Raw genomic sequence first — 144,179 nt, 5'->3', positions numbered from 1 at the left:
ATGCATCAATTTTTCAATGTAATAATTCTTAACAGTACCTATCCCTTTGAATTTTGAAACATAAATTTTTTCTTTTTTACATTATCCCCCTCGACTTTATCTCTTCATTCTCATTTTGGCCAGTTATATTATTTTTAGTTCTATGGCTTACGTGTTAGCTTTAAGCTTTCACTTAACCCTCTATTTGTTGGCAAATTAATATTCGAAAGTATCTCTTGGTTTTCCTCTGCACAAAATAAGGGTGTTTATGCCTCACTGAACACAACTGTCGATCCTTTCTGACTGTCCAACTATAGCCAACTGTGGATTTGTTTTCACATTTTCAAGATTGAGAATATTTCAATCATGATCGACAGCTCAAAATGTGGCGTCTTCATTTTGTGCCTCTGTTCATCCCGAATGCTTTGGGATGATGCACAGTGGGTAAAGATGGTTTTTGTGGGTAGGCTTTCACTTAGTGACCCTGTTTCAGCCATGCTTCACTCTTCCTCTCTCGCTGGAGCCTTAGAAACTCGAAATGTTGTCCTGGGGTCCCACCATGAAGATCGGCAGACATCACCATTGCTGACGGATTCTACAGTGTTGTCTTCACTATAAACCATTAATTCCAAATTTCCATGTAATTTTGTCTTCCGTAAATGTGTTGATATCCCTCTCCTCCGTGTGGCTCATTTCTAAATTTTTTTGCTATCGTAGATGTATTTCCCATTTTAGTTCCTTGCCATAATTATTCTAGAGTCTTCAGAAGACAGTATTTTGAATCAGAAGTCCTACTACTAAATAAATACTTTAATACTTTAAATGTTCACTTAGGTAGAAAAAGAGAATAGAATATATGCTCTAAATACTGAGACTAAAGTAATGGCCTGGCTCTCTGCATATTAGCTGATTAATTTTGGACAGAAAAAATTATAAGATAAAATCTTAGAAAGTCAGTTTCCTCACTTATAAACTGGTTGTAACACTACGTTCCGCAAAATCTTATTTTAAGCATTAACTAAGAAAATGTGAACATGCTTTATAAAAACTTAAACTCTATATAATGTTAAATATTGTAGCTTATAAAAACCAACACATTTATTTTGTTTAAAAATTCTCAAAAAAAATTAGTTTTTAGCTGCTTGCGTCTTTTACTCCAATACAGATGTGAAAATACTTACCAGTGTTTTAATCTGGTCCCAAAATAATTATTTTGTAAAGACATAGGAAATTCTGAGACCTGGGCCATAATCACAGTGGGTCAAAATGCTTAAAAGTAATCACAACACAAAGTCCGTGACACTGGTATAGTGGCAATTATTTAACACACACTGATTATTTTTTACTTTAAATGATTGAAATTACTTTAATCACTTGGTATTTATCTGATTTTTTTTCACTGCTTTTGTTTGAATTGACCACTGCTTTGGCATTTTGCACACACTCCAGCCAGATTAAGACACAATTCCTAGATATTTTCATCCAGGATTCTCAGGGCAGAATAACTCCTGGAGAGCAGATGACATACCCCCTTTCCTGCACACTTCCCAACCATCTCTTCTTCCTTCTGAATCCTAAACATTCCTGACGAAAACCCTATGCATCCCCTTCCCATGTCAGAAATCTGAATTCTCTCCCTCCCTCTCTTTCCTGTAATCTCATACTGGCCCAAGACCTAAAAAATTTACATCTCCAATCCCCAATATTTGTTTACGCTTTCACTTCCATTTCCCCGGTCACTACTTGAATATCTTACACTTGGATTTTTCACAATTTATCATTTTTATGTCTTTATTGTTGTCCTCTCTGATCCATTCTGATGCACAGTATGTTTTTCTTCCTAAAATCCAAATGTGGCATCCTTTCCCTTTTGCTTGAAACTGACAGCCCCGAAGATGACATTGGCCTTTCCCCTGGCCCATTTGTGGCCACGTCCCGGCCTGTGTCCAGTCCAGCCCCTCCCAACCCCACTCAGAAGGCATTCCTTTCCTTTAACTGGCTCGCAGTCAATGGAGCTGCTGTTTTTACTTGAACCTGCCAAATCCATCCTTACTTTTAAGCCTTCACACACGTTCTATCATCAGGCTGAAATGCCCCTCTGCCAGCTTGACTCCCATTTTATCATTTGGCTAAAAATGGTCTAATCTTTTTGTGGGAAGCTGGATGAGTTCACTCTTCTTCTCTGACAAAGCTTCCCTGACTCTTTTATTAATGTTAAATAAACTAACTTTTATTTACTATGTTTCCTCTTCCCTCTGTGTTTAGTTGTGTTATAACAATTGGTGTCATAATTGCCCATTAACACACTTTTAAAGTTTTATTTATTTATTTATTTATTTAATTTTTGTGGGTACATAGTAGGTGTCTATATTTATGGGGTGCCGGAGATGTTTTGATCCCGTCCTGTGATGTGAAACAAACACATGATGGGGAATGGATGTCCATCCCCTCAAGCATTTATTCTTTCAGTTACAAACAATCCAGTTACACCCTTTTAGTTATTTTCAAATGTACAATTAAGTTGTTATTGACTACAGTCACCCTCTTGTGCTATCAAATAGTAGGTCTTATTCATTCTATTTTTTTCTACCCATCAACCATCCTCACCTCCCCCCAATCCCCCAGCTACCCTTCCCAGCCTCTGGTAACCAACCTTCTACTCTCTATGCCATGAGTTCAATTGTTTTGATTTTTAGATCTCACAAATAAGTGAGACCATACCATGTTTGTCTTTCCGTGCTTGGCTTTGAAGATCAGGACAAAGGACTGTTTAAAAGTGGAGATTCTGTGATCCCATCATCAGGATGGAAAGCCAGGCTTCCCTGCCCACAACCAGCGTCATCTAAGGCACGTTACATGCGCTGCGCCTCAATTTTCCTTTTTTTTTTTTTTGTCCTCTTTTTTTTTTAAATTATAGTTTAAGTTCTAGGGTACATGTGCACAACGTGCAGGTTTGTTACATATGTATACACGTGCCATGTTGGTGTTCTGCACCCAGTAACTCGTCATTTACATTAGATTTATCTCCTAATGCTATCCCTCCCCCCTCCCCCCACCCCACGGCTTGTAAAATAAGAATAACGATAGTACTGCTGGGCGCCATGGCTCACGCCTGTAATCCCAGCACTTTGGAAGGCTGAGGCAGGCGGATCACGAGGTCAGGAGATCCAGACCATCCTGACTAACACGGTGAAACACCGTCTCTACTAAAAATACAAAAAATTAGCGGGCGTGGTGGCAGACTCCTGTAGTCCCAGCTACTTGGGAGGCTGAAGCTGGAGAATGGTGTGAACCCGGGAGGCAAAGCTTGCAATGAGCAGAGATGGCGCCACTGCACTCCAGCCTGGGTGACAGAGCGAGACTCCATCTCAAAAAAACAAAAAAAAACACGATAGTACTCATCTCATTTTGTTATTGAGGGGTTTAAAAAATAATGCACGTACAACATCAAAAGGCTGTGTGTATGGTTAGCACTAAAGAATCGTTAGCAATTTTTTCTAGTTTTTATTTTATTTTACTTTTTGTCTAGCCCAAAGACAAAATTAGCACAATTTGATTAGCGCAAAGTGAGTGTTGAGGACGGAAAGTCATGAATGATGATAAGCAAATGAATGTGAGGGTTAGGTACTTTTTAAAGCTTTCCTGACCATTTTCACATTAATTTTATTATTGCATGAATTTATTCGCTAAGTTGCTTGTTGGAAATTAACTGGATTTACAGCTAGGTGCTTTGCTTTAAATATTTTACATTTTGAAATAGTTGACTTATGCATGAATCTAGGCAAACTTAAAATACTCTAGGAATTTAATTTTCTGGCGGCTTCTGGAATTATAGATGATTTCTGACTCGTGGAGCTCAGTTACTGAAGATACCCTAAGAAGTCAAAGTGCTTGTATTAATGATGATAAACAGTTTTATCCTCTATATCATTAGGCATTGATTAATAAATCTCATCACCACATACAGTTTTCACTTTATGGTTTATTTATTTACTGCTTCAGTTTTCAGTAATATCCATATGCTCTGAGTCTTTTAACATATGTCTCTCCACAGGCTGGCTCCCAGGTTGGCTTCTGTCCTTACAGAGCAACTCTGGGACATACATCATGATCATGTGAAGCTTCAAAGGAGGTATGAAATACGATTTTTCATCTTGCACCTCTGTTCCTAAAAAAATACATGAACGAAAGTCTTCGCATTATCTTATATGCATGCATGTTTAAATCTCAGACATCTTTGTGAATTTCACACATCACTGTATTGTAGCCTGTCCTTATAGTGCATGGATGACAGGTGTCTGATTATAAAGTCTTGCTTTAAAATTGTATGACAAGGATGGAAACCATTTTTATACTCAATCATGATGTATGCCCTCTTTAACTGATATCTAATGTTCATATCACACTCAATAATTAGACTTGTTAAGCTATAAGCCATATAGCCTTATGGGCCTCTTTCATTGTTTCTATTGAGATTTACTAAAAGGGAGTCATTCATTCACTTATTTAACAACTAAATATCCGCTGAGGGCTTTCAGGTGGTCTCTGGAAATAAAGATAATTAACAAAATCGCTAAGCTAAAGGAAGTTAGGATGTATACAGGAAAGAAAAAATATAATATAAGATTTGATATTACAAGACAATTGAGAGATTATTGTTAGATAAAAAGATAATGAACATACTGGTTTTCCATCATCAATTCAATGTTGCTACACTGTCTTATGAAAACTGCCAGTAACTACAAAAGTAATTACAAAAGTAATTGCATCAACCTAATAGTTTAAAGTTAATAAACTATTAAAGTTTAATAGTTTAAATAAGTAATTACTTTTGTACCAGCCTAATATAATAATTGTTAATGGCAGGAATGTTCTTTATTTTATTATAATTTTTAAACTTTACTTTCTCGATCATGTAGTACTTTACTGCACTTACGCTGTTTACTGCTGTAGAGGTAAAATATTATAATTTAGTCTTAAGATGTTAAAACTGGCCCAGACATATTCCTTATCATTTATTTAACCGTATTATATATCCCTGCTTTCTGAGTTTTACAGTTTTTGAAAAAGTGCCCTGTCATAAATATAGACATGTATACTGTCTCCATGAACACACATTTCTTTCATGCTCAGATAGTATCCACTCTTGCATTGGTCCTTCAGATTCCCTTGTTAAGGTCTCTTCATATTGGCTTCTTTCTTGATACATTTAGGTTAAGTCTGATGACTCTGCTGTAAAATTGTACTGTATCCTTTACTACTAGGCTATGGTACTTCATACTCTGAATTATAATTTCTTACTTGGTTGTCTGTCCTTCCGATCTTACTGTAAGCTCTGTGATAACATCAGGGTTTTGTATCTTATACCACATTGTATTCTCATGCCCTGCAAAGAGCTTGGAACATAACAGGTCTATATAGATAATAAAACCAGATACACAGTTGGTTAGTATGTAAGCAACAGTTTAATATCAAGTGAGTGCTTACTGTGTACAAAATGCAGTGCTGAGTAATATATAAGCATTAGTGTTATTTAATATTTCAAAACTGCCATCATCATTCCCAGTCTAAGGATTGTGCTATAATCCTTTTATAGGTATGGCAACTTGCTCAAGGTCACAAAGCTCAAAAGTGGCACAGACAGAAGTGAAACCCTGTGTTCTGACAACAAACTTAACCCACTTCTATGTAATGAATGTGTTAAGCTCCTATGTTCAAGAGAATAATTAGTACTAAGTTCAAATGTGCATGTTATTTAATTTTTGAATGATGAACATATTCATATTACTCCGTCTCTGTCCTGCTCTTGTGTTGTCGTTGAGCCTGTAAAAGACACATGCAGCACAATTCACAACTGCAAAGACATGGAACCAAACTAAGTGCCCATCGGCCAATGAGTGCATGAAGAAAACGTGGTATACATACACCATGGAATACTGCTCAGCCATACAAAGGAACAAAATAATGTCTTTTGCAGCAACTTGGGTGGGTGGAGGCCGTTATTCTAAGTGAAGTAACTCAGGAACAGAAAACCAAACACTATTAGTTCTCTAAGTGGGAGCTAAGCTATGAGGATGCAAAACCATTAAAAGCTGTGTAGTCGACTTTAGGCACTCAGCAAGGGGAGGTTGGGAATGAGGTGAGGTGAGGGATAAAAGACTATATATTGGGTACAGTGTACACTGCTAGGGTGGCAGGTGCACCAAAATATCAGAAATTACCATTAAAGAACTTACCATGTAACCAAAAACCACCTGCACCCCCAAAACGATTGGAATTAAAAAGATAAAACAATTTAAAAAGCCACACCCCAATTAACTAATAAGAGGCTTGAGCTAGAGGTGGAACTAATACAAAAAGAGTTTAAAATATTGTATATTAGCAAAAGCCCAGGATGGGAGTTCTTCTGTTTTTTGTTTTTTTTTTTTTTTTTTTGCCAAAATATGTATCATTAATTTGCGGGGTTTTTCGGGGGTGAGCTGGGAGTGTGCAGTGGAGATATTCACTGCACACCCAAAACGTTTATCTGTCAAAATATTTATCATCAGTTTGCGGGTTTATTTTGGGGAGGTGCTGGGAGTGTGCAGTGGAGATATATATTTAAATTTCAAAAGCTGATAGTAGCAAAAAAAAAACCTGCAAATAAAGCTGAAATATTAATTATTCACCTAAAAAAAAGGAACTTGTAGATATTCCAGCACTGAACAACTTAATAAAGTTTTGCCTAAGAATAAGAACATTTTCTTACATAACAACAATACCTTTATAATATCCAAGATACAAAATATTAATTCAATTATATTACCTAATATGTTGTCCATATTTAAATTTAAATTTATTTTTCCTCAAAAACAACTGTATATGCTCATTTTCAAAGCAAATCTAATCAATGTTCAAAAATAGCATTTGATCATCATCCTTTCATTTTTCCTTAATCTGGAAGCATCCTGCAAAGTTTTTTGGTCTTTTACAGCTGACTTTTAAAAATATTCCAAGGCAGTGTTTTCAGAATGTTTTTCTTAGTGTTTCCACATGATTATTAGATTTAGTTAAACTTTTTTTGTTGTTTCTTTTGGCAAGGATGCTTCACAGGTAATAGTAATTATTCTCATTACAAAGCACTTATTTTTTTGTTTTGTTTTGTTTTTGTTTGAGATGGAGTCTTCCTCTGTCACCCTGTCACCCAGGCTGGAGTGCAGTGGTGCAATCTCAGCTCACTGCAATCTCCACCTCACGAGTTCAAGCAATTCTCCTGCCTCAGCTTCTTGAGTAGTTGTGACTACAGCCACCATGCCCAGCTAAATTTTGTATTTTTAGTAGAGACAGGGTTTCACCATGTTGGCCAGGCTGGTCTTGAACTCCTTACCTCAGGTGATCCACCCTCCTTGGCCTCCCAAAATGCTGGGATAACAGGCATGAGTCATCGCACCCAGCCTACAAAGTAAATAATATCAGGTTGTCTTGATTTTGCTAAGCTTGATCACTTGCTTAATCACCAGATCTATTTTAAAGGTAAATTTGTTATTTCATAATTATAAGTGATACTGTGCGTGATACTTGGAGATGATACAAATACATTGTATGGATGTGTCTGACATTCAGTGATGATTCTGAATGGATTCAGTTATTAATCTGGGGTTGCCATTGTCTGAATGTCTGTACCCTCCCACCCAAATTGACGTGTTAAAATCCTATTCCCCATGGTGATGGTATGAGGAGTAAGGCCTTGGGGAGGTGATTAGTTCTTCAGTGTGGGGTCTTTATAAATGGGTTTAGTGCCCTCATCAAATAAACCGAAGAGATCTCATTTATCTCTTGCACTACATGAGGACACAGAGAGAATCAGAAAATGGGGCCTCACCAGACTCCAAATCTACTGACACTTTGATCTCAAACGTCCCAGCCTCCAGAACAGTAAGGAACCAATTTCTATCGTTTAAAAGCCACCTAGTTTATGATGTTTTGTTACAGCAGATCTAATGAACTCAGTAAGACAGGGGATTGGCAATGTGGCTTTCCAGGTTAATAAATCTTTCTATATTATTAACAGGCATTCTCCTATAAAGAAGAGTTGTTCACTCTTTCTTTCATTTTTATTTCTTTGACCTCTTACTTTCTAGCTCTATCATATTATTATGGACTCATAGAACCTTATATTTCATCCGTTTTTTTTTTCAGTTCGTGCAATAGTAAATGAACACCCACAAGCCAAATAAGCCCACCAACTGTTTTAATGTGGGCTGGGAGCTAAAAATGTTACTTATATAGTTAATGGTTGAAAAATACACAGAAAACTAATACTTTATGACACATAAAATCATATGAAATACAAAGAGTCAAAGCAGGGAAGTTGTGGGATGTAAATGCAGTGCTGGAATAGAGGAGAAGAGGAGTCCCTGGAGAAAGACACAGCTCCTGACTCAGCAGCACGACAGGAGCTGAGAGAGAGCTATGGAGAAATACCTCGTCCTCTGTCTTCTCCTGCCACCCCATCCAACCAGGAGCCAGCTGTGGAAGGGGACAGCCTCCAGGGCTGAGAGCAGCACTGTGCAGGTGAAACAAGGACTGTGTATTTGTACAAATAGAGAAAGACCTGCATTCTAAAAAACAGTGATTTCAATAGAAAAAAAAGGTGGCATAGATGGTGGCCTAGATCAAGTGTAATTTTCATACTGAAAGCTGTATTACCTGAGTGTATATTTATAGTTTCCAACTTCTAATACGAAATAAAAAAATTAAAATGGCAGTGAAAAGTATTTAGTACATTATTCATTTATATATTATTTCAAGAAGTATTAATAAGCTTGAGAAATATCACCGTGTTATCAAGCACTTGGAGGCATTAATACATCAAAAGTTGGAAAAGTAGAAAAATTTCTATCCTAAATTGTGAAATATTAATTAATGAACATCCATAATGTGTCCCCAGTGATTTATAGGTATTGTCCCTACCACTGAGAGATCCAATTTGGATAATGGATAATCCAAATTATCCATTTTGTGGCAGAAGAAGCTGAGACAGATGATAAGTCCAAGATGTCACGTCTCATCAATGCCAGAGTTTCAATGAAAACAAGTTTGCTCATTTCCAACAATTACACTTTGGGGTCCCTTTCTCTTTAAAATGTGATTTCGAGTGATTGAAGCTTATGGAATGATGAATGCCTAGGTGGTTGGGAAATGTGGTATAGTGAAATGATTCCCTGGATTTCAGCTTTAACCACATCTGTGGCAGCACCCGCATGAACATGGATTTAATTTCTTTTTCTTACTTAAAGAGATTGTTAAAAATCATCTTGCACTGTAAAAATATATCTCCCAGGGATTTCATAAATGAACCTAGCTAGCTAATTTTACACTCTTCAAAAATGTGAAAGGATTCGTAAGAGAAATAAATAATAGAAGGGAGTGTATGTGGGGGAGAGAGTCAATCCGCTTTGGTCGGCTACCTCATTATAAGAAAAATGTTCAGTAATTATAAAACTTGAATATGCAATGACTAGGTGTCACAGGTCTTGCAGCTGTTCACAGGCCCTTTTCAGAGGTAAATATAGCACCATATATCTCCACACACAAAAAGGCTTGTCACCTGCCATTGGAAATGACGAACATAATACGCCCTGCTGCGTATTGAGGAGCAAAGGACCTGCTGCTCCTTCCAGTGTGGTGTCAGGAAATGTCTCAGTGGAAGTTGTATAACATGACTCCCCTAAAATCTCTTTTAGGTTTGGTTTCTACTCCCGTGCTCTCGAAATGTCAGCCAACACTGCAAATGGCAGTCACCTATTCTGGTCACCACCTGCTGCTTCGGTGCAGAGATGGCTTGCTTGACTAAAGAACCAATTCTTATGCTTGGACTAAGAAATGTAAATAGCCAGGGATCATTTTAAGGGAAAGTGGCTACTTCTGCATAAATAATAAAGATGTGCTAGTGGAAGGGGTTGTGACCATTGGAGATTTATTTGTCTATTTCAGTGCATGATACCATTAGCTTTGAATTTCCTTTCTGAATTTCTACCATGGCTAGATTCTGTAGCTAGCAAAGAAGACAAAAAGGAAAAATATATGTCAGATGTGTTTAATCTGGCTGCCAAATGCAGGTATCACATTCTATTGAAACATAGATTATTTCTGCTTGTTGAAGCAAATTTATTAATCTTGCTTTTTTTTTTTTTTTTCCAAAATGAACTGGCATCGTCGCTTGTATTTTTCAGGAAACCTCTGTGGTAGCTTGTCTTTAGAGCGTGCTCATATTATTCCCACAATGATAGGTGAGGCCTGTTCCTCCAGGCCCTCAATCTAAGCTGGCTTGTTGACCAAGACAGTGGGACGTCTTGTTGTGCTGTCAAATTGTTTGTAACACAACTGATAAATGTTTTGGGGGATGGATACCCCATTCTCCATGATGTGCTTATTTCACATTGCTTGCCTGTATCAAAACATCCCTTGTGTCCCATAAATATATACACCTACAATGTACCCACAAAAATTAAAAATTTAAGAAAATGGGAGAATGTGGCAGAAATTACACTGGGCTGACTGTGGACCCAGTGTCCAAGGTGATTGGCCACTTCTACTTTCTTTTTCAGGGAAAGCTCACTACAGGCGAATGCCATGGAAGGATCCCAACTGTACCAGCACAGTCATGCCATGAGGAAGTTCAAACTAGCCACATAGACAGATTATGGGGAAGCAGCTCATCCCCTGCGGTTCCAGCCATCTCTGCCAAGGTGCCAAATATGTGAGTGAAGAAACTATCTGGTGAAAATTGTATGTGTGTGTATATGTATATGTACAAATGTACATCAACTGACTTTATGTGTGAACTTGGCAAGTCCACAGCATCCGGATATTTGGTCAAACATTATTCTAGATGCTCCTTTGAATATACTTCTTAGACGCACTTAACATTTAGATCAGTAGACAACTGAGTAAAGCAGATTACCCTCCATAATATGGGTGGGCCTCATTCAATCAGCTGAAGGCCCTAATAATAATAATAATAATAATAATAATAATAATAAAGCTGACCTCTCCAGAGGAAGAAAGAATTCTACCAGCCTACCAGCAAATGGCCTTTAGACTTAAAGGAAAACTGTTTTCTGGGTTTGCAGCCTGCCAACTTGTTCTGCAGATTTTGGACTTGCTAGCCTCCACTATCATATGATCCAATTCCTTAATCTCTCTCTCTCTCTCAGAAATCAACCCTGCCCCCAACACACACACACACACACACACACACACACACACACACACACACACGATCATCCTTTGGTATCCGTGGGACGGGACTTCAGCATCTCTTGCGATTACCAAAATCTGCAGATAATCAAGTCCCTGACAGTCGGCCCTTCTTATCCAAGAGTTCCTCATGCAAGAATTGAAGCAACCATGGATCAAACATGCTCACGGTGGGTTGAATCCACAGGTGCAGAACCTACCAATATGGAGGGCAGACTGTATACATACACACATTCCATTGGCTGTTTCTCTGAAGAGCCCTGGCAACTACAGATTTAAGCACCTTGTAAGTCTCCGGAAATTATCCAAAGTGGCATACAATAAATGAAGAAACATTTATTCTAGAACATCACTAAATGGTTGTAGGTAACAGCAAGAATCTCTGGCAATTTATCCACAACCTCCTTTCTTTTTTCCCTCACCCCAAGCCAAGTTGACAGGAAGCTGTGTTCCAGACACGTGTAGCCAAAAACACAGGGCTCCATCTTACCCCGGCTCCCAGGCTCCAGCTATAAAATCTCTGCAGGAGGACAGGTCACCAGCATTTGTATCCTGCCAAATTCTGTGTTGCAGAAGCTCCTCAGGTAAGAGTGGCTGAAAGATTTTGGGCTCCCTTCCTCTAATCAGTTCATACTTTAGAGTGGAAGCATAGCAGGTCAAGAATACCGGCCTCCAATAGTCCTTGTTCCAGTTTGCTTGTATAGTACGGTTTTTTTTTTCTTTCTTTTTCTTTTTTTTTTTTGAGACTGAGTTTCCCTCTCGTTGCCCAGGCTGGAGTGCAATGGCGCAATCTCGGCTCACCGCAACCTCCGCCTCCTGGGTTCAAGCAATTCTCCTGCCTCAGCCTCCCAAGCAGCTGGGATTACAGGCATGCGCCACCATGCCTGGCTAATTTTGTATTTTTAGTAGAAACGGGATTTCTCCATGTAGGTCAGGCTGGTCTCAAACTCCCGACCTCAGGTGATCCATCTGCCTCGGCCTCCCAAAGTGCTGGGATTACGGGCGTGAGCCACCGCGCCCAGCCTTACAGTAGAGTTTCAGTGCTGGGGAAGGCAAATTGAGAACTGTTCATACCTGATGAGTGAGGCAAGAGAGAAGCCTGCAGGTACTGTCCCTGCCCCTAGCTCTGGAGCAGAGTTCTGAGGTTTTACATAGCCACAGTGGTAGCCCATAAACATTCCAAGATTCCTTGCTGACCTCAAAGGAACTGCCTTTACTTGAAAGAGAACACAGGAAGGTTCAAAGGCCATGGCCACAGTCATAAACAATGGTTATTTTGATGTAAGCAATAAAATTGCTGGTTCCCTGAGAGCAACAAGCTAAACCATACAGCAGCTAGTTTTTTAACTGACAGAGCCTGGGATAGAGACCGCTCAGTGCCTTCTTGGTTGGAATAATCCTCAAAGACTGGACTTAAAGACTACCTGAGCAAAAATACCTGAATTTAATTGGATTCGCTTGTAGGACAATTTATACCTCTGGACGTTGCTGAAAACAATGGGACATCATTCTACAATTAGTGTAAGCTAACAGCGAGGTGTAATACCAATGGGGGCATAAGGATTAACACAGAGATGAGAGAAAGAGCCTTGCTCTAATTACTGTCATCTGAGGATGAAAATGTCCAAGCCTGCACCATCTGATGAACAATGACTGAGGCTGCACGCTGCAGAGAATACACATCACTCAAAGAGTCTTGCCAAGGCACTAAACAAATAAAGAAGCAAACAACAACAAACTAGAGGAAGGGGAATGGAAATTAGTAACCAGAATTGCTACAATATATTATTGAAAGTGTCCAGTTTTTTTAATTGTGGTTTACACACATCTACACACACACACACACACACACACACATAGACACACACACAGGAATAAAGAAATGTATGACTCACATAGGAAATAAAAAGGTATGCAACAGGAACTGCCTTTGAGAGTGCCCAGATGTCAGGCATGGCAAACAGAAACTTTAAATCAGCTATTATAAATATGTTTGGCCAGGCGTGGTGACTCACACCTGTAACCCCAGCACACTGGGAAGCAGAGGCAATGTGTTTACCAGTTATCTTAAATTTTAGACCTATCTATGGTTACCTCAGCGCATGTCACCTTGCACATGGGCAGTGGTTCCAGGATGGTCTTACAGCAGAGGGCCACATCTACCTACTGCATATGGCCTCCAGCTCCCAGAGAAAGGCAGAATCAAAGCCCAGAGCTTTTACCTGCGCAGGCAAAAATTCCCTGTTCTTCTCTGTCTATCACTGTACGATTTGTGGTATGCATTGCCATGTACTGCTCAGCACTAACTAACATTCTAACCTCTATCCGGAGAGCCTGCATTTGATTTCAGGGAGTGCATGCATTAAATCAACTTTTCTCATGCCTACACGATAATATAAAATTTCCATGTTTTAATATTAGAAATCAATAAAGAATGTAGTGCAAATTTTGTCATTATTCACATTAAAAACACCCTGGGAGATGACTTTATTTAATCAAGAGGGAGTTCCGTTGGTGGTCAGCAGACTTACCAAACTGAAACTCTATTTGGACTCACCACTGAAGTATATGCTTGATGCAAAAAATAATTTTCATAAAGCATTGTAAATATATATATATATATATATTTGTTTTTTTTTTTTTTTTGAGACAGAGTTTCACTCTGTCGTCCAGGCTGGAGTGCAGTGGCACTCCACAGTGCAGTGGCATTCACGGCTCACTGCAGTTTTGACTTCCAGGGCTCAAATAATCCCACCACTGAGGCCGCCTGAGTAATTGGGACTACAGGCATGCACCACCATGCCCAGCTAATTTTTTTTTTAATTTTATTTTTTGTAGAGATGGGCTCTCACTAGGTTGCCCTGGCTACTCTGGAACTCCTGGCCTCAAGTAATCCTTCCACCTCTGCCTCCCAAAGTGCTGGGATTACAGACATGAGACACTGCACTCAACCAAAAAAATCTGTTTGTTTCCATCAGAGTCAAGTATTTTCAAATTATTTCCAAATTTCTTTAAATATTTGTAAAATTTATATAAAAATTTTTACAAAGTAAATTAATACTCAGGAATAAATAAAATTTATTTTATTACTTATTAACACTTATTTATATTATTTCCTACTTCTAGTTATGCTATTTCTCAACACATTTTTATTGTACTATTAGTTACGATGCCATTAAAACAAAGGATGTTAATTAAACATTAAAATGAATAAAACATGTCCTACATAAACCTTGTTCCTGAAGTAGTATATGTCAATTGCAATTACTTTTGTAGCATTTATAGCAGTAAACGTTATGATCATGCCCCCAAATTTGAAGATTTACATAAATCAATTCTGAAAAGCCAGTATTTACAAATTGTAATCAGTTGTTTCTGATTCCCAACTGTATTATCAGCTTAAGATTTTTGTAATTTTGTCCTATATAACTTCATCAAGCCACCAACTTTCCATTAAATGCCTGTAAGAAAATGTGCACATGAATGTATTTGACCACTTGGAATTAGGCGCACATTTGAGATATTGCCGTGAACACACCTCAGCTGGATGCTCTGCAGTGACCCCCCGCCCCTTAAACCTCCCAAGAAACAAGGGAAATGCAGGACTTGTTTGACAACTTATTATGTGCCAGGGAAAATTAAGCATTGTTTTTCTTCCTTCAGTTTTTAAAAGATTCGTGCAAGATCATTTATTTTGTTTTAAATGAGAAACCCTATTATATATATTGATTTTGAAGAAAAAAAAAATCCCATTACCTGACTACTTTAATTTTTTTAACTTCAAAGCAAAATATACTTTTGGTTTCTAATTAATGACGTTGCATTCTGTAATAGAAAATGAGTTAATGAATGAACCCATGAACTTCTCGACAGCTTGGTGTCTCAGCCATACATGTTATCTTCCCTAGGGCGGATGGAGCATGTATGATAAGGCCGTGATTGTCGGAGCATGTATGATAAGGCCGTGATTGCCTGAGCACAATTCAACCAGTAAATTGTTTGCTAATGGCAGACAGCAGCAGGAGCTAACTTTCTATTAATCATAAGGTTTTCTTTCTACCACGGTACTGTTGCAACATCAGAGTCACCATATAGTTCAATATAAATGCAGTTTCCAAAACGAAGTTTGCTTTACCTTCGATGATTCACTTTTTTATTAGACCCATGGATATGTAGACAAAGCCTAAGCTTTAGAGTAATTCAGATAAAAAGTTTAATGGTTTAAGCAGAAATCACTGTAATTTAGGGCAGAATTAGACTGCATGTTAAAAACCTAGAACAAGATGTGATCACTTTTTACTGCAGAAAACATACCACTGCAAGGTGAGTGGGAACAACCACATTTCACCTTCTGCTGTTAATTTCTATATTCAGATTTCCCCTTTGCAAAGAATGGGAAAACAAATTAGTTAAAATCTTCTGCTTAAAACTGATATTTCCGCCTGTAATTCCAGCACTCTGGGAGGCCGAGGCGGGCGGATCACGAGGTCAGGAGATCGAGACCATCCTGGCTAATGCGGTGAAACCCCGTCTCTACTGAAAATACAAAAAATTAGCCGGGCGTGGTGGCGGGCGCCTGTAGTCCCAGCTGCTCCGGAAGCTGAGGCAGGAGAATGGCGTGAACCCGGGAGGCGGAGCTTGCAGTGAGCAGAAATGGAGCCACTGCACTCCAGCCTGGGCGACGGAGCAAGACTCTGTCTCAAAAAAAAAAAAAAAAAAAAAAAAGATATTTCCTCATGGAGTCTATGTCATTTTTATACGGAGAAATGGAAATATTCTTCCCTAACACCCAGCCATATAACTACATCTACATTTCCTAGAACTCAACAAAAGTCACATCTGATATAAAAATCCTTCCTTCGTCCTTGTCTACATCCATTTTGAAACTGTAAGAATTTCTCAAGACCAGATTACATCAGAGAAATGCTATTTTGGAAAGTGAGGCTGAAAGTATGCCACTTTCTTTTGTTTAATTTCTTCAAATTTCTCCATTAAGGTTTTGTATCATTTTCATTTTCTTCTCCACATTTTTTTATTGTCTCCTGTTTTTTCCTTTTTTTCCCTTAAAAGGTTAATCGATTTATCTTCATGTCCTTGTATACAACATCTGCCAGTAGTTCTTTTATCAGTAACTTCATTAGACTAACTATAAAGTATTTTAATGTTGTATAATCTCTCCATTGCTTTGCAATCATATAAATATTCCATAATTTCTGTTTGCATTACAGTCAGCTCTTCCTGGGCTCTCATTATGTGTGGTCACTAGTAAACATTGCGTGACATCTAGACTGCTTAATGGTTGCCACTTAAAGCCATGGTGTACTAGATTCTGATTCTGAGCCACCTTAGAGCTGTGACTGTGGCCATGCCCGATTTTCCCATCACCCAAACGTTGGCAGTTTGCTCTGTTCACACACACTGCTACCACAGCCGTAGAGCCAGGCGACCGCTCATGCCAATGAGAGACAGAGGAACAGCAAGCACAACATACTGGATGGGAACCAGCTGCCTCGCCTGCACTCTGTCCAGACAGCTCGGCCAAGAGACAAGCCTCTGTGGTCCCAGCTTGCCAGAAGCTGCTCGGAGGTGCCAGAAAATACAGTCTGGGTGCCTACAGGAGTGAATTTCCTGTGAGCAGATTCTGTCCAATGGAGGTCAGAAAACTAAACAAGCCAGGCAGATGAATTCTCCTTCTTTCAGTCCCTGAGGGACTCTTCTGAGATGTAGTCACTTATATTTCATAGAACAAATATATATATATATATATATTTTGAGACAAGGTCTCACTTTGTACCCCAGGCTGGAGTGCCGTGGTGTGATCACAGCTTACTGAAGCCTCAACCTTCTGGACTCAAGTGATCCTCCCACCTCAGCCTTCCCAGTAGCCGGGACCACAGGTGTGCACTACCACACTGGGCTAATGTTTGTATTTTCTGTATGGACTGAGTCTGGCTATGTTGCCCAGGCTGGTCTTGAACTCCTGGGCTCAAGTGATCCACCCACCTTGGCCTCCCAAACTGCTGGGATTGCAGGTGAGAGCTCCCATGCCCAGCCAGAACAGATAATTCTTGAACAAGCCAGGGCACTTTGTCAGAATTGGCAGGAACACTGTTAACAATTATACTGTGACAGTAATATAAGTGAATTATCCCAGGCAAGCAAAAATACATGCTAAGCCTATTCTTAATTTTCTCTGAGCAACTTCTATGAGACCACAGTGCCCCGTGTTTGCCCTCCCTTCCTCCTTCACTGCTTCTCCTTCTCCCTCACCCCTCCTTCCCTGACATTGCACTTCTCCGTGTGGGTGAGAACGGATTTTCCTCAGAGTCTTGGGCTCAGGCAGTTGGTACCAGGAGTGGATGGTCCTTCAGATTTGGTTTGGAGTTGATTATTGCTCATCAGTCTAAAGCCAATAAAACCCCCATAGCTGCTAGAAAGTGGGGTGATGATATCCCTGGAATGCTGAAACAAGCACCTGCTTCCAGAAGTTGGGAGAAGACCTCATGGAGACCCTGAGCCTACCCCCTAGCAGCTCCTTTTTGAGTTCAGTTGTCCAATGCACCTAGGACACACCTGGTAAGGTACAAGGCTTGTTGCTGCTCTTCACACCTCCTGACAGTGAGGAAGACAGGCAGTGTTTGGTCACCTGTTGGAATCTCCCAATCATATATCAAACTTCGGAATTAGATTCTGCTCTGAGATGGTTGTCACTATTGAGTGGGGCCTCCCATGGGATCCGGACTGTCACGAGTTATCCTTACATTCAAGCCATTTGGCCTAATTGATCTTATGGCACTATAAATATTAGGACTATAGATGTCCATGTGAAGATGGACTCCATATGAGGTTTCTGTTGGGTCCCAGTAGGCGACTGCACAAAGCAGATTCTCATTACGAAAGATTTTTCACCATTTAAAAAATTATTCCTGTCCCTCCTAGAGGCTGAGTGCCTGACCGTGATTCCAAGTGAGTGTGTAACTGGAGATACTGATTGCGAGCTGAATTTTATCAGATTCACCTGTTGATTCCTTTAAACAGTAGCAACTTTCCGAACAAGGAAAAAACATGTAAGATCAGACCAGAGGAGTTCCAGAAATTACACTAAATGGACAAATGACCCAGGATGCATGGCCCCTCCCTCTGCTCTCTGAATGCCTCACTCTCTTCTGGGCCACAAAGGGTTCTTTATGAGCAATTTACAGAGGTTCAAAGTCAATGACACCATGGTCTGAGCCAATTTCACATATTTGTTGGTGTGATACCTTGACACTATCTGGAAATGAACTACTGTATATCATAACCCCACTGAAAGATTATCTCAAGAAACAATCTTGAAAAAAAATTCTATTATTCGGTAGAGCTCTAAGCAGTACTCTTCTTTGTTCAAAGGGAGTGAGTAAGCACCTTAGGTAAGGACCCATATGGGATCTGGGAAGCTGGGAAGTGGCAAATGGCTTGGCTGTTTGTTCAGCAGCCTCTAGGAAACAGGACTGGAATACAAGTGATAAAGGGCCTTAGAAAATACTATGTGGGTGGATTTGTGAAAGTAGGGACAAATCTTGGAGCCTCTGTGTCTCATGTTGTAATCCATCAGAGAACACCCATCATGGAGATGCTGAACAAACAAGTATAAGAAGGACTTTTGCAATTGAGGTCAGCCAGATCCTGTCTGACTCTGAATGCTATGAATCCACAACAGAGTGGCACTGGAGGCAGAAATAGAGACTGTAGACCTGTGCAGCAGCATGGGACCCTCTCACCTAGGCTAATATACTCACCTAACCACAGCAGAGTGCACTGACTGACACTTCGCTGTTGACGTGACGATATCTTTTGGAGAGATCTATCAACAACCTGGTGGCAAGTTGATTATACCGCAGAAGAAATTGTTGTTTATCCTTATTGAAATCAGCTCATACTCTGGATATAGGCTTTCCTTTCCTACCACAGTGCCTCTGCAATGCTTGATCTATTTGGCATGATATTTGATACATTTGCCTCAGAACCAGAAACCTATTTTGTGGCAAAGGGAGGAGAGAGAAAAATAAAGAGAAAAAGAGGTAATTAATGCAAATTTATTGGTATTTATTTACTGATACTTACCAATAATATCTTAGAAAGACATGATTGAATCTGTATCAATATCTTATATATGATATTCGATATTAAAAATATCAATAATTGCACAGGGTATCCAGTCCTTATTTGTTGAATTTGTAGCAGAAACCTACAAAAAGTTTACAAAATAAAATAACAAGGGTTCTTAAAAATCACAATTTGATAGCAAGAATGCAAAGCTCCATGGAAGGACTGAAAAATAAAGTTGCAAAAATCCTGAAGAATGAAACCAAAGTACAGAGATGTCAAATAAAGGTGGACTTTTTCAGGCCAATGCAGGAGGTTTAACATATGACTAACAGAAGTTCCAAAAAAAAAAAAGAGAGAATTAAAAAAACCCAAAGAGAAAAAAATTATAAAAAAACAAAATTCCAAGTGCTAAAAGGCATATATATTAAGAAATTGCCTGTTGATAAATCTTATGGATGAAACTAGATCCATAGCAAGTTAATTGTAAAGTCTCAAAAGCTTGGTGTGGGCAAGTGACTGCAACAAGCTTCCAGAAAGAGGATTGTCCAAAGATTCAGCTGTGAAGAGACTTTACATATTGATCATAGTACTGAATATTGAATACTGAATATTGATCCAATCAAAATCATATTGTAGCATGATTAGAAAATTGAAGAAGCCAGAAGGGTGTGTGTTTATGTGAGGCAACGGGGGTTGGAGAGAGAGAGACCTAAATACAAAACATCCTTAATCTGAAGTCAATAAAAAGTAGTAGTTTTTCTTTATACTTTTTGAGAATATTATCCAATAACACTTTCCTGAGGAATTTTTATCTTTATATTACTTCTAATTTTTATCTTTCTATTACTACCTGGAAGACAACTTTAAAAGATAACACATAATAGTGAAAGTTGGACGTTTGTAATTAAAAGGATCAAAAACGTGTCTTGGTGCTGTCACTCACTCCTGTAATCCCAACATTTTGGGAGGCCAAGGTAGGTGGATTGCTTGAGGCCAGTAGCTCAAGACCAGCCTGGGAAAGATCCAATCTCTCTAAAACAACAACAGCAACAAACAAACAAAAAGAAAAAACAATGTGTTCTGAGCAAAGATAAATAACCTTAAAAATAAGGTGGAATCTTTAACAGTGCACTCAAAAATTACATAATTAAATCCTTAAATCTGATAAAATGGAATGTGCATCATAGCTTATTTCCATAAATACTATCGGAAGTAATGTTTTTAAGTTTGTAACAAGATTTATAGTTATTGAAGATGAATGTATTGGGATCATTGACATTTGAATAATTAGCATTTGAGATTTGCAGGTATTTATATTACAGATAAAATGGGTTTAAAACCAAGTAAAATCCTAAACAAAAAAAAAAGGCAGTGAATCTATTATAGGCGATAGGAAATCTCACTGAAAAGATAATTGTATTAGTCTGTTTTGTGTTGCTATAACAGAATGGGAGCCAAGAATACTCAGACTGGCTAATTTATAAGGAAAAGGAGTCTGTTTTACTCAAGGTTTTGCAGGCTGGGGATTTCGAGGGCATGATCTAGCTTCTAACGAGGGCTTTGCGCTGCCTCAAAACATGGCAGAGAAGGTCAAAAGGGAAGTGGACACATGGGTGGAGGCAAGATCTGGAGTGTCCCAGCTTTACAACATCACTCCTGCTTGGGAATTATCCATTCCCACAAGAACTGATCCTGTTTCACCACAGTGAAAATTAAACCTGGAAGTTTGAAGTTGCAGTGAGCTATGATTGCACCACTGCATTCCAGCCTGGGTGGCAGAGTGAGACCTCGTCGTTAAGAAAAAGAAAGAAGAAAGAAAGAACAAAACAAACAAACAAATAAACATATATAATAATCACACATCATTCATAGACAGGTGCTGTCAGTAATTCAAGGAAAGAAAAAAGACATAAGAAGTAAGATAGTATCTCCTTGAGACTACTAGGCTTTATTTCTAACTTCCTTCACGAATAGTAGTCTCCACTTTTCACTTAGCCGGTTGCCACACTATTGTATGACTGATGTTAAAGAGTAACACAATGATGCGACTCTGATGTCAAAGAGGGATGTGCCATTCATACTCTCTCTGCTTTGATGTCCACGGGTCATTATGTACCTATGTCCTGGTAACGGACCTCACATTCAATTGATTTTATTTGGGTAAGAGTTTCCTACTTTCTTCCTCTTTTTATTATTTTTAAAGGTAATCTGAAATCTCAATAACATAGTCAGGCAAATAAAATATTTAAAAAGCATATGCATATATTTATCAAGTTCAATGAATAAGTAAAACTTTATTTTTAACATATGAAGATGCACAAATTTTGCTCCCACATTTCTTGATAATAAATAATGAATAGAGGAGACAAGGGATTCAAGAAAAAACGGCCCATCTAAGTGGAATTAGGAAAAAGTAAAAGAAAAAACAAAGGCCGGACACGGTGGCTCATGCCTGTAATCCCAGCACTTTGGGAGGCCGAGGCGGGCGGATCACGAGCTCAGGAGATCCAGACCATCCTGGCTAACACGGTGAAACCCTGTCTCTACTAAAAATACAAAATATTAGCCGGGCGTGGTGGCGGGCGCCTTCTAGTCCCAGCTACTCGGGAGGCTGAGGCAGGAGAATGGCATGAACTCAGGAGGTGGAGCTTGCAGTGAGCCCAGATCGAGCCACTGCACTCCAGCCTGGGCGACAGAGCAAGACTCCGTCTCAAAAAAAAAAAAAAAAAAAGAAAAAAAAAGGAACACTAATATCCCTAACTTATAAAGGGGTCATAAAGAAGCAGCATTTACAGCTGATGAAAGCCGCATCATTTAGCTTAAAACGAAACTGATGGAGAGAATAAATCTGGTGATGACAACGACGAGTAGAGGGGTGGAGGTGCAGGGAGAGTGAGTCGAATCTGTCGACAGATCATGGGCTGGTGGTGATGAAAAAAATAGTGAAAAAAACTCAGGAAATCGAGTTGGAGGCATTTATAACATGTGCAAAACAAAAACAGTTTAAAAAATAATGTGCGACTGGTAGGAGCAGAGCAAGGGTCAAATATTACGACTGGAGACCTTTGCTTTTTATCAAAAATAATCTTTATTATTTTACTTTTAAAGCCATATATGTATTATTACATCTACTGGTTATACACTCTAAATCCATATACTTTAAGTATATGGGACAATTTTATTACTTTTTCTATCTCTTGCTGGTATAATTCTTAATGTTTCTGTCTACATATTGGAATCAAGTTCTAATATTTTGTTGTTTTTGTTTTGGATTTGATTCCGTGCTATGGAATTTTGAATGTTAGGTAGCAAGTTACATATTAACTAGTTTATATGGAATACAGCATTAACGAAATTAAACTTCCCACATAAAATGCTTTTCTAAAAAAGTTTCTCTCCCTGACATTTACAAATATTTTTTACTGTGAAACTATATTATATTTTTAGAAGAATGTGTAAAATATGTATTGGTGCTTATTTATCAATATTTTAAAAATAAATGGTGGTGTAACCAGCAACTAAATTAAGCAATAAAGCACAGCTAGGGATTTGAATAAGCAATTCTATTTTATTGGCGTGTATTTGATTAGTAACGAGGTTAAGCACATTATTCTATTATATAATTATTGACCATTTGGACCTCCTCGTCTGATAAAGTCCTTGCACCTTATTCTACTCAGGTGAATGCCTTTTTCTTATAAATCCTTGATTTATGTGTACATTCTATAATAGTTGATTATCAGTTATTTAAATATAGATAAAAATAATTTCTTTTCTTTTTCTTTTCTTTCTTCTTCTTTTTTTTTTTTTTTTTTTTTTTTTTGACGGGGGAGTGGGACAGAGTCTCACTCTGTTGCCAGGCAGGAGTGCAGTGGCGCGAGCTTGGCTCACCGCAACCTCCACCTCCCGGGTTCAAGCCATTCTCCTGCCTCAGCCTCCCGAGTAGCTGGGATTACAGGCACGCACCACCACGCCCAGCTAATTTTTTATTTTTAGTAGAGATGGGGTTTCACCATGTTGGCCAAGATGTTTTCGATCTCCTGACTTTGTGATCCGTCCGCCTTGGCCTCCCAAAGTGCTGAGATTACAGGCGTGAGCCACCACGCCGGCCAATAATAAATATTATAAATCATATATATGTTTGATTCTTTAACATTGAACTAACAGCCAGCACTACTATATAACTCACGCCAGCATCAAGCTTATGGGGCACAGGTATTTTCTCCCTCTGGCACATTGCAGCGTAAGAACTCTCGACAACACTTCAGCACTGTGCTTGGAAGTCATGCTGAACTGTGAAATCACCAACTAAAAGTACAAAGTTGTGGAAATCCAGGGACGAAATATGCTGTGAAGAGGATATTTGTTGTGCTGCAGGCTGAGAGCTCAAACAGGAGGGCAGAGCATTCTCCAATTCAACCTCCGCTCAGGACGTGGCATCAGACGCCTCAAAGCCTTCACCGTTCTGCACATGTCCAAGATGATTGTGGAAGAGGCGCCGGTATTGTTTGGACTACAGATAAATTTTTGTAAGTAGGTTAAATTCACAGATACTGAGTCCACAAATACTGAGGATCACCTGCACTTTCGTAAATGTAAAAGCGCAAATTTGCCCTTCTGTGGGAGATCTGCAACTGAGTAGGAGCTATTTTCTGACTGCTGACGTACATAAGTGAGACCAAGTGAAAAATTTTATATCGTAAATACAGTGATATTAATAGGAGATTGTCGTAATGAATACAGGAGTAGAGAAGAAAGAACAAATTCTAAAATATGCTGTTATTGTTGTTTAATGTGATGAAATTATTATTATTAGCCTTAATTTTCAGAGCATATTATTCTTATTTCCAGACTCAGGTGCACTTATTGTGTGAGGTTTTTTTTTTTTCTTTTCCAACTATTCTTTAGTCAAAGAACAGATCTACCTTGATTTTCATTTTACTTTACGTTAATCTTCATATTAATCTCTGTTGTTAAATTACAGTCACCGATGTCCTACTTAAAAATAAAAGAAACCTACTGAATAAAAGTATGCAAACCCACATTATTAGGACTTGTTCCTAACTTCTTCCTGACAGAAGTGATCAAGGCACAGAATTGCCTTATATCAGAGTAGAAATGTGAGAACTAGGCAATTATTTTGGTTACCACACAGTCCAAAGTTGACTCTGCACCTTTCCTTCAAGATTTAGGAGCAAAGACGAGCCAAAGAGAAACACAATGGGGAGACATGGGACTTCCCCACAACATTATATTTAAATCAATTGTAATTAGGGAAGTCATCCTTTTATTTCCATTAGCATAAGTAATGAGTTAAAATTGAACAGAAAAATTAATCTCAGAAAATGCACATATGTCTTTTTGTTTTTATTATAAAATGAAGATTGGTGATCAAGGGTGAGAAAATTGTCCCCTAGTCTAGACTGTTGTTTGCTAGAAGATTTATTTATTTTCACTATTGATTTATGGATTCAACAACGATGTATTAAGTCCCAACCACTTGGTGGTGTGTATGTATACAACGGAAAAATGTCACTGCCATTATATAGTTCATATTCTGTCTTCCAGAAGATAACTTGCCGATTGGCTGTAGAGTGAACCTGTGTTTGTTTTCACTGTTTAATTACTGTCCCCAGTCTCTCAAGTCACCAATCCATACGCAAGGCTGTGATGCTCACTCTGTGATGTTGCCAAGCTTTTTTCAAGTAATGGCAGTTACAGACATGACAATGTATATGTTATTTCCTGTGATATTTTTAAAATTAACTGTGCTTGCAGATTATGTACAAACAGAGTAAAATTCAGTATTACACACTGTTTCAGAGATGGTGTTCAGTAATTTAAAAAATAGTGTTTGCTTATTGTCAAGCTCTCAGGAGCATGACATATATTGAGGAATATAAAGCCTCGTAGCCCTGACGTAAGAGCAGCTGGCAGCATTGCTGCCACAGAAATGAGCACTGAGATATCGCAGCTTTACTACTAAATGGTAGTGCAGGCCTCGGGGAGCAAAGAGTTTTTGTTTGTACAAGAAAATTGCTTGGTAGTGACAGAGATTCATTTCAAACCTTTCAGGAAGCTTTGTATGATTTCCCAAGGGATCTCTCCAGGGGTCACAAAAGAATGGGGAAAACAAATCTGGCCCTTCTATTCTTGCCGGAAGGGAGGAAAATTAATATTAGAGAGTTTGAGTTCTATCCATTTCACTCATAAAAACAAGCTCTTACATTGGGAGGCGTTCATTTCGAGACTCTTTCATCTCCACCCACTTCTATTGCACAGTTTCACTGGTGTCACTGGACAATGAATAGTAACTGGGGTCAATCACAATACAAACACATCCCTTTGTATTAATCTTATATAACAGCAATATGTGTTTGGTTAACCAAGGGAATCAATGGTGTTTCCAGTATCTACCAGAGTGCCTAGCACCAAATAAATAGTCAAAAAACTTCTGGTATGATTTTAATAACCTTTGAGGCAAGCTAATTAATATGCAGATAGTAATTTAACAGTTGTTTGAAGGAAAAAAATATATAAAAAACTGTTGGCAAGGAGATTTACATTCTTCTGGTGAGAAGATAGTATAATAATGCTTCTACGGAAAGGCAATTTGGAAAGTTTTGTTACCATTAAAAATGCAAATGCTAAGAATTTGTTCTCAGGGTATTTCTTGCAGCTCTTCTTAAAGCATTAAAAGATTAGGAATTATATAAATATTTAAATACTTAATAAAAAGTATCCGGCAAATTAACATTAATACTTTTGTATAATGGAATACAGCTGTTAAAAATTATAAGGTAGCTCTGTGCGTATAGTCTCATAGAACTTCCAAGACATACTGACAATTGAACAAGTAAGACACAAAAAATTACAGTTTGCTATAATTTGTGAAAAAAAATGACAAATGTGTGTGTGTGTGTACATCTTCACACAAATATGTTTAGATCTGCGAACAGATAGAATACTAAGAAACCCAAGAGAGGTTGCCACTGAAAAGATAATTGGTCAAAAGCCACAGAAGAATGTGAGATTTCTGTATAAATTTTGTACCATTGGACTGCCTTACTCATTCAAAAATCATTAAATTTTAATTTAAACATTACTGCAAGAACCAAGATGTAAATTGACATTTCTAATTAATGACATTTGATTGTATTTTGTTGTGCACATTTTGTTGTTAAATACGTATGAATCACTTTAGTGTCCATAATTTACATTCTATTTGATACATTTCAGAAGCATTCAGAACTTACGTATCATTAATTTGGAAAACTCAAATTTAGAAATTTTATTGCTCAAAATAATGGAAACAATCCAGTGGATGAGATGTTTCTATAAAGATAGTTAAGCTGAATGAGCTATTAAATTAACATCTTGAACTGTTAAAATATTTTTGTTTCTATTTTAACAGTTCATGATTCACAACCATTTTAAAAGATTCAGTTCTCTAGATTCGTTTAAAAATTTCCCTTAAATTACTATATACAACGAGTAATTTGTAGTCTTCTTATTTACTCCTTTGAGTCATACTGCCAAGTGCCACAAAGTCCCTTTCCTGAGGTCATTTCAAGTATCGGAAAATCTTGCTCTTTGCTGTGGAACGATGAAATGTGCATTTACTTGGAGTGAAATATAATTTCGATTATTCATGAAATTAACATAACATAAAAATAGAAGACAGAAAAACAAAACAATTTTTGATAAAATAATTTTGGCTGTTAGCATAGAAATAATTTAAGAATAGAAAAATCACCATGTTGCAAATACCAGTATAATAATTGATTCTGGTGAGAATCATTAACAGATGTTAAACAGGATGGAAGATGTTTGAAGAAGTTATTCGTGTGAATCCTAAACATCATCCTTAGGGATTACTGACTAATAGCGAAGGGGAACATTTACCTGCAGTTGCACAATGGAAAGAACCGGTGGTCCACCTTAGCTAAGTGAGCAAAATCTGCCCAGCCGACCCAACATTTCAAAAAGTGACTCCCAATATCATGCAATGAAAATACCAAACTATTGATTAGTATCATTGAAGAATTGTTTACCTGAAACTTAATTTCTAAGTAATACACAATATTTTACTTATCTATGGGGTACATGGGATACTTTATATTTAGTGAAAATGTCACACAAACCTAGAATATTGGGGAATAATATACGCAAAACTGTATAGACTTGACTTTCAAAAAAAATCCATATCATAAAAAAACAAATAAACTTTGTTGCCTTCAAGATTCAAAAGTTACTAAATGGGCATGGGCATAAAAACAAAATATTCCATGAAATCCTTAATTTTATATTGGATCAAATCAGAACTGTTATAGAAATATATAAAACTTGAACATGGATTGAATGTGATGATATTTTAAGATTATCATTTATTTTTTCCAATATGGTAATGATATTGCAGTTATGCAGAGAAGGCCCTTAAGCTTAGGAGATGTATGCTAAAGTTCATGTAGGTTAAGTATGATTATGTCTGCAACTTACTTTCAAATACTTATACCCTGTATTGAGTTATGTACATCCATATGCACACATATGCACACACACAGGTACATACATACTCTTATGTTGATTATATATGTTTTGGTTATAAACATATGTAATAAATTTGAGCATAAGCATACATTCATCTATCTATATACCACCACCCCCCTCTATACATATATATAAACTTCAGATAATATATAGACTGAGAGATGAATAGACTAAGCAGTTGATCAATTGATCAAAATGTAGATAGATGTACATATCTGTATGTTTTGGATCCCAAGACTCATTTTTCCAACTGCATCTCTGTGTGTACAAACTCTATGATTGTTCTTTTTATGGATTGAAAAATCATCCAACATTTACAGAAAAAATGAAGAAAAGATGGCCAATATGATGGCTGTTGTCCATTTTCTCCTATTCTAGCCTAGACGTATCCTCTAAATTTTTGTGCCTCAATTTATGCCTCAGGATGCTTACCTCTAGAGACTGTATCATTGAAATCCCTTGCCTGGAAACTTTTAAAAGCTGATCTTTAGTATATCGTGTAGCACAATTACCTTGCCTTTTCTGAACATCAGAGTCTTGATTATAATTATAATTGTGTTAGCATTATTATAGAATCTGTGCAGAACACTGGGTCGTGTGTTTTGCTCATATTCAGCTCATGTACTTCACTAGTAGCAGGTGTGGATATATAACAAATGCTAGATGTGTTCTGTAGTCATAAGTTTTCTAGAGACCACTGAAGGGTCTGTTGAGAAGGAATAAATCTCCACAATGAAATAAAAAGCATATCCAGGCAGGGCGCAGTGGTTCAACCCTGTAATCCTAGCACTTTGAGAGGCCAATGCAGGAGGATCGCTTGAGCCCAGGAGCTCAAGTCCAGCCTAGACAACATGGAGAAACTCCATCTCTATTAAAAAAAAAAACCCCATAAACATTAGCCTGGTGCAGTGATGCAGGTCTGTAGCCCTATCTACTCAGGAGGCTGAGGTGGGAGGATCCTCTGAGCTCGGAGAGTTGGAGGCTGCAGTGAGCCGAGATCATGCTGCTGCATTCCATTCTGGGCCACAAAGCGAGACCCTGCCTCCAAAAGAAGACAAAAAAAAAAAAAAAAGCATATGCATTTTGCTTTATATTAACTGTGACATAAATATATATCTGTTATAAAAGATGTAGATTAAGATTCTGAAGTAGTGCTAGCTTTCTCTTAAGAGGGGTCTAGTCAGAACTGTGATCCTATATAGCCAAGTCTCTGCATTCATTAGCTTCAGATTCCTCTTCTCTCTGCTAGGCTTGTGCACATTCTGCAACCACACTCCCACACTGTTGACCAATTCCATCTCCACTTGGATTGACTGTGTTCTTTAACGTACTGTCCTAAAGCTAACTTTACGCTTAGGCTTGCTCAAGGCTTTCTGCAAATTCTCATCATGAATGGATTCTGCGAAGCTTTGCTTCTTTGAAAACATTCTTAATAATGTTGGCTGTCTGTTTGGTGTAATTCGGGGATGATCAACAAAGTGGTTGCTGATAAGAAAGTAATATAGTGCAGCTCTGAATAATATATTGTAGGCTTTGATTAGCATTCCATGGACTTTTGACCTGGGTGAGAGATTCACGTACTATGTGAATATCTAGTTTCTTCTTCTATAAAGTGGGGAACAATAATACCTACCTGATAGTCTTATTGAGAAGATTAAATGAAAAAAAGGTAGAACAGTAAATGGCACATGGGAATTACTTAATCAATGTTACCATTGTTATTACTAATAGTATAGTACTTTTATTATTATCAGACAAGTTGATTTCTGAATAATTTTCAAAGTAAAAAAACCAATTTTATTATAGAAGAAATTAATGCGCACAATGACATTGCCACTTCATTAAAATTCCTTCATCTACACCTAACTAAAACTATTTAGGATGTTTCCCTACTTAAACATTTCTTGCTTAATGTCACAATGCCTGTATTAATTGCCACAGAGTGAATGTTGCCTCACTAAAAGCCAAAGCCGCCTTCTGTATATATTCAATTATTTAACCATTCAGTCCTGTAAAATTGACATGACTCTACTAAATACATTAAAAGATTGTTCATTGGTATTGAGATAATTTTAAGAGAAAAATATTTTAATGATTGCTTCATTAGATATCCTGATACTTGTATTTGAAGGAATCTAGTGGAATAGTAATTGCCATGCAAATACATTTTGAAAATCATCCTCAAATGTTTGTTTTAAACAATTAATATATTATGAGAAATCTACTGTATTCTTGTACAGAATAACATACACCCTTGAGTTCATTAGCTACATGAAGTGAAACCATTTAAGCTACTAATTAGCAAACAGGTAAATGCACAATGAATAAATCAATTTCCATCACTGAAAGATGTTTCTCAATGCATCTGTTGATATTAAAACCTTTTGGGCCTTCAAAACATTCTGTTTCTTTTTAATCCAAGTGAAAAATTTTATTAATTTCTAGAATGTGATGCTTCAAGTTTACATCTGAATATCAAATAACTTTCTAATTCCTAAGAACTAACATTTGTAAGACTGATCACGCTTGGGAAAAATAAAATCACTAGATGATAGAATGTCCAATTTTGAACCATGACAATAGCAAACTTAATCTTTTTAATATCTAAAGCATATTATTTGACTATCTTTTGCCCTACATGATAAAAGCGTTTCAGTAATAATTATAAAATGTGTAACATATTTGAAAGATAGGCATTGCTTTAATTTTCTCCACTTTTGCCTTATTTATTAATTAATCTATTGATTGATTGAGCTTCATAAGGTCAATGCTTTGTGACATTGTTGGCAAGGGCAACTCCTTTAAAATTCTTATAGAATTGAGAATAATTAAATGCTAGTGGCTGGTTTTGCAAATATATTTAAATTACTACAAATTCCTCCAAATTCCTGCAGGATACAAAAAGTATAAGTCTTTATGCAATAGTTTCTATATCTGCCAAAAAATTTGAACATTCATCACTACAACCAAAGGCTATTATATTAGTTTACAGAAATAATTATCAAGGAATTAATAATTTTATTTAATAAATTTAATGAAACCAAAACATCTGCACTAGTGATCACTTGAAACCTGCATCAGATTGGCCATGCTGGGAATTTAATTTCTATGCTCTTGAATCATTCTTTTGTTTTAAAACTAGCAACTCAGAATTCAAAAACAAATGTCAAAACTGAAAACATTAGTTAAGTCAAATTTTATATGAATTGTACCAATTACAAATTATCATACCTCATATACTGTTTGAAATTTTAAACTCAAATAAAAAGGGGCCACACAAAGTTTGAACTCTACAATGAACCGTTTTTTGATCTTCACCTCGTATCAATTCCACTCACCGCCACACCTTTGGCATGAAAAGGGACTAGATATTTATGATATCTAAATATCATATCAAATATTTATGAAGAGAAACATTTTGAGTTAGTTACTTTTATTTCAGGATGGAGCTGGCTTACAGTCCCCAGTGCAGCCTTTTCCAATTTGTTCCTGCACTACATATAAACATATTTTAAAAAGATGTTAGAATTTCTAAGGAAGTCATCCTAATTTAAGGTGAATGAACTAAAATGAGAATATCTACAATTTTCATCACCCAATATATTAAGATTTGTCTTTATAAAATAGTAACTGAAAATCAGAAGAATGATGTTTTCTACCTCTTTCTCCCATGTAGTCCCTCACCTAAAACACAGCAATTGTCCGCTGAGCGCTTCCTTTACTAGCCTTCCCTACGGCGCCCCAGGAAGCCTGTGGATCAAGCAGACGAGTTAATTGGCCTTTCTGCAGGAACTGAGGACACCACCTGTGAGGCTCATGGTTTTAGGGTTTGGGGGTACGGATTCAAATAATTGACAGTGAGTCTTTCAAATGAGGAGCATGAACTTGAAAACATGATCCACAATAGTCTGGGATTTGTGGACACAGCAATATGAAGTTCTTTTTTTTTTTTTGAGACGGAGTCCCTCTCTGTCTCCCAGGCTGGAGTGCAGTGGCGCGATCTCCGCTCACTGCAAGCTCCGCCTCCCGGGTTCACGCCATTCTCCTGCCTCAGCCTCCCGAGTAGCTGGAACTACAGGCGCCCGCCATTATGCCCGGCTCATTTTTTGTGTTTTTAGTAGAGACGGGGTTTCACTGTGTTAGCCAGGATAGTCTTGATCGTGATCCTGACCTCGGCCTCCCAAAGTGCTGGGATTACAGGCGCGAGCCACCGCGCCCGGCAGCAATATGAAGTTCTAAAAGCAAGTCTTAATCAGGAAGTGTCCTTGATCACCAACTGCTCGCCCAGGTGAGTAAGCTTTTTTCAGGAAAGCTGTTTTCTCAAAGTACTTAAGTGTTGGGTAATTGTTTGGTAGAGACTTCCTGGAGTAAAAGGTAAAGTTAATCATTGGTTTATAGGATTTCTTTCTTGACAAGTGCTTCTTAGAACAAAAACTGTGGACACAGTGGTCTCATAGCTGGGATCTGTCGGTTTTGCCGTGTTCTTCTGTGTGGACATAGGCACACTCAGGTCTCACCGAGCTGCCTTTACAAAAGGCCCTCCACTGGGCTGCCCTTACAGCTCCCTCACCTCCCTTCCACGCATCAATATTCATGCATTTAAGCTGAAATTCTCAACCCCTGTAAATGACAGGAGTAGAAGTTGGTACTGCTTTCTTCTCTCCTGATGAAACATTATAGATGGGGCAAATAAGGGTAAAGAGTAGATGCAGGTTGAGTTATTTTAGAACTAAATTATCAGTATCACTAATCAGACAGTGAGATTTAAGGAAAAGTGTTCTTCAAAAGAAGAAATGAGTTGCTGCAGAGAAAACAGTGACAGTTGGGGAATAGTGGGAACATTAATGGGATCTGCTTAAAGGGATTTGCCTACAATTGTACCTCAGAGGGCTGCATTATACCACAACCCACTGTGCAGGATTCAGGGAAACTTTCCCTCTCACTCTGAAGATTAACATCTAGTTTGGTCTAATTCAATTGATTATGGATGACTTAGAGGAAATGTAACAGAACAAATTGAGACCTGTATCTTTAATATTGCAGAGTAAGAGGGGAATAAGGGAAAAGGATATTGATATAAATTATAACTCATTTCCAGCCAGTAATATATCGATAAGTAGGAAAAATAATTTAGAAGTATGAAGCTCTACAATTCATAAGGTTTATTTAATGTATGCATACATACGAAACTTTTCCCATATATATGGAATATGAAATTCAAAGTAAAAGGCAATGCTTTGAAGGTAAGCATCTTTGAATAATGAGCATGAGTAATAGATTTATTATGAGAGAAAAAAGTAGAATAAAACCTTATTCAATTTCTAGAAGATGAAAGTATATACTTATGGCTACTAGAAAATAACAACGAACTTATGTGCATATAAATGCATTTATATAAGTCAAACTCTTGAATATTAAAAAAATCATTCTCCTGAGAAACTCTTACTTAGAAAATAATGACAATGCAAAAACTATTGAAATAAGTGGGATTGAAAAAAAAACTTAGTGGATAAATCATGCTTTATATTTCAATTGAACAAAACATTACAAATATATTCCACTTTATTAAAAGAAGGAATTTGGAGGCACTGCTTACCCTCAGGCAAAAAACCAATATAATGTTTGACATTTTGGGGATAGTGAACAAAGAAGGTGATAAACGTAGTGACAGCAATATGCATTTTTTCTGCTATGAACATTAATATTTATGCCTAATTTGAGAAGCTGCAACAATAATAATACAAAATGCATTTGGGGAAATTATAATAAGGTAATTTTAATACTCTTGTATTATATTAAAAGGGAGTAGTAATAATGATTAATTTTAGCCTTCAATAATTTAATAATGCATAGTAAAATTTCAAGGGTAATCGCTTTAAGAATCAAGGTAGAGTTTATAAGTCACAACATGAAAATAAAATGAAAGAGGGGACAAAATGACATTTTAAACTTCAATCAAAAAAGACCAGATAGAAAAAAAAACAAGAGAAAATATATAAATATTAGAAATATATCAGTAATGAAAATACCTAGATTTATCAGTTCTGCAAAAGGAGATAGACAAATTTTTCTTGAAGTTTTTTTAAGTTGAGAACACATACCTAAGTTCAAAGGCGATTTAAACAACACACAAATATTGAATTGAACAAACATAAATAGAAATGTATACTGCCAAACTCAAGGAGGTGAATTTCTACGAAACATTACAAAAGTGCTTATACAATGGGCCCCAAGTAATGTCTTAAAAATTTCAAAAAATCAGTGTCATACAAATAAGTTCTTTGATCACAATGCAAATAGCCAGAAATCAATAAACAAAAGATAAAGTTACAGTTGAATGCCAAAAGAAAAACATAGTTTAACATAGTCCGTGGATCCAGTAAAAAATAAAATAGAAATTACAGGATATTGCATCATAAAGTCTGCCCAAACTCAGACACCAGGCTTGAGAGACCTACCTTAAACTCATCCAATCTGAATTCTAAATCCTTATAAGTTTTCTTTTTTTTTTTAATTTCCCCAATTTGAAACACTATTAAGATTCTGTCAAGGTAGTGTTCTCTGTTACTGCACTAAATCTAATAACCTTAGTTTTGCTTGATTAATGTGTTTTTCTGAAACCTTCTGGGGCTCAGCATTTGACAGAAGGCGTTTAATGTGAAATTACATTAAGGCATCTTAATAGATGAGCATTACCTGAACCCTGGCTTTCTGTGTTTCAGTGAATTGGGATGAATGATTGTTGCGTGGTTAATATTTTTTACTTACGTGCAAGACAAGGAGCTAAAGTCTTTCTTCCACGAAACAGAACCAAAAAGCAATAACAATGTTACATGACAAAACTTCAGTGATGCCATAAAATATCATATTATGGAAATTTAAAACTTCAAGTTCATACATTTAAATAATAATTCAGGCTGTCGAAAGAAAAACTTAGGTAATTAAATTTAACAGAGTTTAAACAAGCAAAGAACAATTTGTGAATTGGGCAGGCCACGGGACCAGAACAGGTGCAGTGTGACTTGGGCTGCCACGTGGTCAGTTAACACTTATCAACAGAAAAAGGATAGTGAAGTTTGGAAAATGGAAATGAGGGACAGAAACAGCTAGATTGGTTACAGCTTGGCTTTTGCCTTATTTGAACAAGGTATGAACAGTTGGCCACCTGTGATTGGTCAAAGGTCAGCCGCTGTGATTGGCTAAGACTTTGCTACTTGTTAAAAGTAAAAACGTGTTTACACATCTAGTGGATTAAAGTTCACTATGTATGGAGAGACCTTTAGGTGGAATTTAAAATATGTAAGGAGGCAGCTTTTTGGCCAAACTTAATTTGACAAGACTTAGAGGTAATTATGCAAACATCCACATGAAGAAATAAACAGAGGCAAATAAATAAATAATAAAGAATACAACCAGTAGAAAAAGAAAATAATAAAGAAAAAAATAAATGAATAAGACATCAAAAGCTAAGTTCGAGGGCATCAAAAATGACCTTTTGTAAGCACATTTTAAATGTGCTTACAGAAAATATTGTTTTTTTCAAAACTGATAAGCAAGTTACAAATTAAACTATGATCAGTAAAAAGGAGTTAATGCCAGTAAGCCTGAATTTGGAGTCTTTCAGATAGCTTTATTCATCCTTCAGTGGAGTGCTTTCTAAGACATTTTTAAAGTCACAGTTGAATTTCTTTTCTTAGAGAATAGCATCAGTCTCTACTGGTAGAAATTAGAGGACAGAAAAGAATGTTTGTCTTCCTTTTATAATTTTTCTTCTTTTAGACTAACGTGTAACACCACATTAATAATGGCAAAGTTTCTATGATGCCTTCTTTGTTATAGCATATTTTTCTGATTTCATTAAAACTTGTCCTGGTTTCAGCTATTAATTCTCTGTTACTAACATGAAAAATGGAAGGAAGCTGGCTATTTGCCACAATGATGTTAGATTCCAGGTTTAATTTTTTCACCGCAGGGATGTGTGTGTGTAAGGTGCATGTCCACCTCTCTCTCATTATCTATCGATTTTTGCTATTAAGCCCAAGGATGTATATATCATAGAGATGAATAACAAAACACAAACTTTACTAGGAGATATTCTGAGTATCAATAAAGCAAATGCTTTTAACCTCAACTGACAAGGAATCTGCTCTTGTTAATCTACGTTTGCTATTGAAATCAGAGCATTTTATTCTCTTCAGCAAAGTTGGCTTTATTCTTGTATTTTTCATTTATTACCACAGGGAGTAGAACCTTGTTCTGCCCTCTAGAGTCCTGCTGTTTGGAATAGGCTCAATTTTTTATCAGTCTGAACATTTTTGATCCAGGTACAGAAATGTGATCTTCAGATTATGCATACTATAAATATTCATCATCTCCTCTTTTTCAAGTATTTAAATAAGCATTATATTTGTATATCAATGCTGCAGGAAAATTAAGTCTTATTTTGGTGTGGCATAAAATTTCATCTAGGCAAAAGGACATAAAAGAAAAGCATTTGTTTCATAGATATATTTACAGAAAATATACAATAGCCTTAAACTCTTTTCTGCTCTTTAAGCAATATGAGAATACATACAAAAACATCTTCCTAGCCCAATATATTCTTTGATTTCGATATGCACTTCTTAAGTTATAAATGGTTTTAAGGACTTTCCTTATACTTTCTGAGAGTTTCTAATTTTTCTCTATTTTCTGTAATCATTAATTTCCTTTACTAATTTCTGTATTGAATCTATTTTCTTTTTAAAAAATATTTTCTCTGAACTTTTTCCAAATTAAAGCTATAAACCCCATTGCCTTATATTTTTCAAACGTTTCAGTGTCTCATTTCATATTAGTTTTAATTTTCTTTTCATGAGATTTAATTTTTATGGAGATTTTTATTTGTTCCTTTATAAATTCCGTGTCTTCCTGAGAAAGCCTTTAACATTTCAGAGTTAGAAATAAATTTATCCAAATTACTTCTTGTGTTTCGAAGGTTTTATTTCATTTAATCATTTAATATTTGACTGGTATTAACATTATTCCACTGTAAAATGAACTTGTATAATTTATGATTATTTATATAAAAAAGCTTTATTAGTTTTTCTGTTGCTAGAAAAAATTTATTATTTTTTTCTGTTGCTATATTTAAAAATCAAGCTAAAGCAGCCACTCCTACCATCACAAACACACACACACACACACACACACACACACACAAACAAGCATGATTCTGTACATACACACACACACACACACACACACACAAATTAGGACCTTTTTCTCCTTAAATCCCAGCAATCATTGTCACTACAGATATCATAAACAGCAGGAACAAATGCTCAAATGTGCCCTTAGGGCAGCCTCGCTTGCTCTGAAAGCCATAGCCTTATGGTAGGTATAATTCCAACACTTTTTAAAAGTGAGAATTAAAAAACAAATTAGTTGTTTTTACCAAGCTAGCAAAATTGATAAGGAAAACACAAAATACTTTATTATTGTGTATGTCTTGATTTTATAACTAGAAACCCAAAGAACATCCATTATTAAATACCCACTCTTCTGCACTAATTTGAAATGCCGCCTGTAGTCTGGAACACATTTCTGTTCTCAATGATATTTTCCAGTGACGACCACACCGATGTCTATCCTAGTCACTGCCCTTCTTTCTTCCGTGACGTTGACACTGCCCCAGTGAGAGACGGGTCTGTTCCGTTCCCTCGAACCGGAGCAGACCTTTGTATCCAGCTGGGCTGACAGACTATAATGAGAGTGATGCTATGTGACTTCTAAGGCTGGTCTGTAAGAGGCTTCTCCCTTGTTACCGTCTTTCTTGGGAAATGCACACTGGGAGTCCTGAACCTGTAAATTAAGTCCAGTTATCCCAAAACCGCCAATGAGAAAAGAGACCATAAATAAACTGAAGGAGATTCCTGATGGGAGCCAGGAGTCTTAGGCCTCTGCAGTTTGAGTCTTCCCAGTCTGGGGTTCCGACGGGCAAGGGTGCCCTTCAGATGCCTCCAGGGCTCTAGTGGTTGGAGCTGACACCAAGAGGATCCCAGACAAGCTGCCTCTTCGGAGTGCTGCCCAAATTGCAGATTTGTTATCTAAAATTTGAAAGTGGTGTTTCCTATGACAATTAATAATGGAAGCTATTTCCATGTATCTTTCATTATTTTACTATAACTCATTGATCTACATTTTTATTCCCCTGTAGATACTAGCTTCTAAAAATTGCTCTACCTTTAAAAGATCAAATGTAGCAGGGAAAAAAAAATTCCTATTACTCAAAATATCCTGGGTTTTTTTGTGATTTCTTTTTTGCTTTTTTTCCCAGAAAACCAAATTAATTTAATATCTCCTAGCAAAACAAATCAAAACAAGCAAACACTATTTAGTTAAATTGTTATCCCACTGAATGTTCAGAAGAATTAAGAAATAATTGCTAGAATCATTCCCTAAGCTTGAAGAGCAAGTTATGCTTTAAAATTTTAAGACATATGTTTTGATTTAAAGAAAACGTTTTACAATTGTATTTGTATAAGCTAATATAACACAGAGTATTTCCTTGCAATAAAAATACTCAATAGATTTAGTTATTATTATAGGCTTGTGAGTTTTTTAAAATTTTTGTCTTGATAATTTAATTCCATTATATTTTAAATGGTTATTTTGTTTTATCTATTGATTTTGTATATTAATTTTATAACCAGTCATCTTTTTACCTTCTTTTTCCATTTATAAAATTTTAGATTATTTTCTTTGGGTTTCTAGTTGTAAAATTGGGACATATAAAATAATAAAGTATTTTGTGTTTTCCTTATCAATTTTGCTAGCTTGGTAAAAACAACTAATTTGTTTTTTAATTCTCACTTTTAAAAAGTATTGGAATTATATCTACCATAAGGCTATGGCTTTCAGAGCATGCGAGGCTGCCCTAAGGGCACATTTGAGCATCTGTTCCTGCTGTTTATGATATCTGTAGTGACAATGATTGCTGGGATTTAAGGAGAAAAAGGTCCTAATTTGTGTGTGTGTGTGTGTGTGTATGTACAGAATCATGCTTGTTTGTGTGTGTGTGTGTGTGATGTGAGCAGTGGCTGCTTTAGCTTGATTTTCAAATCTCAATTTTCTGCACTCTAGCTATGGAATTTGCTTGTCTAATGAATATATTGTGAGGAGATAAGATTTTTAGCACAGTGCCTGACAAGTAATAAGCAGTTAGTATATGTTCTCTCTAATATAATTATCACTAAGTGTGTACATTTTAGCTTTATTTTTTTGAAAAGGATTGTTATCTACGTAGATATTGAGCTTTTTTTTGTATTTGTTTTGTTTTCTGATTGATCTTGTAACTGTGATGGAGTAAATGCAAATAGGATTATTTAGATAAGGAAAATATTTTTGTTTTAAGTGGTCTTACATTCAAAAATTATTTTTTTAAAGATTTATAAGACCCTAGATGGTTTCAAACTTAAAAATATTGAGGAAAATTCCTCCTTGATAAAATAGAAGAATGTTTCTCTTGGATCATTTGTAAAAGGATGTTACTTTAAATTTGTGTTACTTCTGTAACATGATTTGTAGATCTTTATTTTTCTTTCGTTGTTTGTGATGGGGTCTCGCTCTGTTGTCCAGGTCAGAGTGCAGTGGCATGATCACAGCTCACAGCAGCCTCGTCCTCCCGGGCTCCAGTGATCATCCCACCTCTGCCTCCTGCAGGAGCTGGGACTATAGGCACAACCCCACTGTGCCTAGCTAATTTGATTTGTGGATCTGATCTTTTCATATCTGGATATAAAATATTTAGTATATTCTGTAGATCCTGATATATATCTTAACGATTTTGGCCAATAAATATTTGTTTTATAGAATAATTCAACTTGACTGTATTGTACATATCATGTTTTCATTTTTGTAAAATAAATGCCAAGAAGTGCAATTTCCAGGTTGTCTTGTAGTTGTGATAGTTGCATGTTTGTTTATTTTGGAAACCGCCAAACTGTTTTCCATAGTGGCTGTACCATTTAACACTCCCATCAGCAAAGTTATGAGTAATTCAGTTTCTCCATATCATCACCAGCATTTGGTGTTTCACTATATTTTATTTTGGCTATTCTGATAGGTGTATAGTAATAGCTCATCATGGTTTGAATGTGTATTTTCTTACCAGGTTGTGATTTTCAATTATTTCACAAGTATTTTTTTGCCATCTATATCTTCCATGAAATGCTTAATCATATCTTTGGCCCATTTCCTAACTGAATTTTTGTCATTGTTGAATTTTGAAATTTTTTTCTATATTCTAGGTACTAATCCTTTGTCAGATGTTGTTTTGCAAATATTTTCTTCAAATATGTAGGTTGTCTTTTTTATCCTTTTCACAAGAGCTCTCACAGAACAATAGCAATTAATAATGAGTTCTAATTGATCCATTTTTCCTTCGATGAATTGTGCTTTGGGTGTTGCTATGCTTTGTGGCTCCTGAAGTTCACGTGTTAAAAACTCAATTCGCAATGCTATGTTGAGAGGTGGGACCTTTAAGAGGAGATTAACGGATGAGCATTGTTACTGCCTGAGTGGGTTAGTTATTGTGGGAGTGGGTTCCTGATAAAAGAATGCATTTGGCTCCCTTCCTTTCTCACAGGCATGCTGGCTCTCTTACACTTCCACCTTCCACCATGGGATGACGCAGTAAGAAGGCCATCAGTAGATGCCAGTCCCTCAACCTTGAACTTTCCAGAGGCACAACTGTAAGAATGAATCTTTGTTCATTATAAATTACCCAGTTGCAAGTATTCTGTTATGATAGTGTAGCACAAAATAGATTAAGATGAATGTCAAGCATTAGAATGTTAGTCAAGCTGTAAATCTCAAAAATTTTTCTCCTATGTGTTTTTCTAAAAGCTGATGGTGTACATTTTACATTTAACTCCATCATCCATTTTGAGTTAGCTTTGTATAAACTGTGAAGTTTAATTTGAGATTGTCTATTTTACAGACGTTAATTGCTTTAGTAGCATTTATTGGAATGGCTTTCCTTCCTCCATTGAATTGCCTTTGCATCTTTGAAAACAATGAATTGGGCATATTCATGTGAGTCAATTTCCGAGCTTTCTACTGTGTTCCATGGATCCATACGTCTGTCTCTCCACAAATATTACCAAATCTTGACTGTAGCTATATTATGTCTTGAACTATGGTAGACTAATTTTTTCTGTCTTTTTCTATCTAAAAATTCATCTAACTACTATAGTTTTTTTGCCTTTCCATAAAAATATAAAATAATCTCATCTGTATTTACAAATAATTTTTCTGTCATTTTGAGATAAATTGCATTAAGATTGTATATCAACTTGGGGGAAATTGTCACTTTACTATGTTGAATCTTTAAATCCATTAACACAGTATGGTTTTTGATTTCTTTAGATCTATGATTTCTTTCATCAGCATTTTGTAATTTTCGACATATATATCTGTACTTGTTTCATAAGATTATGCAAAATGGAGTATTTTTTCTTTGTATTGATTGTAAATATTATGTTTTGATTTTCAGTCTTCACATATTCAATGTTAGTATATAAATATCTTGGTACTGTTTGGATATTTGACCCCTCCAAACATCGTGTTGAAATTTGATCCCCAGTGTTGGAAATGGGGCCTAATGAAAAATGTTTAGGTCATGGGGGCAAATTACTTATGAATGGCTTGGTACCATCCTCAGGGGAATGAATGAGTTCTCCTTCTAGTACTTTCCATGAAAGCTGGTTGTCAAAAGAGGCCGGCCCCTCCCTCCTCCCTCTCTTACTTCCTCTCTTGTTGTGTGATCTTTGCACATGCAAACTCCTATTCACCTTCTGTTGTGAGTGGAAGCAGCCTGAAGTCCTCACCAGAAGCGGATGCTACACCCATGCTTCTTACGCAGCCTGTGGAATTATGAGCCAAATAAACCTCCTTTCTTATAAATTATCCAGCCTCGGGTATTCCTTTATAGCAACACCAAATGGACTAAAACATGTGAATAATTTTTGCATGCTTATCTTGCTTATCCTACTCATTTTGGGCTTTTCTTTTAAAGATTCCTTGAAATTTTCTACATAGACAAACATGTCATCTGCAAATAGGGATATTTTATTTCTTACCTTTTCCGCGGTATTTTTTTAAACTTTCTTTTCAGACATTTTTGTTCTGGCTATAACCTCCAGTATTAAGTTGAATTAGAGTATTAAATAAAAGCAGTAAGAAAAGATATTCATTTTTACTTTTTTTCTGCTCTTGATGGAAAACGTTTAGTCTTTCCTGATGAAGTGTGAAGTTAGTTAGCTGCAAGTTTTTTTTTGCAGCTGTCCTTTACAATTAAAACTTTACTATTTGTAGATGACATTTATCAATATTCCTTCATTCCTAGAATTGCCAAGAGTTTTTGTCTTCAATGAATGTTGAATTTTGTCAAGTAATTTTTCTGCGTCAATTGATATGATCTTGTAATTTTTCTTTTCTAAACGTTAAAGGTAAATTATATTGGCTTTCGATTATTGAGCCAGCCTTGCAACACTGAAATAAACTGCAGTTGCTCATGTGTAAAATTCTTTTATATATATTGATAAGTGCTATTTGTTAATATTTTATAAGAACTTTTACATTTTTATTCACAAGGGATATTGTTCTGTAGTTTCTTTTTTTCATTTTATGTACTGTCTTTGGTTTTGGTATCAGGGTAATGCTGACTTAAATTTAGTAATGATAAAATGAATTAGGAAGTGTTCCCTCCTCTGATGTTTTTTAGAAGAAATTGTATAGAAGTGATGTTAATTTTTGTTTAAATGTTTGGTAAAATTCTCCAGTAAAATTATCAGCATCTGGATATTTTATTTTCAGAAAATTTTAAGATCATGAATTGTATTTCCTGAATAGTTAAAGGATATATTTCATATTGAGTGAGATGTGGTACTGGGTGCTTTTTGAGAAATTTTTCAATTTTAAAGAAATTTTTCAATTTTATCTATTCGTCAAATGTATGTGTGTAGACTTTTTCATAGATTTTCCTTATAATCATCTTGACATCTACAAGGTCTGTAGTGATTCCTCTGTTCCATTCTTATTGGTGACATCTCTTCCCTTTGTTTTCTTTTTTGTTAATCTTGATGTAAGTTTGTCAATTTTATTGATATTTTCAGGGAAATTGTTCTTTGGACCATTGATTTTATCTTTTGTTTTTCTATCTTCATTTCAATTGATTTCTGGTGTTTTATGATTTTCTTTTTTCTCTGCTTTAGGTTTATATTGTTCTTTCTTTTCTAGGTTTCTGAAACAAGAGTTTAGATTATTAATGTATGTCTACCTATTTTTAAATAAACTTTTTAATGAATTGTTTTATATTTACAGAAATATTGCAAAGGCAGTACAGAGAATGTCTGTTCCAAGTTTCTCTTATTATTAACATCTTACAATATTAAAGCATATTTTTCACCGTTAATAAACCAGTATTCATACATTATTATCAACTAAGGTTCATTCGAATTTCCTCAGCTCTAATTGTCATTTTTCTGTTCTAGCACTTGATCCAAGATACTACATTGTATTTACTTGGCAGGTCTCCTTAGACTTCTCTTGGTGGTGGTAGTTTGTCAGACTTTCCTTATTTTAATAATCATGACAACTTTCAGAGATTAGGAAAAGTATCCCTACTAATGTGTTTTAGAATGTTCCCCAATTGGGGTCTGTCTTATGTTTTTCTCATGATTAAACTATATTAATGTGTTTTTGAGAGGAAGACAGAAGTGGAATGCCATTCTGTTCACATCATATGAAGGGTGTTTGTTATAAAATGACTTAACCCTGTCAACACTAACCTTATTTACTTGGCCTGAGGTAGTGTTTCTCAGGTTTCTGCACAGGAAAATTACTGTGCTCTTCTTCATTTCCAGAGTGCACTCCTTAGAAGGAAGTCACTATAGATATCCCACGCATGTGGAGAGGGGAGCTATGATCCACCTCATTAAGGGCAAGGTAGCTATATGAATTTGGATTTATTTTGCACAGAAGATTTGCCTATTCTTCCATATCTATTTACTTTATTCAATTTTTTATATCTTCATGGATTCATGTTATTTCACTTAATACTTTGGGTTATAATCCAATGCTATTTTATTTATGTTGCTGCTCAAATTGTTCTACCTTTGGTTATTGGGTGCTTTTTCAGTTAACTCTTGTATTCTTTGACATAATTCCCATTGTGTGTGTGTGTGTGTGTGTGTGTGTGTGTGTGTGTGTGTTGAGCACTTTCTTACTTTCTATTACAGCAAAATGGTCCAGGTTCCTCTTGTATATTTTCTTAACAAGTTTTAAAATCATTCACTTCTCCAATATGCTATGGCTCTTTTTATTGGTAAAGATCTCAGTTTGAAGTTTATTTACTGCTGCTAGGATGTTATTCACTGATATGAGGATGTTATTCACTGCTACTCCCAGGCTTTCTCAGTTTAAAGATCAAGGGGATATATATGTGTACACTAACTCATGTTAATATCTACACATGTCTGTAAATATTTCTGTCAGCATCTGTATCTCTATTAAGCTGAATATGTGTTTATTATGATGTATACAACTTTAGTCCATTTCTATTTGCTGTGTATCCTTGTCAGTAATTGGTAATGGCAGTTATTGGATTTTAGCCATTCTAGTAGGTGCATATAGGTACCTCATTGCTTTATTTTGCAATTGCATAGTGAAAAGGACAGGGAACATCTTTTCATATGCTCATTTTCTATCTGTATATCTTATTTGGTGAAATGTCTGTTCACAGATTTGGCCAGTTTTATAATTGGTTTGTTTGATGTCTTATTGTTGAGATTGAAACATTCTTTGTAAATTTTAGATACAAATTTTTTACATATATGTGTTGTGAAAACATTTTCTCTAAGCTTGTAGTTAATCGTTACATTCAGTTAACAGTATCTTTTTCAAAGCATAAATTATTATTTTATAATTAGCTTAAAATTATAACAAAGTTATAATATTAGCTTATTCTTTCTTTCTTGGATTGAGCTATTGTTTTCATATATAAAAATCATTACTGAACCCAAGATATTATATATTTGTCCTGTTTTATTTAAGAAAATTTACACTTTTGTACTTTACATTTAGACCTATATTTTATTTTTCATCCATTCTGACAATCTCTGTCTTTTCTTTTCACTTTTAAAGCAATTATCAATATATGTGAGTTAATATTACCCATATTTGTTTCTGCTTTCTACCTTTAACAGATGCTTATTTTCTGCCGTCTTGGGATTTGACAGAAGATTTTATGATTTCCTCTGGTCTTCCGTCTTCACGCATCAATTCTACTTCTTTTGCACATTTTTGTAGTCATTTCCCTACAGTCCGTATTCTACATTTTGACTGGATCTATGTCCACCTTTAAATAGACGATTCCTCTTTATAAGCAGTGCAGTGCCTTATAAGAGAGTATTCCCTATTTCTCCTTCCCACAACCCTAGTGGCATTACTGCCATTCATTTCACTTATCCATACACTATACATATTCATTCAGTGGATTTGTGGTATTATCACTTTAAACAGTTATTTTTTAGATCAATTAAGAATAACAAAAATAAAAGATTCTGTTATACCATTTTTTATTCATTCTCCAACATCCTTCCTTTAGATAGATTCCCACTTCCAACCTACATAATTTTTCTTTCCTCAAACAAAATCATTTTTTGAAGGACAGGTCTGCTGGTATTTTTATTCCTATGTTTTGTCTATTCAAGCAAGATTTTGGCATTTTTTTTACTTTTGAAAGATAATTTCATTGGATATAGAGTTTTGATTGGTGCTTTTCTTCTTTTAACAGTTTAAACATTTCATTCCATCATCGTGTTCCCAGTTTCTATGAGAACTCCACTGTCATTCTTATTCTTGTTCCTCTAAATGTGAGGTGTTTTTTTCTCCTTGGGCTTCTTTGAAGATTTTTCTCATTAACTGTGGTTCGCTTATGACATGCCTAGGTGTAGTCCATTTTGAGTATTATGTAATGAGACACCAGATCTTATTTCAACCTTCTGTTTTGGCTGGATTTCCTCTGAAACTGCTCTGGCAGCAAAGGAGGAAGGGTTACTCCCAGCTAGGGTTATAATTCCAGGTCCCTCACCTGGCCGCTGGGGAAGAGGCTCCGCATTACTGCGTGACAGAGATGCAGGTTCTGAATCACCTCTAGGCCTCTACTGAGACGCTCCATCTGGGATGACTAGGAATTTTGGTTTCTGCTCACCACCTCCACAGAGACGCTCCATCTGGGATGACTAGGAATTTCTGGTTTCTGCTCACCACCTCCACTGAGACGCTCCATCTGGGATGACTAGGAATTTTGGGTTCTGCTCACCACCTCCACAGAGACGCTCCATCTGGGATGACTAAGAATTTCTGGTTTCTGCTCACCACCTCCACAGAGACGCTCCATCTGGGATGACTAGGAATTTTGGTTTCTGCTCACCACCTCCACTGAGACGCTCCATCTGGGATGACTATGAATTTCTGGTTTCTGCTCACCACCTCCACAGAGATGCTCCATCTGGGATGACTAGGAATTTTGGGTTCTGCTCACCACCTCCACTGAGACGCTCCATCTGGGATGACTAGGAATTTTGGTTTCTGCTCACCACCTCCACTGAGACGCTCCATCTGGGATGACTAGGAATTTCTGGTTTCTGCTCACCACCTCCACTGAGACTCTCCATCTGGGATGACTAGGAATTTTGGTTTCTGCTCACCACCTCCACTGAGACGCTCCATCTGGGATGACTAGGAATTTTGCGTTCTGCTCACCACCTCCACTGAGACGCTCCATCTGGGATGACTAGGAATTTCTGGGTTCTGCTCACCACCTCCACTGAGACGCTCCATCTGGGATGACTAGGAATTTTGGTTTCTGCTCACCACCTCCACTGAGACGCTCCATCTGGGATGACTAGGAATTTTGGTTTCTGCTCACCACCTGGCCTCCTTTGACACACCCAGCGGGGAGGCAGGCTGGGCTCCTCATTACTGCTAAGTGGGGGTAGAAGTTTAGGCTTTCCCCCGTGGCAATGGAGACCTGTCTCCTTACGTGGCCCTCTCTGACTCCAACCCATGGGAGTGAGACATGCCCTGTAAGGGGCTTTGGCGGCCGTGGAGTTGAGGAACAGTCTATCTCACCCTGTTTGGCTGGAGTAGCGTGGTGTTGCCGAAAGTCTTCTGTCTGTGGAGGCTGTACCTTTGGCCCTTTGGCAAGAGAGCAGTCTTTGGTTAGGATTTCCAGGTTGCTGGCTTCTTTATCTCCATTTCTGGGATATATGTGCCAAATAAAACAAAATGAAACAAAAACCAGGGAACACACAGTCATATAGTTCTTTTAAAGCACTACATGGCCAAGGTTTTCAGCCAGTGTGCTTTCTTCTTTTCATGTTTTAGAGTCTCCTTATGTTTATTTTGTACACAATATCCTAGGTTTTACTAAATGGGAAGAATAAGGAGAAGTATGTCTACTATCTTTCTATTCTAACAATATTTTGTTATTATATAATAAAGTCCATTTTAATATTATTGAGAGATATTTATTTAGAAAATGCTTTTTAATGATTTTAGGTAATCTTCACCGATTTCTATGTATTTTTATTCTTCTGCATGCTAACATTTCTCTTTTATGTGTGTTGTATCTATTTCCATGTGCCAGGTTATTTCCTAAACTGGCATTTTGTTATTAGAGCTAACATAATCAATTTAGAGCCATGAGAGAAAAGATCTTTCTTTCTCTCTCAGTAGATCTTTTTACGGTCTGATAGGAAGATCGGGAGTTCAGAGGGCCTTCATTCAATTGTAAATCGTGCTGTTTATTCTCTAATCTTATTCTACGATTTTTAAAATGGCAGAGTTGAATGTTTATTCTGATAATACCTGTTTTATGAGCCACACTGTAGCTTGGAAGCATCTGCATCCCCTATACTTTGTGACATGTTACATGGGTATTGCACGAGCAATCCAAGTATTAAGAGCAACCCAACCAAGATATTCCTATTGATGGCAAGCCACTGAATTTGAATGCAAACAATAAAAACACAGGTGATGAGCTGTCAAAAGTTATGCATTTTTGATCGATAACTGCATTAAAACACTATTGTATAAGACATAGCTCCAGACAGACAATCGCCTTGTGAGATTAATCTAGATTCACAGGTGAGTACTATGTTTTAAAAGTCAGCATTCTTTACATGCCAGAGTTGTCAGTCTTACAGTTTATTCAAGGATAAATATTGGCCACTCCACAGTCTGTTGCATGTATCCTGAAAAGCATATTGTCATCCACTTATGACTCCCTCTCATGTTAAATGGAGTAGCTGCACCTTTGAAAATGGTGCATTGATTACCTAATTTTCCTCTTCCCCCTAAAGCATCCAACATTTGTGTTTCATTTGTAGTGCTACTTTCCTTGCTCAGAAGTATGGACTTCATTTCATCCATTTCCTCAAGCCAATTGATGGGCTGAGTGATTGGCAGTGGATCTGATTGCCAGGTTTCATTCACCCATGAGCTGTACACACCTGTTCCTCTGCCGGTTCAATAATATTCTCAACACATACAACGCGACTCTGATGACAAAAGCTCCATAGCTTGATTGAATTCCTTAGTGCCTCTTTTCTATGCCTTTTTCTGAGATTCCCACTCTTATTAACCCTTTCAGTTGTATACTTCCCTACATTTCTTCTTTAATGATTATTTCTTTGCACATGTTTAGAAAATTTGCATTACAAGACTAATATTTTACTATTTCCTTACATTTTGAATTCTCAACAAAAATCACCCAACTACCCCCCTGACGTAATTCTTAGCAGACCACAAATCCAAATAATTTTCATTCTAATGTCATATCTCATACACTTTGTAAGGAATCTATTTCTTTCAGCCTCCCATTCTCAACACTTCACATTGTACAGTGCTCTCTGTTTAATGATTCAAAGCACTGAAAATGTTTTAATGATTTGTTTTCTTATTTTCCACATTATCTTTAATTCCATAAATGTCAAACTTGCCTGGGCCTTTGACAAACAAGCTAGGAATATTAAAGCCATAGATACACAATTTTACTTTAGGTTTAGTTATATTGTGATTTAAAAGTTCAAAATCTCAGTGGTTAAAACAGTAAGGCCTATTTCTTGCTCAAGCTGCAAATTCATAGTAGGTTGGCTGAAGTTCTCCTCCATCTTTTTCATTCTGGGGCCATCATTATCTACTTGTTTGTTCACTGATAAGCTTTTATTTTTCTCTCTTCTCTATAGAAAAAAAAAAATACTTTCTCACTTTTTCTTCCCAAACCATGTAGCCATTTTTAACTATTCCATCATCAATTAGTTTCTAGCTAATATTCTCTGACCAAGTCTAGTGACTTCCTTCCTCTTATCGTTTTAGCTACTTTTTATGTACAATCCTCCCTGATAATGTTCACGTTATATTCTCTAGCTGTAATGTGTTTAAAAGCATGCGTGTGTGTTTATATGTGCGCATATATGTGCATATTCTCTAGATGCAAACAGAGGAGGAATTAATACAGAAACTTAGTTTGCTTTCTCTCAGAATCTAATATGGACTTTTGAATGAAGTATCTACATATGTCCTTTTGGAATCATTGATAGGAAAGCATTTGATCTCTTAGAGAAAATGAATAAAATGCAGTAATATATAGTTACCATTGTCAATGAGGCTCAGAAAAGTAAAATAAAATAAATACAGATGCTTTGAAATAATATAGGTACTACTGTACAACATGTTTACCAATTACTGACTACAACTATTGGATGTGTTTTAAGAGTATTTTTGTTCTTAATGTCTTGGTTGTGGCACTGAATATTTGTATTTTGAAAGTTTTATGTTCACAAAAAGCATGTTGCTCTGTTTCGTTGTTGAGCTGGGTTATAATTACGTTAATTCTTATGTTTACTCATTGGCTTTTAGCATTTCCTAACTTCAGTGATTAGATTAAATTATCCTACCCTAAACAAAGTTATAGTTTTTCATTCATATGAGTGATTCTTTTATCATAGTTATCCCTTCTACTAAACTATGACAGCTCTAAGGGTAAAAGACATATGAATATTTGGCTGTCATTGTATTCCCGGAGCCTAGCATAGAGTACCTTGTTGAAAAATATTTTTGATTTAAAAAATCAATACAAAATATTTTTGTAGGTACTATTTTGTAGCTATCTATCTTGTAAGGAGCAGATGATATATATATCCATATGATCTAGATGTGAAAGAATATTTCAAACAATTTAAACATTTAATGATATTTTATTTAAATTTTTCTCATTGTGTTCGTCTTGTGAGATTAAATTTGACTCCAATTAATTTTGACATTAATAAAAGGGCTAGCACATATATTTATACATATAGTCACTGTGATAAAAGCTAAGACCTTTCAGTTGCAAATGGTAGCAAATCAAGTTCAAACAGAATGGAGTTTACTGACGCATGACACCAGGAAGTACAGGGATAAGGCTGACTTAGTTAACAAATACACACAAAAGTACAAACAGTGTGAATGTGAATATGATTAGAAATTTAATCTCTCTCTAATCTCTATCATTTATTCACTCTCTTTCTCAGAACTGGCTTCATTTTCAGATTGTTTCCTTTTAAAAGTTGGCCCAGGCAACTGCCATGTTAAATCTTTCTTATCCAGCAGTGAAAGGTCACTAAAGCATCTTTTTCTAAATAGCAGCTGCAAAATTCTCTGGTAAAACTCTCTTTGATCCATGATGTTGTGCCACATCCAGATCCCTGATTCCATCGCTGAAGTGATTGGGCTCAGCCTTGCGACCACAGAATGAGAACAGCCTCATGTAAACAAGGACTCAGATGGGAGAAAAGTGGTTTCTGAAATGGTTGCTAAGGAAGCAAAACTGTGATTGCTGCAGTAGATAAGATAAGCGGGGGAGGGGTGGTCTCATTCCTGACCCCCAGGTGGGACACAACAACTTGTCTTTCATACCCTTAATGAGAGGACAATGCCTCGTGACTCATTTTACTTTTCTCAGAAGGTTTTTAGTTTAAAATATCTTTGTTTCTTTCTCAGCAGCAGAACTAAGATTCAGCTCACCTTTTACTTAAAATTCTCTGAATCCAAATACCAGGATGTAGTTTTCTATTAAGCACACAATTGATTTGTAGCTTTTCTCTCCGTTTTTTTTTTTTTTTTTTTTTTTTTGGAGACAGAGTCTCGCTCTGTCGCCCAGGCTGGAGTGCAGTGGCGCGATCTTGGCTCACTGCAAGCTCCGCCTCCCGGGTTCACGCCATTCTCCTGTCTCAGCCTCCCGAGTAGCTGGGACTACAGGCGCCCGCCACCACACCCGGATAAGTTTTTGTATTTTTAGTAGAGATGGGATTTCACCGTGTTAGCCTGGATGGTCTCAATCTCCTGACCTCGTGATCCGCCCGCATCGGCCTCCCAAAGCGCTGGGATTACAGGCGTGAACCACCGCGCCCGGCCAGTTTTTCTCTCTGGTTTTCTATGTACATATCCCTGAAGTATTTACTATGTGTATATCCTTTTCTTACCTGGAGTTTAAGTTGATATAATCTTAAACTATTGACTGGCTTTTATATCAAATAGCCATATTATACTCCCTCCTTCGTATAAAAACTACAGCATAACTTGAAACAAGTTATAATGTGTTTAAAGCTATTGCACTCATTACTCATTGATTTACCTTTGTTAATCAACTTATATATGTATTTTAAAAATCAAACATATTATGAAAACAAGTGTTGTCTTCTGGGGAAATAGAAAGACAGACATAAAGTCATCTTAGTCGTTCCAGGAACATGTGGTTTACTTGAGAGCATAGTCACTGGAGCATTGCCAATACATAGTACTGCACGTCCAAGCCAGCGTGTGATCAGAAACACACAGATCACAAATCCCACAGGAGTTTTCAGAATTATGAAGGAGGCCTTTCTGGGATGTTTAGATGAGGTAGAATTCTTAAAATGAATCATATTTTAGAAGGTAGTGGGAAGCAGGAGAGTTGTAAAACTTGATGGGTAACAATGTTCATTTTTAAATAATCTGTATTAGCGAAGCAGCGTTGTTGTCTGGGGTAAATACTCGAGATTTGTTGTCTTAAGGCCATGAACAACTAGGATGCAGACACACAGGGTGAGGTTCACAGCGGAAGTTTAATAGGTGAAAGAAAGGAAAGAACTGTCTCTGCTGCAGGGGGAAGGGTCCCTGAGAAATGGGTTGCCACTTTCTGGGTGAAATGCAGTGGATTTTATAGATGAACTTCAGGAGGTGGTGTCTGATTTACATAGGGCACAAAAGATTGGTTGGACCAGGTGTGCTATTTGCATAGGATGTGAAAAACTGGTTAGAGCTAGGTGTGCCATTTGCACAGGATTTGAATACCTGGCTGCCCCACCCTAAACTTTTATTTATTTTTATTTTTATTTTTATTTCATTTTTTTGAGACTTGAGTTTTGCTCTTGTTGCCCAGCCTGGAGTGCAATGGTGCGATCTCGGCTCACCACTACCTCCACCTCCTGGGTTTAAGCAATTCTCCTGCCTCAGCCTCCCGAGTAGCTGGGATTACAAGCATGTACCACCACGCTGGACTAATTTTTTTGTATTTTTAGTAGGGACGGGGTTTCTCCATGTTGGTCAGGCTGGTCTTGAACTCCGAACCTGAGGTGCTCCACCTGCCTCGGCCTACCAAAGTGCTGGGATTACAGGCCTAATCTTTTATTATACAGATGGGCTGTCTGCCTGGCCGGCGCCATGTTGCTTGGTTCTTTATTGCACACGTGGTAACAAAGAAAACGGGAGATGGAGCCTCCATGTTGAACATGCCTGGTTTACAGGTGGCCCTTTTCTATTGGCACAGTTGCCAGCATTCCCCTGTGCAAGCTTTCCATTTCCTTATCTGTGTCTGAAGCTCGATTTTTCAGGCTGCTCTTTGTTAGAAAAGAAATGATTTGGGGGCTGCTTTTTATTAAAAGGGGAATTCTTCCAAGGACTCTTTTACCCTTACTCTGTGCCTAAGTAATTTCTTTCTATCTCCCAGGTCAGTAGTATGTGTAGTAATAATGTTTACTTTCACATACTTGTTTGACAGAGATTATAGTTGGACTATAAACGATTTTCATAAGGAGTTGTATTTTCAGGTGTTGACAACAAGTCATAACTTAATTTGTCCATAGTTAGCTCTTTGATTTGTAAACTAATTAATGATACCATATTAACTTTGAAAACCAGGATTTTCTTTCAAAATTTACTGTAGAAATGTTGGATAAACCTCATACCATTTAGGATGTTAGAACCAGTGAGTCATAGCTAAAATTAAAATAATATAACTTACCATCCATTTAAGTGATTTGTATTATATTTATTTATTGGATAATACATTTTTTTCCTAAAAATTGTTTTTAAAGATGTTTGTAACATACTACCTCATAAATTTTATGTGACTTAGCCCATTAATACTAAGGAATAAAATATTTAACTACATTGTTTCTGGACATGATATTACTGAATTTTCCTTTAAGAAGATAAATTCAGGAAACATGACTATAAATTAAGACAAAATATAAAAACTCTGTCATGAATGCTGTACAAATTATTCTCTTAAAATGCTGAAATATTTCCAGAGCCATCTGTAGCATGGACAAAACTTGAGAAGTAGGTTAGTGTGATCCTCACTTTTCCCTAGAATAAGGGTATTTTTATTCTTCCGGTTAACTTCCCATCTTGCCATAAAAGTCACCATCTTTAGATACCATGAGGACCTTAACATTCTGTTTGGCTTGACTTCTTAGACATATTTTTTCTTAACGCTGTAGCCCTGACATCCTTTTACTTAGAGGATTTATTTTAGAATACTTGTAAGTTTAAATTGTTTTTCTGCCCCTTTGAAATATAAGCATTTTTTGAAATCTCCTCCCTGTTTTCAGAGCCAGGCAATGTCTTTCACAGTGACCTTTGAGGTGTCTCTTAGACATGCAATCGTCGGCCAGGCATGGTGGCTCACGCCTGTAATCCCAGCACTTTGGGAAGCTGAGGTGGGTGGATCACTTGAGGTCAGGAATTCAAGACCAGCCTGGCCAACATGGTGAAACCCCTCGTCTCTACTAAAAATACAAAAATGAGCTGGGCGTGGTTGCGCGCCTGTAATCTCAGCTACTTGAGAGGCTGAGGCAGGATAATTGCTTGAACTCTTGAGGTGGAGGATACAGTGAGCCAAGATCGTGCCACTGCACTCTAGCCTGGGCAGCAGAGTGAGACTCCATCTCAAAAACAAACACACAAAAAAGAAATGCAATCATCGGGAAGATGGTGCCTCTGTCTTCCAGCCTCTGTGGGAGGGTAGGTGCCTAACCTCTGTGGGCATCTTGCTCCAAGTTGAAAAATTTCCTCCTATGATGGAGATAAAGAAAATTTTACTTTTACTGTGGTGAGAGGCCAATTAGGAAACACAGATGACCTAAGATTTTCCCCACACCAGCTCTTAAAACTTTTCCCTCTTTTTCAAGAAGCTGAGCTCAGACTCAGTTCTGATTCCTCTTCCTTAGTGCAAGAGTCTGGAGTAAAGTTTTCCGTGCCTGTTTAAATTTTCCTGGTGCAACTTCTACTTTGATAATATTCACTCATTATATAGCTCTTCTCTGTCTCTTACCTTCTGCTTCTCTGTAGCCATCCACACATCTATTTGCATTGATACCTACCTTCGGGCATATAGAATGGCAGTAATGAAAATAGTTGCCGTCTATTAAAATACTTGGTCAATTGGGTCATGTTAAAAGTCAGAGTGTGACCTATAGTTTACATGTTCAAAGGGAATTTTTTTTTCTTATTAGTGTTATCAAATAGTCTTTTTACAGATGGTAATCAAATTCTTCTTTAAAAGCTAATTTTAAGAGTATAAACTTTATATGCAGTCAATACATACATCATTAAGTATCCATGTGGGTCCTAAGATTGCTTTATTTACCTCCACATATGCCATGTTGATGTGATATTGTGAAAGGAGAATACATCTCAGGACCTCAAACTCACTAAGCCAAAGGGAAAAGTCAAGCTGGGAACTGGGCCCCACAAACCTGCCTTCCATTTGATTCCTAAATAAGATAGCTACAAAGATAAAAAGCTACATACCTCCCTCACAATTCCCTCCCCCCGCCCCCCCCAACACAAAATTCCTTGTGGGACCCAAGATCTTTCCCCTAAAACAGTTCTGTTGAATTTCACCCTGGCAATGTAAATCGACAGTGTATCTTTGTGGGTACAGGGCAAAGGAGAAAACTCAAAGTCATGCCTCTGCTCACCTGAGACAAATGCATATCTGTTAGCTTCCTGTGCCCTATTGTCTATGTTATCTTGTGTAAAAATGCTGATTCACTGAGCCAGATGAAGGTGTAAGTAACTATTCCTCTAATCCCTGTCACATGTAAATTGTGTATTCAGTGAAAGGCTGATCAAATATTCAAAAGAATGCAACCATTTTGTTTTTCTATCTACTAACACATTTTACAAATATTTCTCTTATTCCAATATCTGCCCTTTCCCCTTTCAATATCGAAGCCTTCAAAGTCATCTTTGGAGAAAGGCATAGACCTGTCTCTTGAGTGCACGTCCTTAACTTTGACAAATAAACCTCATGAAATGATTGAGACTTTCCTCAATCATTATTTTTAATTTAAAATGTAAACTGGATATTCATAAAACTAGAATGTTTTATTTATTAACTTTTAGCTCAAATTTTAGAAATAATTTTAAACCAACAGTGAAGTACAATAGTAGTAAACAACAGCTGTATATTTTTTATCCAAATTCACATATCATTACCATTTTGTTCCATGCTTTTATCACATACTCTTTTTATACATTTCATTTCTTCCAGTTTGTCATTTGTCTTTCAACTTTGTTTTGTGTTTTTATTTATTAGCCAGGCTATTGCTTTTAATGTAAAAATATATTAGCCTGCTTTATATTATATTTCGGCTCTGTATCATGTTTAGAATACTTTTTCCAATTTAACCTCTCTATAGAAAAATTTACTTATGCTTTCTTTTAATACTTATGTCATGTTTTACATTTATATTATTGGTGAATTTCAAGTTTATCTGTGAGTTTGGTTTAAGGAATGAATCTTATTACATCATTTCCCAGGTGACTATCTGGTTGTCCCAGGACATTTGATAAAAAGTTCATCTTTGCCCCAGTATTTTGAGATACAACATTTATTATTTACTGTATTACTGTGTCTATTTCTGGAATTTTTAATCTATCTGACTGGTCTGGTTTCTGCATACCTGTGCCAAGCTCTTTTTTTTAAAGAGGCTTTGAAGTACACTTTAATATCTGATAGGGTTCATCACTTCACAACCTCTTCCTTTTGGGATTTTCCCTATGATTTCTGTGTATTTCTTTTTCCATTTGAATTTTTATACACTTTAGACTCTTATTGCCTGGTCAAATTATTGGTCTATTTACACTAAGACAGGATAGGTCTAAATCCTATCTCATTGAATTTATACATTAACTTAGTGTGATATGACTTTGTATCAAGCTTAAGACACATTTTTATTTTTTGAAGGGTATATTTCATATTAGCTTAAAAATAAAGAAAAAGATTCTGAGCACAGGTTCCAGGATGACAGACAGAAATGAAAATGAAATCAACTTGTGGAATAGACCCCCTAACAACACATACTCATTGTTAATTGTGAAATGGTTATTAAGGGAAGCACTTGAGTAGCTTTTCTTAATACTGCATGAGAGGGGGTAGCTTCTATTGTTGTATAACCTGATTATGAAGGAAAAACTAACTACAAATACGTTCATCTTTTAGTATGTCTCTATCTTGGAAAAAGAAAGCCTAGACCATATATTCATTCATGGGTACGTGTGTGTGTTTGTGTGTGGGGGTGTGTGTGTGTGTGTGTGTGTGTGTGTGCCTAGTCAGTCCATTAACCACTATGCATAGAGGATAAATGATGTATAAAAACAGAAAAGGTGTCCAGGTGTGGTGGCTGACGCCTGTAATCCCAGCATTTTGGGAGGTCAAGGCGGGCAGATCACGAGGTCAGGAGTTCGAGACAAGCCTTACCAACAGGGTGAAACCCCATCTCTACTAAAAATACAAAAATTAGCCGGGCCTGGTGACACGCCTGTAGTCCCAGCTACTCAGGAGGCTGAGGCAGGAGAATCAGTTGAACCCGGGAGGCGGAGGGTGCAGTGAGTGGAGATCGCACCACTGCACTCCAGCCTAGGCAACAGAGGGAGACTCTGTCTCAAAAACAAACAAACAAAAAACAGAAAAGGTAACTCCGTTCAAAAGATCCCATTCTAGAAGATGAGTTATGTATTTGCCAAATAGGTGTAAACTTGTGACTTTCTTGAGGAAGTGACTTTTGAGCTAATATTTGAAGGCAGAGAAGGAGATAAAATGGTAGGCAAAAGCAAAGAAGAAAGTTGTGGCCAGTGGGGAGACGATCTGGAAACAGGAAGAATGGGGTCAAGGAGGAAAAAACGGAAGGCCAGGGTGTTTGGAGTGCAGAGCCCTACCGAGATCACGGTTTGAAGTATGGTAAAAATATTCGCGGTAGCCAGACCCTATAGATGTGTGCATGGCTTGTTGAAGTCGTTTCTGAAAACCACGAAGCCATTGATTGGACTCAGTTGACGTGAGGAGAGGAAAACATAACCCGGGCTTGAATATTAAAATAATCACTTTGGCTCATTTTTAAAGAACTGTTTTTAAGACAGTTTTTAAAAGAAGAGGACAAGTTTGTATATGGAAGGTGTCCCCGGGTGGCTGCTGCAGATGTCCTGAGAGAGGTGATAGCTTCACATGGAATTATGGGGAAGGAAATGGTGCACATTTAAAATGGAAATAGCTATGGTGATTTGGAAATGCTAAGGGCTGGAACTAAGTTTAATCTTAGGGAATGAAAGGATTGTCATACCCATTACTGACACAGAGAACTCTGGGGGAGAGCCCGCTTTGGGGTTAAGGATGCAAAGGCCAAAGTTGGCAATATTGAAGAGAGAGAGATTTCAAGTAGGAAGTTGCATATGTAAGTTTGGAACTCAGAGGTGATATCTAAGTTGTTTTGTAAATAGACATATCTCACAATCATGCAATTTGTAAGTCTTTTATTTTAATGATTAATGGAGTTTCTGAAAGAACAGTGATTCTATCCACATGAACTTGATCATAAATGATCTGGAAGCTTGTGTTTTAGGTCAACTGTGCAAATATGGGAAAAGCACACGGCAATTCATAGGAGGATGATTTTCAGTTAGATCCATCCTATGGCCTAAAGGTTTGAGAAGAGCAGAATTAGAGGTACAAGACGAGTCTGTGTAGAAATAAAACAAAACAAAAACAAAATTTTGTTTTAGAAGAAAAAAATCCATATCTGACTAGTTCAGGAGGATTAGATGGTTCTCAAATGTCACGAAGAACTAGATTCTAGACCTTTGACAAACGAATTCACCTTGTGGAAACAGAGGGCTGTTAAATAGAATTTGAGAGATAAGGGTTAGATGAGATAATGTTTGAGACTTCTTCACATTTTAATATGCTACAAATACATTATTTCTGGTTTTCTTTAAATGTCCCCTCCACCCTGACACACACACACACACACACACACACACACTCTTACACCCCTAATTTTCAACTTAGTTTATAGCAGAGTTTGCCATAGCAATTTATACAGCAATCTTCCTTACAAGATTCTGTTATCAATTCACATAAGATGAAAATTATTGAGATTGCTTCAGAGTACCAGTATTTTTTTTTTCTCCAAAGGTCTGTGAGAAAGTATAATGTTCTCAAAGGTAACATTTCCCAAGAGGACACTGCCTCATTACCGTTCCTTAAAAGCTGTTGGGGTTTCTTGGACCATGAAATGTGGTTTTAAAAAAAAATAGAGAAGGCATCCTTGTTTTTCTTGGTAGGCGATCATTAGCTTTAAGTCACATACACTTATTACTCATATTATTTATTGTCATTCACACTGGGTAATCTAAGTAAATTAATAAAACATTTAATACATTTAGATATGATATATTATGTGTGTATAAGATTGGGAGCAAAACTCGTATAACTATGATGCAAAACCATTACAAAGCAATATCTTGCACAAATATATATATGAAAAATCTGATTAGAATAAATTTTTATCAATTAGAAATCAATTTGGTGTTTCCTAAGTATTTTCTGGATGATTTTGTCTGTAGTAAAGTATTACATTATGTCTTGCATCAAGTCTCATGAATGTTTTACTACTCTCCTTAAATAAATTTGTAAGTAGCATTTGTGTTAATGTATCAGAAATCAAGCACCATAGTATTTAGTTGATACACCATATTTGGTATGTACTATAAGATATCGAGGACTGCCATTATTTCATCTGTCATGTTTTCCAGATTGTCAACTCATTACTAAGTGTGTTTTGTTTAACTCTGTATCCCAGCATGTCTGGTATAAGTAATAGTGGCACCGGGCGTGGTGGCTCACACCTGTAATCCCAGCACTTTGGATCGCCTGAGGTCAGGAGTTCAAGAACAGCCTGGCCAACATGGTGAAACCCCGTCTCTACTGAAAATACAAAAATTAACCAGGCCTGGTGGTACGTGCCTATAGTCACAGCTACTCGGGAGGCTGAGGTAGGAGAATCGCTTGAACCTGGGAGGCAGAGGTTGCAGTGAACTGAGATTGAGCCACTGCACTCCTGCCTGGGCCACAGAATGAGACTCCATCTCAAATAAATAAATAAAAATACAAATAAGTAGTAGTGGCAGAATGGATACTTATTGATACAATAAACAATCTAGGGACCAGTTACATTTTCCAGTCCCTCTTAAACACTCCTGGGCCAGGGTAAAACACTTAGCTGCCTGCTTAAGAAATGCTTTCTCCTGAAAGATACGAATGTGAGAATGTGAATGAATCGATGCAGTTTGCTCTCAAGACCCTCTTCAAAAAATTTGCCTTCCTGTGCCTACCAATCCAAAGCTATTGTATCATAAGTTGTTCCTACCCAAAACTGCTTTAAAGCCATCTGGATGAGAAATAAAACATTATAAATACCCTTCCTGAATTTTTTCTCTTTTGAGATACTATGTTCTAGCAAAGTGGTATTCTTCTTCCCTACAGTAAATCTTGTAAAATGTACTCATCATGAGGTTTTTCTTTTGATCTGGAAAATGGTATCCATTGTACAACTATGACAATCTGGATGTTCCAACAAGATCAGATAGAAATATCCTCAGCATCACATTTCAGGCCCTTTAATCAGAAACAGCTCACTTCCCTGAGGCCCACAAAGCCTCTGACTACAATGGTAATAAGTATGCCCTGTGTTTTGACTAAACTGAAATGTCCTTTCTTGAAACTCTCAATTAGGAATTTCTTTTTCATGAATCTTTTGATTATCTGAATGGGGGTGAAAACTCTAACCCATGGGGAACAATTGATTGGTAACCAACCTCACTACACAATCAGTTCAATTTTGTTTTTTTGTTTTTGTTTTTTTTTCTCTGCATTATTTGTTAACCTATAAAAGGAATTTCAAAGGGAAAAGGGTGCTTGTAGATCCTGCAAATTCCTCTCTTCAGACTGTCTACATTGCTGGTCACTTCAGAAGGCTGCATTCCATCAGCCTCTTTATAGAACACACTTAGATTGAGTCACCTTTTCCACGTAGCAAAAGGGCTTTCATCAGTCTTAATGTTACTGAGAACAGCTTTGTTTTGTTTTGACTGTCTAGACAATGTGCCATAGCTCTGGCTGGCAGTGACTAGTCTTTGGTCATGTTCTGGAGCCACCTGGTTTGCACACGTGTCGTTTTCACCAGCAAGTACTATTTTTATGGCTGTTCACCATTTGGCTCTACAGTACAAACACTTGCCTGCTTCATCTTTTAACATACGTGTGTAATGCCCCGGTGGGATTCATGGCTGTAAGGACGATAAGAAATTGCACTGGCCATGTAGGGGAAGCTCGACATGAATTATGTAGTTCATTTAAAATGCACATCAAAGAGAGATCACTTTGTTTAACATAAGTGAACTCTCCCTTCAATTAGATACAACAGTTACTGAACTATTAATATGTATACAAGAAAATTAATGTGGTTGGATTCTTAAGGAAAGCATTACAGTATATTAAAGGTGTAAATTCAAAGAGACTCATAGTTACTGAATACACTAAAATAGTTAATATTTTAGGTTAAAATGTAAACTTATCACCTAATTTAATAATGATGTTATACTAAACACACACATACAAGTATATTAAGATTAAATTAAAAGAATTTGCTGCTTGCCCCAACAAATATTTGCTTCTGGAAGCTAAGACTATGAAACAACTATTTACTTACATAAATCAAGTGAATTCTTCAAGATTTCTTTCAAGACATTGTTCTGTGCCTCCCAATCCAAGCTAGGATGTGATAAACTAAACTCCACCCATAGATAAACTTTACCCTACAAGTTTCATCCCAGAACCACTCAGCCGAGCCTGTCAAACCTCATGAATACCTTTCTCTAATTTCCTCATATTGAGAAACTGCTAAGACTCTATTAAGGTAGCATTCTACCTTTTAGTAATTCTAATAAATTTAGTTTCTTGGCCGGGCGCGGTGGCTCACGCCTGTAATCCCAGCATGTTGGGAGGCCAAGGCGGGCGGATCAGGAGGTCAGGAGATCGAGACCATTCTGGCTAACACGATGAAACCCCGTCTGTACTAAAAATACAAAAAATTAGCCGGGCGCCTGTAGTCCCAGCTACTCGGGAGGCTGAGGCAGGAGAATGGCTTGAACCCGGGAGGCGGAGCTTGCAGTGAGCCGCGATCATGCCACCGCACTCCAGCTTGGGCGACAGAGCGAGACTCCGGCTCAAAAAAAAAAAAAAAAAAATTTAGTTTCTTTTGCTCAACAATTTTGAATGGTAGTCTTTTATGGATTCAAAAGATAGCAGCATTGATAATAATGAAAACAAATTTAAATGACATAAATGGATGAATTTTACGGAAGATATTATGTTAATTAGAGTTCTTTAAAAGATCATAGTATTTTCATCTTTTAATCTTTATCAGCTTTAATTTAAGCTTTATCAGATTTTTAACATCAGTAATATATATGTAATATATTATTATAGTAATTTTTAACTTCATAATATACTTAAAATATTTTTAATTTACCACAGGATTAAGCAATAAACTTACCTCAAAATAATACTTCAATGAAATGAGAACATACAAGTTAGAGTTTCTCCTGAAAATATAACTTTAAAATATAATTTGACTTTTCTGTTATTGACAGATAGATTAGCTATGAATGTAAGAATTTCTACTTTTTCTTCTTAAAAACACTGAACTGAAAGTTAGGTCCTTCAGCAGTGCGTCTGCCATATGTCGAGGGTGTGACAGAATGGGAACACTTATAGCCCAAATTAAAATGTCTCATGGTAGTCTCCCAAGTGATTCTGAAATAGAAAAAAATATAAGCCAAGGTCAGAAAAATGTCACCATGTGAACAAGCTGTCAGGTAGCCTCCAAGGAAATGTGTCCAGTTGACTTCTCTATAAGTAAAATAAGTCATGTAAGTGAAAGAGTACAATTTAAATGCACCTTCATTAAGCTTATTAGGGATTAAAGGAAAGATAGCAATTTTTACTTCCTCTCAAAAGAAAGAATATACTTTATTTTTTCTCTAATTCTTGCTACTTCCCCAAAATTCTGAGATGGGGCTCAGTAAATTGCCTAAATATTATGACTTCAAAAGGAGTTCATAATTTGGCCTGAGGTGTTAGGGAAAGAGGGTTATCATAATGATCATAACGTGGTGGTGAACATAATGGGTCCTCTCCAGAGGTAACTGTGAAATCAACAAGTCCAGGGAGTTCTGATCGAAACCAGGTTCCCTTTTTGATAGACTTGATCATCCCACCTGTTTGCTCATATACATGTTTCATAGGTCTAACCGTCTATTTAGATTTGTTATATTATTACATTAATCTGTTAAACTGTTGCTTCCCCAAAATTGCAAGAATTGTGGTCATGCATTTTAAATATTTGTTTCAAATATGGGATTCAATAATCTTGAAGAGTTGAAAGTTTACAAGTCAATGAAGAAAATAAAGTATTTACAGTAATGGAGGGAATGGGTAATGTAAATGAATTGTTTGTTAATAGGTGATGCACAAATAATGCATGCCACATTTCCTGCTCGAGTCACTGACACAGAAAGTGATAAGGAGGTGAAACGCTGTTGTTAGTAACAGAGACAGAGAGACACAGACAGACTTTAGAGCATATTCACTCCCGAGCTATAGAGACACCGAACTTTATTGCTACTGGCAGTTAAACCTCATGCACAAGCTCGACTGGCTTAGTGCCTCCATAGAAGTGCCTTAATTGAATTGCCATGTAAGGTTGTGCCCTTGTCTTTCATCGAAGGTTATTCTAAGAAACAGCCACATGAAGAGAATTTCTCTATCTTTAGCGAAATTGCAGATAAAAGCAGTGCCTATTATGCTAGTTAATGTCCCTTTTAAGATTTCACACAATACACTTTTTAACATCTAATGCCATATGTATCTATGTATTGACCTATTGAAGGTATAGTTTAATGTCATATATATATTTATTTTGTTCACAAACACACACACACACTCACAGACACACACAGTCTGCTTTCCTTTTTTTCTCTCTTTCCTTTTGAGTGAAAACCACATAAGCCATTATATCTTGGTTTTTCCTTATTGTTTTGATATGCAAAATTAAACTGAATTTGTTCTCTGTGGCTCCTGATGATATATATATATATATGTATATGTGTATGTATTATGTGTACATATATATATGTACGTATTATGTCACAGATTTACTTGTAGATGAAGAAACTGAGCATCAAAGATGTGAATTAAGTTGTCCCTATTCCAGCCTCACGGGCAATAGATGGCACAGGGAAGCTTTTGCTGTTTTTCAGTCTAAGCAGAGTTGTCATTCTTTATTTTATGCCACACTTATCGAAGTGCACAAGTCAGGCACCCTGCCTAAATTACATCCCTGCTGCCTGTCATGGAGCCTACAACTCAACTTTGTTTCATTATATTCGTTGAGCTTTAGAGGCTTTCTCTATCTTAAATGTAAAATCCACAATGGACGGACCACACGCAACTTTGTATATTAAGGAGGTGAAGTACTAGAAGCTTCTGCTTTCAGAGAGGCACACAGGGAGGAAACAAGTTATTAAAAGACACACAAATACAAGGCTGGGCGCTCTGGTGTGCGCTTGTAATCCTAACATTTTGGGAGGCCGAGGCAGGTGGATTATCTGAGGTCAGGAGTTCGAGACTAGCCTGGCCAACATGGTGAAACACCATCTGTACTAAAAATACAAAAATTAGCTGGGTGTGGTGGCATGCACCTGTAGTACCAGCTACTTGGGAGGCTGAGGCAGGAGAATTGGTTGAACTCAGGGGGCAGAGGTTGTAGTGAGCTGAGGTCATGCCACTGCACTCCAGCCTGGGCAACAGAGCAAGATTCCATCTTAAACAAAGAAAAAATATATAGAAATACAAAAAGGCAAATTCACTACAAAGACAGTTTTTCTAGTATTTGTCACTCCATGTTTTTCAGGCCACAAAAGAAGATTAAGATATTCTGAAAATTTTTTTTGATATCTATTTTACTATTACCATCTAATGATTTATTTTAAAACAACATGCCTTCAAAATGAGAATAAAATAGAAATAGTCCAAGCAGAGTAATCAATCTTAAAAAAAGATCAAATGCAAATGAATAAGAAACATTTAAAGACTAAAATGCTAATGATGATGAAGTAATTCTGAGGTAACATCTAGTAATGAGATTCGCCCCATATTGAACACTGTTAGGCAGTTTTTAGAGAAATTTGAAAGATTCCACTCTGGTCTAATCTACTCTACACAAAACAAAATTGCTTAAAAAGATGCACTCCCTTATAGGGGAGACATAAAGAAAAATTAAAAAGAGACATCTGCCTTTTGGTTGTAGGCTTTCATGAAATTCTGCAATACTTGCACCATTAGCAAGGGAAATAATACATTACAGGATTCCTGATGGAGGATTGTTGAGGTAACTGCCTAGAAAGTGGAAGACAATTGGCATATATTATCACCAAAAAAAGTAAAGTTTCCATTATGATGGCAGTCACCAAAGAAATGACAGTGTTTACAAATGCATAAAATTTGAGAAGGTAAAAGAAATGGGAACAGTATGGGCAATGGAGGTGTAACATCATAAGTACCGAAAGAAGTGGTGTTCAGATCATCCTAGAGGAAATGAAAACATGTTACCCAATTTAATTACCAATGAACTGAGAGTTATCTGCTACTACATCAAGTAAAGATTATTTTGTGCCTGATGCACAGAACGCACTACTAGATTTCGAGTTGTGCATGCAGAAGAGATGATGCTGCAAAATTTAAGGGCATCCACTTTCAGGGAGAAATAAGCATGGCTGTTGAAAAAAGCCCAACTTTGACTAGTATATGTTTAATGTAGAAGATATCTTCTACATATACAGGTATTAAAAACACATTTACATAGGTGAAACTATTCATGAGAATCTATTGCTTCTTGTACTATCATATTACTAAAATACACTGTGGCAAAATCAGTGAATTAAAATGGAAAGTACGTTGTAATTTCAGGGTGGGAAAATAGAGTTTAAAAAGTCAGTTTTCAATAGCAATTTGCATATGACTGTGTGTATTAGTTTTCTATTGCTGCACAACAGATTAGAACAAATTTAAGTCACGTAACACGTAATCTCACAGTTTATGTGGATTAATAATCTGGGAGTTGCTCTGCTAGGTCCACTTCTCATGATCTCACAAGGATGCAGGGCAGGAAGAAGCTGGAGTGTGTTCTCATCTGGAAGCTCTTCTGGGGAAGAATCTTTTTCCCCATTCATTCAGATTGTTGACAGAATCCGTTTTCTTGCAGCTGAATGCTAAGGAAACTAGCTTCTTACTGACTCTTGGCTGTGGGGTTTTCTCAGGTCTGAGAGACTACCCATGCCCCTTTGCTACGTGGTCTTCTACTGGGCAGTTCACAGTATGGCTATTTGTTTTTTCAAAGTAGGCAGACAAATCTCTCACCTCAGTGTGCTAAACAGAGTCTAACATAACACAACCATGGGCATGTCATCACCTTTGCTGTTCTCTATTGATTAGAAGGAAGTCACAAGTCCCACCTCCATTCAAGGACCTGACTCATTGGGACTCACCTTAGGGTATGTCTTCCATAGTGAGTGATTACATATGAGCACAAACAGAGAAAGAATATGACAAATTAAATATCATCTCAATAAGACATTAATATATGACTTTTTCTTTTGAGTTAAAATTATTAAATTGTAGAAGGAAAGTAAGTGAATACAGGCCAGGGTTTTTTATATCACTGCCACCTTAGAAAACCTGGTTGTGTATGGGCTACAGTACACCCATTTGCAGAAGCACCTGGAAAGCACTGACAACCTCAAAATATATCAATTTTTGTGCTACTCTCTTTGTTATTGGAAATCATCATATAATTGTCTCTAAGTAACTTCTGTGTAAAAATGTTTCAGAAGCTGAATATCTCATAAAATGATGGGAACAAAAAATGATACAAAAGGACCTGCAGTCGGAGGCACATTAAAAATTTGGCAGATGCCACAAGGTAAACTAAAGGTTGAAGACATATTTGTGTTCTGTGCTCTGTCAAAAATCAGACACACACACACAGACACATGCTCAGATCATACAAAAGCTACTAATTAATGAACATCTATTACATATCATCTAATACTACAAGAACTCAGAGGAGTATGTGTTAATACCTTCTTCTATGGATTGTGAGCCCAACTTTTAGAGAGGATAATTTGAATAACAACAAGTTGCATTGTAGCATATTATTCAAAGAGCTTTCCATTTATTAACTCATATAGTCTTTACAACAAGTTTATAAATTAAGTGCTAGTGTTACAGATTATAAAAATGAGGCACAGATAGAGTAAGTGTCTTCTCCAAGGCCATCTGGTTATCATGTCACAAAGCTAGGAACCAGGCACAGGACAGAGAGTTCCAGAGTCCCTGTCTTTACTCGCTGTGGCGTGCTGATTCCCAGGGCAGAAAGAGGATTTGGCACTTATTTCCCCACCACCTACATGTGAGGTGCCAATTGTTCTTAACGGAGTAGTCAGACTATTACTATCAAACTAGAATTAGATACCTTTACTCACTCAAAATCCTGAGATGGCATCCCACCTCAGGGTATCACGATTTAACAGATCTCACCCTCTCTCCTCTTGTCACTAAGTTGTTCTTGCTCTCTTAGGAAAGGCTGCAGAATTTTGAATTTTCATATAATTTTATGTTAGAATTATCTTAAATTAAGAGAGAAAATAAATATGGCTTTCAAAGCCTAAGTTTAAAATTTAGGTTTTAGCTATTCCTTCTGGAACTAAAGACAAAGATAATTTGGGTGCTGAATATTAAAATAACTCATTCATCCGCACATTATTTTGTCAAGTTCTAAGGATTTTTTTTTTTTTTTCTTGAGAAGGAGTCTCGGTCTGTCGCCCAGGCTGGAGTGCAGTGGCGCGATCTGGGCTCACTGCAAGCTCTGCCTCACGGGTTCACGCCATTCTCCTGCCTCAGCCTCCCGAGTAGCTGGGACTACAGGCTCCCGCCACCACACCCAGATAATTGTTTTTTGTATTTTTTAGTAGAGACGGGGTTTCACCGTGTTAACGAGGATGGGCTCGATCTCCTGACCTTGTGATCCACCCGCGTCAGCATCCCAAAGTGCTGGGATTACAGGCATGAGCCACCATGCCCGGCCAAGTTCTAAGGATTTTTATAGTGGCCTAGATGTTGGGTCTTAACTCATGGTTTTGGGCTGTCTTAGTTCATTTAGGAGCTGCACTCTGCCATGTGTCTCTGATAATTGTGGGTTCACTCACTGAAGGAAGTTAAAGGCAAATCCTCGACTTTCATTATCTCTTCAGAAGGATGTTTCTGGATTTAATCACAAGGAACAGACGTTATTTCTGAAATGTAAAGGCCATGGCCAAATCAACCTTGCTTGTAACATTTTTATGAATTAGGTGCATTTTTTTCCTATAGAAAAGAAAGTGTCAGAATGAAGTGTCATGGTATCGAGTTTTAGTATACACGTGTGAGCCTCAGTTCCTGCTATACATAAGCATGTCTCAGCTGCTTATGAAAATGTACACATTGCTTGGCCCCACACAAAAGTCCTAAATGAGGATTTCTGGAGAAAGAGTCATAGCATGTATATTTTTACAAAGCTCTCTGTATGCAATTCTAATGAGCAGCTAGGTTTGTGAACCACTAGCATAGAATAAGTAATAATAATCCAAAACAAGAAGTCATCTGCCAGTTGCTGTGGAGCAGAAAGTAACATAATCTCAAGTGAGGAAAAATGGAAACAGATTATGTTTGCATAGAGGTTTACTCAAGTACATTCATATATACTGACAAAAATGTATTAATCCCACGACGTTGAAAACATAGAAAACCATAATAGCATTTTATTGAGCCCCTTCCTCAAGTATGAAACTTTGCAATGTATTTGTGTTTGTTAGTGGACATATTTTTTTTTTACCTTTTCATTAATCAATTTAGAGTAAAATATATTCTTCAAAATTAGTGCTTGAACATATAGTGTAATGCTGAATAACTTATAGTAATTGTATCAAAACAAATAGTTACAGAGAAATTAAATTGTAGCCTTAAGGCTCTTCTCTCTTCTTTCATATATTTATTTGCTTTTGATTTAGTCAATTTACATATTCTTTTGTTCATATTTTCACCAAATAAATTAAACATATCAAAAGCTTTATTCTGTGACAGAGTATCACTGGCAATAAAGATCCAACGGTGAACAAGGCAGATACAATCCTGGTATCAGAAAACTTACATTCTACAAAAATGATAACCAAGAAAAACCTTAATAAAATGTTAATTAATAAGATGTCAAGAAGAATAAAATGACAAGAAGGAAGCGACTTGGCAAATATTAATAGTAAACATGCATCAGGCACAGGGAAGAGCTAGTATATAAGGTGTTAGAAAGAAGCAACCTGGGCGAGGCAGGAGCAGAAAAGCGTGCGTGGCTGGAGTCTATAGGACAGTGGTGAGAACAGCACAACAGAAAAACAAACTTGGGCTGCACAGAGAAGCCAAAAGAGGGAGTCAGTACTGAACTCGTAGTGTAAGGAGAAGGTACTGGAGTATTTTAAGAAAGACAATTGTTTGATCTGGTTTACAGCCTCAAAATGATCACTCTGACTGCTTTATGAGCAATATAAGGGTCGAAATGGACAGAAAAATCACCCTTTTATGACTATTGCACTTTCCTGGTACAGATGAGGTCTTCTACTAGGAAGGTGGCAGTGAGGAGGGAGGGCAGGGGGCTGACTTATGACATGTTTTGGAGGTCAGATGACAGAACTGGATGATGGTGTAGATGAGAGTGGTGAGTGTGTGTGTGTGTGTGTTTGTATAAAACCATCCTCAGAATATGTTGATAGTTTCTCAGGATGATTACATTGTATCCCATGTGCATGGTGTGGTTTTTAAATAAATATCCACTTTGTATATTGAAAGTAGTAATATGCATGTTAGAATTTTGTTAAGAAGGTGCAGGCTCCCCTTTTGTTTTCAGCAATTCACCTTCTAGTAATCCTAATGTAAGACTTTTAGCAGAAGTTAAGCTTCTTAAATACATATCAAAGACAATTATGTAAACATGTGTCTTTCCATATCTTTCTATCCTTCCATTGATTTGACCAAATATATTGTTGAGGGATGATAATGTAGGTATGAATGTCTCACAATTAAGACTACAATTTAGCTTTGGTTCTTCTAAAGTGAAAAATACCATTATCTTAAAAATATATTTGAATGTGCATATGTATGTGTGCATTTTCAACTGACAGGTACTTGGGGGAAAATGAAGGGACCAACCGGTAATTTGCTTTGTAGGGATCACTTATCTCTGTGAGTAGCGAGGCATGTGGTCCAGGGTGTGGGTGGGAATTTTCCACACCAAACTATTCTAATGATAGCTCATCAGGTGGGGCAACAAGGACAGTTCTGTGGCATTACAGAGCCTAAGCCACAGTGGCACTTTACTAAAAGGTTGAAGAAGCATATGTAGTGAGAGAGATGAAGCAGCCTTATATTAACCAAAATGCTTTGTGTTAAAATAAGCATGGAGCATTCCTAATGGATATTTTAAGTGACTATTTTGCACAACTGCTTTTGACTAAACCAGTTCTACTTCACTTAGAAGGTGAAGAGACTGTTGTTCTAGCAGCATTTCTTCTCCTTGACATTATTTTTCAGCATATAGAAAGAGATATTTCAGAAATAGTCATACAAACTGGGACAGCTGGAGACATGCCTATGCTTACATCCCATAAGTAAAAAATATTTCTATTATGCTTGTCACAAAAACTCAATATCATGGTATTGATGAGTATTATGCAAACATTGAAATACCTGTAAAATAATTTTAGTACATTTTTAGTTAATTCTTTTAAATTCTTTGAAATTTCACCTAATGAGAATCTAAAATTCAAGTGCACCTGTATGTCACAAACAGAAAAGATAAATCACCTTAAGATCCAGGGGAAAGTACATGCGCAGATCCCATGGGAATTGGAGATGGAGGAACGGCATCTTTCTGTGGTACAGAGTGTGCAGAATTTAAAGACTAACAAAATAAGGGTTTGAGTTCTTGCTCTTAGTACTTCTTATATACAGTAGGTATAAAAAGATATAAACAAGTTATTGATGAAGTTTATTGAAGATCTCGTAGAGACTGAAGTAACTGGAAGGGAAAATGCTATTCTGAGGAAAAAGAGAAAGGTTACTTCTAAAAGAAAAATATATTTCTTATTTCTTGTTTGACACATAAAACAATAGGTGTACTTATTTATGGGGTACAATGTGCTGTTATGGTATGTATATAACAGCGAATGAGTAAATGAAACTAAGTAACATGACTGTCACCTCACATACTCGTGTGTGTGTGTGTGTGTGCATGAGAAGATTTAAAATCCACTCTCTTGGCAATTTTCAAATATGCAATACATCATTATTATTTAAAATCATGATGCTGTACAACAGATCTCCAGAACTTAATCTGTCTGTCTAACTGAACCTTTACACCCTTTGACCTGTATTTCCCCACTCCCCCCTTTCCCAAGTCCCTGGTAACCAGCATTCTACTCTCTGTTTTTCTGAGTTTGACTTTTTTCGATTACACACAAGTTAAGATCATGCAGCATTTCTCTTTCTGTGCTGGCTTATTTCATTTAGCATAATGTCCTCCAGGTTCATCCATGTGGTTGCTAATAACAGAATTGTCTTCTGATCTGGAATTAAAACCACAATGAAATGTCACCTCACACCTGGTACAATTTCTTTTATCAAAAAGATCACAAGTGTCATTAGGGATGTGGAGAAAAGGGAGCCCAGATACACCGTTGGTGGGAATGTAACTAGTACAGCCATTAGGAAGAAATGTATTGAAGTTTCTAAAATAATTAAATACACAACTACTACATGATCCAGCAATTTGACTACTGAGTATATAGCCAAAGGAAATGAAATCAGTATGTCAAAGACACATTCATTTTATAGTTGGATAATTTCCCTACAGAAAATGCCTTACTAAGTCTTTATTTGAGACAATGAAGGCTTTGTAGCCATGGTTAGATGCCTATTTATTTGTTTCTTTTTATTTTCCTTTAACGGCATAATTTTCTGTTATGCAACATATGACTGTACGTACATGTCTGGATTTTAAGGTATTCTAGAAGGAGGAGCTGAAAAAAATGAAAAAAAGAGGATTTGATATAAAAGAGAGATCTTGTCAAGACTATGGCAGGTGGGTGTCCTGAAGATGACCTAGGCAATTGAATTTCATATACCGGGAATGACCAAGCAACTTTAGCAAATCTGAAATCTAGCAATTTTTTAACAGACTATTTTTTTAGAGCAGTTTGAGGTTCACACCAAAAGCAGGAAGTACAGAGATTTCCCATCACTCCCTGCCTGCACACACACACAGCTTCCCCCACCATGAACATTATGCCCCAGAGTGAAGCATTTGTTATAAGGAATGAATCTACATCAAGACCTCATTTTCACCCAAAGTTTGTATTAGAGCTCACTCTTGGTATTGTGCATTCTCAGGTTTCTGCCAAATGTATAAATATATATATATATATCTCAATCATTGTAGTATCATACAAACTAGTTTCATTGCCGTAAAAATCCACTGTGCCCCATGTATTCATCCCTCCCTCTTCCTGTCCCCAGCAACCACTGATCTTTTTACTTCTGCACAGTTTTGCCTTTCCCAGAATACCATGTCATTTGAATCACACAGTAAGTAGCCTTTTTACATTGACTTCTTTCACTGAGTAATATGCATTTAATCTATCCACAAGTCTTCATAGCTTGATAGGCCATTTCTCTTTAGCACTAAGTAATATTTTATTGTTTAGATATACCACATTTTATTCACACATTTACCTATTGAAGGACATCATTACTTCCAAGTTTTGGCAATTATGAAGAAAGCTGCTGTAAACATCCACATGTGGGTTTTTACATGAACATGTTTTCAGTTCATCTGGGTAAATACCAAAGAGCATGATTGCTATATCCTATGGTAAGAGTATGCGTAATTTTGTCAGTAACTGCCAAACTGTCCTCCACAGTGGCTGTACTATTTTGCATTCCCACCAGCAATGTAGCAGTAATTTTAACTTTCTCTCCTCTACTGACGTGTGCCGTAAAAACAATCCCTCCTAATTTAATCATAAGAAATGTTTGCTCCTACTGTGGCCTTGTGTTAGCATTGCTATTGGGTAGTGCATGAAGGTGGAGATTTGCATGGATCCATTGGTGTCAGGAACAGATGGGATCCAGAGGAGACAAATATAAGAGGGAAGGAGTGGCTGACTTGAAGCAAGAAAAAAGAGCCAATGAGAACCAAGAGAAACATAAACTTCTTGGGAATCGTCTGTGATGTTGCAGATGAAGATGATCTCCACTTTCCCATATCACACTAGATGGGAGCTCAAAAAATTTTGACTGAATTTTAAAGGAAATATGAAAGGGTCTATTATGAACATTCAGATCTAAAAAGAATATTCTTCCTCAAGGTTTTCTTAATGAGAATTTTCCACTGAGGGTCTACAGAAGACCTCATCCCCAACCAGAGGTGGGCTATGCAACAAAAAGACCATGGTTATTGTTTATTTAATGTTTTAGTGTAATAAGCCCTAAGTCTCTTTGATGTAGAAACATTTTTGAATATAGCAATGTATTGACAGACCATTAAGTTGAACACAGAAGACAGATTAAGGTAGACACCAAAATGTTTCTCAAGAAGACTTCTGCATAAGCTGAGGGTTTCTAAAGATGTCTCTATAGGTTCCTTGAGAAATTATGATGTGGAAAAGTGTTTTGAACTTTGTGTGCAATATGATGCTACTGCTCACAGAGATGTATAGTGACTAGGCAATTTCCTTAGCAGTCTTCCAGCCCTGCGAGGTGGTGTGCAGTGGAACTGTGATCATTCGGTTGAGTTCATTAGCTTTTCACATAAGAAAGTGGAGATCATTGACAGAATGTGTAATGTTAGGCTGATAAAGTCAGATGCTTCTTCCTGCATTCACTTTCCCCAGCTTCCCTTTAAGTAGGACTGACGAACCAATGAGAGCAAGCAAACTCCACCCTTACCATGGAACATCAGAGATATGTTCTCATCTTTCCCCAGAAAGCTCTTTAGGCACCAGGATGCAGCTTGCACCGTGGCCTTTTATTGCTGATGTTATTTTGCAAAACTTGAATTGTGTAAGTTAGAAGCAAATTTTGCAATAATGTTTGCATGTATTTTGCCAATTCTCCTTGTTACTTATTGCATCTTTCTCTCTTGAATTTCATCGGTGTTTGTGTTTTGCCAACATGCCTGATGACCCAGTGTTGAAATTCCTGAAGTTGATGTATGAACTGGAAGAGGAAAACACAAAGCCGAGGTTTGCAGTCAAATCTGACGAAGTCAGTGATGAAGAATTACAGACTTCTGAGTCATTTTGCTGCACAGGTGCATTCAAGGACAGTTTTTAAAAGCCCGTCTTTAGCATGAAAGCTTCTTATCAATGAGTGTTACCTAAGGGCTAACCCAAGATTTCCTAGTCCACTGCACAGCCTCTGTGACCAACCATTTACAAATGATGCAACTACTTCAGTGAAATTGAAAAGACACATCCGAGAATCAGTTATTCTGTAAGTTGCTGAATAGATTTTGGAGTCTCAAAACAGATTAATATTGTCTTTTGTTAAAAAAAAAAGTTATATTCAGTTGAGAAAATTCAGGAAGTTATTCAGTAGTAGGATGCCAACCCTGAACAGGAAGAGCCTCATAGTTCCTACATTACCATGTATAACTGAAGTGAGGAAAGTGCTGGGATAAAATATAGCGTGAGAACTTGTAAAGGTTCCCTTCTCAAACCGTAAAGAAAAGTTGTCACATTGACAACAAGTCACATGATGTGAAGAGGTTTTGTATAAAATACTGGAAAACACCAGCTTCTCTATTCAATTTGGTGAGAAAATTAATTTCACCAATAAATGTCACTTTGTAGCATTTGTAAGATATTTAAATGAGGATAAAATTAACGTTTTTCTTCTACAAAGAGTTGGATAAAACAACATCTATGGCATATTTAAAGTTTTCTCCTTGTATCTGAGGACAAGCAGTTCTGTTTCCAAGAAACTTTGTTGCTATCTGTGCTGATGGGACCCCACCAATGTGTGGGTCCCTGAGAGATATCACTTTCCTTGTAAGAGTCTTGAGATTTTCTGAGATTCCCCAGATGATTTGAAGTTAGATTACTTTCTTTGTGAGGATCTGTCTGCCTTTTTACCCAAAAGAATTTGTAATAGAAATAAGATAATCTCTACATAACCAAACCATAATCATGGCATTATATATCTAAACCAATGTGCTCTATCAGAAAGGGTACTGAAAGTCATATTTGTAACCATACTGTTTATACGAGACAATAAAAAGTTGAAATTACTCAGAGATACATTTTTAAGGATAAGATATGAATAAAGAAAATTTCACAGTGTAAGATTTTCAAAAAAGATATCTCTCTCAGTATATATTTTCTTTTGTGCAAAAAAGAGAGATGATGTACAGGAAGCTGTCCCACATTTTTTAGAGTCACGAGTCTTCACTGTGAGTTTTTCTGTGTTTCCCACGGTATAAGGGACAGCTGAAGGCTTTCCTATATTTTTCACATTTATAGAGTCTCTCCATAGTGTGAGATGCCACATGTTGCCTAAAATGGAAAAAAAAAAAAGATATGTAGACTTTCCTGCATTTCTTATATTTCTAAGTTGCATCTCCAGTGTGTTTTCTCAGTGCATGGTTAGGTGTAAGTAATTAACAAGCCTTTCCACACGACACATCTTTATGTGTTCTCTCTAGTGTGAGTTCTCACGTATCTTTAAAATTATACGTTGAAGGAAAGATTTTCTCACGTTTCTTACATTTCTATGGTGTCTCACTCCTTGTGGGTTCTCCCATCTGAAGCAAGGTAGGAAAATTCACTGAGAGTTTTCCCCCAGTTTCCACATTTATACAGCTTCTGTCTAGTGCGTGGTAGGTGCCCTAAGTTGGAAGGAATAACTACAAGCCTTCCCACATTTTATACCTTCATAAGGTTTCTCTCCACCATGAGTTCTCAAATATTTAATGACAAATGAGAAACAAGTGTTTCTTCACATTCTGTCCATATGTATTAAATCTTTCCAGTGTGACCCCTGATATATGACGGACAGCAACCTTGCAATCCTCCCATTTATAGTGTTCTTCTTCATTGAGAGACCTCACGAGAGTCCTCAAATTCAACAGACAATTTCAGGCTTGTCCTCATTCGTTAGATTAACCGGGGTAGTGCTCAGGAAAGCTTTGATATGATTCTAAAGGGATGAAGCATCCACGGAGTCTTTCTTCAGTGTGAGTTTTTCTGTTTCCCATGGTATAAGGGACAGCTAAAGGCTTTCCTATATTTTTCAAGTGTATGAAATCCATAGGGTTTCATCCCAGGAGCACTTCTTTTCAGCACACTAAGATTTGGAATCCAGCAGAAGGTTGTCCTACATTGATTATCTTCTCTACATCCTGGAGGCCATGTATCACATGAGTTCTCAAATGACCCTTCTTGTTCTTGTGATGAACTTCAATGCCAGCATTCACAAGTTTTTCTTCAATGAAGGACCACAAGTGATTCCTGGTGATCTTTGTCTATTTTCTGTTTATTAACTTTTCCTCCATAAATATGATACTGAGCAACTTACTGGTTTTAAGTTGAAGCCCATAACCTATTGATGTCACATTTCTGAAATTTTTGAGCATCGTGTCCCCATAGGGAGTTCTTGGTTAGGATGAAGAAAAACCGATTCTTTCCGGAGAACATTCACCCACATACACAAAGATCACAGCATCCATAAACAAGGCAGGTGTGGGCCATTCTAGGCTATTCACAAGTAGTACAGAGGCTCAATACCAGGAAATAAAAGAGTGTTGATGGAGAGGAGGCATCCACCTATAACATTTCCAAAAGGGAAACTCAACTCATAGATGTACTGCTAGGTTGACTGTCCCTAGTGAGAGGATATTTCCTGGTTCAGATACCTGGAGGTCTCTGTGGGCATCATCCATTTATTTCAAGAGGTAACTTAAAGACTATGGGCTAAAAGAGCTGGAACAAGGGGCACCCCAGGCCATTTGAGACTGACAGGGAAGGTGATGTCTACTTCTGATTCCTACCTACCTTTAAGGGAGTGTGGACATGGCACAATAGGACCCAGCCTATACCTTTTAACTTAGCCTTGAAAGAATGCTAAAAAGCACTCCAGAACTTCCCCACATTGGATAATACCCTCAGGATAAAAGTGGCACCCAAAGTGGGGCTCATCTCTCTAGAGTTCTTATCCCTTCTGAGACTTGTCTAATAATCTTTTGATGTTGTTAGCACTCTGGTGCCCTCAAGCATTGTATTTTTAACATTGTAGACTATGTTTTTCATTTGTGCTCAGCTTAGGGTTAGCTGTAAATAACTAATGTGTTTGACTAATTTGGGGTTGAATAATGAAGGAACAAATTAATAACCACTTGCTTACTGGACAGTAGTTTTATTGATTTACTATAGTAATAATAATAATAAACATTATTATGGACTCAGGCTTAGAGGAGTATTTACTTATCTTTTTATTATATATTGCATATTAAGCTTTTTGTCATATCTTAAGCATAAGTATCAGACTTTCTCACTACTCTAGTTATTTAGTAGCTCACTTAATGTGTTCCCCTAGGGTAGCAGCTATCTTCATAGATTTTTCTGTTCACATTTCTAGTTTAGTCTTCTTTTGATAGTATCTACTTACTACCTTGTGAAGACTTGCCTTATTTCAATTATTTTTGACCTTCGTATGTCTCAAAATATTTTATTTTTTCCAAGTGATAGCTGATGTCTCTTTAGATAGTTCGTATAGCTATTTTCTGGGTGTAGGCCAAAGCAGGATAGTAAGGCAAATGAAAATGGGATTATATTATTTCACACATTTCTGAGTAGTAGACCAGAGAATCTGAAAGAACCACAAACAGGCAATTTGAATATATACATTTTAAAGGACAGTTTTGAAATCTCTTAATATAAATAAATGTTTAAATCTCACCTTATGTCTCCCGGAGCAGAGTAATTTCTGCTGCTGAAAGAAACTGACGCTTACTTGGATCACATCTCTGCAGGAACAACACATTTCCAGAGCATTTGTCATCATTTTCTATTGCTCAGTTCCACGGTGACAGCTTTAAGAAAAACTGTTTCTGATGTTGCAGGATTCTCTTAAATCTCTGCAAAGAATCTTCTTTAGAAAGGGTTTTCTGTGACTCTGTTTTCATATAACACATAGTCTAGTAAGAATTAGAAATTAGAAATAACTGAGCTTTAATCACGGAATAATCTTTTCCAGCCTTGAAAGAGTTTGTTTCTTTGTAAATATTTGTCATTTAATCTTGCTCCTGCTGTCATCTACCTTAATGAACTCTAAAGACTTCTCTCTCATTGAGCACATTTCCCCTCTATTTCCCCTGCAAGTTCTGTGTTAATAATAAAACTTCATTTCCTCAGTTTCAGAGATGGTTTAGAGAAATATTATTTTAAGTCTAGACAGTTTTTTTGGTCACTATTATATTCCTTGTGTTTTGCACAGTGCTTAATTGGTAGCAGTATATTAATAAAAGTTTTTTAGTGAATAGCCTAATTTGTTGTGATAGTTTGTGTATACGTGTGGTTGCGAATATACAAACACGCCCTGTATATTATGTGCACACTTGCAATATGTGTAGCGTTGGTCTACACAGCTCCAGCAATGTGGATTAAAATATACACATGTCAGAAACTAATAGCATTCCAAGTAGGTATCAATTGTGATCTTAGTATACAGTGAAAGGAAAAATATGAATTTATGAATTCTATTGTTTTGTTATACTAGCTTCAGATGGTAAAGGAGCATCTAATGAATATTAAAGATATTTTTCACTTGAAACCTAGTACTCAGGTTAATATCTTAAATAAGAACTCCTAATTTTATCTACGTTTATGTATCTGTATCTATATATAACTTATCTATTTAGTGTAACAAGCTAACAGGAAGTAAGAATTATTGGAGAAATGAGAGCTTAAAAGCCTTTAAGAGACAACCTAAAGAATAAACAATTTTGATAAAACAATGTGTCAGAATAGAAAATCTGTTTTGATTACTGCTTTCAGCTGTTATATAAACTGTGAGTTATAATGTATAATAAAGTGAAAATACTTTTTCATTAGCATAACTTTTTTACATCTATGAGCAGAGAAAGCAAAATCAAGGTAAAAATAGAGGTCAAAAGAGTACTCGGGGAAGTGGCATGTGTCCTGCTCCTTTTTACCTACGTAGCTAAATATGCCAAGGATTTAGAGAATGAGTTAAATGACACATAATTACTTGATAATCAAAACACTATATTTTTATTTTAAGAATGTTAAAAGAAAACTCTGGAAATATCATCTGTTGTGCATTCCAGTATAGCAGAAAATAAAATAAATTACTATGTATGTGTCTGTGAGTATTTCACATTTTTGAACTGTATTGAGATAAACAGCTATGTTCTGCAGTCTGAAAGAAACAATTACGCATTTAAGGGAAATAAAGTGATGAGTATAATAATAATCAGCAGAATATAATAAAAATCCCTAAAAGAAATGAAGTGCAATCATATTTTATTCCAATTTAAATCTAAGTTTTAGACCTTTTTTTGTTGTTTCTGTTAAAAATCATAAGTGAATTTGCTGGGATGGGTAGTTCTGTGTTTAGATGCATATGTGTTCCCTAAAAATGAGAAAGTGAACTTATTTTGCTTACAGGATTACAAAGTGGCAATAATATCTTTGAGTATAATTAATATCAAGTGTAATTCTATATATAAAATGACTTTCAAAAGGTTTGTAATATTTTAAATGTTATATTTTTAACATATTGTTTCATGCATATTAAATTTCTAATAATGCAATCTTACCTCCATTTATTTAAAACTGAATATTTGATCACAAAATAATAATAATATTACTGGGATCTTAACAAAGACATGTTTAAAATAATTACACAAAGAAGGGAGAGAGTAATTGAAAGCAAAGTATTCTAAGGTCCTAGCACCATTGAAAATGATTGAAAAGAACTTACATTACCCTTCATTAATTCAGAGATATCATTTGTGATAAATCAAGAACGCAGAAATGCTGGTTGAAAGCAGGACACAAAGTATAAGTTAATTTAATGAATGACAAAATAAAGTATTCGTATATATATGTTTATATTTCTATATAATATATAATTATACATATTACCATTATAATGCATTATGCATGTATAATATATATAATGCAACCAGAGAACATGAATAAATTAGTAAAAGAGATAATTGGTGCATACATATTAAATGTGCAAGTAGATAACATCTAGAGTGTTTCTATACAGCATCAGAGATCTTACAATGTAATAAACTTTGGAAAACATTAAAATTTCAATGGATATTAAGTAACATTTTAATATGTGTTTAGAATATTATAATGAACTTGATGTTTTGCCATACCAGGCCATGTAACAAATGCCACAGTACTCTGAAACAAATTAAAAATAGAAAAGGTCTCCATAGAAGAGCATGCTTACTTCTTTCCAGAACTTACTCTGTGAGAGATAAAGTCATGTAAATAAAATTATGTATGTTATAGCATCAGTTTGTGTGCTGAAACAGGGCCTGGTATGTGAGATATTATGACACTATGAACAAGAAATGAGGAAGAAAGTAAGAATGTGAAATTTGAGTAGATAACTGATAGATGAATAGAGCTTTTCCAGGTAGACAGGAATTTTTGAGGCCAAGAGAGGACCAGGAGATCAGGATGTTTAAGATACGAAAATAGTATTTTGCATTTGGGGAAATTCAGCCTTTGGCATGACTATAGTGTCCAGAGTGTTCAACAATTAATAATAATGGTCAACAGTGATCAAGGCTTTAGTATGTGCCAGGGTTCTTTACCTGTGTTACCTGTGCATACCACACGTAATGTCTAATTTATTCTTCACAATAATCCTTTATGATACATTATCCTCCTTTTGCCAAGAAATAATAAGTAAATGAGGTCAAGCTAATAATATGGTATCCTTTCAAATAAATATATTGTATTTGTTCAATATTCATTTAATTGTATCAGAGAAAAATGCATTATTAATGATAGAGTTTATACATTTATTTCTCCATGTTTGAAATAAGGGCTTATTAGGTGTAATTCCCCCACCTCCCAAAACATACCTCTTAGATCAGCATCTTTATACTTTTCCCTTTGCTTGTATACAGTAGAATATTTCCCTTTGCTTATATTTGCTTGCTGGTAAATATTTAATAGCTGGCTCTGGGGAAAAAAAAAGAAAAGGAAAGGAAAGAAAAAAAAAATCCCTAATACCTGATGTTTGCTGATTTCTGTTGTGCAAATACTCCTACCAGGGTAAATTTAAACTCCCAAAACATGACGTCACTGAACACAGGGCTGGGAAGACGAATGTACACACTATGTCGCCACCCAGCTCAACAACGCAACAACGCAATGGCCCATGTCTCTTCCTTCTTGTCATTCTTAAGACTTCATTATTCATAATACAGTGGTGTACTCATCTGACCCAAATTTCTTTATATCATGTATCTTTGGAATAGTATTTTCCACACTGTGTAATGATTCTTTTTGATTACGTACTTTGATTTTCTATCTTTTTCTTTCCCCACAAGAATGTGAACTACCAAAGGGGAGGAGCCTTGTCTACTTTTTCATCACTGTACCACACGTGTATCTTAGCATCTGTCATATAAACTCAATGCGTATAGTTGAATTGAAGAATAAGACTTTGGTCAAGGCAAATATGAGAGGCATTTCCTTTGATCATTCAAGTTAATAAATCAGTAGGTTCTAATGATAACAAAAAGAAGTTAAGTTGGTGATATGGTTGAATGATAATTTAATTATGATATGATATAATTTGGGGACCTACATCTTTATAAAGATGAAATTGTAAGGCAAATATGGAATATTCCACTTTTTCCAAGAGAGATGTCAGATGAACAGCATGAGGTCATTTTCTGCTAAACCACGATTTTGTGTTTTGTTTTTTATTGTAGCTCTGTGGAATGGAGTGGAAGAGGTAGAGCAATGGTTAGAAATAGGAAGGCAAATATTGGGGCCTATAATTGATGCTAATGTCATTGATCACAAGGACTACTGAAATGTTGCATCTCCAGTATGGAGTGCATGAGAGTCTGCACAATGATCAATATTGTGTCAATGCTTATTGAACTAAAATTAAGAAGGAGACATTTAAAGGTGCAGGGTAATGTGATCAAGATAAAATGATTTTGTGGATTTTCGAGTTAATATTGATAATGCAGCTATATCATTTTGTTTACAACTCAATCTTCACAAATTTTTAGATGTAAGTATATTCAAATATTGTTACATTCTCAGGGTCAAATACAAATTATTTGGTAATTGTAGTTTTCCTGGGTGAACTTCTATAGTTTAGGTGGTTTAGGAAAACCAGTCCAGAATTTTTTGAAGCATGGCATTGGATATGTGCTGACTGGCTCATGTGCTCATATTCTGTGATATAGTCTGATTACTTTAGAGACACATGTAACCAATTCTAATATCTTTTCTCTTTGCTTTTAATTGAAAAACTCTTCTTGGTATCCTTGTGGGTTAATGCCAAGATAATTAATTGTACTCTACCCGTAAAGGAGAAAGTGAAACATTCTCAAGGCAATCAAAGTAAACTGCAGAGAAGAGTAGAAAAAAGTGAAATAATAAATTTCTGTGTCATTAAAGTAATGTAGAAATTCATATTAAGAAAACATTTACTTTTTAAAAAATTGTTAATAACAAGTCATGCTTATGTGCTCATTTTTAAATACCATTCTGCCCATCGGAATGTGTTTTTAGCAGTAGGATGCACATATCACACAAACACAATTCATCAATGAATAGAAAAATTGTATTGATCTCTTAAATTACTGGATTTTCAGGGATTTATTTTTACAAAGGAAAACACAAGAAAGAAAAGTTGGATTTAAATCGTATAAAAACAATGTATTGTCTTTCTGAGATCCATTTATCCCAGTAAACTCCTTTTTCACCTTGAAATTATTCTTCCTTCCTTGTTCCTATTTTCTAGTGTGCCACCATTGCCTATCTGAAAATTTTGCTTAATACCACCTCTTCTGATTATTCCATACACAGACTACACATTTTCCCTTGATGTTGCTCTAGGTTTCTTAACAGCATCACACTTTCCATTAGACAGCAACTAAACCCTGCCTTTTTTTTCCTCTGTGGGACTATATTTGCCTCATGCCTCTTTGTCATTTTTTTAAAAATTTTATTTTTTTAATTTTTATTTTTGAGATGAAGTCTTGCTCTGTGGCCCAGGCTGGACTGCAGTGACCCAATCTCGGCTCACTGAAGCCTCCTTTTCCCGGGTTCAAGTGATTCTCCTGCCTCAGCCTCCTGAGTAGCTGGGATTACAGGTATGAGGCAACATAGCTGGCTAATTTTTGTATTTTTAGTAGAGATGGGGCTTCACCATCTTGGCCAGGCTGGTCTCAAACTCCTAATTTCAAGTGATCCTCCTACCTTGGCCTCCCAAAGTGCTGGGATTACAGGCATTAGCCATCCTCTTTGGCTTGACATGAGTTTTTTTTTTTTTTTTTAACTTTTGCCTCCTTATCCCCACAGTTTCCACAAATCCCCATGCTTATTTGTAACTGGCAATCCAATGTTTATCACATCATTGTTCAGTTTTCGTTTTGCTAAGTGTCTCAGACCCCATTCTCTAGCTGAGCCTCGGTGCCCCAGAAAATGAGGACAGAATATATATTTCTGTATGCACAAGATAAGAACTTTCTGTGGATGTGTTATCTGTCTGACTTCATGTTTTGACCATCTATACATGCCTCATTCCTCAATTACGTCACTCTCTCTCTCTCTCTTTGTGTGCTTTCTAAAGGATTCTATTTAGCTTCTGCATTTGTGGCAGCTGAAAACAGAACGGAATTCAATTCACTATATAGAGCACTTTGAATTGTCTCTCTTTGGCTAGATTTTAAAAATGTAATAAAGGGTGTCATGGAAGGAACTTATTTTGGAAATCCAGAGCTCATTTGCATCTATATTGTATTTTGTGTCAAGGATTTAGGAAGGTCAAACACTCTCATTGAGATCATATAATAGACAGAGGTCACTTTTCTCTGCAGACAAAAATCCTTCATGATATTTATTCATGAACTAGGACAATCGCAACAGTAAAATAATTCATTGCCCAAAATATCTTTGCTCAAAAATTCAAATAGCCAGATGGTGGTTGCGCATTCTTACATCCTTTAAAATATGCTGCAGTCAACAGATTATAAGTCAGTGAGAGAAAGGAGAGTTGATATTCAGTGTAAATATAATATGATCATAACCATCTATCTGTTATATGCAGTTACAAGAGAAAAATATGATGAAAAAAGGAGTATTTTCCTTAATACAGGTCATGGTATTTTGTGCTAAAAATTGGTGTAATATACATTTTATATATAAATGTATTAGTCTTAGATTTATTCTACCATATATGAAGACTGTCCTACATCATAAAATTCAAGAATTTAATTCATGATTCTTAGGTCATACTAAATGCAAGCTTATCAAGTAGTATGTCTTATATGATTGGCCGCCAAATAGCAGCCAGTTAGGCCTAATATAATGTCTATATCTACCTGATACATTACTTTCCCTAGTGTCATTTCTTCAGTTGATATGGTACAGAGTTGGGGCTTAGGAATATTCAGACTTTAAAATTGGGATGTATAATTTTCCCAGTTGTAATTATTTTATAAACAGAATTTTATGTAGTAGGCTACATTCCTTTTTAAATTTTTTAAAAGAGAGGAAGAGAAATTTCACATTTTTGAGAACTATGGTAAATTGAAATCATAATTCCAGCCAGAGGCTTGATTAAACAAAACTTTAAGGAAGCAGTCCTATAAACATATCATTTTAGAACAAATATATTTTATCTATCTATCTATCTATCTATCATCTATCTGTGTACCTATCTATCTATCTAAAGGAAATTGTTTATCAAGGTGGAATAATTCAGGAAAAAGATATTCATGTCTATAGGAGATTTACAGACACTTTTCACTCCCTGGAATGCAGTCCTCCCTTACCCCAGCCTCTTGCTTTCCATTCTTACATCTGCTAATTTCACCTCACCTTTTGCCTACCAACTCTATTGTCAATTTCTCTGGGAAGCTTCTTTACCCTCAGCACCCACCCACACTACTTTATATTCCTTACTTTCACATGACTCTTTCTTATTTAACTCTTACAACAAATAGAATTTTAATTCTTGATATAATTATTTGGTTGATTAGACTATGCCATCCATAAGAGCAGGGACTGTGTCTATTTTTGATTACCAGAATCTATCCTAGTCTGATATAAAAATATTTGTCAAAAGAATAAACTCGGCTTAAAGAATACGTATCATGTAAGTGGTCATTTTAGTTATTAAATGCAAATAAATTCATAAATAGTAAATAAATAAGGGAGTTTAAGGGGACCTCTCCGTGTAGTATTACAAATATTGCCCTTTGAAACCTGTTGTATTGCAAAGACTGTGCCTGGTGAAAAGGTTGTCAAACTTGAAACACTTAGAACATGAAAACTTCCTGGTAAAAAATGTTTGAGATCTGTCTCTGCTGTCTAAGGAAGCCGAGTGGTACAGAGTGCCAATAAATGGATGCTTAGCACAGATAAAGGGGGCTGGGTCAGCTGAGGACCAAGAGCTGGAGCAATGGTCCTCCTCCCTACCTGAATCTACATTCCCTTGTTATTATGCATAGACATATCCCAATATGGAATTCATGGCAAGTGTAACTAGCCTATACACGTCTATTCAAGAAAATGAAAACATTAATAAAGTATGATAAAATATTCTACATTTAAGCGTTAAAAAGTGTGAACTACAGTTAAGGACAAAGGCATACTTTGCACTCCCACCAACAGTGTGAAAGCATTCCTATTTCTCCACATCCTCTCCAGCATGTGTTGTTTCCTGACTTTTTAATAATAGCCATTCTAACTGGCGTGATATGGTATCTCATTGTGATTTTGATTTGCATTTCTCTAATGAGCAGTGATGATGAGCTTTTTAAAAATATGTTTGTGGGCCACACAAATGTCTTCTTTTGAGAAGTGTCTGTTCATATCCTTCACCCACTTTTTGATGGGGTTGTTTGTTTTTTTCTTGTAAATTTGTTTAAGTTCCTTGTAGATTATGGATATTCACCCTTTGTCAAATGGGTAGATTGCAAAAATTTTCTCCCATTCGGTAGTTTGCCTGTTCACTCTGATGATAGTTTCTTTGTCTGGGCAGAAGCTCTTTAGTTTAATTAGATCCCATTTGTCTATTTTGGCTTTTATTGCTATTGCTTTTGGTGTTTTAGTCATGAAGTCTTTGCCCATGCCTAAGTTCTGAATGGTACCACTTAGGTTTTCTTCTAGGGTTTTTATGGTTTTAGGTCTTACGTTTAAGTCTTTAATCCATCTTGAGTTAATTTTTGTGTAAGGTGAGAGGAGGGGGTCCAGTTTCAGTTGTCTGCATATGGCTAGCCAGTTTTCCCAGCACCATTTATTAAATAGGGAACTCTTTCCCCATGCTTTTGTCAGAATTTTTTGAAGATCAGATGGTTGCAGATGTGTGGCATTGTTTCTGAGGCCTTTGTTCTGTTCCATTGGTCTATATATCTGTTTCGGTACCAATATCATGTTGTTTTGGTTACTGCAGACTTGTAGTATAGTTTGAAGTCAGGTAGCGTGATGTCACCAGCTTTTTCTTTTTGCTTAGGACTGTCTTGGCTATACGGGCCCTTTTTTGGCTCTACATGAAATTTAAAGTAGTTTTTTCTAATTCTGTCAAGAAAGTCAATGGTAGCTTCATGTAGATAGCATTGAATCTATAAATTACTCTGGGGAGTATGCGCATTTTCATGATATCGATTCTTCCTATCCATGAACATGGAATGTTTTTCCATTTGTATGTATCCTCTCTTATTTCCTTGAGCGATGTATCCTGTCATATTTCCTTGAGCAGTGTTTTTTTGTTCTCCTTGAAAAGGTCCTTCACAGCCCTTTTAAGTTGTATTCCTAAGTATTTTATTCTCTTTGTAACAATTGTGAACAGGAGCTCACTCATGATTAGTTCAACTATTGTGGAAGACAGTGTGGCAATTCCTCAAGGATCTAGAACCAGAAATACCACTTGACCCAGCAATCCCATTACTGAGTATATACCCAAAGGATTATAAATCATTCTACTATGATTTATGTATGTTTATTGCAGCACTATTCACAATAGCAAAGACTTGGAATTAACCAAAATGCTCATCAATGATAGACTGGATAAAGAAAATGTGGCACATACATACCATGGAATACTATCCAGCTATAAAAACAAATGAGTTCATATCCTTTGCAGGGACATGGATGAAGCTGGAAATCATCATTCTCAGCAAACTAACACAAGAACAGAAAACAAAACACCACATGTTCTCACTCATATGTGGGAGTTGAACAATGAGAACACATGGACACATTTGTTCACACAGTGTGTGAAGGGGAACATCACACACTGGGGCCTCTCCGGGGATGGGGGGGCTAGGGTAGGGATAGCCTTAGGAGAAATACCTAATGTAGATGACAGGTTGATGGGTGCAGCAAAATGCCATGGCACATGTATACCTGTGTAACAAAGCTGCACGTTCTACACATGTATTCCAGAACTTAAAGTGTAATAAAAAAGTATACTTTGTATTTAAAGTCACCATTGGTGATTCTGTGGGAATATGGGAGCAGCTTCTGAAGTTCTAGTAATATCGTGGATATATATGGGTCTCCATAACCACATATATTGTTATAATGCCTCATGTAGACACACTGATGTTTTCTCATAGTCCTAAGATTAACTCAAACATCTTCAACATCTTTGCTAAGCCCCATGTGAGTTAGTGGCATCTTTGTCTTCTGGTCAAGAACCCATATCTTCATTGAAGAGTAAACATGGCTGCCTTTTGCTCCAAAGAGAGACACTGCCTCAACCTTCTAAGACTCTTTGCTATGCAAGCATCTTTTTTTTTTTTTTTTTTTGAGATGGAGTCTAGTTCTGTTGCCCAGGCTGGAGTGCAGTGGCGTGATTATGGCTCACTGCAACCTCCGCCTGCCATGTTCAAGCAATTCTCCTGCCAGCCTCCCCAGTAGCTAGGACTACAGGTGCGCACCAGCATGCCTGCATAATTTTTTGTATTTTTAGTAGAGAAAGGGTTTCACCATGCTGACCAGGCTGGTCTTGAACTCCTGAACTTAGGATCTGCACATCTCAGCCTCCCAAAGTGCTGGGATTACAGGCGTGAGCCACTGCGCCTGACCAGCATCCTTTTAAAGATAGTGTGGAAAAAATGGGAAAAACTTTGCTTTTGAATTGGTTTCAGCTCATCACAGGCTTGTGGCAATTTTTCACTTTCTCTGTCCATTCACAGTCTAAAACATATGTGTGTGGATGTTCATAGCCATATTGTTTATAAGTGAAAACATCAAAAGCAATCTAAGCGACATTTTCTAAAATAGTGCAGATCAATAATGTTGCATATAAGTACAATGAAACATTATGTAATATAGATTTTCATTTATTAAAATGAAAAAACATATAGGATATACTGTCTAATACAAAACAGAATATAAAATAGTTATTCAAAGTATAGAAATAAAATAAGAGGAGCCCACTGTAGCTGTTATTGCTTTTGTTGGTTTATGGTTCATAACCATAGGAATCTTATCAAAAAAATTTTTGAAAATTGTTGCAAATCTCTCTCTCTATATATGTAAAACATATATATGTGTAAAACATATATATGTGTAAAACATATATATGTGTAAAACATATATATGTGTAAAACATATATGTGTAAAACATATATATGTGTGTAAAACATATATATGTGTAAAACATATATGTGTAAAACATATATATGTGTAAAACATATATGTGTAAAACATATATATGTGTAAAACATATATATGTGTAAAACATATATGTGTAAAACATATATATGTGTAAAACATGTATGTGTAAAACATATATATGTGTAAAACATGTATGTGTAAAACATATATATGTGTAAAAGATATATATGTGTAAAACATATATATGTAAAATATATATGTAAAACATATATATGTAAAACATACATATGTAAATATGTAAAACATATATGTAAAATATATATATGTAAAACATATATATATACACACACACATATGACTTATATATACTTAGCAGGATACACACATAGCAGGATACACACAAATGTTAGAAGTTGTTAACACCACAGAGCAAAATTTTGGTGACTTTATTTTATCTAGTATACTTTGCTACCATTCTTGAATGCTTTGTATTAGGAATAAGCTATTTTCCAAAGCATTTGGTTCCAAAAAGTTTTATAAACTTTCTGCATTTGTGTTCTTAAATTATTAGGTGCAATAAGAAATTTATTTTCCTAAGTGTCCAGCATATGGAAGAGTTACACATAGAGGTGCATATCCTAGAATAGGTTCTCTGTGATAGTTACTGCCCACTGACATGTTCTTGGTTCCATATTTCTTTGTTTTTGTTTAAAATGTAAATTTAATGGTGCTATTTTCTTTGCTGCAAGGTAGTTTAAATAATTTAAGATAAAGCAAGGAGATACAAGTGCACTGTATTATCATTAATCTCTTTAGTCTCCATAATATCAAAACTTTTTGCAAAGCTATGTAACTGAGTCACTTATTCAATAAGCAACTACTTAACACTCATTCTATGTCAGACAAAATGGTAGAGCCTATATACGAAAGAAGAAAGTTCCTGTCTGAAAAATGTCAGCACGGGACATGAGAAAGACTAACAAATTGACTACAACACAATTTTATAGACACTGTGACAGATCATGGGTGTGGGTGAAATGTGCCCATGAAAGGGGTGTGTGTGTGTGTGTGTGTGTGTGTGTGTGTGTGTCTGTCTGTACTGGGGAGTTGTGTTTGTGAAGGGGTTGTTATGATTTTTTTCAGAGTACATAGTGTTAGAAGAGGACTCCAAAAGGAAGTCATACCTGATTGCGAAAGAACAAACTTGAAATAAATCTTAAAATAAATATTTGGAAAAAAAAAAGAGAAATATATTCAAGGCAGAAGAGCAAATGGATGGAAACTGTAACAAACAAAGTGATAGTCATGTTCTGAGAACTGAGAATTGAGCAACTTTGTATTGTGTTGTATTCTTATAGGACAGTGGCAAGAAATTGGCCTGGACATGTGAGCAGGCTGTGTCAGTAAAGTGCCTTGTACACCATGCTAGGAGTTTGCAGTAAAGTCAGACTCAGGATACATTTGAAAGACCTTAAACAAAGGAGGAAACTTATCTATTGCATTTGTAAGAAAGAAAATTCTAAAAGCTGTATAGGAAAAGGATTGGCCACGAAGAGCGAAATATAAATATAGAAAATTGTTTTTTGAGGCATTTCTAGATCAAAAGCTGTTTTCCAAGTTAATATTTTCACCTTCTCGTGTTCGTCCATATCCTTCTCCTCCAAATTCAAGGATTTTGATGAAAGAAACTCCTCTTCCCAAAGAGGAAAGAAGATCTTTGCAAGAAACTTTCATGATTTTCAATTTAGGCTATTTAAGCCACATACATTGGGAAGCTCAGAGACAATAACATATAGTTGATCTTACATTGAATAAATCAATAGGACATTTATTTATTTATTTTTATTTTTTATTTCTATTTTTTTTTATTTTTTTTGAGGCGGAGTCTCACTCTGTCGCCCAGACTGGAGTGCAGTGGCACGATCTCAGCTCACTGCAACCTCCACCTTCCAGGTTCAAGTGATTCTCCCACCTCATCCTCCCAAGTAGCTGGGAGTACAGGCACCTGCCACCATGCCTGGCTAATTTCTGTAGTTTTAGTAGAGAGGGTTTCGCCATGTTGGCCAGGCTGGTCTCAAACTCCTGACCTCAGGTGATCTGCCCACCTCGGCCTCCCAAAGTGTTGGGATTACAGGCGTGAGCCACTGCGCCCAGGCAATAAGACATTTATTTTAAATATATTTTGAACTCAACCCAGCCTTGAGTACTGTGTTGGGCATTTGATTTGCTCATGAATATATGCCTTTATCACAAGAGTTTGCCATATGACACACTGAGGAGGGGTCAGAATCACTTTTAGGTATCTTTTAGGTCGGTAATAAGTTTTAATGCTGCCTTAAATATATTTATTTGACCGTAAGTACAGGACAAGTCCTGTATAAGTGTATTCACTTATACTACACACAACCTTCTTTTAAAAATTCATGAAATAATAACCACTGTAAAACACATACTCCCTTAAATTATTCTTAATTGCTATTCTTTGTAAAGAACAATGAGCTTGTCAAAAGTCTTTACTGCCTCCACCTCCATTGTGGCTAAGACAAGACAAGAAAAGTATAGAAAGTGATCTCTCTCTTTGGCTGCTTGTTATGTGTTTAGTGAGACAGAATTAATGTCCATAAAATATTTTTAAAATAATAGATTATAGAGTATAATCAAGTGCTAAAATTGCTGTGAATCATACATATGCTGCAGAAGTTTTGAGGAAGGAGAGAGATCCTTATAAACTAACGGAATCAAGAAAGAATTGATTAGGAAAGTGGGAAATTTCCAGACTTTGAAAGGGGAGAAAATTTTTGAAAATATTAACAATGGAAATGTATGGAACAGTTATTACATATTTGGTGCTGCACTAAGTATATCGTGCACATTCCACAATCAGTTCCTTACAAATATTTAATATGAGAAGCTTCATTGCTCCCATTTAACAAATGAAGGAAATGAAACACAAAAAAACAAGGGGGTGCCACAGCTCGCACAGCTGGTAGGTTCAAGCGTGTTCTTGAACCTAGAGCTCCCAACCTGTACTATTAAATTCTCAACAAATAAAAACATGAGCTAAAAGATGTGAATAATGTATGCATTAGCTCACTGCTGAAAGGCCATCGGCTTGTTCCTTGAACAATTTTTTAGAAGTAGCGATTATTGGGCTGAACTGCCCACATTGTCTGAAAATACATCTTAAAACAATACTTTGGTGATGGCAAATTTCAGTCCAGAAATGGAATTATCATTAGTCCAAACTCAACTTAACAGTTTAGAAAGTAAGATGAAACTGGTTAATCAACTACATTATTAAACATAAATACGATGTCAACATTTGAAAATTTTGGATCTAAAAAACCAAGTTTTCTAAAATCATATGATTATAATTTATTAGAATAACTTTTATGAAGCAAATAACTCTTACCCTTAATTTCAAAGTATACTGTAACAGAATATATCATAAGTAGAATTATCCACATTATCATCTATTAGATCTTATGCAAAAAAATCACTAATATTACTAAAGGTAACTACTTAATCTTTGTGGCATAAGGTTTTTGTAAAAAAACAAACAAACAAACAAAAAAACACATTTATTTAGACAAGTTGACCACATAAGGTATTATTTCATTATATGAGGTGTCAAAGAAATCTGTTTACCTAAAAATATCTCTACTCATTTAAATAAATACAACTGCAGTGTGAGGAAGTGAGGCCAGGTAATACAACCTTTTTACAATTTTAATTACTTTAGCTTGTTTCTAATGCAAGATAATTTTTGATGTGTGTAATATTCTCAAATTATGCTCTGAGTATCTTTACAACTATAGGATAACTTTGGGAAAGATATTTGCCATGTTAAAATTACATAATAAAACATTGTCTAGAATAAACATCTTTTGGAAAACATTAAAATAACAAGAGAAATCTCTACCTAAAAAAGGCAAAAGATGTAAATAGGCAGTTAGTATAAATGGAACCTTAAGTATGGCAAGCACATACAAAACTACTCAGACTCACTATCTAGAATCATGTAAATTAAAATAATAATGCCAACTCACTTCACACTTACTACACTAGCAAATACTATGAAACTAGAGGATGTGGGGAATGCAGAAACCCTCTTGCTGATGGAAAGCACCTGCTGCAGCTATTGAAGAGCATCTCGGGTTGCTTAGTTAAAACCTCATTTCACATGGCCCAGCAATCCTGCTCCTGGGTATGCAACCCCTAGAAACTCTAACAGAGGTTCATCATGGCACATACAAAAGGTATTTGTTTTCATATTGCTTGGAGGGACATTTGAGGCCATTTGGAAGTCTATCACTGAGGTACAGTGAAATGTGGAAGATGTACACTGCGGGCACTACACAGTGCTGAAGAGCGATGCTCAAGCTCTGCACCTAGTAACGTGGATCAATTTTAAGAGTGTCCCACATCTCTTCTTCCCGACGCACCCCAAATACCACACTCTGGTAACCACCACCTACTCTCTTCGTCCATGAGTTCTGCTTTTGTAGACTCCGCAGACACGTGAGATGATGCGGTATTTGTCTTTCCGTACAAAGTTTCAGTTAAATGGGAGGAACAAATTTTAGTAATATTGCACAGAACGTGACTATAATAAATAACAGTGCACTCTATATTCCAAAACTGCTAAAAGAATATATATATTTTAAATATTTCCCTACAGAAAAATGATAATGATGTGACGCGATGAAGTGATCAGCTTGTTTCACGATTTCACAATCTAAACATATATTAAAACATCACATTTTACCCCATAAATATATACAATTACTATTTATCAATTAAAAATAAATTAAAACGAAGAAAGTGCTAAGTGAAAATAAATAAGAAACAAAATTCAGTATGTATAATGCACTGAAGGAATTTAGTCTTCAAATATATGCATTTAGAAAGAAACATACAAAACATATATATACTCAATTCATTAGAATGGCTGCCTCTGGGGAGCAAGGGGAGTAGGTGTGGTCGGAAAAAAATTTAAGGGGCTTAATTGACTTAACTACTACTATCTACTGTAAAAGACAAATCCTGAATATTCATGACTTCATGCATGAAAGTTTTAGTTTTGCCTCACATTATACTGCCATGAGCAAATGTATGGGCAGGCAGCCAAATGATATACTTTGGGGATTCCGCCCACCCTATAATAATTCACAAATAACCCTGTGAATCATTTCCATCCCAACCAGTAAAAAGGAAGAGGTGTGGGAGTTTTGATGGGCCAAGCATGGAAGGTGCACCTCTCACCATTGCTCCCCATCATTAGTCATGCTTTGCCATGGACAGTCAGCAATGAAAGCTGGGGAAGGTAGGCCGGGTGCAGTGGCTGACACCTGTAATCCCAGTACTTTGGGAGGCTGAAGCATACAGATCACGAGGTCAAGAGCTCGAGACCATTCTGGCCAACATGGTGAAACGCTGTCTCTACTGAAAATACAAAAATTAGTCTGGCATGGTGGCACATGCCTGTAGTCCCAGCTACTTTTGGAGGCTGAGGCAGGAGAATCGCTTGAACCGGGAAGCGGAGGTTGCTGTGAGCCAAGATTGCACAGCTGCACTCCATCCTGGCGACAGAGGGAGACTCCATCTCAAAAAAAAAAAAAAAAAAAAAAAAGAAGAAAGCTGGAAAAGGTAAATTCAAGTTGCGTGCTGTGCAAAAACAGAAATGAGTTCTATGGAGAGTGAGCCAGTACTGCCTGTACGTAGAATGATAATGTGACTTAAATTGAAATGTTCAATCAATGCAACCATCTGCACTGAGGTGCACCTGTCCCTAACTAAACATGAAATACACTGAGATTTATATCAATCAGTCTTGAATGATGAAGCAAAATTATGAATACACATAATATTCGTCCAGGTATTGCTGTGAAAGCATTATGGCGATTGGGAACAACTGTAATCAGCAGAGAAATATGTTTTTAAAATGGAGAAACAATTGCAGTCAGGAATTATACTACATATACACATAAAAACCTCTATCATAAAACTTGAATTATGTAGTAGAATATTTGAATAATTATTAAATTGATATAACTGCATTTTAGAATGTAACACATCACTACAATTTTTCCTTACGATTATAATTTGGGAAAATAGCAAATGGAAAAGATATACTAGAGAAAATCACTGTGACTTGATTGAGGCATTGTGTTTGATAATTATGTGATATTAAGATATCCCAAAATATCAGCCAAAATAGGTTAGGCCCAGTTTTCCCTTCTGTCTTTTCCTCATATTGAGAGTCAAGACTTCTTTCCCTGCAATCACTTAATGCACTTCTATCTCCTGTGTCCATCAACCTGACAGGAAATTATAGAACACATCTGTGTTTGTTCTGGGGACTATGTTTATTGTTCATTGCATCTTGGCTGTTAACATCATCTTATAATTTTCAGTGAATTTTGGTAACAAGCATATTTCCTTTCCTTCTGCCTGTTGTTGTGTAACAGACAGGGATGGAAATTTGTATCTTTTTTTAAAATTTTGCCATTTTTCTCTTTTCTCTAGTTATGCCTCCATTTTCCTCTGCTGCATGGCCCCAGGAGAGATTTTTAACTAGCTTTCTAACCTTGGTCCAGATTGCACATGCAAACGGTAGAGGATGCAACACTCCCGCTTGTGGAGCTGCCGCTTGTGTCTGGCATGGTGAGTTCAAAATTTGCTGCAAGTCCCACCGATTCTGACTGTTTCTTTCAAGTGCCACATATTCAAAATCGAAACTCATAATTAAGCATCATATGAATAAAATACACTGCCAGCTGAATATTCATTCAGATATGTACGATAATAATAACTGTTCCATTGCTGGTGTAGATAGAGAGTTCCTGAATAATCCCAAAGACTGTTAAACTTAACAAGCTTAATTACTTGAAAAAACCTTGTGCAAATTAACATGATCATATGCATTTCACGAAAAAGCACATGATCTTTTACATAATAAATGATATTTTGCTGAGATTCTTGGGTTTGTAAGGCATTGTTGGCCAAGCATGGAATGTTTTCTTATGGTATGGTGTGTGAAGTGAGTTACACGATATGCAGAAAAACATTTATGTTTCAATATTTACCTTAAGATATATGACGTTTTAATACTTCACCAAGCAGTAATTTTGCAGATATTATTATTAAGAATCACATAAGCAGCTCTAGTAATGTTTATTTTCAGACAACATGAACAGTAGGTGTGGTACTTGAAACCTTAGAAACAATGTATTTCCATCATATCTGATCAAAAATATAGATAGTACATAACATATAAATTACTCGTGTAGATTTGTATATTGCTGACTTCAGGAAAAATATCCCATGCCTGAAATATTTCTTGGGAGATGCTTTAATTCTGCTAAAGTCATGTTTCTCACAATAAGAGAAATAGTTTCATCTTTGTAAAGATACTCTTTGATGGGCACATAGGGAAGCAGAAACCAATTGAGATAGGTGTTATCATTTAAGAAAATACTGATGTACTATTTAAAATAGTAAACCATATTAAAAGCATGCCACGAAATTCTCAAAATGTATATTCTCTGATTTTAAGGAGATTGGAAATGACTACAAAGTTACTGTGTACTTGGCTGTCATGTGGAAAAGTGCTTATTTTTTAAAAAGAACCTCACGTGCCTCTGGACTGAACATTGTATCTGTGACATCCAATTCATGATTGAGATAGGCTGTGCAAATGTTCATATTTTGCAGTTATATTTATTCATTTCAACAGCTGAGGTCTATTCTTAAAAAGAAACCTTACATCATCCTTCCCTCTGTAAGACAAAGTGTATAAGATGATTGCAAACCTGTAGTCATGACAATACCTTAATAAGGGTGAGTTGTATTATTTTGTTAATCTGAACAATCGGTTTTAAATCCATGTGAAGAGCACCCTGAAAATAGATTTAACATTAATGAGAAAGACTTGAAAGACTTGAAAAAGCGGCTTCTTATGTATTTTCCTGAGCATGCTCATAATTGCAATTGTGCAATAAATTATTTTCTCATCATTCTTCAGACATTACTAAATCCTTTTACATACTCAAATAACAGAACTTAGACATCACTTCATGTGGCTTCTGCAAAGGGAACAATGGGAATAAAATGCACTTACATCATTTTGTTTGAGAATTAATTCTCAACATCTAAACCTTTTGGTAAGTTGTTTAAATACATTTTTTTCTTTTTCTATATATGCATTTGTAAATAAAGAATCCTAGTGCTGAGTAGCATTAAAACAAAAGTAATAATCCTTTATACACAGGTCTGTTTCACCAACAACAAAGTAATGTCAAATAAATTGTCCTTTATATTTACTTTACTTACTGCTTGTTTCTCTTTTATCTATGCCTGTCTGTGCTGTGTATATGGGACAGGGGACACTGCAAATAGCTCACAATGTCCACACAGTCATTAAATTCATATATTAAGAACAGCAAAGCAAAATGATAGAAGGGGCCTGGGGCCATAAGGACATTGAGGAGGAGACACCTTATTGTTCCTGAAAAACGTAACTTTAGACTGATTATGTGAGAAAACCAATGTTTATTTAAACTTCAAGAGTCAACTTTTTGTTGCATGAGTTAAATGCACTCATAAATGTTTCAGACAGTAAGCAGATATGATGGAAACTCATAAATATTATGTTCAAATCCAGGACATCGGGATAGATCCGCTACTTCTTGACACTATTTCCATAATAATGCCTCCAGCCACAGAGTGGAAAATGTAACAAACGGGCAATATAGGAAAAGCATCATGGCCCCTTTCTTAAGAGTGAAAAACTGAGATTGTACAAAGATCATGATCAATCAAAACTTCGTTTAGATAAAATTTTGATTATTTCAATATTTTATGAAATATAATAATATGCAAAATATATATCTTAAAGAAATGACAAAGAACGGGTCAAAACTGAAGAAGGAGAAGTAACTGGCAAGCCACGATGCCATGGCAGCTAATGAACTTATTTCCATCACTTTCGTTTTAAATATCTATCCAGGATGCACTCTTATTATCCAAATGTTATATGCATTAGACATAGAACAGAAATATAAGTAAAGTAATTTTCCTTAATGCAATACAGAGCTAAAGAGAAGAAACTTTGAATGAAACATTAAATGATAAATATAAAAAAGCAGAAAGTCTAAATCTCGATTTAGCCAGTGTTTCATACTGATACAATCGAGAAAATGGGGAAGAGGAAATACTTGCTGCTATAATGGTTAAAAATTTGGAATTGTTCAAAGACACAAAAGGTCAAATTTGTTAATGCCAAGGAGCCCCAACAGATTAAATATAAAGAAATCCACATTTGTACAAATCACCGTGAAACTGTTAAACATCTAAGACAAACAGAAATGTCCAAAGCCACTGACGAGCACAGAGCCCGGTATCTATATTGAAATAAAAAATGCAGTTAGACTTACAGGCTGATTTTCAATGGCAACAGTGGAAGCCAAGACAGTGCGATATGATCCTCAATGTACTGAGGATAAATGTCCAGAGTGAAACTGTATTCTATCAAAAAAGACAAAATAAAAGTTTTTATGTTAAAAAAAAAAAATCTGGTCGGGCACAGTGGCTCACACCTGTAATCCCAGCACTTTGGGAGGCCAAGGCAGAGAGATCACTAAAGCTCAGGAGTTTGAGATGAACCTAGGCAACACAGCAATACCTCGTCTCCACTAAAAATACAAAAATTAGCCGGGCATGGCAGTGGATGCCAGTTATCTCAGCTACTCAGGAGGCTGAGGCATGAGAATCGCTTGAGAACAGGAGGTGAAGGTTGCAGTGAGCCAAGATCCTGCCACTACACTCCAGCCTGGGCGACAGAGTGAGACCCAAGAACAAAACAAAACAAAACAAATCTGATGGCACTTATGATAAATAAATATAAAAGAATTATTTCAGATGAGCAAACATCATCTTGATAAAAGACTGACATGCAAATAGGAAGAATAAGCAAAGATGCTAAGTGTAAATAGATTTTAAAAATAAGGAAACAAAAATAATAGAAGTATAAAATAGAGTAAAATATAGAGTACCTAATAGTTGTTATTTTATTTATATATTTATTTTTATTTTATTTTATTTTGAGAGGGAGTTTCGCTCTTGTTGCCCAGGCTGGAGTGCAGTGGTGCGATCTCGGCTCACAGCAAACTCTGCCTCCCAGGTTCAAGCGATTTTCCTGCCTCAGCCTCCCGAGTAGCTGGGATTACAGTCATGCGCCACCGCCCCCGGCTAATTTTGTATTTTTAGTAGAGACGGGATTTCTCCATGTTGGTCAGGCTGGTCTCGAACTCCTGACCTCAGGTGATCCACCCGCCTTGGCCTCCCAAAGTGCTAGGATTACAAGTGTGAGCCACAGAACCTGGCCAGTTGTTATTTTAAAAACACATGTTGGAAATAAGTGTGTTGAATATTGTGATTTTCTACCTTAAATCGTAGTGTTTGGTATAATAAATTAGATTCCACATTGCTGTCATTTCAAGAAATTAATTTGCTGAATTAGTCTCTGGAAGCACACATTGATTGCCAATCAGATCCTATCTTTGCAGCCGAAATCAGCTATCTTGGATATGGTCAGTTCTAGCCCATTTCTGATAGGATCTCAGTGACATACCTTGAGAGCATATGTCTCATTAAACACTCAAATGAAATTAAAGCAACTTCACAGACATTTTGCCTCTTTTTTGAACTGATTCAAGGACCACTCTCAATGATGGGCCACTGTACTTTTTAAACTGCCTACGTTTATCGGCTTTCTGGACATAATTTCATGTTTCACCTTATTAGAAAAACTACTTAAATTTTTTTGAAATATTATATAAATTTAAGTTTCCCAGAAAAATAATTTATGAGATTTCTTATGGGGCTTGGGTTTGATTTTTACCAGTCTACAACTAGATCACTTCTTACCTTGTTGATAAATACGTTAGGAAAAACGTAAGATAGCTTATAATTATAATGTCCTTAATTGTTGTTTCCATGGGTCAAATTTGACATTAAACTTAATGTGATATATAGACTATGTTACTCATGATATTAATATAATCTATTAATAATATATTAATATCTTAAATGTTAAGTTTTGTAGCAAGAAATTCTGAACAGATAATAAAATTCAGACTGGTTAAATCAAAAATACCACTCATCCTCTCTCTTTAAATTGTAATTACATTTCCTTCCTTCCAAAATTACCGCTAGTACCACCACCACCACCAACAGTGCTATAGAACAAAAAAGTCAAACATTTTTCTAGATATGGTTAAGTAGCTTATGGACACCTGTCATTATTTCTCATTTCTTGCCAAATAGACTAACTTGAAATTAACTTTTACAAATAAAAATCAATTTTTTATCCACTAACCCAGAAGCTGACAGTCTATAGTTAATACCTTGGAAAACAAGTCAACTTATTTAAAAACTAAGGAGTAGGACTGTTAAAACATTTTTTAAAAAAGGAAATATATGGCATTTTATTGGATTTATTAAGAAATTACATCATTTAAGGACATTTCTTCTACTTGTATTTAATTAAACTTTTAAAAAATAACTGTGATGGTTATTTGTTAATTGCTATTTTGATATTTTCGGCCCTTAATTGCCCCATTAGTTCTATACTTTTGCAAACTCAAAATGTTTTGAATTGATTTTAACTTTTCAGATTTTAAAATGTATGTCAACAATTTCGCTCCTTCACTATTTAAATACATGTCTTTTTACATGAAGAATCTTAAGTTTATCTTATCAAGGAGGAACTTGATAAATACAATAAATTCAAGCTCCTTTGCCTCTAATTCTCATCACTCTGGCCACTTATATATTATACTGCCCAGTGTACTACGTTTTTATTCACTGTAACTTAATTGTCCTTCCCTATTAGAACATGTGCAATAGAAAGCCAAAAGTGCATTTAATTTTAGCTTTGTATTATCAGCTTCTGTCAAAGTAATGGCACATAGTTGGTGTTCAATATCCAATAAATGAACGAATAAATAAATTGATCGATTAGGATGCTTTTTGTTTGGAACAAGAGTATATCTAATTACTCAGCCAGACTCACCTGTTTCAAGGAATCAGAAAGATTGGACTGCAAAGACCAAATAAAGATAACAAAGCGGCTGGTTGCGGTGGCTCACGCCTGTAATCCCAGCACTTTGGGATGCCGAGGCGGGCGGATCACGAGGTCAGGAGATCGAGACCATCCTGGCTAACACGGTGAAACCCTGTCTATACTAAAAATACAAAAAATTAGCCGGGCGTGGTGGCGGGCACCTGTGGTCCCAGCTCCTCGGGATGCTGAGGCAGGAGAATGGCGTGAACCCGGGAGGCCGAGATCGCGCCACTGCACTCCAGCCTGGGCCAGAGAGCAAGACTCTGTCTCAAAAAATAAAATAAAATAAAAAATAACAAAGCAGATAAAACTCTGATATTCTAGGTAATTTAAAAATAGAAATACATTAAGCTGAAAATAAATCCTGACACATACTATCTCTGTCTCCCACTTTGTCTTTTTAGCAATTTTCATTCGGGTAAATATTGTATGGCAATTGTCAGTATAATTATTGTTCATTAGAAAAATTAAATATATATTACCCAATCACCAAAATGTCACTTTTATTATAGAAGCCTCGACAAATCAGTAAAATTGCTCCAAATTTTGAAACGTGCATCTTTAATTGAAAATGTATCAATAAACTGTCAATATACTTTATAATTGTTACCATAAACAATGTTTTAATTTTAACGACCATTTTGCAAATTACCTCTAAGCATTTTTTAAATCTCCATACAGGTTCGTGAGATATATTTTATTTGGTGGAGTTTGATTAACATGCTTCATTAGGCCACATGTGAAACTAAAAGTACTTACAGGCTCCGCTGTTTTCAACTCTCTCTCACCATAACAAACACCAAGTGGATACAGATGAAATTCACTGAGCCCAACACATTCTGGAAGCACATCACTGCTCTGTTGATTTGCTAATGGAGTAAATAAACCTATTTTCTTCATGACAGGGAAGTGGAAACTATACAAGTAGGTGTGTAGCTTATTCAATGATTTTACGTAAAATTCAAGCAAGTATTTGTGAAAAATAGTTTTTTAGTGAGCAACAGATTGTGGAGACATCGCATGAGGGGATGATACCAGGAAGCCATAAAACTCTTAAGGGATCTCAAAATAATGGAGTTCAGCACTTACAGAAATTGCATTCTGTGGCTTGAGTAAAAGTGTTTGTTTAAAAAGCATAGAGAATTTTGTGTCAACTTTAGAGACAGAAGCTATTTTTAAAACCCCTAGTAACCTCAAGGACTTAAGAAACCAATATTACCCAGCTGATTTCATTTCTAGAATCCGATCCTATTGCGACACACTTTTTTATACATACTGTCTTTTTAAGTTTTAGCCTTTATTTTATTTACCCAACTCAATTGCCCCACTCATACCTGAGCACTTACCCTGACATTCTAGGTAATCTAAAAATAGAAATAAGTTCAGCTTAAAATAAATTAAATAAATCCTGGGACATTCTCTCTCTCTCATTCTTGTCTTTTTATGACTTTCCTATAATCAAAGGTTCTGGGGTATGATATAGGTAAATTTAATATCCTTTTAACTTCTAGTTAACCCGCTAGATATGGCTTATAAATCTAGTTTTTGACAGCAGTAAAGGATTTTGCTGAACCTTTTCAAGTATGCTGCTATTTTCAGGCATACAGTTAGTGGTTATTTCTTCTGTGGAAATAAGGGCAAATTTTACTTCAAAAAGATAAGTGTATTTTCTTAGCACATGATAGAGAAGGTAATATGAGGTTTTGTCTATATTCAGAAAAAAGGAGAGTTTTCATACTGAATATGAATAGAACCACCAGAAATATTTGTATTTTGATATGCTCAATATAAAAAACTATCCTTTAGAATTTATCCTGAAAGGATTTCTTTGGTGCTTCATTTATTATGATTGGTTTTCTAGTTCTAGCATACTCTTTTACTCAAGCCTGCTTTGACCAATTTCATCCACTTGTTTTATTCATCTTTTTAATAGTTGTTTCCAATCTGATGCTTCTGCTTGTATCATATTTTTGTTAATAGATGTACGTAAAGATTAATACAAATTATCACCCTTTATATTTAAATCATTGGTAGATTTTGTGACCATTCTAAATTTAAGCATGTAGGCATTAAACAACTATTGAATTACGATGAACAAAAATAGCTTATATAAAGGAAATGTGTGCCACCAATAAATTTTCATATCAGAGACTGAAAATATAAATGCCTTCAGCAGGAGGGAATTAACACAGGTATCTGTACTCAGTGGATAGATAATAGCAGGAGCAAATAAACTTGTTTGATAAGGAAGCATATCCCCCCCTCCTTACAGTATCTATGCTGTTGTCTATACATGCTGTTATAACAGAACTATCAAACTGAGCAGATGACAGGCATATACAATACATATATATTGTATATCATCACAATTCTGAAACATTTGTTCTATGTGAAATAAAAGGGAGATGTTACAATTCGAGAGATCTTGAAATGTGACAAAAAGTTTTTAAACTGCAGTAGGATGTGTACCCATCAGCACATCAGCAATAGCAAAAAAAAAAATAGACTTTATTCTGTAGGCAATAAGGATTCCTTATGAGTATTGAGCAGGGAGTGTTAATATTATGAGAAAAGCGCTACTGGGAGATGCATATGGCAGCTCTGTGTAGAATAAAATAATGTAGGTAAAAAATAATAAGGCATAAGAATTAGAATAGTGGCACTAGAATAAAGTGTCACTGCATTTTTTTGTTGTTGTTGTTGTTTGTTTGTTTGTTTGAGCCAGCAATGTCCGGCAATCGGTTGAAGGCACGGGGCAAAAAACCATACAATTATTTCCAGCCCTTGAACTTAAATATGCCTAAAATCTTGATGCATTTCTTTAAGAATTAAAGCAAAAGGAATGGACTTTGTAACAGGTATTAGTGTTGTATTTGAAATTCTAAATAGATATTCAAGTAGAGATTATGATAAACATTTATTTGCAAAGTTAGGGTCAACCTTAAGAAAAAAACTAGTTCCAGAACTACCATTTGTTGGGCACATTTATCTAGTATTACACATGTCACCATTAGTTCTCATGTCAGTTCTACGTGGTATTTATTATTACTGTATTTTCAGGTAAGTAACTTAGTCAAGGCTAGTCACTGTGCAGTGTGGAGCCTGTGTGCTTCCAACTTCATAAAGATGTAGAATACAATGACATAGTTAAATTCCTTACTGAAGCATATTTCTAAATATAACAGTGGAGAAGAGTAGAGATGGAAGAGAAGACAAGAAGCATGAGAGGAGAATGAGTTTATTTGTTCTCTTGGTAAGAGAAGGACTAGATAAGCACAAAATGAATGAAACCAGGAAGAGAAAATTAAAGAAGGAAAATAAAGCAGAAGAATCCAGAAAGAATGATGTATCTGAGTTCCCCACCACACCCCAGTTTGAATGGTTTATCTATGTACAAGGTATCAGTATTTCTACCCTGCATCCAAAAAAATGAAAACATGTACCTTTCTTTGGATTTATGCAAAAATAATCTACTTCTAAAAAGCATCATGAAGAAATGTAATCTTTAATGAAGATTTCATAGAGGAGGTAGTAGTTGTAGAAAAAGCAGTGAATATTTATTGAGGATTTTACCTTTTATATAGCACTGCTCTAAGGAAGATAACGTTTGTTAATATCCAACACTCACAACACCATTATAAAGTACATACATTTTACAAATGAGAAAACTGATGTTCAGGAAGTTTAAGTAGCTTTTCCTAAGGCAACAAATACGTTTAAGGAAATCACATGAACACACAAGTCCCATTGGTAATTCTTTATTTAAAATGATCACTTTTACATGGAAGTTCCCATTCTTTTTCATTTCTTTTTTTCTTTTTGTTGCATTGAAGGTTTCTGTCACCATATGAGTAAACTGAGGTAGATTTGTGAGCCCTGTATTGTGTACTCCTAGAATTATTTTAAATCACTCCATGTATTTCAGTTTAACTTGTAGAGAATTTGTAAAATATTTGACAATGGCTCTCAGCTTAGTAGGGAACCAGAGCTTACAACTAATCTTGAGGATCTTGCTTTGTTCTTAAAGGGATTTAAGTTTATGAAGGAATTGAGATTTAGAGGATTTTAGCTTTGAAGACCATTGAAGGTTGGGAATTTAATTTTCTTTCTGTACTAAGTATCCTCTCGAATGAACATTTGTTGTTATCAAAGGTTACCCAACGTGGCAGATTGCCATCTGGAATTACAGTATAAATATGTATACTGTATCAAGAGCAAGGGTCTGGGATAGAAGATGCATGAACTTTGGTGTCCACTGATAAAAACTCATGAGTCCAGCAACGTCCATTGGAAAGCTTTGCTTTTGGTCTTGTGCTTTGGGCCCCAGTCTGCTTATGACTCCTGGCAAAAGAGAAGTTTAGGAAAGAGATTTATTGCAGTGCCAGACTCTCATCAACAAAATAAAAGCTCATATGACATGTTAATAATTGGCCTGAAATAGAATTTGTCAGAAGGATGCCAGTGGAAGGAGAAATTTCTGAACTCCTCCACCCCTGGGGTCAAATCAAGAAACAAATTTATCAATCTCTGCGTTCTTGCTTCTTCCTAATGAAAACACTTTCATAGGTTTCCAAAATAATGGTGAGGATCGATGTATAGCAGACAGGTTTCCACTGAGAATTACAAATTTCAAATCTGATCAGTTAATCGAGGGATTCCTAGGAGACAAAGTAAAGTTAGCTTTCGAGAAATCAAGAAAAAGCTTAGAAACAATACCTGACTTACCCCATTATCACAGCCAGAGACCTTAGGCAGAAGCTCAAAGGGCCTCTCAGTGGAACCTACTCTTTACAAGTTTCAGATCTTAGACCAGGGAAGCAAGACGGCCTTGAGTGGATATTGGAGAAACCACCAGATTGTTCAACTTCCCTAACATATCACTACAAAAACTGTTAATAAAGCTCAACTTTAGAACTTACTACTTTTAGAGACGAGAACACCTTGACAGTTTTTACAGTGTTAAAGATGGGGGGAAAAGTCAGTAGTTTAAGGCATCTCTGTCAAGGCAAGGAACTAAGGAACTAATTAGAATTTGGCAAAGTTTTGTACTGTTCCGGATTGGTGAAAACTGCCAAGTGAGGGTCCTGAACCAAGTCTTGATCAGAGAATGGCTTGGCTAAGTTGGAAAACTATTGTCTCTGACAAATGGATCAGGAAACATTTCCTGAAGCAAACAATAAAGTTATTTGTTCGTTTCCAGTCTTATCTTTCCCAGGTAAACTTTGCCTGGAACAAGCAAATAAGTCATGTTGACACTGGTGGTTATGTCATGTTGATGTGAGTCTTGTTGACATATATGTTGTCTGTTGTCAACATGAAAAAAAAAATCCTTCCTCAGTCTTTGTATTTCCTATTCTGATATTCTGAATTCTCGAACCTTATTCTTCTCCATACTTCCATCTCCCTCTTTTGTCCTCCTACCTGATTGGTTCTTTCTTGCTTATACATGTATTTCACCACTTCACCTAGCAGGACCCTGGAAAGTCTTCAGTCTTTTAAATTATCTCACCATCCTGGCTATACTTTCTCTTCATTTACTAACTCATTAATTTTTCAGATAATAACAATCCAAATTCAATCTCTTCTTTGTTAAACTATTCCCTGCTCATCAGATATGTGCCAAGTTTTTTAATTGATTGGCAAATTCAGAGACCAAAGGTAAGTATCAGTAGAAATATTAATTTCAGCTATGTGTAATTTAAGAAATAATCACCTTCAACAAGCAGTATATAGGTAAAAGTTAAAATAATTAGAAGTTTTAAATAAATGTTCAGAAGCCAATTACATAGATTACATTACAGTATTTCAAAAACAAATTGTAGTATGGAAATTTTACATATCATGACTCTACTAGACACATTAGTTAGAAAGTTAACTTGGAAGTGGGTCCTTCAGCCAAGTACTAGAGTCAGAGATGTTAGATGTTTGTCATTAAATATGGTAAAAGCAAATATTGAAGTACCCTTCACGGGTCATATTGCTACCTCTTTGGGGATGTGGCTTTTTACTCTGGTCTAGTAATACCAGTTTTCTGGAGGATACAGTGTCAGAGCTGATGATTAAATCAATGAGAATAGTTAGTTGAGGAATGAGTTTGGTGGGTCAGAAATTGGGGTTTAATGAAAATTCCAGCCGGGTGCGGAGGCTCACACTTGTAATCCCAGCACTTTGGGAGGCTGAGGCGGGTGGATCACCTGAGGTCAGGAATTCGAGACCAGCCTGGCCAACGTGGTGAAAACCCATCTCTACTTAAAATACAAAAATTAGCCAGATGTGGTGGCACGCACCTGTAGTCACAGCTACTCGAGAGGCTGCAGCAGGAGAATCGCTTGAACCTGAGAGGTGGAAGTTGCAGTAAGCCGAAATCGCACCACTTCACTCCAGCCTGGGGTACAGAACGAAACTCCATCTCAAAAAAAAAAAAAAAAAAAAAAAATCACACTGAAGGAAAATCATGAAGAAGGGCAGGAGGAAGTAAGTGTGGAAGAAAAAAAGAACTTTCAAAATTAGTGTCACTGCAGTTATAAATTTCCGGCAGAGTGTTTCTAGAAATGAAATCGAGAGTAAGTCTTCTACCAGATATGGATCATGTGGTGCATTAGTCTGTTCTCACACTGACATGCAGAAATACCTGAGACTGGGTAATTTATAAAGGAAAGATGTTTAATTGATTCACAGTTCCCCGTGGTTGGGGAGGCCTCAGGTTACAATCATGGCGGAAGGCACCTCTTTACAGGCAGCTGGAGTGAGAATGAGTGTCGAGAGAAGAGGTAAGAGCCCCCTATAAACCATCAGATCTCGTGAGAACTTACTCACTACCACAGGAAAAGCATGGGGGAAACTGCCCCCATGATTCAATTGTCTCCACCTGGTCCTGCCTTTGACATGTGGAGATTATTATAATTCAATATGAGATTTGGGTGGGGACACAGAGCCAAACCATATCATATGGTGTGTTCGACATTCTCCTGCAGGCTTTGATCAACCATTGATGACTTATAAGCAAGATAATGACATTTAAGAGTAATGTTTCTAACTGCAATGAGAGTGTGCAAAGGCAGGGTTTCAGGGCCAACACAGGGGGCCAATTTAAGAGGCTGCTAAAATAATGTAGGAGAAGATGACGGCACATCCTGAACCAGAGAGATAAATGGAGAGGAGCATTGAAAAGGAAGGAAGAAATAGGATAATGTTTGTGAAAGTAAATTCAGGAGGACTTGATGAATTGTTTGACCTGGATCTTGCAGAAAATAGGGAACTAAGAAAGTGTTCTCATCTACTAGATTTTGATGATCCCAATTGTAGTTACCAATCAGAGGTGAGTTTGGCCTTTTGAGGATGATCATCACTGAACCCTTTGACCTTAGGGATTTAAATGCATTTAAGGGAAAGTTCTAAGCAAGAGACAAAAGAAATGTGTACAAGAGAAAAAGGGAGCAGAGGACTGCAGATGAATAGAGAGCACTTTAAGTAGAGAGATAAAGGAAGTAGGAAGCAGAGATGCACTATGCAATTACTTACAAGTGGAAGGATGTTTAGGAGTTGGAGATGTTGAGCTTGTATTTACCAATACATTTACCGATGATTTCCGCATAAAATTATTATTTTCCTCATGATGGAAAGAACTGTTACAATTGAGAATATCACCTAAGGATTGAGATGATCGAATAGTTGGGCAACTGCTGTAATATGGGCTCGGGAACAGAGACAGACTATGAGCCAGGCTGGATAGAAACTGTGCTGTGTGCATTGATGTCTTCCTCTTGGCTTGAGCTTGTCCATTGTGCAGCAACAGACGGTTCTTACCTCTGAACAGTAACCTTGACATGTTGAAATATTAAATGATAACAAATATCTTAGTACCTTCCTTACAAATAATAACACAGGATAGGTACACCCTAATTGTTAATTGATTATATATATAACATAAAGCTTAAATGAAGCATTTTGGGGGAATGTTGTGATAATAATAGCTGATATATTTCCATTTGGAAGGTTAAAAAAACCTTGATAATCCATGAGGACAGAAAGCAAGAGCTGAAGAGAACAAAGTATGAAAACAGTGAAAATTTTAAAGATTTAGATGTGTGGAAGCAGATAGACACATAAGGAAGTATTCTGTAGCAACTCACAGTCATCGGTGGAAATTTTGAACTAGTAGAGGATACAGAATCAGATTCTTGCCAAATGTATTCAGTTATGTGAGGAATAGAGAGTTGATGTCTGCGTTACATAAACAATTTTCCTGTAACAGTCTCACTTGGGAATGGAGTATACCAATGATGTTATTGTAGACTTTGAAGTGGCAACAAATTAAATTGATCATTTTAAATAATTAATGTAATGTGAATACTATAAAATTTACAGAAATTGGATAGTCAGTATGTGAATTAAAATGTTAATGTTTGGTGAATATTATAAAATGTACAGAAATTGGATTGTCAGTATGTGAATTAAAATGTTAACAGTGCATTTGGGTGGAAATCTTGCTCTTGAATAATCTGCAGATTTGAAAATCGAAAGGGTCATTCCAGCAATTCTTTTGTTGCAGTACTCATTGCTTCTTCTTCTGAGTTTGACTTTACTAATGACAGTTTCTTTAATGTTGGATGTTAAGGTAAATAATTTTAATGTATGCATAATCAGTAGTACTGTGAGAGAGTTAATATATCTGCTATAAATAAACCAATTCTTTTCTGATTTGTAATTTAAGAAGCAGATTGAAATTGGCTTTCCAAAATGAGTCAAGAAAATAAACCTGAATCTCAAAGAAATGAGTGCCCTGAGGAATAAACATAATTCACATGTTGAAACGTTCCTGAAAGTTTTTAGAGTAATAGAGGCTATTTGAGGGCCAAAATACATATAAAGAGATCTTTAATATCCTAATTTATTTTCATGAAAGAGTTAATGAATCTCTAAAACAGTAAACAGTTCACAACGTTTTGGGGAGTAGGTTTTATGCCTTTTAAGCATAATATAAATGGAAACTGTTGTTTATTTTCTATAGTCAAGCAAATGTATTACATGCCACTGCTAATGGGAAAGACACTTATACACTTGCCTAAACAGCAATTCCATTCTTTAGGAGCAATGATAAATGTTCTTTCTTTTGAATGAGATTTAGGAATTACTTGACTACAAACCATTCAATCTAGTATTATTAATTATGTAGAGAATGTCATGATTTCATGGAATTTAGATAGCCTTGCAGGAAGATTTGTGGTTTAGTAATGCACTGACAATTAGCTAAGAAAGGCATCATGTATATTTGGTCCCTGTTTCTAGACATCAACCTCTGATACATTAGAAACATGAAGAATAAAAAATATATTATTAGTCATTTTGGGACGCTAAAAATGTCTTCTTTAAAGAATAGAAAACATTTTGTCAAAAAAGAGGAATTTTATAATAAAATTGATTTTATAGCAAGACTGAAGTATCTGAAGGCCTTTGTGTGTGATAAGTTGAGCTACTTCAAATAAAAAATAAGAAAATGGTGAGAGTTAATAGTTGTTCCTTAGAACTGGATCTTTTTCACTTTAGGATTTCCATAGCACTTTGGGCTTTTCTTGTAGTACATATTAATTTATCTATTGCTTTACGTTTATTTATTCTTGTCTTGCCACTTTAAAGAACATTTTCATCTTTTATATGCAATGACATATAACATTGGCTTTAAAGAGGCCTAAGTTAAAATCCTTGGCTGATGTAATGAGAATCCTTGTCCTCAGTGTTCATGCTTAAAAACATGGGAAACATGGGAAAACATGGAAAAATAAAATCTTGGAGAGGTTTTCTGGTCATGAAGTTAATTAAGGTAAGCACCGCAGGAAGAGCCCAATGAGAAATGCAAGCTATCTTGGTCGTTCTTTATATAAATCTATTATCAATACGTCAAGAATGCCTCTTACATTGCATTAATCATTGCCCAGAGGATACTAGAAATAAATTCATAATAATGTAACTTGAGAGTTAATGTATGTCATTAGGTTTAATGGATTAGAGCATCACTTAATGAAATGAACAGATATAGGATAGGCTTTATCTTTAAGAAATGATGATAAAATAATATATTAATAGGTTTAGACTTAGCTGTAAATAATAGAAAACAAAACTAAAACAGAAGTGACTTAAATAAGTTAGAAGCTTATTATTATCTCCCAGAGAAATTCAGAATTAGGTGATTCAGCGCAGGCATGGTATTACACGATGTCAGAGACTCAAATTCTCCATCTTGTTAACCTCTATTTAGGCCCCCATGCCAAAATGTCATCTCATGGACCAGAATTGCTGCTCTAGATCCAGCCATTATATCTGCACTTTAACCAACAGAAAGTAAGAAAAGAAAAAGAAAAGCATGTGCCCTCAATTATAGGGCAATACTCTTAGAAACTATTGGCCAGAAGTTAATTCCTTAGCTGAAAGGAAAGCTGGTAAATATGGTAAATTTACCATTTACCATATGCAAAGATCAAAATCAGAGTTCTACTACCAAGCAGGCTGAAAAAATAAATATTGGCAGATTTTTGGGCTGTCACTGTGATGTATATATTATTGTATGCATAATCTACATAAAAATATTTAAAAATAAATTTTATTGTGTATATTTGAGATTTACAACACGATGTAATTGAGACACATATAGACAGTAAAATGGTTACTATAGTGAAGCTGATTAACACAGCTATCCTATCACAGTTGCTTTTTCGTGACAAAAGCAGCTAAAATCCCTTTATTCAACAAAAATCCCTAATACAATAAAATTTCATTAACTTTAGTCCTCATATTTTATATTAGACCTCTAAACGTGTTCATTCTATGTATCTGCTATTTTTCATCCTTTGACCCAAAGCTCCCCATTTCCTCTCTCATTCCTTTCACTATATATATACACACACACACATATGAGCTCAAATATATATTGTTCATATAAGTGAGATCATGCAACATTTTTCTTTCTTATCTGGATTATTTCACTCAATACCATGTCCTCAGAGCCATCTCTGCTGTGACAAATGTCAGGGACCTCTTGTTTTTTAAGGCTGAATAATGTTTCATTGTGTATATATAAAAATTTTCTTTATTCATTAGCTCATTGATGGACATTTAGGTTGTCCCTATACCTTGGCTATTGTGGCTAATCCTGTACTGAACATAGATATGCCAACATCTTTATGAGATGTTGATTTTAATTCCTTCAGGTATATACCCAGAAGAGGAATTTCTGGGCCCTATGGTAGTTCTATTTTTAATTTCTTTAGGAACCTTCATACTGTTTTCCATAGTGGCTATACCAATCTACATTCTTATCAGTGGTGTGCGAGGGTTTCCTTCTCACTGTACCCTCACCAACATTTGTTATTTTCTATCTTTTTGATAATAGTCATTCTTACAGATGTGTGGTGCTATCTCAGTTATTTTAATTAGCATTTCCATGATGATCAGTGATGTTGAACACCTTTCATAAATCTGGTGGCCAATTTTATGTCTTTTTTGGAGAAATATATCTTTGGGCTCTTTGCTTATATTTTAATGGGGTTGTTTGTTTTTCTCCTATTGAGTTGTGTTCTTTATAAATTTTGGATATTATCCTCTTACCAGATACATGATTTGCAAATATTTTTCCTGCTTGTAGGTTGCCTTTTCATATTTTAACTTGCTCCTTTTGCTGTACAGAAGCTTTTTAGTCTAATGTAGTTCCATTTACTTATTTTTGCTTTTGTAGCCTGAGCTTTGAGTTTCACATTAAATAAAATTATTACAAAGGCCAATGTCAAGAATACTTTCCTTTATGTTCCCTTCCAGGTGTTTTACGGTTTCGGGTCTTACATTTAGGTCTTTTGTCTATTACGAGTTGATTTTTGTGTATGGTCTAAGCTAACAGTCCACCTTCATTCCTTTGCATGTGTAAATCCAGTTTTCCCAACACAATTTATAAAAGAGACTGTTCTTTTCCATTACGTTATTGTGATGCCCTTGTCAAAAATTGCTTAACCATATAGGTTTGGATTGCTTGTTGGGCTTTCTATTCTGTTCCATTAGTCTGTGTTTCTGTTTTTATGACAGTACCATAATGTTTTGATTACTGTAGCTTTGTAATATAAACTTAAATTAGGAATAAAGCCTTCAACTTTATTTTTTTCTTTCTCAGTATTACTTTGGATATTCAGAGTTTTTGTGGTTCCATACACATTTTAGGATTGTTTTCTTCTATTTCTATGAAAAATGCTATTGAAGTTTTGATATGGATAACCCTAAATATGTATATTGCTTTGGGTAGTATAAATATTTTAACAATACTATTTCTTCTCACCCATGAACATGGGAAATCTTTTCACTTATTTGTGTCTTATTTAATTGTTTTAGTCAATGTTTTATAGTTTTCAATGTTCATATCTTTCACTTTTTTGAGTAAATTGATTTGTAGTCATTTTTTATGCTTTCATAAGTGGGATTTTTGAAAAATTTATTTTCAGCTAGATCATTATTTTGGTATAGAAATAGTACTGATATTTTTATGTTAATTTTGTGTCCTGCAACTTTATTGAATTCATTTGTTAGTTCTAGCAGTTCTGGGGTAATCATGGCATCTGCAAATAGAAATCATGTTACTTCTTCCTTTCTGATTTGAATGCCTTTTATTTATTTATCTTGTCTGTTGCTCTTGCTAGGACTTCTAATACATTGTGAATGGGATTGATGAGAGTGGGCACCTCTACCTTGTACTGGATCATAGTGGAAAGTTTTCAGTTGTTCCCCATTGATTATGATGTTAGCTGTTTTTTTTTGTTGTATGTCTGCGTGGTTTTGTTTGTTTGTTTGTTTGTAAATAAATGGCCTTTATAATGTTGAGGAGCTTTCCTTTTATACCTAAAGTGTTAAGAGTTTTTATCAATAAAGTATGGTGAGTTTTGTCAAATGATTTTATGTTAATTGAGATGACCATGTGGTATTTATCTTTCATTCTGTTAATGTGATGTAACGTATTGATTGATTTGCATATGTGAAACCAATCTTGCATGCCAGGGATAAATCCCACTTGATCATAATGTATGTTTTTGATGTGTTATTGAATTCAGTTTGCTAATATTTTATTGATAATTTTTGCATCAATATTTATCAGAGATACTGATCTATAGTTGAATTTTCTTGTAGTATCTGTCTGGTTCAGACGTCACAGTGATGATACCCTTGTAAAATGTACTTGAAAGTTTACACACTACCTTCTTATTTTGGAAGAGATTAAGAAAATTGGAAATATTAATTTTTTTTTAATGTTAGGTAGAATTCAGTCATGAGGCCATCTGGTCCTGGGCTTTTCTTTATTGGAAAGATGGTAGCTACTTGTTGGTATGATTTGACTGTGTCCCCACCGAAATCTCAGCTTGAATTGTAGTTCACATTATCCCCACATGTTGTGGAAGGGACCTGGTGGGAGGTAATTGAATCATGGGGTGGTTACCTCCATGCTGTTCACCTAATAATGAGTGAGTTCTCATGACATCTGATGTTTTATAAAGGGCTTCCCTGGCCCCCTTTGCTCTGCATTTCTCATTCCTGCCATCAGGTAAAGAAGGTCGTGCTTGCTTCTCCTTCTGCCATGATAGTTTTCCTGAGGCCTTCACAGCCATACAGCACTGTTAGTCAATTAAACCTATTTCCTTTATAAATTACCCAGTCTCCGGTGTGTATTAGCATTGTGAGAACAGACTACTACACTTGTTCAGTCTCTTTATGTTATTGGTCTGTTCATGCTTTCTATTTCTTTCTGATTCAATTTAAGTAGATTATATTTTTCTGGGAATTTATCAATTTCCTCTAGGCTATCCGGTTTGGTGGCCTATATTTGATCACAATAGTCCTTTATGACTGTCTTCATTTCTGAGGCTTCTGTTGTAATGTCTCTGCTTTTTGTTTCTAATTTTATTTATTTGAGTCTTGTCTTTTTTTCTGTTATTCTAACAAAGACTTTGTTGATTTTGTTTAGTTTTTCAAATAGCCAACTCTTTCTTTAATTGACTTTTTCCTATGACTTTTCTGTTCTCTATTTTATTTATTTTTGTTCTGATTTTTATAATTTTCTTCCTTCTGCTAATGTTGGGATCAGATTGTTCTTTGTTTCTAGCTCCCTGAGGTATGATATTAGACTATTTACTTGAGATCTTTCTTCTTTTTAAAAGTAGATATTTGTTGCTGTAAACTTTCCAATTAGAAGTACTTTTGTTGCATCCTATAGGTTTTAACATGTGTATCTATTGTTTTTCTTAAGATGTTTAAAAATATCTCTTTTGGTTTATTCTATGACTTATTGGTTGTTCAGGAGCTTGTTGTTTAATTTCCTCATATTTGTGAATTTTCCAAGAATCCTGGTGTTACTGATTTCTAGTTTAACACCATTGTGCTCTTGGATTTGTTAAGACTTGTTTTGTGGCCTAATATATGGTTTACCTTGAACAATGTTCCCTGTACACTAGAAAACAATGTATATTCTGTTGTTGTTGGATGGAATGTTTTATATCTGTCTGTCAATGTTCCATGTACACTAGAAAAGAATGTATATTCTGTTGTTGTTGCATGGAATGTTTTATATCTGTCTATCAATGTTCCATGTACACTAGAAAAGAATGTATATTCTGTTGTTGTTGGATGGAATGTTTTTAATCTGTCTATTTGGTTTGAAGTGCAGTTCAAATTTATTTCCTCTCTGGTTGATCTATGCAGTGTTGAGATAAACACTTCAACGATAAAATTGAAGTCTCCTACTATTATTGTATTGTTACCATTGCTATCAATCTCTTCTTTTATGTCCATGAATATTTGCTTTGTATATTTAGGTGCTCTAATATGTGATATGTATATTTATAATAGTTCTGTATTTTTAATAAGTTGACCTCTTTATCACTAAACAATGACCATTTTTGTTCCTTATAACAAAATTTTACTAGAAGTTTATTTTATTTTACATGATATAAATATAACCACCCTTGCTTTATTTTGGTTACTAATGACATGGAATATTTTCTTCCTTGCTTTCATTCTCAGGTTATTTGCGTCTTTAGAGCTACAATGGATTTCTCGTAGGCAGAATGTAGTTGGAACACGTTTTCGTATCCATTTATATTCAGGTTATACATCTAGGTTATATTTTTCTGGGAATTTATGAACTTCCTCTAGCCTATTGAATTCAGTGGCATATAGTTGTTTATAATAGCCTGCTAGATCATTATGATACAATACTCCAATGTTAGAGTGTCAGAATCATAAGGACCAAAGAGTTTGAAAGGAAAAAAAAAATTACAATGTTTAATGGAGTGCTTAATATGCATTAAGACTTATACTTACATTGGGAACAAAACTCTAGCAGTCATCTGCTCCTTTAAATTCTCCATTTTATAAAAAATACTAGCATTTAGTGACCTTTTAGTCACTCTGTATCTTTTGATTGGCCAGTTTATTCATTTATATTCAAGATTATTATTGCTAGATAAGGACTTATTCATTACTTTTTTATTGTTTTCTGGGTGTTTTATAGATCCTTTGTTTCTTTCTTCCTCTCCTGTTGTTTACCTACGTAATTTAATTAGTTTCTGTATGCTAAGTTTTGATTTCATCTTTCTCGTTTGTGAATGTACTGTAATGCTTTGCTTGGTGGTTACCATGGGGCTGATCTAAAACATCTAAAAGTTATGATAGAGTATTTTAAGCTGATTATAATGAACTTCATTTGCATATAAGTACTCTAGCCTTTCTTTTCAAACATATAATTTTTATTTTTGTTATCACAGTTTACATCTTTATATATCACATGTTCCTCAGTAACTTATTGTGGCTATAGTTATTTTTGACCATTTTAACTTTTAACATTCATACTAAGATTTGAAAGATTTACATACCACCATTACAGTAATGGAGTTTTCTAAATTTTATTATGAATTTACCTCTACCAGTGAGTTTTATACTTTCATATGTCTTCATGATAGTAAAACTTATTCTCCTTTTGCTTCAGTCTGTCACACTCCTTTAAGTATTTTTTGGTAACACTGATCTAGTGGTGATGAACCCCTTTAGCTCTTGCTTATCTGGGAAATAGTTTATTTCTCCTTCATTTCTGAGAGACAACTTTTCTGGGTAAAGTATTTGGCTAGCAGGTTTTCTTTTTTATTTAGCAATTTGAAAATACCATCCGATTCTCTTCTGGCTTGCAAAGTTTCTGCTAAGAAATCCACTGATAGTCTAATGAGAATTTTCTTATATGTCACTTTGTGTTTTTCTCTTGATGCTTTTAAAATTCTCTCTTTGTCTTTGCCTATCATCATTGTGATTATATTGTGCCTCAGTTGTGACTTCTTTGGGCTGAACCTATTTGGGGATTTTTAAGCTTTATGGGTCTAGATATGCATGTATCTCCCAAGTCTTAGGAAATATTTTGCAATTATTTTGTTACATAAGCTTTCTGTGCCCCTCTCCATCTCTTGATTCTCTGGAATTTACATAATACGAAGATTTTTTCACTGATTGGTGTTCCGAGAATCTCACAGGCTTTTCTTTGCTATTTTTTATTCTGGTTTTTTCTTTTTTTTCCATCTGTCTGGGTTATTTCAAAAGATCTGCCTTCAAGTTCAGATTTTCTTCTGCTTCATTTAATCTGTTGAATCTCTCAATTGTATTTTTTATTTCATTAATTGAGATTTTTCATCTCTAATGTTACAGATTGGTTCTTTTTTAAGGTATCTAAGTCTTTGTTAAATTCTTATTTGGATCATAAATTGTATTTGATTTTATTGAAATAAATTTTATTTTTGATATTATTCTGTATTCTCTTGTATCTTTCTGAGTTTCCTTAAGATCGTTATTTTGAACTCTTTTTCAGAAAACTTGTAAATGTTTATTTCTTTGGGGTTAGTTACTAGATCATTATTGTTTTTCTTTGGTGGCATCATGTTTCCTTGTTTTTTGTTTTTTTTTTTTCATATTTCTTGTATCCCTGTGTTGATACCTGTGCATCTGGTAGAACCATTACCATTACCTCTTCCAATTTTATAGAGTGGCTTTCACAGTGAAATGCTTGTATTTGCAAATGGGTTTTAGAGGGTTGTTTGGTTAGAGTGCATTGGCTCTGATTCTAGCTGGGTACAATAGTGTGGTCTGTGCACCTTCTTCAGGTTTAATCAACATCAGCAATGACTGTAGGTGCCTCAGTGGCCTAGACTGTGGGAGTCTGTGGCAGCAGTTGTGGCAATATAGATTGTTAGGGTTCTCAGTGGAAAGGACTTTAATGATCTTCCTGGTCTCATTTTCTACACAGTGGGGAGACTTCTCTGAAGGGATCTCTTTTGGTATTGGGTGTTACTTGGGCCACAGGCAGCCGAACTGATGCTGTGTTCCAAGGCATAGGTGTTCAGTGTGGTGTGGAGCTGGAGTGCAGGGCTCAGTGTCTTGTTTAATTACTGAGGCACCTGTGACATGGATGCAGGTTCACTCTCTTAAGCATACATGGATGCAGCTCTTCCACCAAGCAGACTATGAATCTGAGATGCTCTTTGGTAGCTTAGGCCCATGGGGCAGAGCTACAGCTGTTACTCTGATTCTAGAGGTCAAAGTGCAACACTGACATGGCTCTGGAGAGGGAGGCCTGTTCCGGAGGTTTGGGCCTGGGGAAGCAGGGCACATTTGCACTTTGGAAGCCAACAAAATACAGTGACAACTTGGTTACCAGCAAAGAAGGTGCTGCATATTGGTGACTCTGGACTCTAGAATGGTAGAACACAGCAGTGTCCCAGTTCTGTGAGGCTGAGTGTGTGACAGCAACGGCTCAGGGGTCAAGGAACAGTGCAACGTTGGCTACACTCCTCAGGGATGTGGGGCACCTCAGCAGCTCAGACCCCAGGGAGCTGGCCCATTATCCAGAAGGGAGGGTGCTGCTGATTGATACTTGGCCCATATGGCAATGTGATACAGTGTGGCAAAATCTATGTCTCCCTGGGCATTAGGCATCACATAAGCTCAAACACCAGGGTCATGGCTGCTCCCCTGGGCCAAAGCTCCAATCCCTGAATCCAAAGCACTAAGCTGGTTCAGATGCTGAGGTGGCACGGCTTCTCTACAGGCTCAGATGAGGAGTCTCTATGCTAGAATGTCTGGTCCCCAAAGGGCAAGGTGCCAGCTGTGCTCAAGTGCTGAGGTCAAGAAATATTGTTTTAATTAAATAAGAGGGATCACAGTGTCAATAATTGGCAGTATCAATTTGTGTAGGAAGAAGTGTTGATATTCAATAGCCTTTGAACTGTAGATGTTCTTGAAAGTGCAATCATTTAGTATATTACAAATATATCTATTTTAAGCAATAAAAACACTTTAAACAAAAGGAAACTGGATCCATAGTTGGATCTAGAGGCATAACCACATCAGCATGGCATCATTTCATTCACTTTCTGACCCTGCTTTCAATGACATGGTATCTCCATTCAATTGAAGTAAAGAGCATGTCCTAATCTAGACACTTATTCTCCTATCTTAAAAACTTTAGTTAAAGTCCCAAGGTGGGTACTATAGATTAGCTTCTATCATGTATCTATCTCTGAACCAATTACTCTGACTAAACAAGTCACGCATGTTGTTTAAAATTGCCTAGGGATTTTCCTATAGCTACCTTAAAAAAGTCCCACAGAATGGATGTCTCAAAACAACACATATGTATTATCTCGCAGTTCTGGTTGTCAGAATTCCAAAATCAAGGTGTCAGCAGGGCTGCATTCTCTCTGAAGACTCCCAAGCAGTGTCTGTTCTTAGCTTCCAGTGCTGCCAGGGATCCATAGCATTCCTTGGATTACTGAACACCACTTCAATGTCTGTCTCCATCACCACAGGGTGCACATCTTGCGTACCTTTACATGATCTTCCCTCTGTCTCTGCATCTCTTATTCTTATAATGATACTAATTGTATTAGTTTAGGGTCCATCTTAATGACCTCATGTTAACTTGATTAATTCTGCATAGACGCTATTTCCAAATCAAGTTGCATTTATAGATACTGGAAGAGAATCCACACATATTTTGAGAAGACAAAATTTAACCTATAGTAGATGGATGCCAAGATGGAGAGCTTCACCAGAACCACATACCCACCCATTAGGGTAAAAGTGGATATCAAAATTAAAATGTTGATATTTTTTCCTAAAGAAGGAGTGGTATATGGGTAGATAAAGACTGCAGCTGCCATAATCCACATTGAACAGAATGCAGGAGCATAGGCTAAAGTAAGACTGAGTTCATATCTCATTTACACCTTTCATTTGCTTTTTGAAATAGGAAACTTGCTTAAACTCTATTTCTGTTTCTTCAATTATAAAATAGGTATTACCTACACCATGTCTTCTGAGTGAAGAGTGAATGATTTTATCATTATAAACATGTTAACACAATGGATTACACATATGGCTCGCTCTAAATACCTGTTCTATTATCATCATTACCACATTTAAATACATTCCAACGTTTGTATCCCCTGCCTATACACATACACCACATACTTATTCTCACATAAACAATTTCTAAAATTCTTCCATATATCTATAAGAAGAACTATTAATATTTTCACCTTACAGAATGGTAAAGACTTTATGAGAATAGAAAACAAACACACAAAAAGCAAAACTAGAACCTGGGTTAAGGGAAAGCCTTGTGATTTAAAGGGTATGAGACCTGCAGTCATCTGCTAAAGAATCAAATGCTTAACTTGAAGGAGAATGGGCAAGGGCTTTTTTTTCCTGAGAAAATGCATTTACATTACAGTGAGGAATAATATTCCCAGCCAAGGAGCCAGGGTTTATATCCCAAGGGAACTGTCAGTGATGACTAGGTTTCTCTCTCTGTCTTAGAAGGGGAGAGTTGGCAACTCTGGAAACTGTCCTATAGGGCCATAGTCATAATTGTGGCTGGCTTCCTTTCCCATTACTCTGTGCATGTAGGGTGACTTCTGGCTCTCATCACATTGCCCCTGGGGGATTGGGACAAGGGTAACTGATGCAACTATTACTGTGGGGGTCTTCAAACTAGTTGGTGTCAGCTGTTTCACTGGAATTCAGGATCTGAAAACAATTTATAAATTCTTAAACAAAAGCCTTATGATTCTCATGTCAGAGGTCCTATCCATGGGAATGATGGGGATGCAGATGGTCAGCATCCAGTGCTGTGTGACTTATGGTTATAAGAAAGTGAGTCCAAGTGCAGCCTAATCAATGCTTATAACTATAGTTCTCTCCAGAATTCTTGTCAACCTTGTGAGGATGGATTCATTGCTTTGAATCATATTTTTGTTTGAAATCTGCCTGCTTCTGTGCTTTCTATTTAGAACACAAAGGCCTCCTATTCCAACCATCCTCCTGGACCCCATACTGATGCACTCCATATTGGCTTTAGAGTAGGGAGATAAAACAGAGTTTTTAATGTCTTGACCCCAGACCTCAGGATACAACCAAGGAGAAGGGTCTTTCTAAGTAAGATCTGGGTTATAAATGGTTAGAGAGAGCTCTGTGGTTGATAACTCCAACAGAGGCACAGGGAATAGGAACAGGGCAATTTATCAAAGGAAAGGGAGATAGGCTGGGACCAGCAGAGAGTGCAGAGACAGTGTAATGGATGGAAATAAAATTGTGTGACTCCAGGTACCACATCCATTACAGTAGCCAATGGACTTTGATATGCTTTTTACAATGAAAAGGTGGTTCCTCTAGAGAATTACATCAGGCAATTATTAAATTAAGTTTTAAACTCTGAAAACATCTTCTTAAAATTATATGTCCACAGAAACTATCTTATAATTATAATTTGACTACAGAGTAAACTTTCCTAGACAGCTAGAAAGTTTTAATTTTTTGAACATTTAGTTTTAAGCTGATAATAGTTATTTCTCATTATTAATTATCAAGTTAGCATTATAATTTAATTTATCAGTTTTGTAAGTTGGGTTAAAGTGACTCCACAGTCATTGTGATGCAATATAGGCTATTTGACATAATGATTTTTTCCTCAGCTACAATTTGAGTTCCAAACACTTGGTGTTGATGAGTTTTGTTAAATTCACCTAAATTAAAAAAAAAAACAATTATCTGATTCTATTTGGGGGAGAGCTCTCTGACCTTGTTTATATTTGATAGCAGGTCATTTTTGCATGTGCCTCAGAGAGTATATTTGCAATTGCTACAACAGACACTAACTCAAAGATTATATAATAAACTGTGAGCTTTGAAATAGAAACCCTCTAGCTGCAACAACACCTAGAACAATGTAGGCTGAAAAGTTGTCAAATGAATGCAACACGAACCCATGGAATAGCCTCTTGAATCCACATTTGCAAATAAAAGTATTTCTTTCTTTTCCTAGTCCATCTGGAAAACTTTTGTTTTTCTCCAGGATTTGGGGATGTAATCCTACAGTATATCTTGAGACTGACTTAATACCATGCACGTGACAAAGATGTAAAGGCGTGTGTGTGTGTGTGTGTGCAGGTGCATATCTGACATCTCCAGTATGTCTACACGTGTTTTCATCCAACTGTCAACTTGACACCTATACTTAAGATGTTTGATGGGCATCTCACTATTAACTTGGCCAACACAGAAGTTTCTAATTTCCTACATCACCAACTTAATCTTCACAATGTTTATGTAGATCAGTGAAGGGAACTTGCCTTCCTCCAAGTTGCTTAATAGTGACAAAAAAATTTAGGAGAAAATTCTTCATCCTCAGCACGTTATCCTGACTCTATCTGCAACCTGTATCTGGGATCTATTCACCATTCTCACCATTCTCCATTCTTTCTGAAAATTTCTAAGTTTAAACCACCATATTCTCATTAGACTCTCAAGAGTTTCCAGTGGTGTCTGCCTGTTTCCTGTTAGGTCTCCTTTAAAACCGTTATTTAACAGCAGATAATCGAAAAGTATAGATCATGTCATGTTCTACTCCTGTTTAAAACTCTGTGGTGACTTCCCATTACAGTTAGAATAAGGTTCAGGCTTCTTAAAATGGTCCACAAATGTTTCTCTGACCTGTCCTTTGCCTTGCTGCAGACAACTGTGGCCCCTCTCCCGCCTTCTTCACCGCCCCACGGCTCTGCTGGCCTTCTTCTTTTCTACCTTGAACATGCCAAGCTCTGTTACCATCTATGATTTTTTTCATATTCTACAACATCTACCATCTTCATATTTGCCTTTATCTCTGTCTAGGATGCCCCTTCTAGATGTTCATGGCTCACTCCCTGCCATGTTGTCAGGTATTTGAGCTCTCTGTTCCCACTCAGAGTAGATGAGCAGAAGAGGAAATGAGGGCCTTCCCAGAGCAACTCCCCCAGGTAACTACATGATTCTGCATTAATCTATTTGTAACACATATCACCTCCTGAAACGTTTTTATTTTTAATTTGTTTAGTCTTTTACTTCACAGTTCTTCCCTCTAAGATATAAGATTCATGAGGACAGAGAAATTTGTCTCTCATGTTCATCCCTGTATGTTCCACAACAAGATAGTCTGAAACATAATGGCTCCTACATGTTTGTTCAATGAGTTACATTTCATTCTTTTAACATGGCTTTTTTTCCCCAACCTATAAGTATTCTAATGGTATAAGCTCTGCTTACTCACCAGTTCTCCCACTTCATTCTTAACAGAGGGCCAGGTACTCAGAAATGGGGGGAGAGGAGGGAGCAGGTAGCTGCAGACCAGCAGTGTAAGGAGGACTTGCTAAAGAAGAGTTTGTTTAGGAATGTAACAGTTAAAGGTCTTTGGATCTCTCTTTTTTTTTTTTTTTTTTTTTTTTGAGGCGAAGTCTCGCTCTGTCGCCCAGGCTGGAGTGCAGTGGCGCGATCTCGGCTCACTGCAAGCTCCGCCTCCCGGGTTCACGCCATTCTCCTGCCTCAGCCTCCCGAGTAGCTGGGACTACAGGCGCCCGCCATCACGCCCGGCTAATTTTTTTGTATTTTTAGTAGAGACGGGGTTTCACCGTGTTAGCCAGGATGGTCTCGATCTCCTGACCTCGTGATCCGCCCGCCTCGGCCTCCCAAAGTGCTGGGATTACAAGCGTGAGCCACCGCGCCCGGCCTGTCTTTGGATCTCTTAAACAGAGTTCTCCAAAAGCTCCATGTGGCCAAACATTCATGCTAAAATTGCTGTATAGAGGCTATATATTAAATAAACAAAAATATGTAAACACATAATATTCCCATATTTAGTAAAGTACAATACACGTTAGCTCTTAGTACTACTACTTGAAAAGGTTGTCAATGTATTTCCCTGTTTTGATGTGAATGAGTACATATTTTAATGCAACTATTGTACAGGATGTGTACATATATAAATCTATAGATAGAATTATGTACTTTTGAGTACATAGTATATATATATACACACACTATATATATACACTATATATAGTGTATATATACACACTATATATAGTATGTATATACACTATATATATATAGTTTTTTCTCTCTACATATATATATAGAGAGAGATATATATCTATATATATATAGTTTTTTGTTTGTTTGTTTGTTTGTGTGTTGTTTTTTGTTTTTTTCCTGAGGTGGATTCTTGCTCTGACGTCCAGGCTGGAGTGCAGTGGTACAATCTTGGTTCACTGCAACCTCCACCTCCCGGGTTCAAGTGATTTTCCTGTCTCAGCCTCCCTAGTAGCTGGGATTACAGGTGCCCATCACCACACCCCGCTAATTTTTTCTGTTTTTAGTAGAGACGGGCTTTCGCCATGTTGGCCCGGCTACTCTGAAACTCCTGACCTCAGTCAATCTACCCACCTCTGCCTCTCAAAGTGCTGGGATTACAGGTGTGAGCCACCACACCTGACCCACATATTTTTTTTCTACTCACATTTTTCTCTTTCATAAAGCATTTTTATAGTGCATAGATGTGCAATGCTTCATTAAGTCCTGAGTAATTTAAAAAAATTAATATCTTGCTATAAATTGTTTTTTCAGCTAAATATCCAGCAAATTCTGTAACAAAATATGTGAACAAAATAATACTTTAAAATATGCATTGGCCAGGCACAGTGGCTCACGCCTGAAATCCCAGCACTTTGGGAAGCCAATGTGGGCAGATCATTTGAGGTCAGGAGTTCGAGACCCCTATGGCCAATGTGGTGAAACCCATCTCTACCAAAAATACAAAAATTATCTGGGCGTGGTGGCAGGCACCTGTAATCCCAGCTACTCTGGAGGCTGAGGCAGGAGAATTGCTTGAACCTGGGAGGTGGAGGTTGCAGTGAGCTGAGGTCGCACCACTGCACTCCAGCCTAGGCAACGGAGTGAGACTACATCTCAAAAGATGTATCTGTGCATTTAGCTTTGCACTCACTGGTGCTTGGCAGAAAAAGCTGGGTGCACCCATGCAGCTTGGCTTGGTTACCTTGGGCTCCTTGAGCCGAGCCAACCCGGGAACTCCTAAAGGGAGTGGCTTAGCAGACCACCCTCGGATGACTTCCAGCTGGTTCCCTCTCACCAAAATATACTACAATTTTGTATGTTCCTTCCATGTGGCTGACTGTATCCCAAGAAAAGCATTTTAAATTATTTTATTATATTTTCCCTCCATTTAAAACTTATTTCATATTTATTGACTTTTCTGAAGTATTAGGGACACTCAGATTCATATCTAAAGGTTATGAAGCTACTTGTTGAAGATGTGAAAGAGAAGTCAAAATCAGAAACAATGAACTGTAAACACTATAATGGTAACCTATTGTTCATTGATTTGTTCAACTAAGATGAGAAGATGAGTGTTTTAGTATCATAATAATACACAATTTCTCTTCCTTAAACAATATTGAGTTAAAACTGGATGACTTGTCATCTTTGCACTTTTAGTGCAAATAATCACAATTAATTTGTTATTATAAACTTATCAGCATATTTTATTTAATTCCCTTGCTTTTCATGATGCCAATGAACTACAGCACAATACATTACAAAACAAAACAAAAATAACCAAGAGATTGTATTATAAATATCCCCTTAAGTATTAAATACTAGTAAAATCAACATTATCAGCTTTTATACTTCTACTTTGTTCATCAACCTTTTAGCAATGTCTGCAATGTAATCATACCTGATCATCAGATCATATGAAAAGTTTAAGGTCATTATTTTATTCATATACTTCCAAATACTTAATTCCACTTAATAAAGACAATTATTAATAAACTATATTTTGTTAGCGTTCTCTTTAACTTTGGTTTGCCTCTGCTAAGATAATATTAGATTTTCAGAAAGTGTAACCCTGTAGTTCTAAACTGTCTAACATCTCTTGGTTTCTATTTTTATCTATTACCAGATGAACAGAGCCAGGCTGCCTGGATTCAATGTTATCTTCATTTCTTAGCTGTATCATCACGAGTTGTTTAATTCCTCAGCACTTAATTTTCTTGACCTGCAAAAATATGGATCAAAATGATCATTAACTAATAAGTTTGCCATGAGGATTAACTGTATATTAAGGGCTGATAAAATTATATGTTACAAAGTAAGTGCTCAATGAATATTACTCATAACATTATGTAATTAAATTTTTCTGTTAACCTCAGGAGAAAATTCTTGGGAGAACATGAAAAATGGATTTAAAAGTTAAGTCATTTAGGTTACAATATTGAAGCAATTGTGTGTATATAGCATATGCATTGTATATGCCAGGGTTATATTTTTTTGCATTGGCACATTTATTTTAATAATCCAACAGTATCGATACAACACTGATTACCATTAAAATACAAATGTATATTTTGCTTTGGAAATAGAGCCAATGCAGTTATTCCAATAATATGCTCCAATTATTAGTCACTTAAAAGATAAAATATTAACGGTGAGGAGGGTAAAGAAAAATCAGTATAATAAAATTGATTCCCAGTAATAACAAATCCCTTCCTTTTCACTCTGTAACCAGCCCAGTCTCTCTGGCTTCATATTGTTCTGTTTTGTTTTGCTTTGTTTGTTCAGTGCTGTTTATATTTAGATTTTTCACAAAATAAATTCTCTTTTTAAACAAACTTACAGTCCTATAATCCTTTTAGTTTTTAGTGTTTGTGCTTTGCTACTTTACTCACAACTACTTCTCTCTGAAAAAAAGAAAAAAAATCACAGCTTCATTTCCAAAGACATGTATTTTTTTAATTTAAGCAATCTAGAACCAACCATATTTTTAAACATGTCTGATACTGCCACTAAAATAAGATATTCATTTCAAATATAAAGATATGGCCTGAATTATTCAGAAATAATTTGGAATTGCCAAGTAATATGCTATGATATTGAAATAGTAATTCAACAATAGCTACATTGTTTCTTAAAATTGTAATTTAAATAACTATCTTTCATTTTAATCAGTGATTTAGACATTATTAAAAAAATGACAGTTTATCTGGAATATAATTTAGCTTAACTGCACAGTATTCTAAAACCAATTATCTCAACAAATAATTTGAAAATAAGTTAAAGAGATCTTATATGACCTGAGCCCCATTCCAGGAGATTTTCTTACAAAAGACTTGGATCTTTCTATCACAGTACCCTATTATCTTACATTTCCAAGCACAACATTATTTATATTTATTTAAGTTTTAAAATCCACGTTGAGATATCTAGGCTCATAAAAGTAGCTAAGCTGATGGATTTTCACAAAATATCTTTATGCACACAGCAAGCACTCTGAGTGAGATTATCCAAATAAACAAGATAATAATATGTAATTTAAGATGTGAACATTTAAAGTCTGAGCCCACACCATATGGATTTAAATTTCCTTCCATGTAGACCATTATGATTTGTGTTGTCTTTTTCTGCAGGCTCTATAAATGTACCACACCCCAAAGTACTTCCTTATATCTATGTCTTTATTTATTTTTTTTTTGAGGCAGAGTCTTGCTCTCCCGCCCATTCTGGAGTGCAGTGGCATGATCTCGGCTCACTGCAAACTCCGCCTTCCAGGTTGAAGCAATTCAAGTACTAAAAAGAGTCAGTGTCCACAAGACAAAAACAGTTAGAAGAATGCCTAAGTCTTAGTATCATGTGGCAAACTGTTCACAAGGTTACACTGATATTAACTTGTAATATTAAACTGTTTTAATTAGTCTTTCACAACCAGTGGTTTGAATTTTAACCATGTCACTTAGTAGTGCTATGGCCCTATTCTCTCATGTATAAATGATGATAAGCATTCTTTTGTCTTTTGATAAAAAAGACTATACATGTAATTATGTATATACATATATAATTTTATCCTATATATTGATATGTATGTATATTAGTATGTATGTACATTTATATGTACATAAGAGGGGTTTAATAAATATTAATCTTGTTTATAGAGAAGACTTTTATATATATATATATATGGAAGAACACAGACTCAATCTCTCACTTTGAACAAAAGTGAAACAATGCAAATGCTTGGATCTGCAGCTGACAATAATGGCCAACTTCTTCCATGCTTTTGCTCCAGCCCCAGTTTCTGGCAGCCTGGTGAGCCCCAGAAGGCTCACACCAGCCCGTTTCTGGCAGCCTGGCTTCCCTGCCTCTCTTAGCTACAGTTTCTTAGTAACTCCCAGATTTGCTTAATTCCTAAGCATGTGCTTCGGTGTGTCTGTACAAGATTTTCCACAGTCTCTCTCACTCTGGGCTTTCCCAAAGTATTTTAGACTTGCACAGTTAAGAGGCTGCTGACCACAGCATGAGCATGTTTTCCTTGGATCACGCCTGTTTTTAAGCCCTCCATTCAGTCTATAGGCACTGTATATTCACCTGTACAAGTACAGGTGCAAAGCTTGTTGGCACAGATAGATTCCAGGTCCCTTCACAGGACACTCCAACATTGACCAGGAGATATCCTTTCAAGATGAGAAATTCTGTGGCCTAGGGCAACTAACTTAATGGCCCTAAGCCTCAGTTGCCTTCTCCTGTAAAATGTTCTATATATTATAATGCTATTATAAAAGCAAAAAATATAATAACTTTGTCATCAGTAGTCATTTGATGTTGGTGATGGTACTATTACTATTAATACTATTACTCTTCCCATTACTATTAGTGCTTATTACAATCAGCTACACTAAAAGGGTTTCCTAGATTTCAGGCACATGAGACTGTAGGACTATAATAAAATACATAAAATGTGTCTTTATAGCAGCATGTTTTATAGTCCTTTGGGTATATACCCAGTAATGGGATGGCTGGGTCAAATGGTATTTCTAGTTCTAGATCCCTGAGGAATCGCCACACTGACTTGCACAATGGTTAAACTAGTTTACGGTCCCACCAACAGTGTAAAAGTGTTCCTATTTCTCCACATCCTCTCCAGCACCTGTTGTTTCCTGACTTTTTAATGATTGCCATTCTAACTGGTGTGAGATGGTATCTCATTGTGGTTTTGATTTGCATTTCTCTGATGGCCAGTGTTGGTGAGCATTTTTTCATGTGTTTTTTGGCTGCATAAATGTCTTCTTTTGAGAAGTGTCTGTTCATGTCCTTCGCTCACTTTTTGATGGGGTTGTTTGTTTTTTTCTTGTAAATTTGTTTGAGTTCATTGTAGATTCTGGATATTAGCCCTTTGTCAGATGACTAGGTTGCGAAAATTTTCTCCCATTTTGTAGGTTGCCTGTTCACTCTGATGGTAGTTTCTTTTGCTGTGCAGAAGCCCTTTAGTTTAATTAGATCCCATTTGTCAATTTTGGCTTTTGTTGCCATTGCTTTTGGTGTTTTAGACATGAAGTCCTTGCCCATGCCTATGTCCTGAATGGTAATGCCTAGGTTTTCTTCTAGGGTTTTTATGGTTTTAGGTCTAACGTTTAAGTCTTTAATCCATCTTGAATTGATTTTTGTATAAGGTGTAAGGAAGGGATCCAGTTTCAGCTTTCCGCATATGGCTAGTCAGTTTTCCCAGCACCATAAAGACACATGCACACGTGTGTTTATTGCGGCATTATTCACAATAGCAAAGACTTGGAACCAACCCAAATGTTCAACAATGATAGACTGGATTAAAAAAATGTGGCACATATACACCATGGAATACTATGCAGCCATAAAAAATGATGAGTTCATGTCCTTTGTAGGGACATGGATGAAATTGGAAATCATCATTCTCAGTAAACTATCGCAAGAACAAAAAACCAAACACCGCATATTCTCACTCATAGGTGGGAATTGAGCAATGAGAACACATGGACACAGGAAGGGGAACATCACACTCTGGGGACAGTTGTTGGGTGGGGGGAGCGGGGAGGGATGGCATTGGGAGATATACCTAATGCTAGATGACGAGTTGGTGGGTGCAGTGCACCAGCATGGCACATGTATACATATGTAACTAACCTGCACATTGTGCACATGTACCCTAAAACTTAAAGTATATTAATAATAAATAAATAAATAAATAAATAAATAAATAAATAAATAAAAATAAAAAAAGAAAATACATAAAATAGATTATTAAAAGCAAGAACAAATTGGGTTATTTTTGCAGATAACTGAGCCATAAAATTATTCTGATGCAAACACAGAAACAGATGAGTCCGTGGTCTTTTGCATTGACGAGGGATGGGTGCAGTTTTGCCTATGAGAGTAGGCGCTTGTGGTACTTGCACCTCTTTATCAATCATCAGCCTCTCCCATCTCAAGGAAGCTAGGACCTGCCTTTAGCAGAATGGAGTAAATCTTGATTAAGCTAACCATGGCAACTGAATTCACCTTGCCAGTAATAGTGTTCAAAACAGCCTTGTGACAGATTCTTGACCAACGATCCACCAAGGAAAATACATGTGACCCTGGCAGTTTAGGGGTTTACTCTGGAGCATTTTCCTCACTTAATATAATGAATACAAAGTGTCATTATTTTCCTTTCTGACTTTGGGAAGTTGTATGAGAGTATAGTGTTTGGAGCTGTTGCAGCCATTTTGTGACTAAGAAGGCTAGTATCCTATCCATGGGCAGCATACTGAGAAGGATGGAGTAGAAGGAGGAAAAGATCACTTTCTTGACAATGTCATTAAACAGCTGAGTTGCTGACCTTGGAACCGCTCCACCACCACTTTTCTTCTGTGTGGCGAGTCTTCATTATTTAAGCATCCTTACAGGGAAATCAGCCTATGGCACAGAATCAAAGTTGAATGAGAATCCCTTGATTAAACAGGCCATTAGAAAGAAAGAGACTCTGCTCCTGAAAATAATAAAGCATAGCCAGCTATCTTTATTATTGGAGTTTTCCAAGTTGGTTTACCTACTTGCCTTCCTGGAATTTTACATTATTTTAAAAATTCATTTTATCCATAAATAAATATAAGTCATTTTTGATACTGATAGATGATTAGGGGTAGTCGAGAAGAGGCTGTAGTCACAAAAAGAGTGAGAAGTAGCCACAGTTCTAAAATTTGTGAAATTACTCCCTGCTAACAATTCTATTCAATAACATGTTTCTTAGAGGTTTTCATCCACTGATTCTCAAATATTTTGGATCATTGCCTTAGGAAGGGGAAAATGTCTAATCAGGAACATACTCCTCCTTAACATTTTACACTTATCCTTTTTAAATTGTTTTGTTGCCTGAGGCTTTATAAGATCTATCTTAATTTTTTTAAATGATTATCTAGATAAAGATGATTTATGGAACAGTTGTTCTTGTTAGGTGAACTAAACCTTCCTCCTTGTGGCCTCGGGAAAGCCCAGAGTGACTGGTAAGCCCAGAGTGAGAGAGACAAGTTATTGAACAACTTACCAGTTCTGTGACTGGCCACAAGGTTTTTCCTAAGCATGTGCTTCGGTGTGTCTGTTCAATGCTTAGGTTTTTCTTCAGCAACTAAACAACCACTGGCCTCGAGATAAGCAAGATTAAAACAATTATGGCTCATCCACTACCAGATACTGGCCCCCACCCCAGTTCCACAAGCCATAAATACAGCTTTGATTGAACTAAGTAACTGATTTCAGTAACTTTCTCCTGATAAGAAACTACCAGCCTGGTCCTGGCAGTTTTAGAGAGGTTGCACACTGAGTGCCTTTGTGTCCCTGCTTCACCCTTTGATGTACACGGCCTAATTGTAATGCACTTAAATGTTAACTCTCCACCCCAGAGTGAACATGAAACACATGTAACATGCATGTTGATTAAGTACACATGTGTTAGTACTCCCTCATACATATTCATAAGATCCTTCTATAACCTGTTGAATATGTATATCTGGCCAACCTGTTCAGCATAAATTCCTGCTTTACCCTCCCTCCCTCCAAATGTCTGTTTCCAGCTTCCGTGAAAGTCTTCGCTTCCCAGACTGTCAGAATGGCTGCCTTGCAGGCTATAACCCTAGATAAGAAATATAGTCTCCTTTTCTAGCACGGTAGGGTGACTATAGTAAAAAATAATGTAATTGTACATTTTAAAATGACTAAAAGAAGGCTGGGCACAGTGGCTCATGCCTGTAACCCTAGCATTTGAAAGGCCAATGCAGGCGGATCACTTGAGGTCAGGAGTTCAAGACCAGACTGGTCAACATGGTGAAACCCCGTCTCCACTAAAAATATAAAATTTATCTAGGCGTAGTGGCACACACCTGTAATCCCAGCTACTCAGGAGGCAGAGGCAGGAGAATGGCTTGAACCATAGAGGCAGAGGTTGCACTGAGCTGAGAATGTGCCACTGCACTCCAGCCTGGGCGACAGAGCAAGACTGCATCTCCAATTAAATAAATAAATAAATAAATAAAATGGCTCAAAGGGGATAATTGAATTGTTTGTAAAACAAAGGATAATTGCTTGAAGTGATGGATACTCCATTTACCCTGATGTGATTTTTATGCATTTGCATGCCTGTATCAAAATATCTCATGTAACCCATAAATATATACACACCATGCATACACAAAAATTATAAATTAAAAAAGTCTCCTTTCTAAATTTATAGTGTGATTTATAATAATAAATACTAATTTATAATAATAATAAATTAATATTTTATTGTTAATTTATTTATACTAATAAATTAATATTTTATTGTTAATTTATTTATACTAATAAATTAATATTTTATTGTTAATTTATTACCAATAAAATATTACTTTTAGACTTTTTTATTTTAAGCAACAGGAATACTCTGACTAAAGGGAGGAGGGTTTAAAAGTTCACATGATCAATAAGAATCAAGTTCAATAGCTAATATTCAGTAAAAATTCAAAGTGCTTATGGATACCAGACCTTCACAAGATAGGAAGTGTTTCGTCAGGGCATTGTTGTTCATTACACTGCCACCATTGTCTCCACATACCATGGTCAGTCTTGGAGGCTGCTTATATCAACCATGAGGCAATAGTTCCAGCAACAGTTTCTAAACGTTCCTTTTTCTTTGAATCAGTGACTTGATATTTATAAATCTACATGGAGTTGTAAATTAGGAGTGCATTAGGTAAACAGCTGATTTAGGCTCGGGGTAAACTCTAGGTGGGAAATACGGTGTCATTGATGAGTCTGTAACTTTCTCTAATCAATACAGCACAGTGAGCCCTTGAAATCGCTTCTTTCCTGAAAGGCTTTGCACAAAACTGATGAAGGAGGATATTTGCTGATTGACATGTTTACTCCCAGAGACTAAGCTGAGGAAATGCTTTTATAGGCAAGGAAGCTTTGATTTGCAACTTAGGGATGCCAATATGAGAATGGTTAGTATGGAAATACCTGGATAGTGATAATGTGATCACTTTTAGGAGAATAAGCACATATAATATTAAAATGCAAATAGAGGAACAGGAGAGAAAGGTTGATAGTGCCAATTGTGATAATACCTAATTAATGTTAGCAATTTGGTTCTCACATTATTTCTATAAAAGCATTGAGCCAGGTCCATGGTTAAGAGGCAAAGTACAAGTACTACCTAAAATTATAGTCAGTTATTTTCAGAAAAGAGAGAAATAAATTATCTCCTTTTGTATCAAAATTCTCACTTATGTTCAACCTCTTCACAAACTTAATATAGATTAATATCTTCCTTTCATGTCCTTTATTTTTGCTTCAGTACATTTCATTTATACATTGTTGGCTGCCCAATATACTTTTTTTTTTCTGCTAGGTCCACACAGATAAACATTCTCCTTTTCTGTAATAGCATCTTCTAATTAGTCAAGGAACAATTTAAAATGTTATAATACAATAGAGATGCTAATAGAGAATCACAAAAAACATAGAGAATCATGAAAAACATAATGGATTAATGCAGAACAATTAAACTGGTCAAACTTCCAGGAATGTCAAAGAGTGATATAAATATTTAATATAAATATTGTCTTAAGCTTTCTGTGGCACTTTCAAAAGAGTATTTTCTAATTATAAAGTCTCTTTAATAAGTTCAATTGACCAAGTAACAGCTTTTGATCTATCATTATTTAAAATGGAAGAATAAATTACTGAAAATTACATTCATACTTTAAACATTTGTCATTCTGCTGATTCACTTGCATTGTTTGAATGATCTGTTTTTCTTTTTTATTAGAAAATTCACAAGAAGAGAGGAGATACTGAGGAGAAAATGGCAGATTGTGTTTGCTGAATTTGATTGACAAAGAAGTCACCATGAAAATCACAGTGAACCATTTGGAAAGCAAACTGCCAAAAAATAATAGTTAGTCATGCTCTCAGGCTGGTAATTGAAAGTTTTGTTCAAATTGTACTTAATATTCAATAATTGTTTAACCATACCACTGCTTATCTTGGGAATGCTGATACTATGGAGACAATAAGATAAGGTGGCTGCTGAAAATCAGATTTAGACACTACTTTGATTATAATCATTTTTTTTGTATATCCCATGAAGGTATTATATGTTAGTGGTTGTTCTATGCTTAATATTTATATAGCAACAAAGAGTAAATAAACTGCAATTTATACATGCTATATTGTTGACCTATGCTAAAAGTTAGTTACCATAATGAGATGGTTTGGCTGTGTCCCCACCCAAATCTCATCTTGAACTGAGATGAGATTCAAATCTCATCTTGAACCCATAATCCCCATGTGTCCTGCTGCTGGACCCAGTGGGAGGTAATTGAATCACAGGGGCAGTGTCTCCCACGCTGTTCTCATGATAGAGAGTTCTCATGAGATCCGATGGTTTTATAAGTGTCTGGCATTTCCCTGCTTGTACTCAATCTCTCGCCTGCCACCCTGTGAGAAGGTGCCTTCTGACATGATTGTAAATTTCCTGAGGCCTCCCCAACCATGTGAAACTGTGAGTCAATTAAACCTCTTTTCTTTATAAGTTACCCACTCTGAAGTATTTCTTCACAGTAGCGTGATAACTGAATAATACATGTAACAGTTACGTGAACAAATTATTACAAGTTTGAGGTACATCAGGTTTAAATTAAGGAAAAATGTTTAAAGAATTTTCCTCCTCAATGTTTCTTAGGGTCGAAGAGGCATTTATGTTTGTTTATGAATAGGTCCTCGAAGGTAAAACATAGGCTTTAACATTCTGAGGCCAAGGATGGAGCTGTGTCTGATTTATAAAGTTTCAGACGCAGTAGAACAATTGACATGAGAAACTAGTCTTCCTCTGAGGCTGGTGAAGCTGCAGATCAGCACACACTCAGACTTGGTACAGAGAAACAGACCATTCTCCCATTAGCCTTTGGTATACTTCAATCACCTGGGGTAGAGTGATTTCTGTGATTTCTAAACCTTCAGTCCTACTCATCTTACAGGCCATGTCCATTCTCAGAACTCATGCTTTCCTTTATTGTAGCCTCTGTTCTACGACTCCTCTAATACATTTTTATTAGGAGCTTCATTGAGATATAATTTATATCCCATAACATTCACATTTGAAATGTGGCATCCAGTATTTTTTAATGTAGTCACAGACTTATGCAACTATCACATCTAATTTTAGAATATTTTCACCGCCCTCTGAAAAAAACTAAATAACAATTAGCAGTAGCTCCCCGTTTCTTTTCTCTGCCAAACCAGTAGCAACCATTAATCTATTTTCTGTCTTTAGCCATTTGGCATTCTGAACATTTAATACAAATACGATCATTTAATATGTGGTCATTTGTTAGTTTGTTTCTTTTTAAAATATGGTCTTTTTGACTGGCTTCTTTCACTTTGCATAATGCTTTCAAGGTTCATCCAGATTTTAGCAGGTACACATACTTCATTCCTTTTTTATGCCTGAATGATATTTTGTGGTATTTTTTGCTGTTATGAATAATTCACTGGCCACCATAAATATGCACGTATAAGTCTTTTGGGGACATGATTTTATTTTGGAGGATATATACTTAGATGTTGAAATATTGGTTCATATAATAAATCTGTGTTTAAATATTTGAGGAACACTTCTTGATGGTATTGTTTGTGACACAAATCTATTATGCATATATGTATGTATTTACATTGAGTATGCTTTTGGTGTAATATCTATCAAAGGTTATGAAGATTTACTGTTATATTTTCTTCTAAGAATTTACAATTTTACCTCTTACATTTGTCTCTGTGATTCATTTTTCAGTTAATTCTTGTGTATGGTGTGAGGTAGGAGGACAATTTCATTCTTTTTTGTGCAACAATTCAGTTTTCCCAGAACTATTTATTGACAAGTCAATAAAGTGAATTGTAGCATAGAAAATATTGCATTGAATTATCTTGGCACCTGTATCAAAAGTCAGTTGATCATAAATGTAAGAATTTATTTCTGGAACCTTATTTCTATTCCATTAGTTGATATATCTCTCCTTGTGTTAGTACCATAATGTCTTAATTGCTATAACTTTGTATTAAGTTTTGAAACAGGGAAGTATATGTCCTTCACCTTTGTTCTTTCTTGCCAGGTTGTTTTGGCTGTTGTGGGTTTCTTGCATTTCCAGATGATTGCAAAGAGCTGTTTCTCAATTTCTGCAGCAAATGCCAGCTGAAATTTTGGTACCAGTTTCATTAAATATGTAGAACAATTTGGTAAGCATTGTCATCTTTACCCCATGAACACTATATTTTGTAGTCTCTAATATCTCTTAAAACAAACGGCCCCCAATCCATGCCCCCAAAATTGTCAAATACAGTCCAGCATCCTCATTTATACAAAAGAAAAGAAATTCTTTTGCATCATGCTAAGAACCGGACCCAGCTCTGAATCAAACTGTGATATGCAATGTAGGCCTGAATAAAATACTCAGCTGCTCAGGTCAGACCATCCCCAATAAGGTCAACAGTGACTTCACAGTTTTCCTGATTTCACAAGCAAAATGGTTGTGTATGTGATTTCCATTAATTTAGTACAAGAGTGCATTCAACTCGTTTTCTCAGAAAAAAAAAAAGCACCAAAAAAAATTTTTTCCCCAAAATAATATGTAATCATCTACTTCTAGTAAGACACCATGCCTAGCAATTTTTCCAATTTCTACACTTTCAAGATGCAGAAGTTTGGTTTTATTTTAACATATACAAAAACCGTAAATGCTTTTAAAATATAGAAAATATTTTTGCTGTATAAGGACCAATAATTACTACATGCCAATATAGTACCACAACCATTAAATACACATGAGAAACTTCATGATATAATCATTCCACACTCCTTTCCTCTATGTACCACCATAGGTAGAAGTACATTTCTTTCAACTAGCTTGATACTTTTATGTAAAGTAAACCATAAAGGAAATTGAAACCAAAAGTAGATAATGGTGATGCGTCAGTTTTATTTGGTTTTAGATTTTTTTCCTCGTGGGTGACACAAGGCAGAAAAACTCACAACAAATAGCATACATTTTGCTTGAGGACAAAACGGGAATTTTGCTGGGAAATAAATCTGAGTGTCTTCCAATATGACAACAGCTGCTTCTTGAATACCTAAACTTTTCTACCATAGAGGAATGCCGAAGAGCCTTGAGCCTGGGGAATTATCATAGCCGATGTAAAATTCTTCAGCGATGTTCTCATGAAGCATCGAATGTAGATCCACGTGGTTTTTCCGGTGAACCTGCCAGGGTGCATCAGGAACAAAGAGAATCCTACAGATCCTAAACAAATTATCATGCCGTATGGAATTATTTGATAGAACCCAATTAAATTCTGTAAATTTTCAGCCAAATATAATAGTTTTAGTTTTAGAATAGTTCATATGAAGCCATTTTGAGACAATAATGAAATACCAAGCCTAATTGTCTATTAAGGCCATATTTTTCTTGTGATAATAAAAGCAAATTATCAGCGTTTAGATCTATCAAGGGATTCTTCCGAATTTTCTAGTGTTATTCAAAGGCAATTTTAATGAGTTCCTTAAGGACAAATAGTTGCTTCATAGCAAACACTGAATAAATATATGGTGAATGACTTATGAGCAGACAAATAAATGCACATCAATAGAGTGAAATATTTATGGAGGTTCACATATCACCTCTCCCACCCACAGAGTCAGGTGTCAATCAACGAAAGATTTGTGGTCTTCAATATTTTTGCAATCTAGTCCTAGTTTATATAAACTATAATGTTCTTCTCTTTTAAAGCTTCCCTCTGTTTTGCATTTAAGAAATAATCTTAAAAAGAAAGAAAGAATAATTTTCCATAGATTTTTGGAAATAGAGATTAGGGGGCTGGGGCTTGGGAGTTATGCAGATGGGCTTTGAACCCTGATCATAACCACGTAACAGCTGTCGGTCTTTGGGCAAGTTAATCAACTTCACCAAGCCTTAGGGTTCTCATCTTTAAAATGAAAATTGCATTACTACTCAAAGTTGTTCCTAAAATTAAATGAGATAATGCAGGTAAATCATTTAGCATTGTGGCTGGCACAAATTAAATAATCAGTCAAATTTAGATATTAATTTTAGCATTATTCATTTTTCTTGCAGTGCTTTACCTTGGTAAAAGTTTTCACTTCATGACAAATGGATTTCGTCACATATGAAAAATTTAAATTTTACTGATTGTGATCCCTGGTTTAACGTACCATAGAAACAAAATAACTTTTTAGGCTATCATTATCATATATTGAAAATGTATTTTTCAGCCAGGCGCGGTGGCTCATGCCTGTAATCCCAGCACTTTGGGAGGCCGAGGCAGGCGGATTACTTGAGGTCAGGAGTTCGAGACCAGCCTGGCCAATATGGTGAAACCCCATCTCTACTAAACATACAAAAATTAGCTGGCGTGATGGCACATGCCTGTAATCCCAGCTGCTTGGGAGGCTTCAAGCACGGAGATCACTTCAACCTGGGAGGCAGAGGTTGCAGTGAGCCAAAATCGCAGCTCTGTACTCCAGCCTGGACAACAGAGTGGAGACTCCATCTCAAAAAAATAAAAAAGAAAATGTATTTTTCTTTCCTCTTGCTTCACGCTATTTTCAAATTATTGCAAATTTAATTTGTTACTACTGCCTATTTATCCATCTGGCATCTTATTTCACTCATTCTCACTGTGTTGAAATGAATGGTCATATTAAGCTATGCTCTCAGGATTACACATGTGAATGTCTGACTTGCATTAGTAAAACTAATGATTCTAATTCCATATTGCTTTGATTATAAACTAAACAAAAACTCTGACATTATTACATTAGGAAAGCTGTTTTGCTAGAAACAAGAGCAATATTATATGAGAATTGAATTAATAAGTACAGATGTTTTAATGGCCATTACAACACAAAGAAAAACAAATGTAAATATTTTAATAATACAAACTATAATTAACGCTGTGTATTTTAACTCTTTATGTCTGATAGAGTAACAAACTCTTGAGCATGTTGGCCTATGTGCAAAGACCCATTGATCTGGTTTTTCCCCACGTATTTGAAAAATGATGCATTTTGCCAAAGTATAAAATTATAAGATATAGAACTAAATTCTGGTTACCCAAAGGCTAGAGATTTGATATGCTATGAATAATCATGTTGCTGTTCACTATTATAAGGATTTATATCTTGCAAAGTATCTTATCAATTACCTCATTTCTTCTTTACAAGTTTCTAGGTGTGCAGGAATGCTCATCCTATCATCTTTTTCTAAGGAGTGAAACAAGCTCCTTAGGCCCTGAACTAATAGAAATCACAAGCTCCAATGAAAGGAATGTGCCTAGAACCCACCTGCATGACTCTTTTCATTAGATCATACTCACTCTTTGATTAAAAAGAATGCACAACTAAATATATTTGTTGAAAACAATTCTTATTGAAGAACATACCAGGAATATTACTCATTATTGCCAGGTACAACAGCATATTTAGCCTGTGTTTAATGTATATATCATGTGATTAGAACATGGGATCAACAGTAAGACTGAAAAGGAACTCTGTGATGCTTACCTGCTGAGAACAAAAGGAATGAGAATCACTGCTCAACTGATAACATCAAAACTTTATAGACTCACCCATCTTTTCATTACAGTGGCCTAATTTCCAACTTTATACTAAGTGTCAAGCCTCTGTCTCAGTCCTAATAATTCCTCTTAAGTCCATATCTATATATACAGGTTCAAATCAAATTTCTTTCTGTGTATGTCACAGGAACCCAGTCTCAACATTTCCATATCTTAGATCATGTTTGTACTTTCTCTTTCAGAGCCTCAGTGAGTTCTGTGGAGCCCGTACTACCTGCGATTCAAGGCAGCAACCTTGGAATCTCCCTGAACAATTTCTATGGTGTCCAATCACATTTGCAATGACTCCCCACACTCAGTAGGTTCTGCCCCCACATCATTTCTTTTCTCTATCCTCTTTCCCAGCTTTATAATATGACTTAGTTCAAGCCCTAATCACTGGATTATTCAAAGTCCCTTAACAGGTTAATTCCTACTGTGATCAACACTTTAAAGGAAGGTAACAGGGCCGGGCATGTTGGCTCACAGCTGTAATCCCAGCACTTTGGGAGGCTGAGGCGAGTGGATCACGAGGTCGGGAGATTGAGACCAGCCTGGCTAACACAGTGAAACCCAGACTCTACTAAAAATACAAAAAATTAGCCGGGCGTGGTGGTGGGCACCTGTAGTCCCAGCTACTAGGGAGGCTGAGGCAGGAGAATGGTGTGAACCCAAGAGGCAGAGCTTGCAGTGAGCCAAGATTATGCCGCTGCACTCCAGCCTGGGTGACGGAGCGAGACTCCATCTCAAAAAAAAAATAAAAAAATAAATAAAATAGAAAGGCAATGGCTATCCCAAATTGCTGAAGCCTTTGCTAAAAGCAAAGACAGAAAACAACAATATGGTGATGTTTGTGTTAAACAAATGTTATTGATTCTAGGACACAGGTCAGATGGCAGATAATCAAACTCAATGTTGATCCCAGGGGTGGCTGTATCATCACTAAGGCCAAATCACAACTTTGACTGGTCTCATGGGAACACAGATCTTGGGTTTGGAAAGAGCACAGGCCTGGGCATGGGAATGGATACAGGGTAATTTTAAGATGACTAGAGGTTCCTCAAACCCTAAAAGTACCACTGAACCTTGTTTAAAGCTAAAATGGCTCCTAAATGATAGACACGTTTCTCAGTTATCTCTGCAAACTGAAGATCCTATCAGCCTGTTCAGGGTCTCACAGGCCTCTGGGTTTGTACATGATGTCCCTACAGTGGCGATGGGGACTGATGAGAGCCACCGTTCCCATTGGAGGAGGGCAAGCTGCCACTGAGTGTCAGCTGCTGGAGTAAATATCCAATCACATGTGTACCTGTATCCTATGGATATTGGCTTCCCTTCATACAACTTGTTGTTCCTTTGTTTTCCATTCCTGACTATATTTGAATCTTTCTTGGATTTCCAGGAAACATCTGACTGCTTTCCTGTGCCACTTCATACCCAAGAGAAGCTCAGGGAGATCTCTTAAGGTCCTTTATGCCCATTATGATAGTACATGAATAGGTAAATGTACCACTGCTCCCTGTACTTCTCAGATAATGCACAAATAGTAAGACAGTCTCGCAACCAGCAGCCTAGACAGCCCAAATATGTGAAACCAAAACAGCTTGATCTTCCAGACCTGTTCTGACTCCTTGAGTCTTAAATCTCCAAGCCTCTTGAATGTTTCACCCACAGCCTTCCCTTTGGGATATGGCATGGGACAGGAAGGGCAGAGAAGGGCCTGGGGCTTTTCCTCAGGGATCCACCACAGTCTAGGCCAGTGGGTGGCAAACTTTTTCTGCAAAGGATCAGCTGGGAGATAGTTTCAACTTTGTAGTCTCGTCGCAGCTACTCTACTCGACTCTGCCACTGGAGTGTGAATGTAGTCATGAATAAAAGAATGAACGTTTTCCAGTGAAACTTTAGTCACAAAAACAGTCTGCAGGCTGTGTCTGGCCCATGGGCTTTGGTTTTCTGGCCTGCAGGCTCCTAGAAGGCTCTGACTTTATCCCTCTATGAGGGAAAGCAGGTTTTGGGGTATTCTCCCAAATCTTTATACCTTATGTCTGTGTCTCTTTTTAAATTAAAAGTAAAATTTAGGCCAGATGCCATGACTCACCCCTGTAATCCCAACATTTTGGGAGGCTGAGGAGGGAGGACCACTTGGTTCCAGGAGTTCACAACCAGACTGGACAGCATAGCAAGACCTAGTCTCTACAAAAGAAAAAAAAATGAAAATTTAGCAGAGCATGGTGGTGCTTCCCTGTAGTCCCAACTAGTAGGGAGGCTGAGGTGGGAGGATTGCTGAAGCCCAGGAAGTCGAGGCTGCAGTGGGTCATTGTTACACCAGTGTACTCCAGACAGGGGGACAGGGTGAGATCCCGTCTCACAAAAAATTAAAAATAAAATAAAATAACTAAAAATGAGCATCTTGTTTCTCTCTGTATTGTCGTTAACAATCTTCTCTGAGGCTACACATGTGTTGCCAACTAAAGGGACCAGGGCAAAGACCACAGGAAAATCCATAGAACGATCTATCAAAAATTTCCCTAATGCTCTATTTTCATCTTAACATTCTTTCTTTCTCAATATTACTTTTCTTGAAAATTTCTTTATGTGATAAACTCTGCTTTGCATTTAGGACTGTGTATTTTTGGCTGCTCTCCAAGCCCTTGAGGAAAACACTTGGAGTCAATCTCATCCTTTTGATGCAGTGCTGAGTAATGAAGTATTTCCCTGTCTAAATAAGAGCCAAACTGTATAATTAAATCCTTTCCAGATTGTTTTAAATATCTTGATATGGAATAATCGTGACAACTTCATGTAGTTTTTCTCACTGTTGTTTTAGAACATTTTTTATAACGTCTCATTCACCCTAAAAACAGCCTTATATTAAGTTCAAACATTTTTGCTCTCAAGTTATCTTTAAAAATTAAAATATTCTTGAACCCAGGAGTTCAGGGCTGCAGTGAGCTATGATCATGCCATTGCATTCCAGCCTGAGTGACAGAGCAAGACCTTGTAACAAAAATAAAATGAAATATTTGTCTCATCATCAGTTACTCAGTCTGTGAAACAAATAAAAGACCAGGTTTACTTAGATTATATGCTAATGATTTTAGGAATAATTACAGACGATATACACATAATATATACCAATTATACTTTATCAAACATCAGTGATTCCTAAAATTATGCCTAACTCATGAAATATTAAATATTCATTTGCTATCTGAATATTTTGAATAGTTTAACCAATTATTCAAAACATATTGATAATGATTTATGTCACTGTGGTTTTTTTGTTTGTTTTGTTTTTGAGACGGAGTCTTGCTCTGTCACCCAAGGCTCGAGTGCAGTGGCGCCATCTCGGCTCACTGCAAGCTCCGCCTCCCGCGTTCACGCCATTCTCCTGCCTCAGCCTACAGGCGCCCGCCACAACGCCTGGCTAATTTTTTTTTTGTATTTTTAGTAGAGACGGGGTTTCACTATGTTAACCAGGATCTCCTGACCTCGTGATCCGCCCGCCTCGGCCTCCCAAAGTGCTGGGATTACAGGCGTGAGCCACCACGCCAGGCCAGCTTTTCTCTCTGGTTTTCTATGTACATATCCCTGTGGTTTTAAACCAAGAACAATAAAGGGAGTTAATAGCTTTTTGATTGTTCCCCAAAACACTTACTCATTTTCTTCTGAAGAACTAACTACTTAAAATATAAAATATGTATATCTCCAACTACACTTTGAGCTTTTTGATATCAGATCATTGTTTTTACTTACTCTTGATTTTTTCAATAACTAGAAGAACTCATGTAACATAGAGGATAGTAAAAAAAAATAATAAATAAATAAATAAATAAATAATATTGCATCTTAGGTAATTTTCAAAGTAGGTGGGATATATCAAATTAAAATTTTGGTAGTTTTCAAGTTACAAGACAAGTTCTAGGTTGCCTTTTGTTTTTGATTTTGTTTTTACATAAAGTATATCAGTAGTAATTTCCAATTTCAGTTTATTTAAAGAGAAGTGACAAGGGCCTTGTGAAACAATCTAAATACATCT

General features: G+C 36.2%; 1 long non-coding RNA gene across 2 annotated transcripts; it reads left to right on the top strand.

The window, feature by feature from the left end:
* Positions 1 to 31,889: 31,889 nt before the first annotated feature.
* LOC115931454 (uncharacterized) lies at positions 31,890 to 142,223 on the top strand. 2 transcript variants are annotated; one of them, XR_004067945.3, is made up of 6 exons: positions 31,890 to 32,146; positions 40,487 to 40,592; positions 95,149 to 95,286; positions 134,286 to 134,435; positions 136,624 to 136,747; positions 140,344 to 142,223. It is a non-coding gene; the product is annotated as an uncharacterized lncRNA (long non-coding RNA). The 2 variants fall into 2 exon arrangements; XR_008673491.2 differs by lacking the exons at positions 136,624 to 136,747; positions 140,344 to 142,223 and having other exon boundaries at positions 134,286 to 136,042.
* Positions 142,224 to 144,179: the final 1,956 nt, after the last annotated feature.

Source organism: Gorilla gorilla, chromosome 17, assembly GCF_029281585.2.
Source record: "Gorilla gorilla gorilla isolate KB3781 chromosome 17, NHGRI_mGorGor1-v2.1_pri, whole genome shotgun sequence".
Classification (NCBI taxonomy): domain Eukaryota; kingdom Metazoa; phylum Chordata; class Mammalia; order Primates; family Hominidae; genus Gorilla; species Gorilla gorilla.
Note: the sequence above shows the minus strand (reverse complement) of the source record. Positions and strands in the feature narration are given on the sequence as shown.